General features: G+C 40.5%; 4 protein-coding genes across 10 annotated transcripts in view; 2 read left to right on the plus strand and 2 right to left on the minus strand.

Annotated features, from left to right (window-relative positions):
• The first annotated feature begins 2,516 nt into the window (after positions 1–2,516).
• CDKL5 (cyclin dependent kinase like 5) lies at positions 2,517–67,077 on the plus strand. 3 transcript variants are annotated; one of them, XM_083612265.1, is made up of 18 exons: positions 2,517–2,642; positions 17,221–17,437; positions 19,881–19,915; positions 25,176–25,221; positions 28,634–28,770; positions 30,713–30,833; positions 31,284–31,343; positions 34,264–34,354; positions 39,226–39,415; positions 42,897–42,977; positions 43,762–43,913; positions 44,366–45,392; positions 47,922–48,027; positions 51,213–51,336; positions 51,972–52,068; positions 55,347–55,469; positions 56,622–56,741; positions 59,884–67,077. In XM_083612265.1, exons 2-18 carry the CDS (start codon positions 17,374–17,376, stop codon positions 60,271–60,273), a joined length of 2,964 nt encoding a protein of 987 aa, XP_083468391.1. In that variant the 5' UTR covers positions 2,517–2,642; positions 17,221–17,373; the 3' UTR covers positions 60,274–67,077. The 3 variants fall into 3 exon arrangements, with proteins under 3 accessions (XP_083468391.1, XP_083468390.1, XP_083468392.1); XM_083612264.1 differs by having other exon boundaries at positions 2,526–2,773; XM_083612266.1 differs by lacking the exon at positions 55,347–55,469 and having other exon boundaries at positions 2,526–2,773.
• Positions 67,078–73,692: 6,615 nt separating this feature from the next.
• RS1 (retinoschisin 1) lies at positions 73,693–98,279 on the minus strand. The gene is made up of 6 exons (XM_083612430.1): positions 94,808–98,279; positions 83,247–83,272; positions 81,142–81,247; positions 78,981–79,122; positions 77,482–77,677; positions 73,693–75,897 (listed from the first exon to the last, which is right to left on the minus strand). Exons 1-6 carry the CDS (start codon positions 94,857–94,859, stop codon positions 75,745–75,747), a joined length of 675 nt encoding a protein of 224 aa, XP_083468556.1. The 5' UTR covers positions 94,860–98,279; the 3' UTR covers positions 73,693–75,744.
• A 4,336-nt stretch (positions 98,280–102,615) lies between these two features.
• PPEF1 (protein phosphatase with EF-hand domain 1) lies at positions 102,616–136,182 on the plus strand. 2 transcript variants are annotated; one of them, XM_083612299.1, is made up of 17 exons: positions 102,616–103,114; positions 106,757–106,963; positions 109,976–110,103; positions 110,666–110,726; positions 115,792–115,949; positions 118,416–118,530; positions 121,632–121,678; positions 124,053–124,219; positions 125,115–125,151; positions 125,961–126,110; positions 127,057–127,386; positions 128,723–128,908; positions 129,887–130,029; positions 130,495–130,601; positions 133,088–133,251; positions 133,445–133,529; positions 134,476–136,182. In XM_083612299.1, exons 2-17 carry the CDS (start codon positions 106,912–106,914, stop codon positions 134,667–134,669), a joined length of 2,124 nt encoding a protein of 707 aa, XP_083468425.1. In that variant the 5' UTR covers positions 102,616–103,114; positions 106,757–106,911; the 3' UTR covers positions 134,670–136,182. The 2 variants fall into 2 exon arrangements, with proteins under 2 accessions (XP_083468425.1, XP_083468426.1); XM_083612300.1 differs by lacking the exons at positions 102,616–103,114; positions 106,757–106,963 and adding an exon at positions 109,122–109,626.
• Positions 136,183–143,082: 6,900 nt separating this feature from the next.
• PHKA2 (phosphorylase kinase regulatory subunit alpha 2) overlaps positions 143,083–144,179 on the minus strand; it is a 53,079-nt gene continuing 51,982 nt past the window's right edge. For all 4 annotated transcript variants that reach the window (XM_083612258.1, XM_083612259.1, XM_083612257.1 and 1 more), the window contains one exon: positions 143,083–143,272. In XM_083612258.1, coding sequence (XP_083468384.1) covers positions 143,099–143,272 — 174 coding nt within the window. In that variant the 3' untranslated portion in view covers positions 143,083–143,098. The remainder of the gene's footprint in view (positions 143,273–144,179) is intronic.

The raw sequence follows: 144,179 nt of genomic DNA on the forward strand, positions 1-144,179 counted from the left end.
GGGAAAACATTCTTCATAGTGGTGGACTCCTACACCAAATGGCTGGAAGTCGCACTGGTACCGTCCACTTCTACGTCCGCAGCCATCCGGGTACTACGCAGGCTGTTTGCAACCCACGGGCTCCCTGACACTCTCGTCTCAGACAACGGGACTGCATTTACGTCAGGAGAATTCCAAACCTTCACAGCGCAGAACGCCATCCGCCACATCCGTTCGGCGCCATTCCACCCTGCCACCAACGGCCAAGCAGAACGCATGGTGCGGACCACCAAGGACACCCTTCGCCGCATGACGCAAGGGGATTGGGAGTACCGCCTTGCCACATTCCTCCTAGCACAACACAGCACCCCCAGCTCAACGACTGGCCGGAGCCCCGCTGAACTACTAATGGGTCGGCGCCTTGCAATCAGATTGGACCGCCTTCACCCCGATAGAGCTCAGGATGAGGTAGTGGTGGGGGAAGGCAGGAACCCCCGGACCTTCGAGGCCCAGGACCCAGTGTACGCAAAGAATTTTGGGGCAGGCCCAGCATGGGTACCCGCCACAGTCACCAGGGTCACTGGTCCCGTGTCGTACGAGGTGCTAACGGATGGGGGGCAATGCTGGCGCCGCCACTGCGACCAGATACGGCGACGATTCCCGGGAGAAAACCAGGAGGAGGAAAGGTCAGAGGAGTCCCAAGGGAACAGAGGGGCAGTGAGGCCCATAGAGCAGGAGGGGCCAGCAGGAGAGGCAGAATCAGTAAATACAGAGAGGACCCGCGAAGCCAAAAGGACACCGGAACCAGAACCACGACTGAGCGAGCCGGTTGCACCAGACCAGACAGGCCCATCACAGCCAGCATCCTTGGAACATGAGCCAGAACCTGAACCCCGGACCAGGGAACACCCCAGGCCGCAACGCACACGTAGGCCGCCAGCGTACCTTGAGGACTATGAATGCGACCTCCCGGGCAGGACTGGAACTTAGAGGGGAGGGGTGTTATGTACTGAGTTGAATAGGATCCAAACTGCAGCAGTCTGATTGGTCCTAGAACAATAGGATTCAGAATGCAGCAGTCAGATTGGTCCTAGAACAATGCAGCAATATGATTGGTTGGCAGGAACCACCCAATCATGCTCCAGATAGAAGTGAATCCACAACCTGATTGGCTTACAGTAGAATTCCGGAATTAGCCAATCATGTGCAGCCCATTGTGTAAATAATGTATATAAAGCAGATACCTTGAGGGGACTTTCATTCATTCCTCCTCACCACTATGAGCTGAATAAAGAGCATGAAATCACTTTGCGACTCTGAGTATATTTCATGACCCAAAATTAATTTCCACTGTTTATGAATTCAACGTGACTTAACTTCCTAGTTAATGGGTTTACAATTAAGTGTACTGATATCTGGTACTAGGGCTTTGTACACATTCCCATCCAGCATGCTCCTCCTCCCACCACCGGTTTGGGAAGTGATGCACACACCACGGTTTGCCACAATCCATACTGACAGTGTAACTATCCTGTCGTTTCTTACGAAGTAATACTGCACACCCACGACCAGCTTCGATCCAAATGGGGAGGGGCGCGCGCGCAAGAATGATCTATCTGCATTTTAAGTCAGTAATGTATACACAGCCCTGTTTGCGAGCTACTGGGCGCGGGGGGGGGGGGAATCCACCAAGAAAGGACGCATTAAGGAGGAAAGCCTGTGCATACTACTGACCTACACTGCAAACATGCTTAGCAGTTTCCTGCACGTTGCATCCTTGGCGCCTCCCCCTCCGCCCGTGCACCTCCCTGGCACATGCAACAGTAGTCATAAAATGGAGTGGGGAGGGGGACGAAAAAGCATCCACCCTGAGGGAAATCCGTGCTAGGGAGCGACGAACAAGATGAATATATATATATATTCTTCTCCCCTGCCTGTTTTGAGCCCCCACCTGTTTCTGCCTGTGTCACATACGCTGCTTAGTCATGACAGCACCAGCTGCTGGTGCTGCTTATGCCTCCCTCACGAGCACCCAGCCCCCCTCCCTGCCCCTCTCCCCACCCTTTCCTCTCTCCTTGGCAGCAGCAGCTGCTACTTCCCAGTCACGACTCCCCTGCTGCTACCAGCCCCCCTCCCCCCCCCCATTTCTCCCTCTCCCGGCTCCAGCTGCCAAGCAGCGGCGGCGGCAGGAGAGGTAAAAGCAGCAGCATTAGCCGCCGCCTCCGTCTCCATCACAGCCCCTGTGGTTGCTCGGGAACTGCAAAGCCAACCGAGCCTGGGCGGGCGGTAGGCGGGGCCAAGCCGCGAGGAAAAGGCGGGCGTGGGGGTGGAGTCACGGCGGCCAAGGCCGCGGAGACCCCCGCCCATCTCCAGCCCACCGTGGCGCAAAGCGAGCGCGGTGTGTGTGGGGGGAGGGGGGAAGGGGGCGGGCGCTTGGCCCCATTGGTTCCCGTGGGGCTAAGGGCGTGGCCTCCTCCGGCCCGTGCTCCTTTCCCATTGGCGGGGGTGAGTGTCAGTGGACCAAACGAGAGCGCGGGCGGTAGGCAAGGGGAGGAGGCAAGGCCCGTGTCGGTAAACACCTCCCTCCAAGCCTTGCAAGCGGGTAGCGGGTTTGGCTGAGAACGAAGCGAGCGAGCTGCGAGGCAGAGAGAGGAAGGCGTGAGGCAAGTGCGGGGAGGAATTTTTCTTTTCACGCGGGCGGGCAATAACGAAGGCGGCGCCAGGGAGGCAGTGGCGGCGATAGCGGCAGCAGCAGCAGCGCTGAGGGACGGAGCGGCGGGGAATGCGAGGCCCGGTAAGCCGCGGGTACTCGGGAGTGGAGGCGTTTACCTGCCCCACCTGTCGCCCACATTGCAGTCTCCCCTCAGCCTCCCTCGCCTCCCCCTTCCCATAACCGCCCCCCTTTTTTTCAAATCCCACCCACAGCCCTCAGCCCCCCAGCACACACGCCGTAGTTGCCACAGATGCCGCCTACTTCCTCGCCTCTCTCTTCTCTCCCTCTCCCTCCCCCCCCCAACCCCACCACCTCCAAATTTCCTTCCTGCTGTTCCCTTTCCCCAACCGAAGCGCAAGTCCCATTGGGCATTTCCCCTCCCCTCACCATCCATTTCCCCACAGAGCTGCAGCTTCTTTTTAAGGGGGGGGTATTCTGGTGGTTGCTGTTAGGAGTATTTTCCCTGCCACCATCGCCACCACAAGTACAGCCGCCACCGCCTCTATCAGCAAGACCAAGGGCTTGCCAGACCCCCGCATCCATTAATATGTTGTACTGGGAGTGATGGTAGCGTTGGAGACCTCGGCATGATCCATCTCGCCGGGCTGCTTTTATGTCCTTGGTATTCTCGTGGTGCTCTGAGATGAAGGCAAGAGGAGCCAGCCCAGGCAGCTTTTCCTCCTTCGCTGCTTCTCCTTGCCTATTTTTATTCTTCTGGTATGTCATACATGTGGTTTTCTTACCTCTCTCTCCCCCCCCATCTCTTCTCCCCCAATGAGTTAGGTGTGAGCAATATTATGTATGCAATTGCACTGCAGACTCATGTTCTGTGCTGTGGCTTTTCCTTCCCTGTCCTATTAGTAAAAATTGCAATTTGGGCTAAAAGCCCCATTCTAAGCCATGCTTTACCACCAGGTGCTTGACATAAAAAAGGTTTTGTGCACCTTTCCCTTGGCTCCCTGTGGGGGGATGTGTATTTGAATAGGCACAGATGTGGGGGAATGTTAATTCTTACACATCACAGGTTGGCTTCAGTTCTGCCCCCCCCCCCCCCGCATATCTTTTGTGATAGATTTTTTAAAAGTAAAGGTGTCAATGATTGCTGTGAGGAGAATGGTACATGCAGCCTTAGGCGGAAGCTGAATGTAATGGCAAAATCCTGATGAAGCTCCGTTAAAAATTTCCCTGTGTAAGATAGGCTCTGGGATTCCCCTTATGGTGCCATTGCTTGTCTTTGCTCTGTAGTGCAGCTTCTGTGTCCATCACAATGTGGTCAACTAACAGACCCAGTAGAATTGAAAGTATAATTGAGTAATCTGTGTTCTTTGTTAGAAATTTTTAAAAATAATTTGTCTGAAGCTATTTCTTGTGAAAGGGTTGGGCTTTATAATAATGCAGGATATGTGTGTGCATTGCTTATATAGGGCAATGTGTTTAAAATTTTCAAAAACGTAATTCTATTTATTTGGTCAAGGTAAAGCATTGTATTTGTTAAACATACTCAATGTATACATCCATGACTGAAATACTGTAATTATAGTTTTAATCATTAAAAGCAGACAACATACTAAAAAAACAACAGCAACAAACCAGCCCTTTAATTACTCAACAGCCCTATTGCAAATTAAATTTGAAGTTTTGAAAGAACAGGATTGAATGAAATGTTTAATTTTCAGTTGCTCATGTCTTCTACCTTCTGTTGGGAAGGTTAAAAACCCCTGGCCTGCTTTTTCTACTTTTACATATATATTGTAGCTGCTGGCAGTTTTTAAGGATTGCTCCTATATGAGGCACTTAGAATGAAATCAACAATTGTTCTATAAACTCATTGGTTTAAGGTGAAATTTGGGCAACATTTACACAAATGCACACACGCACACACACACATATATATCTCTTCTGCTTTCTCTTTTTTGGTGAGGGTTTAGTTTAGGAGCTCTTTTCCTTGCCTTAGCTTATGTGATGAAATGACTTTTTAAAAGAATACAATTCGTCATATAATAATTGCATTCTTTTGTGAAGAAAAGGTTATGTGAGTTTCTGTGTCTTCCCTGCCTCTCCCCGCTGCCCCCTCCCACAGAATGCTGTTTTGGATGAATGGTGGAGGCAAAGCTCCTAAGTTAGCTCAAAACATCCATAGGTTGCATAGGTTGCATACCTACCTGGGGTACGGACTGAACCTTTGAACTTAATGACACTTACTTCTGAATAAAAATGAACAGAATTTCAGTGGCAAAGTGTATAATTATTAGACTTTCAATAAAGTCTCAAAATTAGTACTTGAAAAAAGCAAATTTAAATGCTAAATATCTGTAGTTGCTTATAACATTAATTATATCTGATATGTATATATTTTTGAATATATACATAGTGCTTTAATGTTCAAAGTACATTATTGATCTTTACAACAATCTTTTAAGGTAGGTAGAATTGTTGTCTCCATATCACTGCTGACAAATAGTATCTTTAAGTCAAGTAGCTGGATTTGAAACAAGGACTCTGGCCCACGGCTTAGGTCCCACCCACCAATCCTATGTCTACTCGGAAGTAAGTCCTACTGCATTGTATGTCGCTTACTCTCAGTGAAGAGGGGTAATTAAGATTAGGTGTCTTAATTAGGAAAGTGTTTGTAGTAGGCTTGAATTATGCAACCTTTGGGATTTGACGTGTGCTCCTCCTCAAGCAGAACCTTAGTAAGTCAATTTTAGATTGGATTCCTGTTGCAGAGATACCCTAGGCCACTGATTAAATTTTATATTTTGGAATTAAGTAAAAATTGAGTCAGTGCTTTTTAAAAATGTATAAAGTCATGTAGTAGCTATTTACTTCAAGCTTTTTATGTATTTAGTTTCATTTTCTTTTATTTCCTTTATTTTTAATTATGCTTGTTAATACTGACCACATTGTAGTGTATTGGGGTGTAATCTATGCTCCTATTGCTGATGCAGTGGCCCATGCTGGAAAGGGGGGCAGGACAGTTGTGTCCAGATCAGATCAGATGCCATTGTGTGGTGGCAGTGAGATTGGTTTGGGATCGAGCGGGTTACATGTTTGTTTTCCCTTGCTCTCAGAAAGAGCCTTTTGAGGGGGTGGGGTCTGCTGGGCTCTGCCAGTAGGCCACCCACCCACTCATTCAACAGATGGAAGGGAAAGACTGGTGAGGATGAGAGGCTGACTCACAAAAAACCTGAATAAAAACTATTTTTTAAAAAAATACAACCACAGACCTGGCATGATCAGGGGTTGGATTGCTCTTCCTTTCTTATTTCTATGTGCCACATCAATATTGTAAGTTTTTATAATGACTTAACTTTTCTGTATCATTCTCTTCTAACAGTATTATGGTCTGAACATCAAATCTTTCTAATGTTTAGTATGTCATGGTGGGACGCGGGTGGCGCTGTGGTCTAAATCACCTAGCCTCTTGGGCTTGCTGATCAGAAGGTCAGCGGTTCGAATCCGCATGATGGGGTGAGCTTCTGTTGCAGTTCTAAAGCATACCAGTGCAAGTAGATAAATAGGTACTGCTGTGGCAGAAAGGTAAACGGCATTTCTGTGCGCTCTGGCTTCTGTCGCGGTGTTCTGTTGCACCAGAAGCAGTTTAGTCATGCTGGCCACATGACCCTGAAAGCTGTCTGTGGACAAACGCTGGCTCCTTCAGTCTGAAGTGAGATGAGCACCACACTCCATAGTCACCTTTGACTGGACTTAACCGTCCAGGGGTCCTTTACCTTTTACCTATAGTACAATGGTACTTCGGGTTATGAACGTAATTCATCCCGGAGGTCCGTTCTTAACCCAAAACCATTCTTAACCTGAAGTGCACTTTTGCTAATGAGGCCTCCCAGTGCCACTGCGCCGCCACCATGCGATTTCCATTCTCATCCTGGGACAAAGTTCTCAACCTGGAGCAACTACTTCCGGGTTAGTGGAGTTTGTAACCCAAAGTGTTCATAACCCGAGGTACCACTGTATGTCATGTGTGGAAGCTATTGTATTACTGATGCACTTAAGTATGACTTTGCACTTTTCCATGGCTTGTATTCAATTCCTCATTTAAGACTTTATTTTTATGCATTGTGTAGAAGTGTAGCTTGATCCTATGCATGTTCACTCAGATAAGTCCATTTCAATGAGTTACTTCAAAATTAGTATGCATGGGATTGCAGCATTACTATTTTTTACAATGCCTTGTTCAAGATAAACAAGATTTCTTGTTGATAACATTCGTATCTTTGAAATCATATTTATTGAGATTTATTCAGGTTAAGAACAATGATTTATCAGAATCTCTTGCTCGGTCTTTCAGTAAACAGTTTCTTAAAAAAACCTATTTTATAGGGAGCTGTGCTTGTTGTCTCATGTGACTACTGATTCAAAGAATAATGTTACTTGATTGATGTAATACACAAATTAGTAAACAAATATGTAGTGTACATACATCATTGCTAAGTTTATGCACAGCCTGATGTGTGAATATTTATCCATTGTATTCAATGCGACTTGCTTCCAAATAAGTGTTTTTAGGATAGAAGTTTGTAGTAAGAAATGCTGTTTAGTAAAGTATTTCATCCTAGAATGATACTTTGACTTCTGTAAATTGTCACTCCTAGGGCAGAGCTTATGGCTTTGTGTTAGCATATCTGAGTTGACAAATGGTGTTGAAATCTATCAGTAACACAGTGTGACTATTAGTTTTTTCTGTTAATGCATGGACAAAGACCAGCCAGCTGGGTAGGTAGGCGGAATGAGAAGGCAACCAACCTAAATTCTCCCCCTTCTTCATTTTGGGTTTGTTTTTTTTAACAGTCAAGTTAGGAGGGAAACACTAGCAGTGCATCTTATTCAAAGATGGGAATAAAATGTCTATAAACTGACCTTCAAAACCTATATAAGATGCTCCTTGATAGTAATCCATAGCCAAAGTATGCATGGATGAATATACAGGGCAGCCGAACTTTTCATACCAAGTGGGCCGCAAGAATACTCTGACATGGAACCCACAGACTGCACACTCCCTTGTTGCACTTGGGGGGTGGAGCGAGGCCAAAATTTGTTGTTGTTTTTTTAAATAATTTTTTATTAACTGGCCAATCACATCAAATTAAATCACATCACATAATTCCAAATTACAAAGCCAAATTTTTAAATTTTGTTGGGGGAACCCATACTTCAAGATCCAAAGGGGATACAGAAAGGGGAGGTATGAGGAGGTCGGGAAAGTAAGTTTTATGAATATAAGGGATGGAAATTATACCTGTTTTGTATGTGTGTTTTTTCTTTTTTGGATTGTATGTATTGTTATTGTTTTTGTTTTTATTGTTCTGTTTATTCTGTTTTATATAAATTCCTAAACTTTAATAAATATATTATAAAAAAAAAACAAGATCCAAAGGGGGATTCAAATCATCTTCTTATTACTGCGTTAATGTCCAAATCAGTCCCAATCAGTCCAGACAAAGTTCATAATTCTATCCAGTCTTATCTTGGTATTTCCACATCATATCTTGTTCATATAATTTCTATTTTTCCTTTACGATCTCTTCTGTTAGTCTCCTTAAGCCGATAAGCAAAATAATAATCCTGTGTGGATTTCCCGTTCCTCCACTAAGTCCAGATGGTTTCCATATATCTCCTTCGTAGATAGCATTGCTCTTTCCGTCATGAATTTGGCATTTGTCGCTCTTAAGTCCCACTGAAGAGTTGATCCACGATATGTAAACAACTCTATTTCTCTCTTTCTCCTCCCAGACCCAAGAGCTCCAACAATGCCTCCCAAAATGGCGACGGCATTTTTAACTGCGTCATTCCAAAACTCTTAGCTTTCCAGCTTCATCTTGAAACATTGCTTTGGTTCGAAAGTTTATCTCCACACAGCCTTAAATCCACAGCTTAAGTCCTTAGTTTCTGACTCATTAGGGGAGGGGATTCTTGTTAAATCACATAAGAAAAAGGAAGGCAGGTTTTCCCCCCCTTCCCCCCTCAGTCATACCGTATCTTGACGTATCTTCTCATATTTTATTCTTGTCTTGTTATCAGAGATCTCTTCTGTCAGCAGTCTTTACTCCCCTTTTTCCTTGAAGCATGTGCAATTTATCTCGTCCAAATTGTTTCTTTTGAAGATGCTTGCAACTAGCAGCGCGAATCAGGGACGGCGTCCAGGAGTGCCGGAATCCCACAGGAGGGCTTTGTGCCTAGTGCCCCTACCCCCACAAATTCGGGGGTGGTATAGGGCACAGCAGGCAAGGGCCGTCCCCCCCACAATCCTGGGGGGGTTAAGGAGGCTAATTACCCCCATCATAGCCTCCAAATTACCTCGTGTGGGTCGGAGAGATGTTATTGTCAGCCATCTTCCGATGCGCCACCTAGTGGCCCCCTGAGCGAGGCCAAAATTTGACACACACACCCCCCCCCCCCCGCAGCCCTCATGCAGCCTTCCCAAAGCTGGATAAGTGAGGTGCTGGGATTTGGGAAGGAGGTGCGAGGCTCTGGCAGGGTCCTAGAGCCTTCCCATCTCCTTTCCAAATCTGAGAAAGCGCTAACTAGGCTTTGGGAAGGAGGCCGGAGGACTCTAGGACCCTATCAGAGCCCCCATGCCCAGTGCCTCACTGACTCAGCTTTGAGAAGGAGGGCTGTGAGAAGGGTGTCAAATGTTGCTGAGGGCTGCCCAGAAAGGCCTTGAGGATTGCATGTGGCCCTTGGACTGCGTGTTGGACCTCCCTGTTCTATAACGTTTGAAGGCCAATTTATAGACAATTTATCCTTGATACCCTGTCACAGTTGTAGCAATCTTGGCAGGGCTTTCACTGTTGTTATCCCCTCCACACAAGCAAGGGGGGAAGGGCAGAGATGTAGGATGTTGGTAGTTCGATAGAGGGCTGTCTTTGTGGTAGTGATCAAATTAAGGCACTATTTCCCTAGGCACGTGTGTGGATGATGCTATCACTGCTATTTTTAAACACCATGTGACCTCTGACCTATTCTGCTATGTTTTTGTTTTTATTTAAGATATGTTTCTTGGCTACTTTATCTACTGTTCTCATTTTTATGTTCTTATTGGCACCTCTATACTTCCTTGGTTCCTAAAATAACTTAAGGAAGTCAATGGAATAAAAGTTTTGCATCTCCTCCTTCCCACTGCAGCTATGTGTGTCCCCTAAAAGTCTTAATAGAGGATCAAGGGACTCCTGAGCAATTGGGAAGGGAAATGGTGAGCTGCAAAGGTGGGAATAATTGGGCTTGGATCCAGTAGCCCTCCCCTTCCCACATCTGTTCAGCATAGACCTCTTACCATTTAGAGAGGGTTTTAGAGGTTGCAGGTGGCTTCTCATGGGATGAAAGGATGCAAAAATGTTTTTTATGTGAACTAAAGTTACAGATGGGTTTTCACTATTACAATTTTTTATCTGTTGATTTCACAAAAATATGAATAAATACTAGTTTCTAATAAGAAACATATCAATGCTGTAATGCTGTTAATTGCTAACAATCCCCATGTTGCAGGTCTGGTTTAGGCTGCAAGGGATTGTTGTACAGCAACCCTATGCATACTCTGCTATTAATATCTCCATGGTAATAGATTATAACCCCCATATAATATAGATTATATATATTATAATCTTGGCATTTTACAAGAAGGTTGAGGTTGCCAGTGGTTTATAACAACCATCTAATAAAAGCATTTAAGCTCAGTTATAAAACATCTGTATTGCTGCCAAATAAAGTTTTATCTATACACACATACATACAGTTACAGGTTTCTCCTATGATACTACATGGTATACCTCAGTTTTTAAGTGGGAATTGTACCCTCTTCCCATCAATTGGGTTAGAGCTGCTACATAATAGGCAAGCTACCAGATATCCATCCTCAGATTATTGAAAGGGAATTGCCTGTCCTTCAGAGATTTCTCTTTTTCCTTCCTTGTTGGCAAATTCCGTGTAGTTCTGTTCTGTCAAAGTCAAGCTGCCAAATGCTCTTCGCCTCTCAGATGGATGGAGGGGGGAGCAGACGCACCACGTTTTCCTCCTTTTTTCTCACCCCAAGCAGGCTCCACCAAACACAACAAAGTAGGCTTTAGATGGGTATAGTGTTGGGCTTGCTGTTATCTTGGTCATGGTGGGTTTTTTATTTATATATCTAGTATTTTACTTATGATTATTGCACTGACTTACTGTGCCTTATTAGAATACTTTATATTACTTGCCGCCTTAAGGATTTTTCTAAAAGGTGGGATATGCATTTATTTAAGTAAATAAATGAATAAGTTTAAAATACAGCTAGAGGATGGGAACATGGTTCCATAGCTTTGGTTTGCCTTGGTAACCAAGCCTCACATACCCTGCCTTCATAGCTGCAAGTTTAAAACAGGAAAGTGGGGGCTAAATGGTTTGGATACTCTGCAATCTCATTCCCACCGTGGGCATTTGTCCATTCAGAAATGGTGAAGGCGCTGACCATTTCCTGGTTTGGCTACTAGTAGAGGCTAAACACACTCCGGCCTTTCTGCCATCTTCTCCTTAGCCTTGAGGTTAGAAGTCCAGTTCTCAAGAAGTGGGGGCAGGGGGGTGTCACTGATGGTGCTTGTATCACCTTCAAGCAGCACTGACAATCAAGACCAGACAAAAACAATGTGTACCGCTCTGTAATCAAAAATGTCCAAGAAGTTTTACAATAAGTTGCAAAACTCAGTGGGTGGAACCCAGAGAAACGTAGGCATAAAGGAACTAAGGTAGTGGTAGCTAACCCATAGGCCAGATCTCCCCTTCCCCAAAAAAGACCCTCCCAGAACCTCTACTACCTCAGCAGAACCAATCTAAACCAGAGAGTGTGAAATGTCATCTGCATGGTGATACCAAAGCCCAAAATTCAGGATAACCTTGTTCTCAAAGGTTTCAGGTAAACTTTGAAAAGCATAGGGAATAAAATGGAATCCTGTGGCATCAGTGCCATGGAGCTTGGCAGAAGTTCCCAAGCAACACCTTTTGGAATTGATGCTATTAAGGCATGGGGCAGCAAAAACTGTGGTTCCCCCATTCCTAATAGAGCCTATCTAGAAGGTGAGCATCCTTAGAAAACCTCTAAGAGAGAGATAGGGAACCTATGATCTGCTGGTCTAACTAGGCCTGCCAAACCTCCTTGTTTGGCCTGCTAGGCCATTTTGCCTGTTCCCACCTACTCTATGTCAGCTGCTGGGCAGGTAAAATACCTGGTTTCGCCAAAGAGAGAGATGCTGATCTGTGATGCTTAAAAAGTCCTTTCCAAGGGACTTCATAAGATAATGCTTTGTAAACTGTTCTGTAAGACCTGTGTAGGCAAAAATGTTCTGCAAGACCTGAGTAGGCAAAAAAATCACCTGATGCTATTGTGACGCCAGACGGTGGAAAGGTGGATGGTCATGACTAATCAAATCTGGGATGTAAGGGGTGGGATAAGATAACTTTGTGGCTTGCTGGTCAGATTCAGTTCTCTACTGCTGCTTTAAGAGATCCAGGTCACTCTCCCCTTGGCCCGTCTCTTATTACAGGTCAACCATTGTGACAACTGAGGCAGTTTCTCTGCCAAAGCCAGGCAAAGTTGAAATACAGGTGATCAGGTCCATCCAAGGGTGTCTGGAGTTGCATGGCAACCACTCCCTTGAGCAGCTTCCTCAAGAAGTGAATATTTGCAATTAGCAAACGATAATGTCTTCCAGTGTGGCATTACCATTGTCTTATTCAAGATAGATGGCACTTTCCCCCTTGTTGCCTCCTGAATCCTTATGGTCAACTCTTCTGCTAGATGTTAGACTAAGAAGGTGAATGGTTGAGCGAATATGTTGTAGGCCATAACTTGTTTTCAATACCTGAAATTTAATTTATAGCTCAGGACTAGACTGTGCACTAAACACCTTCATAGACTGAACTCCTATAGTAGTGGATGCTACCTGCTTAGAGAAAATCTTTATATCTGATATTACCCTTAGTTTTAAGCTTTATTTGGGCTATTTGCTAAAACGGTTTCACATAAATCGATAAGACCAAGAGCCTGCAAGCAATTTTTTTCATCTTGTGCAGGTTGCTTTGACTGGTTTGTGTGCTTTTTGTTTGTTGCATTATACACTGGTACCTCGGGTTACATATGCTTCAGGTTACAGACTCTGCTAACCCAGAAATATTACCTCGGGTTATGAACTTTGCTTCAGGATGAGAACAGAAATTGTGCTCCGGCGGCGTGGCAGCAGCAGGAGGCCCCATTAGCTAAAGTGGTGCTTCAGGTTAAGAACAGTTTCAGGTTAAGAACAGACCTCCAGAATGAATTAAGTTCTTAACCCGAGGTACCACTGTAATAACAATAATAATGTTGTTGTTGTTTAGTCGTGTCCGACTCTTCGTGACCCCATGGACCAGAGCATGCCAGGCACTTCTGTCTTCCACTGCCTCCCGCAGTTTGGTCAAACTTATGTTAGTAGCTTGGAGAATATTGTCCAACCACCTCGTCCTCTGTCATCCCTTTCTCCTTGTGCCCTCAATCTTTCCCAATAATATAGATAATAGCAATTTTGATTTCTTGTTAATTCATGCATTTTTGTCTTTAAAAAGAATGCCTTTGTTTGCTGTTGTATACTGTAACCACCAAGAGTTGGTGTACAAAGAACTTTTGTTAAACTCGTTGAATTGTATTTATTGTTCTTGCATGAGCGTACAATACAATCAGGGCTCCTAAGAACGTTTCTTACAAACCAGCTTTGTATAGTGTCAGGCTGATGGGTTATCTAATTGAATATTGTGTCCCTTGACTTGATTGCCTCAGAACCTAAACAGATGACTTTTCTAGTGAACCCACCTGAGGTAGCTTGACCAGAGATACTAGGGACTGAGATGAAGACATATATGAAGTGTATGTTTTGCCAGAGACCAGTGTTTGAAATTAGCCAGGTGCCAGGCACATTTTGCACCTGGCTTTCGATCACTTGCAACCAAGTGACTATGCCTGGGCGCCAGGATGGTGTTTGATATCTTCACCATCTGGAGGTGCATGCCTGGCGATCATTGGATCTGGACTGTTTTCACACACTAATATCCCATTCTGTAGAATTCTATCAGTTATATTTTATCTGCCCAATCAGAATGAATTTCCAGTACCAAAATGCTTCTCTAGTGCATCCTGAGCAGGAGCAGTCACCAGTAAGAAATAGAGGTTGGAATAGGCCAGTATATATGTGGACTGCCCCTGGATCAAGCAACTTTTCTTCTTAAGTTCTCAAAGCTCAAAGTTGTCATCTGAACTAGCCAGATGTTTAACTGAGAATCAACCACACTTAATCCATCATTTGAAAAATAAGACTTTAGAACTGTCTTGCCCAAAAATGGCAACTAAACATTCCATTTTGGCAACTGTAACCTTGGTTTAAGGAGCCATTTGGCACCTAGCTTATATATCTGAATTTCTAACACTGCCAGGGACACCTTGTGAGATGGTGCAGATGTTAAAATGTTGCTGCCATGTGATTCCAGGCCTTTGCTTGCAGATACAGCTTGATGCCAGTAGCAAATTGCAAATGAGGTCCAGTAAAGTTTATGATTAGACTAGGGCTGTGCCAAACTAAAACCTGTTCTCCAGTTTCTTGATGTTTTGTTAGCCTGTAAGAGCCTTCTGTTTTTCTGCCTCATTTGTGGGGTACGTAGAATGTTATAATTTTGGTTGGTGCAGGGCTGTAAGACTCTCATCTCAATTGGTTAATATTCATTCATATAAGGAGTTTGATAATTTGTGTTGACAGTCCCGTAAAACCAGTTTATAATTTGCTTGTAAAAGAAATATTCTGGATGCAGAGTTGGAGAGTATACATTCAACAATGTTGAATAGATTCACATTCTCTAATGCATGCCAGTTTGTGTTCAGCTGTGTTGCATTACTAAAAATAAATGTACCCTCTCTGGATTGAGCATTCTGGAGGAGGGATAAAGAAAATGAATTATCTGTCTTGTTAATGTACTAAACATTTGCATTTTAAGTAAATGAATAATGTGTATTCCCTTCTGATTTGAACCATAAGATGGCTTAGTAGAAATTACATGAAACAAGCTATAGCTAGAGTTGATCAAGTGCTTGGGTAGGGGCCTATGCAGGTTAGAAATAACCATGACTAATATGGATAGAGCTGTAATTGTGAACTATGACTAGGAGCAGGAGGCATGAAGAGAGTTGGCTTGACAGGAGGGAGTAAGTAACACTGGGGCCCATTCCCAGTCCAGATCAAGGGAACACCAATGTCTGTACAAGATTTGCTTCATCTTTTTGGATACAGAATTTTGTCAAACAGATCCCCATCTGCCATAAAATTCAGTGCAATTTTAAAGTCTTTTATCTTGATTAGCCTGGGATGATCAGTCTTTTTCACAATCTCTAGTTCAGTTTCATCAGCATATTGAAGAAACTGCATTCTATAAACTCAACAACCTACAGCAATTTCATGTAGACATTTAAAAAAAAGAAAAAGAAAGAAGTACAGTTAAATAGGAAATTGTTTTAGAATTGGTAGCTGCTCCACTGCCATTCCACTCTGATAGTAGGAACCAGCAAGGCTTCATATGCAACAGTTGTCTGCTGCTCTGATCTTCCCCTGCCCCAGCTAGGATTGCTCTGTTAGTATGTTTTTATCTACCTTTGTTAATTGAACTTGCTATTGATTAGAATAAAAGGTTTGGAGACAGAACTAATTCCTGAACACCCTACAGGACAACTCTCAGGGGAAGAAGCGATAGTCAGCAACATTGTTGCATATATACTGACTACCAAATATAACCAGATTTCTAGCTTTGCTGTATTAGGATAAGCACAACTTTGCAGGTTATAGTTTTCACCTTCCAAAAACAAACAAACAAATAGCCCCACCCCTTTTCTGAAAAGTGGGAATAATCTTAGACCTTAAGAAGAACATGTTAAAAACGCAGCTGTTCTGGGATCTTTTTAATGCTTGTTCGTCGCCTTCTTTTTAAAAGCTGCTTTGTCATTTTCATAATACATAAACATAATCAAAAAGAAAAACTCCTTCCTACCCACCTCCCAAGCCCCAGTCCCATTCAAATACACACAGATAATTCTCCTTCAAATAAAAGTATATTTCCATATGTCCCCGTAAGTTGCTGGTAGTCCAGAGCTATGTTCTTTTGTAGTTGCTTAGTAAATAAAGCTGAACCATGTTTACAGAATTTGTCTGATCGTGTGTTGTTCCTTTGGTCTTCAGCTTTGTAAGTCAGTTTTTCCATGAATATCAAGTCCTATACATTTTAAACAAATCAGCATTTAGAGTTCTCCAGTATCAAACAGTTGTAAGGTCTTCTTCCATCGTAAGGTAAGCTACAAGGTCCTTCTGAATGAGATCCAAAAAAATTATAAACCACCTACTGCATTATGTTGGTAACCGCTGATTTTGGTTGTATCTGATAGGCTTGTAAATAAATTGTAAATAAATGTGCATAAGTTACACATTACCTGTATTTGGGTGCACTAAAAATAGCAATGCAGCTTTGTTTTTAGGGTTGCAAAGCCCAACAGATTGGTTCATTGATCTATACGCATATGCTTATTTAATTATTTAGATTCATTCCTACCCTCAAGTCTTGTTTCACATGAGCTTCTCTGTTTCCAGGGCAGATATGTAAAGATAATTTGTTCCTCAGTCAATTTGGTTGATTTCTTCCTTTGTGTAAAGCTTTACTTTAGCCTTGATTCTGTTACAAAGTGCCCCCCTCCCCATTCTGCACTTAAAGAGCTCATATTGTATGATTTTATTGTTTTACTTTTTTAATGAAAACCATGGTATTGGTCCAGTTGCGTAAAATGTTTTATTGGAATGATGCTACATCTTAGTTTTTTAACTTCATTTAACTTAATAATGATACTTATCTTTACGTATTCTCAAACTTTAAAAATACAGTATCAAACTTTTTCATGGTTTCTTTAAAACTATGAATTAATATTAAAACATTTTGGGATACTCCTAGCCACCATCTAGGGGTAGCATGCCTTGCATATACCATGCAACTTTAAGTGTCCTCTTTTCCAAAGCAACATTACAGTCTGCCTTCAAATACAGGTGGAATTTTAGGCGCATCCAACTGATGCATAATTTCCAACGTGTGGGTCCTTTTGGACCCAGAAGAGGGCAGAATGGGGTGTGGGTGGTATGGGTAGCCAGGAATGGAACCCCCACGTGAAATAGTTACTGCTTGTACAGGATGGCTAATGATGCACTTGAGGCATAAGCATCATGACAACATCTGTACACCCAGGCCTTTGTGCACTTCTCTAGCTCTTAACAACTTGAACGATCAAAGGACAGCATGCTGTGCTTCTGTTTTAACCACAATGTAAAACTGGGCTGAAGCTTCTTGAATTATTTTTCTGTAAAAAGTGTGTGTCTCTTTTGATGGGGTTTGAGTCATAACTTCTGGAGTGCAAATAATTGCCGATATAGTGAATCTGCCATTGATTGTTTTGTGAAACAGTGTTAGCTGATGCCACTTATTTTATTTCTGCACAGGAATCTCCCACAAAGTTAAATACATGACTGTAAGAAAGAAGAAATCTATATTGATAGACTCTACTATCAAAAACCTTCTCTTCAGTCTGCAAAGCCTTCAGCTTTTCTCTATGCCATGTTGTGTGACTGTTGTCCCATGAGGAATTTGTCTTCATGAAGATTCCTAATATTGGTAATGTGATGAATAAATTTGAGATCCTTGGGGTTGTTGGTGAAGGTAAGCACATGTTTTATTGTGTTTTTAATATTTTGTTGCGAGCCACCTAGAGTGCTTGGGGCAACCCAGTCAGATGGGCGGCATATAAATAATAAAATTGTTGTTGTTGCTGTTGTATCCTTTTTCAGTTCATTTTGGGACTATGTTCATGAAGGTCCACAGACATAACAAGAGGGAGAATAAAAATAAGATGGTGTCTACAGGAATCTCTTTTGGACCTCCAAATATGGGTATAGTTAGGGACAAGTTTTTTCCAAAAAATTTTTTTTATTGCAAATCACTTTACACAAAACATTAAAGAAAAAGAAACAATTAGGACATACAAACAAAAAAATACCCCAATAACACCACTAAACTTTAACTAATAACACAACATCTAACATCATGCACTCTTTTGACTTCTGAATCACCTCTTTGTGCTTTCAACGTATTCTTAATAGTTAGGGGCAAGATAATGCTTTTTTTTAGAGAGAGCTAATGATGGTATGAGGAAGCTACTGGTGCGCAGGCTATGCAGACTCCTAGGTATCTGCCAAAATAAATTTTAAAAAACTCTACAAGCAACCTACAAAATCTTTTTTCTGGAGAGAAGGAGAATAACTGTCCACTATGGGAAGCATTAACTATCATACAGCCTTCAATTTTTTCCCCCCTCTCTCTCTAACGGTATCTATTGCTAGCATGTTCTCTTCTGACAGACAATGTTCTGTTACAACATTAGTGTGATAAGGCCCTAAACAGCTTGGGACCAGGTAGCCTTAAGTAGTCTCATCTTGGTCCTTGGGATCTCTGCAGGGAGGTCCTTTTGTCCATATCACCATACCATACATACAGGAATGATGTGGAGGGGTTTTCATGGAGGTGGTAACTATCATGTGGAATGATCTCCCCACTGAGATTAGACAGGCACTGATGCTGGCCTACAATTAAAACTATTTCTATTTAGTCCTGACCACTACTGCTATTTCTGGATGTCCCTCATTTACTGCGATTGATTTTTTTTAAAAATAGAAAAATTGATTGTGTGTGTTGTATCTTTATTGTGATTTTTATGGCTGTATAAAGAGTTTTGGTATATATTTTAGAAATAAAAAGTGGTGTACACACACACACACACACACACACACACACACCCTACATACCTACATACCATAATATAGATATTCTAATAGCTAATAGTGTTTCTTTATTTCCCCGCTTTAAATCTTGGTGTATGAAGCAGGGAGGGAATTCCCCTGCTTCTCTGAAACCTAGAAAAGGCTGGGGCCTCTCCTTAATCATAATCACTCAAAACAAGCTGTCTCACTGTTTTATACACTTTCATGCGAGCTCAGGAAGAACCCGTCTGCTCTATCGAGCTTGCAAAGTATGCAGTGCTTGCCTAATGTCCAGAAACCCTCAAGAGACAAGGCTGTTCCTTTTCCTTTTGCAAAGAGAATGTTGTTGCCAAGTGCATTATTTTCCTGGCTCCAGTTTTGATCCCTAGCATTAACATGCATTTCTTTCTTGTGTATCAGTGTGTGCAAAGCACATATCAGTAGTGAATAAACTGATACAAATTTCTAGATGCTTGCTTCGCCAAACCTTTTTTGGGCATTACAAATATAAGCCATCATAAAACATCCATATGTAAAATTTTAAAATATATACCAATAAACAGCCATGTAAAAATATGTAATAACGAGGATTTTCATTGGAGTTTCTTCCTGCTAACTAGTGCCATTCACCACTCTGAGAGATACCATTAATAAAAACTCAGCCACCCTTGCAGTTACTTCCGGGTTAATGTCAGACAGATAGAATCTGATATTTTCATTGTGCTGTGATGTTAGACTACCCAAGAAAGGGGACAGCACACGTTTGAGTTGCTGGTTGTACAATGGACAGCAGAAAAGGATATGTTCTACTGTGTCTGGCAGATTGATTTCTGGATGCAGACTCATCTACTTAATAACGTAGCATCTTGGTACTAATTTCTGAAATGCTTTTAGACACCTTTAATGTAAAGGAAAGTATATATTATTGTTGGACAGCCTAAGCTTCCCTGTGTAAGCTTTGCTGGTCCAACGTTTGCTCATTACTCCTTAAAAATAAAGCTGATGATATAACAGCATTTCTATCACCTCTGTATTTTTATGCTGCAGACATTCAAAAGTACATTTGTGTGCATGTGTTTATTCCTTTATAGAGTTCTGCTTTCTATTGAAAGATACAAGCATCCATGGTTTCAAACTATGTAAAAGAATCAAAGAATTTGAAAACTTACTAGCCAATTTTCAGTGTATTCAGAGTTGCCTCATATTACTAAATGTTACAGCATTTGGTCTAAATAATGAGGAGGGGTGTGTGGGTATATTTTAATTGTCTATGCTTGTATATATAACAATTCCTGCCTTCTGGTAGCTAACCTCTTTCCCCCCTCTTTTTTAAAATGGTGGTCTAGGAGCCTATGGAGTTGTTCTTAAGTGCAGGCACAAGGTAAGAAAAATACTTTTAAGCTGTGTAATTCAAGTTTCCATGATGAAATTGTATAGATGAAATTTAGAGTAAATTACTACCATATGCAGAGCTGATTTGGCATCCCTTCTTCCCTCTCTTCCTAGTTTGAGGCAACCCATTCTCTACTGTTTTGTCTGAAACAAACTAATATTTGATTCTGGTTTGCAGAGCAAGCACAAATCATAAACTAGGGCTTGTCTCAGTAGAGGGAAGGGTTTTGCTGTGAGGTAAAGGCAGAAGGGAGTTCCTTTAAGATTTGTTTATATTTGTGTGAAGGTATCCCTTCCTTCAGGGACTTGCTGGGCAGAACACTCTTCCACTCTTTCCCCACATGCAGTCCAAGCCCTTTCACAGAGGACTCATTGCTAAGGGGACTCATTGATTGAATCCCACCTGTTGTTTTGATTTGTGTTGGACCAACTCCTATGTCCTCCAGAGGATTTTACAGTAAGCTCCTTGTGGTAGCTAAGTTTCAGAGGGAACATTACGGAAAAGGGGGAACCATGTTTTTAAAAAAGAAAGCTGTGTTTTATAAAGTTTCTGATTCATGATAAGGAGCCATTGTTTTTTTTTAAAGTAAGAAGTTCCACTTTGTTATGTAAGTCATCACTAGTACTTAAAGGAGCATTTTCTTTTAATTGTGCACAAGCTATGTGTACAATTCTGAACCTTGTGTTCATTTTTTTGCTTGCCTTCTTTCAAAAGTATGGGTGAAATAGCCATGTATATCTAACCTCATAATATGGGGGGGATATAAACATAAGCCTTTTGATGTTCAATCACAATCTTACTGTCTGTAGTCTGAATTGCACAGACAAATTTTTCATGTCTTCCACCTGCTTAGCATTTAAGTTACTCAGCAGAAGACTCCCGAGTTGCCTGCAGTTCCATGAAAAATGACTTCTCTGATTTAAAAAACTGCTCAAACCAGTCAGGCTCAAAAGCCACTACATATCTTATGTTAAACAAGATGAAAATACCTAGTCCAAAAGCTAGCTTCTGTGAAGTTACTGAGAACATAAAATAATCACATGCAGTGAATGTATTGAAGAGCACTGATTCTCAACATTTATATCCAGATCCTCAGCTTATTTATTTTGGAAAGAAATATCACTGGTTTTAAATCCCAATGTAATATTTTATAAGCAAGTGTGCCTAGGATTGCAGCATACAGGTGTGTGAAAATGTTTCCACAAACACAACTGGTGTTGCATGTAATACCGGAGGTGCTGCTTTCAGTAAATGTAGTTCAGTATACGTGAATGAAGCTTTAATCTGAAGCTCTGAGAACAATATGAAATACTGTGATTAGCACATATCTGCATCTAATCACCATTAGTGTTTACTCTAGCACTTTGTTCTTTCATATGAAAGAACCTTATCCATTTTCTGCTTCTGAATGAAGGTAATGTAAAAGAGTGCAAATACTGGAAAGATAAAATGTTAAGTTTCCAGTAAAATAGGCCAAGAAAGATTTGAAAAGCAAATCACTTATAATATGAAAGCTAGGGATAAAACAGTATTGAAGTACATGACAGATGAAAATATGACCAGATAACCACTAAAGACTGTAAGAAGACAAAGATATAAATTAATCTGTTGTAGAAAATAGGATAATTGTTCAGAAATGTAGTGCATTCATTTGTAACTTTAATTATTCATTTTAAACTTAAATTATTTTGCTGACTTCACTGTGCTGAGACAGCCCATCAAAACTTTTTGAGGTGTTTATATTGAAATTATTGTGTATTAGAAATGGCAAAAGATGAAGATTTAGAAATAATTTAAAACTAAATAGAAAGCCACTCAACCAAGTGTTGTAATTAAATGTAAAACAGAACAGTAGACACGAAGAAAAATTATTTCTGCACACTGTGCATAATCTTTTTACACCTTTGTTGTGTTATTCCCTCACCTCAATTGTGCTCCCCTTTTTTCTAAACTAGAAAGTTTAGAATCTTTCATTACAGGGGACTTTTTTGACCCAATGAACCTTTTGGGTGCCCTGTTCTGCACCTATTTGAGCTCTACAATATCTTGAAGTCAAATGCTGGAATGCTACCTGGCAGGGCTGGCCTATCAGTCAAAATGAAGGAGGTGTCCCTGCTAGGTGGCATTCCTACAGACCTAGACACCCAGGCACACCTAGGTCAATTAGTACTGTTGCATAAAATAATAGTCTGCCTCCCCCATGGGAGAACCAGCCCTTTTGGCCCACCCCCTCACTTGGCAACCCACATAACCAGCCCAGCCCTTCTCCACCAGGCTGGCTCATATACCCTGGCAGCAGTACCCACCTATTTGTGCACTCTGAGAGGACTGCCCCCTACTTTTTATGTTGAGATTCATAGAGACACCATTGACCCTTTGCTGAAGAGGCTCGCCGATCTTTCAGACAAGTCTAAACTTAATTCTCTCCTCTTAGGCAAAGATCATAAGATGACCTGACTGGTAGCCAGATTCTGTGCCCAGATTTGTAGGCGCAGATCATCCTCTAGAATAAAATAGCTTACTAGGGAAATGCTGAAGTTGCCCTTTGGGGCGCCTCAGGGTCAGTTTTTTATGGTAGCCCAAATCTCAGTTGTACAGGTGTATGTATATATCTCAGTTTTAACTCATGAGCTATTGCTGCAATCTGTTCCGATTGTATATTTTATCTTTATGAACGCTGTTTTTTATTGTGTTATGTTATGTTATGTGAGCTGGTCTTTGACCGTAGTAAATTATCTAGAGGACTGCCCCCTCTCCTCACAGTACAGGGTGCTTGATTGAGCATAGAGAAGAGGGACTACTACTTCTGAGCTCATCATGGTTCATGTTCACTCCACCCACTCAGAATCCTATCCCGAGGCCAGCTGAAGCTAAATCATACTAGAGAGGGTGTGAGGGAAGAACCCATGTGTACCAGTGCCTGCTGACAGAGAAACAATACATGGAATGTTCAAAGCCTTTATTGGGTTAGAATCAGTATATTATGAATAGGAAATAACATTATCTGGAGCGTTGCCAACTGGTCATCTCAGCAGTGGTCATCTCCTGTTCCTTGGACAAGGGCTCTATAGACAGTAGAGTAGCAGGTGCAGTGTCTCTTACAGCACTATTGCTTAAATGATATGTCTGTTCAGGGTGTGGCCCTTAAGAGCTGCAATTTCTTGGCTTTTTGGAAGCTGGGTGAATAGGGAAGCCTTTTAAAACACAGCTTGTTAAACAAAAAAACTTTTTTGTTAAATGATTCTTATATGCCACCATCTTCAACCTGGATAAACACAGGGAAGTTATGTGTGGGATGGGCCTTTCTTACACTTGAAGGATCACAAGATTAGCACTAGAAGTGACCAAAAGGCCAGAGTGTATGAATTCTGGTGTCGGGGGGGGGACCCTCCCTAGTCAAAACAGGATTATTGAAAAGTCAAGAGCTTGCTTACTAATTTACAATCTTCCATAGCTTACATCTTCACGAAGTGTAGAACTTGTCTTCCTGAAACTAATTAACATTTATGGCAAATATGGAATACTGCCATGATTATGTAAAGAGTAATTCACAAGCAGTGCCATCTGTAGATTGTTATGACTTTCTGGCTAGCTTCTGATAAAGTAACTTCCTGTGCAGTTCTTGTATTTCAGCTTTTGCAGGGAGTAGTTAGTTATTGGAATAGCATCAAGAATATATATTGTTAATTGTTTGGTTTTTACTCTATATGCTCTTGATTATTTAGTAAGAAATCACCTGAATTCTCAGTGTTGGTACTGTGCAACCTGTTTAGCATGAATAGAAGCTCACAGCTTTTATACCATAAGTCTGTGCAATTTGAAGAGAAGACTCACTATGCAGAACTAGGTAATTAATATGGTAGAAAGTGGCAAAGTGATTCTGTTCAGTGCTAATATTCGTTGGATCATCTCTTTCGAATGTTCTGGTAGAAAGGGACATGGAGCCACTTTTGGCCAGAGAGCTGGATCCTGTTGTAGTCAGCCTTCTACAAGTCAAAACTGACATCAAATCACCTGACATTATACAATGGTGGATCTGATTTGAGTCTTGTATTTGGCACCCACTTGAAACAGTGGAAGCCTTTTGCTTGCAAAGGAACAAACAGGAGCATACTCTAGGGTTCTGGATTTTTTTTTATAGCCATAGCTTTGCCTGTCCCTGATCATGGCTGGGCGAGACAGCCTAGTGAGCCACAATAGGCCTGGTGACTTTAATTTGGCCCAAGCACCAGAGGTTTTCTTACTTGTATTCTAAAAGAACCACACATACATAAAATAACCTCCCAAAGTGGCATCCTGTTTTATCCAAAGGATCTAGGATGGTATTTTGTTTTAGACAAGTAATCCCAATTGAACAAGCTTCAAATGCTTGTGGTGCTTATCTCATATTATGAACCTTTATTTAATTCTCAAAAGATTGATTTAACGCCAGGTTTCAATATAAGAATAGTAATATATTAAGTGTATCCATATATTGCATTGCACCTGGTAATTAAAAGTATTTTTCCTTCTAATTTCATTTTTAATTTACTTTGTTTCTTTGAAAGTACCAGTATGTTTACTGTTGTTTTAATTTCTGTGCCATATCTCCAAGGCTCATGGTGGCTTACCAAAGAAAACAAAAACAAAAACCCAAACACCCTCCCATAACAACAGCAACCACCCATGGCGTGGGTGTAAGTAGAGTTTTGGTCACATGAAAAGGCTTTCACACCTTCCTCCTCCTCCTGCAGCCCTGAAAATCCCACTTCTGAGAGCTGGAGAGCCCTCATGTCATAACATGATATGGTGTGTTGGCTGCAATGAGAGGAGGACTTGGTAAAAAGTCTGGAAGGAGTTCCTCCCCTTTCACTAGCTGAAAGGTGTTCCTGTATGCAACAGGCCCTTTGGATTCGAGCAAATATAAAACCTCATAAAAAAGAACATAATGTCTATTTAGTTGATCCAGAAAGACTAGCCAGCCAGCTCAAATGCCAAGTGAAAAAGCTGATCTTTACATTCTCCACTAAAAATCCAATACATTGGAAGAACTGCAAACCTCTGAGCGAGAATTTTTCTTGTAACCTTGGGGACGGCTATAAAAGCCCTGCTTTTAACTACAACATTTCTAGGCCTTCACAGATTTGGAACACAAAACTAGATACTAACTGAAAGTAAGCGTTTATTGCAGAACCTTGATGTTTATTGGATGGTGGGATATTTGTGTGGTTTGACAAAGAGCTGATTTTGCTGCCTTTTTTATTTATAGGAAACACATGAAATTGTGGCCATTAAGAAGTTCAAAGACAGTGAAGGTATTTTTTCCACTTGCATATATCAATGCATTGGTGATGAAATTCAGCAGGCTTTGTGTCTTAAGATAAAAATCTGTCCCGTTATATAATGCTTATTTTAGTGTTGTTTGTGTTAAGCATTGACTATTTCCGAGACTCACAATAGCAACTTAAAAGCTAACTCTTTTGTGTGGCAAAGGGGACCTAAGGAGATTTGTTCCAAAGCTTCTGCTGAGACAATGTTAGATGTTTAGTGTTAAACCTGTATGCGTTCCACATTATGAACAGATTTTAACTTTTATTTTTGGTACTTATGGCTCCCTTTAATTTTATTTTCAGGGAGGACGGTTAAACTTTTTATGTTGCAGTCAATAATAATAATAATAATAATAATTTATACCCCGCCCATCTGTCTGTATGTCATGTAGATCTTCAAACTTACTAAGAATAATTTAACTGATGCAATTAGATCTTATAATTTTGAGAAACTTGCTTTCATATCCAATATAGAAATAAACTCTTATCTTACTAATCTTCAGTTCTTGAATTTTTAACTAGAGAACATGGGACTCTTGATTTCAATAGGGCCGTTGATATGATACTAGTTTATTTCATACAGATTCACAGTTTTTAACTGCTCTGTATAAATTATTTAAATTTGCTCTCTCATCTCAAAAGGCCTTTTTCATTATCAGTTTGTCATAGATGCTGACATAGTCTACTGTCGATGTCACACACACTCCATCACAAACATAATTCAGGGGAAAGCAGCAGGCATATAATTGATCGTCCCAGATTCACAGAATCGTGAATTAAAGTTGTAACTAGCTTACTATGTTCCCGATTTCTTTGTGTAAATATTCGGGAGTGAAATTCTCTTTTATCCTATGTGAGATATAATAATAGTAATAGTAATAATAGTAATAATAATAATTAATAATAATAATAATAATTTATTATTTATACCCGACTCATCTGGCTAGGTTTCCCCAGCCACTCTGGGCAGCTTCCAACAGAATATTAAAATACAATAATCTATTAAACATTAAAAGCTTCCCTAAACAGGTCTGCCTTCAGATGTCTTCTAAAAGTCTTGTAGTTGTTTTTCTCTTTGACACCTGGTGGGAGGGCATTCCACAGGGCAGGTGCCACTACTGAAAATGCCCTCTGCCTGGTTCCCTTTAAGACTGGTGAAGTAAGGTACTTTTTTACCTTATCCAAGTGCAATGCCCAAAACTATGGAGATGTACCACCTGAGACCCACACGTGTATGAGAAAGAATTGCTTTTAAGGTTAGGAAAACACATCAATTTGCTTATAAGAAGTGGATAAAGGCCTGCACTTAGTGTAGGCACCTATACATCACCAAAAAAGAGGATATGCACAACAAAGAAAAGGACTTAAACAGGGATAGAATTTGCATGTGCAAATTTAGAAATAATCACTAGAATTCAAATTTCATTTGGATAAATCATTTAATTCCTATCCAGATCACCTGAAATAAAAATTTCAATTTGCATCCCACCCATATTTCCCTTTCAAATCAGACCTTTACAAACTACCCAATTGATTTCCAATCAAAATGATCCTGTTCCATAATTTTACTATTAAATAGCCTACTTTCTTCAATTAGGCAGCTTTAAGACACCATACTATTTTTGATAAATGGAAATTGAAACTTGGGCTGCCATCCTAAACACATCCTAAGGAATCTAAACCTGACACCTTGGAGTTTCAGCTAGAGCTATGTTGGCATAAGTCTTTCACCCTGGCTCAGCGGGTGGAAGTTAAGGTGGTGTAAGCCCCACAAAGGGGTGTTCTGAGGCTGTGGATGGGTTGCCTTTTAGCTGGGTTCCCTGAACTAGTACCCCAGTGGAACTTAACCTGCAAAAAAGGGCAGTGTACGTCAAATTCTTCCCAAATGAAGTTTGGAATGGGGGTAAATTAACCTAGGGTAAGTTTTGCCAGCTTACTGAAGCTGAAATTGCTCTGTTACTCAGGTTGCTGGTGTGTTGCTGTTCTCTCCTGCTGCAGTGGGTGAGAGGCAGGGTACATATTTGATGGATATTCATCAGGCAACACCCCTCCTTCCCGGTACAGCATTTCCTTAACACATAAACTCGCCTGCTGACATTCCACCTGTCAGGCAGTTGTTGAAAGTAGAACAGTAAGCAGTATTACTTGTTCTTACTCTCCACTTGAAAGCTCTCCTAGCTTTTCCTTTTCACTCAGACTGATTCTTCAGAGTCAGAAAGGCATGGGTTGTTCACAGCAAGTGTTTAGGGCAAAACAAAATGTGTGGTTAATTGCATGATTGTGGTTTGTTGGCAGTAAACAAACCACAGATAAGCCATTGGGAAAGGTTTGGATGACCGAAAAACTTCAACCTATTTGAGAGCATGTTTCCTTGGAAGTAGTTTCCTCTAAGTTGAGTTTCACCCATCGCAAGCATGTTTAACAGTGTAGCTTAGGGCAAAATCCAGCAGTTACATATAATGATAGACTTCTCAATCACAGAGCATACTTGGGAGGGAGTGTTCTAGCAGAGAATGGTTATTTAGCCCTTCATGCTGTCTGCTTTCCCATCCCAAAAAAATTCTTCTCGCAACTAATTTTTATTTTATTAAATTAATTAATTAATTATTAATTATTAGTTTAAATAAACTAATTATTTTGTTAAATTTGTATACTGCCCTTCATGAAGATCTCAGGGTGGGTGGCAACATAAAAATACAAAATGGGAACACAAACTGCATAATAAAATAAAACAAAGCAATAACCCTCCCCCCAACACATTTGGAAGGATATAGAGTTTTAATTAGCCAAAGGCCTGGATAAAGAGGAATGTTGTCTTCTGGTACCTAAAAGTGTATGATGGAACTAGCTGAGATGGACCTACATGGGGGTTTGTTCCATCTTGCCTGCCATTCCTGTTCCTCTAGTTTCAAACCCAGTTCTTGCTCCCACGTTATTTTAAGACCTTTTGTACCATTCACTTCTGATTTCAATAAACCACGGTACAGTATTGAAATTAAACTCTTAGTATCTTAGTGCTTCACAAAACTTTCAGACTCTGAAAGTTTATGTATTGCCACGTCTCTAATACCTTTTGAATGGAAAAAGGAGAGCTCTACCTCCACAGTAGACTTGGCTCTTGTATCTTTCTAGTTTTTCTTTAGTTTATCCTCCGAGATGCGAACATTGTCTATGTAAAAATCATAATACATTTCCTTAGCCCTAGTATAATAATAGTTTTTAAGAATATGCTTTCGTACTAACATTTATGGAGTATTTGTAATGTTATATGAATAGTGGATTGATAGTGCTAGACTTTCCTTGGTGTCAGAATTTTAATGTATTTCTTTCCATACAAGGAGGGTTTTTGTTTTGTTTTTTAAAGTTAGTTTTACCAACTTTCCTTTTTAACTTTTAGAAAATGAAGAGGTCAAAGAAACTACTTTACGAGAACTTAAAATGCTCCGTACTTTGAAACAGGAAAACATAGTCGAGCTGAAAGAAGCTTTCAGAAGAAGAGGAAAACTGTATTTGGTGTTTGAATATGTAGAAAAAGTAAGTTTTTTTTAAAAAAAGAATTTCAATTTAGTTCAGGTGTTCCTAAACCTGAAACTAAAAAAAGAAGTTATTTTTATCCATCAAAAATTGTTATAGTTTTTATTCTTGCAGAAATAATATTATGAACAGCTCCTACTTGCTTGATTACATTATTCCACAAAAGTAGATGCATCTCTAGCCAGAAGATAGCAAAATCAGTTGGGACTAGGAGGATTTAAAGTTGGACATGTGGGCTTGCAGGAAATAACCAAATTATAAGTGCATTCTTGAACAATAAATGAAGATATTCCTTTCTGAACAAGTAGTTCTTAAATTAAGCCACTATTCAAAAGTGGCAAAACTTCTTTTTCCAATCCTAACTAGTAGCTACTTCTACATTCAGTTATTTTTCTAGGAAATGTTTGTTTCTTAACCTGTAGTTTCACCACCTATACATAAGATGTGTTTTGCAAGAACAGCTAATATACAGTCTCCATGTGTACTCTGTATCCACGGGGCCTCTTTTAAAGGAGACACCCTGTATTTTTACTGTCTGTTGGAGACTGATCTTACCTATTTGACGTAACCAATGACAGACAATAGATATTAATTGACAGACACTTCCAGCATCTTGTAAGCCTTTTAGTAAGGAAAACTAGAAACCTCTGAGTAAAGTCTGGAGAACACAAGTTTGTAATATAAAATATAATTTGACTATATGGTGAATACCTAATAAATCCATATTCTAAATCCTTCATCAAAATCCTGAGAGGGACCACTTTCTGTTTGACTTTATCCTGCGCTCATTCCTTTCAGAAGGAGCATGTAGTCCAAGGCTCGCTCCTGATCACACCATGGGTCTAATCCTGGGGACCAAATAATAGTCCAGGGATGATTAATGTAATAGTACTTACTTCAAAGTAAGCATGCATGGGATCACAACTTTAACATGTGTATGGTTTTTACCGTTAACCAACATCCCAGAGCTGGTAACAAATTGTAATGTGGGGTATGATTTATAAAGTTACCCCAAGCAGTTTACTAATTAAAAACAAGGGTAAAACCATGCACAGCAATTTGAAGCAAGTATAAACAAGAGGAGGAACTAAAAACCCATTATCTACACAATTGCTTTCAAAAACCTGTTTAAGCAGACATAACAATGGAACAAAATAAAACTCTGTACTCGCTATAGAAAGCTGTGCAAAAGCACTTACAGCCAGGCATAGGCAAACTCGGCCCTCCAGATGCTTTGGAACTACAACTCACATCATCCCTAGCTAACAGGACCAGTGGTCAGGGATGATGGGAGTTGTAGTCCTAAAACATCTGGAGGGCCGAGTTTGCCTATGCCTGACTTCCAGCCGTTGCTTCAACCTCACCATTGATTTTGTTCTTGGATGGTCAGCTAGTGATCAGAATTACTTTTGCACAGCTTGGGCTGGTGTACCAGCAGTACACTTCAATGGAAAAAGTAGATCTGGTCACTGTATGTGTCTTGATTACATTCTGACTGTTGCATTGTGATACACTTTATGTAAGGCCGTCTCTGAAAATTGTAGCTGGTACAGAATACCAGTCTTTTCAGACCCAGCTTTAGAGAAGTTTCTGCTTTGTTCTGCCATACTGTAAATTCGTCCTTTTATACTATTTGTCTTTGTTTTAAGTTACAAGTCACTTAAATACTATTGCAAGTATTCTTGTTAAGTTTTGTGAAAGCAGAACCGATTTCTGTTGTCTTGTATCAGAACCAGAAGTCTTAACTAACTGCCATATTCTGGATTATTGTAAAAATTGAATGTGTGTAGACTTTTCTCTGAAATGAGGTTAGATTAACATATCTGTAATATTAATAAGTCATGATGTTGTTGCATAATTAGTTTTTTAAAACTTTGCAATTATGGTAGTAATCTAGATTAACTTTTTTTAGCCTCTAATACAATTATGCTTTAACTCATAGAATATGCTTGAATTGCTAGAAGAAATGCCAAATGGAGTTACACCTGAAAAAGTAAAAAGCTATATTTATCAACTAATAAAAGCAATTCATTGGTGTCATAAAAATGATATTGTTCATAGAGGTGAGTATATGAGAAATAAGAACACTTGTCAACGAACTTAGCTTTCCTCTAATGCATATTTTTGCCTCTCTTTACCTTGTGAACTTCATTACCCTGTCCTTGGGCACTGAGGTGTATTTTTTTAGGAGCCATCTTATTTTCTGGGACTGTATTCCCCCCGCCCCCATATGCCCCAAAATATGTAACAGTGAGTCTCCCAACCCTCTAGAGCAGATTTTGCCAGTGCATAAAGGACTGCAGGGAAGGGCGGGGGAGGAAGGTCTGTTGCAAAGTCTGTTGCATGAGCCGGCCAGCAGTATTTGATACAACCCCAAAAGTAGAATTTGTTAACATTTTTTTTTTTTTGTATTTCAAATAAATAGTGTGAAAAATAACTAATAAATCAATTAATAATGCAGAACAAGTGAAATGCTATGATGCTAATTTTTTCCTACGCATTTATTATTTCAGATATCAAGCCAGAGAATCTCTTAATAAGCCACAATGATATTTTGAAGTTGTGTGACTTTGGTAAGGATTTTCATTTTTTGAAGCACATTCTTATTTTAAAAGGGTGTCTTGTTTTTATGCTCTGTATATTATGACTTTTAATTTGTAATTTGAACTATGTTTTTCTTTGTTCTGCTTCATCTGAAAAACTTTTCTTTTTAACATGTTTTGTAGGATAATTAGTTTCTACAATAAAAACAAAAATGTTTTCTCTTTTGCTAGTAATAGTCCAGTTCTTTGAATGGTTTGCCAGTTAGCATTTCAGTGCAAAAACAGATGCATATACACTCATACGCACACATGCATTCACCCCACAGTCAAAGTTGGGACGTGAATGGCAGAAATTGTAGCTCCACCTGACTGGGACTCGACACCATTGAATTAAAGGAATTCTGAATAGATATAGGATTGTGGCCTAATTTTGTTGTGCTGATACAGAAGAATTACTTGAGCTGCCCTGAAATGCCTAAGTGTGTGAAGATACAGCTATGGCATTCTATCTAGTATTCAGAGACATAGTGTATATGATCTTGAAGGTAGTAGGTACCTTTTGTGACTAATAGCATTGGCAGTTTTAGTCTCCATGAATTGGTCTAATTATCTTTTAGAGCCATCTCCACCTCCTGTGGAAGTGAGTTCCATAGTTAAACTACCCACTGTATAGAGAATTACTTCCCTTTCTCTGTCCTGAAAATCCCACCATCCATTAGATGTTCCTGTGTTTTTAGTACAATGGTACCTCGGGTTACAAACACTTCGGATTACAGACTCCACTAACCTGGAAGTAGTACCTCGGGTTAAGAATGGTTTCAGGTTAAGAACGGACCTCCAGAACGAATTAAGTTCGTAACCAGAGGTACCACTGTATTATGAGAGAGAGAAAGAGAAACTGTTCTTTACCCACCACGCATGATCTTATATACCTCTACCATGCTCTCCTTAATTGCCTTTTCCTAAAGTAAAAAACCCCAAATGTTGTAACTTCCTCACAGGGGAGTTGCCTCAGACACTAAACATTTTGGTTGCTATTTTGAGAGCTCTGTCATATAAGTAATCCTGGACAGCTACAATAGCCAATAATTGTGGTATTCTTAGCCAAATACTCGTCAGTATTCTATTCATCATCAGACTCAGTATCATTGAATTTGAAAGCAAAATACATCAGTGTTTTTGAGCTTTTAGAACATTATGGCTGTAATCCTGTACCTGAGAATAAGCTCAGTTGATAACAGTGAGACTTACTTCAGAGTAGACTTGTATAGGACTGTTGTAAGTCTGTGTTTCTTAGCTTCTTTTGTAGAAGCAGTTTTCATTCTATGATTCAGGAACACCCCCCCCCCCTAAATTCTTTGGAAATTTACCAGTTTCGCAGTAAAAATGACAGATAGGCTTTTCTGAAAGATTCCTTACAGGTTTTTTTTTTTTTTTTTTTTGCCTGTAGGAAAGATTTTCTTTTTCCACTTAGTTTCTTACTATTATTTAAGAAAGAGTCCAAAGCTAACACATAAGTGCTTTTTAGAAGTGTTTGTCTGCTATGCCTTAAATATGCTGTGCTTTGTACTTATACAATGTGCAGTAGCTGCTTAGACATGTATTGTGCAGGTGCAATTTCTTGCTAGTAAAAATGTTGAGAGAAGAGTACTAAGCATAGACTAATTGTGACAGATGCACTTGGCTATTATACTATGGTGTTTCATGCTCTAGTACATCTGCTCTGTTTTGAGACTGTTTCCCTCCCACAAGATTAGGCTTACTCATTTGGGCAGTTATGTAGAAGTATGCAGGGTTTCACTTAGACTACTGAAATATCAAATGTGTTTGATCAGTATCAAATAGTTCAGTTGGAAATCCATATCAGAGAAGAAGTGGCCTCTAGCCCAATCCATAAACAAGAATTCATGGTAGGAATGCCCATTTTCTACAGCAGAAGCATATTAGGGCTAAAACTCACTATTCTGTAGGTTAGGCTTTTAAGAGTAGCAGCTCCCTTCCTAGGCAATAGTGATATACTTGCTACCAGCAGTAGAAACCTGATAGAACGAACATTCGTGTTCCTACTTAACTGGATGACCCACTTCATACATTCCATAGAAGCAACAAGAAATAAAGAAAGCCAAATGACTTTAGCTTCCTTTCCCCACACTTCCAGAAAGCAAGAGATGCATACTTGAATCCCAGTTTGCTGCCTCTCCCCTTCCACAGAAGGCCTGGAAAGTAGGCGGGGCGTGAACTACTAATTATATTTCTGTTTATGCTGCTTCTGGGTTAGCATAAAAATGCCTTCTCTGTGGATCTGTTTTTGTGGCACTTAATGTTACATTACTCTTCGTGGAATAACCTACAGGTTGACTTAACTGGAAAAAGAAGATCCTGTTGCACAAAAATTTGAAGACTGCTAATGTTGAATATAGGGACGCGGGTGGCGCTGTGGGTAAAACCTCAGCGCATAGGGCTTGCCGATCGCATGGTCGGCGGTTCGAATCCCCGCGGCGGGGTGAGCTCCCGTCTTTCGGTCCCAGCTCCTGCCCACCTAGCAGTTCGAAAGCACCCTTCCCTTAAGTGCAAGTAGATAAATAGGTACCGCTTTATAGCGGGAAGGTAAACGGCGTTTCCCTGTGCTGCGCTGGTGCCGGCTCGCCAGAGCAGCTTCGTCACGCTGGCCACGTGACCCGGAAGTGTCTCCTGACAGCGCTGGCCCCCGGCCTCTTAAGTGAGATGAGCGCACAACCCTAGAGTCGGACACGACTGGCCCGTACGGGCAGGGGTACCTTTACCTTTACCTTTAATGTTGAATAACTAGTGGCAAGGTGGCTTTTATGTGGAATGCAGTAAAACCGGCATGCAAATAGCTCATACATTTCTTTAAAAAGAGCATTTAACTTAAAATGCTAAAATAAATGTATGTTCACATTCAAGTCATTTTCAAATTACCTTGATACAGGCTTTGCACGGAATTTATCAGAAGGTAGCAATGCTAACTACACAGAATATGTGGCCACCAGGTGGTATCGTTCTCCTGAACTCTTGCTTGGGTAAGTAATCTATCTGTAGGTAGTGTACCATTTTGCAAATCTTATCCACTAACTAGCATTTGGTTGCTAAAGTTTTAACCTTCAATAAGGAGCATATTTAATTATTATTTTCGTTGCTTATTTCCATTGGCTAGTTTCATAATCAGCACTAAATTGAAGCCTAATTTAGTCATTTCATCGTTCTAAAAAAAAAAAGCAAAAATGTTTTTATAGGATTGGATTCTAATGAAATCTGTTAGCCTTACATGTTTTGGGCCACAGATGGTCAACTTCTGCAGCAACTAGACTGTATATTTTGGCATCCGTTTGGAGCCCATTCATTTGAGCATTCCATAGAGCCCAGGAATGTGTGTGTGAAGAGCCCTGCCCAGCAGATATTCATATGGCCTCCTGGTAGTCGAGCTTCTGATAACTCTGATTTATAGATTCAAAAACTGGGTCAGTTTTTCTCTCACTTTCTTGGTTTTTCTTTTATATACACATTCTCCAAGCATCTGGTCAGTTTGTGTGTCTTATTTCCTTACATGTTACCACATTATGTACCAATTACCAGCATCTGAACTTCCTGCATGCCTATCCTCTTTCACTCTGGGCAGCGCTGTGAGAGTCGCTATGAGACTGTCATTCACCATATGCAGTATTGTAGCTCAACCCTGGGGATTGTTCTGCCCCTCCCCATATTCTATTGTCTCTTACCTCTTGTCATTTCTTTAAGTCTTGGTCCATCCTAGATCTGACTTTAAATGTTTCTCTGCATTTTCTTTATTTATTTCATAAAATTTATACACTGCTTTGATTGTAAAAAACAAACAAACCTCAAAATGGTTTACAAAAAGATAAAACACTAAAATCAAGAAAAAAATCACAGCCATACTTTAAAACATACAAAAATTAAAATACTAAAAGAAATTAAAATGACCTCAACTCAATTCAGCTAGCTGCTGCTGTGGAAGGTAAATTTAACCCCTTTCTGCCTTGCTGCACAGTGAAGAGAAAATCTCTTCTCTGAAGTTGCCATTTCCATCAGGGAAGAAATTCCGCATTGGTGCCAATGTGGGTTTCCCCCTCTAAGCTTTCAAATGGGGATTTTCCTCAGGGCCACAGCAGAGGAGGAAATTGTCCTTTGATACCTGCAATCCCATTGTTCCCATTTTTATTTGCACATAAAAAGACCTGTTAAATTGAAAGGTGCATTTAACATCAGCCTGTGTTTCTGCTTAAAGGCTGTTCAACTCAAGAAAAAAATGGTCTAGGCAATAATTATTGTGAAGTGAATGATGAGTGGGGCCCAGAAAATCCCATTCTCTCCCCCCCCCATTAAAATTTCTAGGTAAGGTAATGCAGCTCTTGAATAAATTTTAAATTCATTTGAATACAATTTAAATGACACATATAGTATACGTATGCTGCAGTGTATATTAAGATACTTCAAATTTCACTATTTCTTGAGTTATGTGCTTCCAAAGTGTGGCTTTACTTTAATATGGATAAAGAAATAATTTTAGATGCTCCAGGTATAGCCCACACATCTTTCTCTCTTTGTGGTTATGATTATAATTAATATGGGTCATTTTTTGCACTTTAGCTGTTTTATATATATTTTTCTGAGTATTGAAAACATTAGAGTTTTGAATTCCTTATATGCTACAGTGCCATTTTAATAAGCCTGAAAGAGAGCAGGGAAACCTGACAAATAGCTAATTATACTACCAAATATTTTATGACTTTTTCCCATGGTAATAACCTATAATTTCCCTTGACTTACAAGAATTGTAAAGCTTTTACTAGCATGACTATGAAGAGCTTCCTCTCTCTTACATTCCTGTTCATTCTTAAGATAATTTGTATTTTAATTATTTTCAAATAGCTTTCATGGTTGCATTTTAGTTGTTGTATTTGTTTTGTGAGTTCACAGTATTATTGAAAACCTTTGTTACTGGGTAGTAATACAAACTTAATAATAAGAGATAGCTTATTCCACTGCTGTTTGAACAGAACGTCTGTTCAGATATTATCCTTAGAGGGGTGTTCTCGGGAGTTGCTTGCTGTAGCTTCAATTTTAACATTTCTATCAGCAGGAGTAACTTCTTGGCTTCGGTGCATGTTCTGATGCACTTTGCAGACTCTAGTGGGGACAGCAAAGCAAACCAAGACTAGTCCTGATTTGGCCTTTATACGCCAATATTTATGTGTGGTAAATGTGAAGAAAGCAACTGAAAATAAGCTTTCAGCAACAGGGGACTAGGGTACTGCAGTATAAGGGGAAAGAGGTATACCCATCAACTGTTGCTGTTGCTGTTGATGTAAATTTGGGATTTATTTTTTGCAAGGGGAAAGAGAGTGGTTATTTTTAAATGTTTTTTCCCATTGAAGTAGAAAGCAGCAGTTACTTGTCGTTGGTTATAAGGACAGAGGGACGACCAAGGTCAGATAAACATGGGCAGTGGAAGAACACTGTTGACATTTCAAACACATAATGTGAAAGTAAAATAGTTACAGGTAGCAGTAGTAGTTACAGACAGCCATGCCTTAAAACAGAATCATTCCAAGCACAGAGGAAACACTGGCCATGGATTGTTATACAGTATACTGGATTTTCACCTTTTGAAATATAGCAACCCTATTAATGTAAGCTCCTGCCAGGTAATCACATAGTTTGCTCAGATAAAACTCAAGTATTTTGTCTCTTGGCTGTTTCTCATTTATGAGATCTACATACTGTTTGCAATTCTGGCAGCAGTAAATTGAACATATGCACATGCATATTCAGTTTAAACATGAGTCTCTCTTGTATCATTTAAACAATATTTGCTAGGAAGACATTCTGGGCATTCAGGTTTTTATTGTGTGGAATGTACCCATGAGAGTACATTATGTTTTGGTCTTGCTTGCAAGCTTCCCTTGTGCATCTAGTTGGCCACTGTGAGAACAGAATGCTGAACTAGATGGACGAGTGGCCTGATTCAGTAAGGATGTTATTATGTTTTTATTACCCAGTGCTTTTTTCTGGGGGTACACAGGGGTATGCATACCCCTAAACATTTTGTGAATCTTTGTATTTTTTTCATTTACTGTATTTATTTTTCCCAATTTGAACTATAAAATGGTGATTTTCTTGCATCAAAATGAGAGTACCCCTAAACATTATTATTTTTTTAGAAAAAAGCACAGTTATTACCCATAGAAAATGGAAGGAGAGACCAGAAAGGCTTTCCTCAGCCACCTTGATTCTCCTAAAAACACCATCTTACTTTATCCTAAAAACATTATCTTACTTTCCGGATATGTAAGGCTTGATGGAGTACCTTTCTGCTAAGGTTGCTGCTTATGGTTAAGAAACTGGAAGTATAGAGTAGGAATAAATGGACAGTTCTCCCAGTATATGAATGTAGAAAGTAGAGTCCCGCAGGGATCAGTTCTGGGACCTGTGCTTTTTAACTTGTTCATTAGGAGTTAGGAGTGCGTTGTGAGGTTGTGAAGTTTGGTGATGATACCAAATTGCTCGAGGTAGTTAAAACGAAAAGAGTGTGAGAAGCGCCAAAAGAATATCTCCAAACTGGGAGATTGGAAATAAATGAATGGGAGATAAGATGAAAAATGCAATCTGGTGTGAGTTTGTGGATTGAAACAAAAAACACCAGATCTCACATACATGCTAATGAAGTCTGAATTGACAGAGACTGGCTAGAAAAATGGACCTTAGAGTCATTGTCAATGAAGATACCGCTTCTGCGGTAGTAACAACAGCTGTCACACCCTTCTTGGAGGCCAGATCTGCTGCCTCCTTAGCAGCAGCACCCCAAGCCACATCTACAGAGGCCTTTTGGTGAATAGGCGGCGCTGCTGGTCTCCTCCCAGCCTTGTTCCCAATGAAGATTTTTATTTTCCCCTTGTTACTGATGTGTTCCCGATGCAGATCTTCACTCACCCCTTCTTCTTTGGCGGGGGTTGTGTGTGGGCTATTTTGTGGTTAGCCTCAGGTGCCAAAATGCCTTTGCCTGCCTGGCCCTGATGCCTCTGAATACAGTCATACCTCGGGATGAATACGCTTCAGGTTGAGCGTTTTTGGGTTGCGCTCCGCGGCGACCCGGAAGTAATGGAACGCGTTACTTCCAGGTTTCGCCACTCGTGCATGCGCAGATGCTCAAAATGACATCATGCGCGGAAGCGGCGTTCGCATCCAGAGGTACCACTGTACTCATGGCTGGGAATCATAAGTTGGGAGAGTGCTGTTGCATTCTGGTCCTGCTAGCAGGCTTAAAGAGATCTGATTGGCCACTGTGGAAACAGAATGCTGGGCGAGATGGGTCTTTGGTCTAATCAATTAGGGTTCTTAAAATGAAATGTTAGATTTTTTAAAAAAAATAATTTTAATTTTTAATACATTTTTGAAGAGTTTATTGCTGTTTAAAATATCATTTTGGGTTCTTTTAGCTTAATTAATGGAATAGATGTGACTAACATCCTGACCTACATGTTCAGTGTACCAAAGACATTTTGTTCAGTTCAGCTGTAAGATCAACAAGAGCATTAGTAATTCTGATTTGGGGGGGGGGGAATATTTTTTTGAGTGAATTCCTATAAAAAGGCTGGCAGGTTTTGCCAAATTCAAAACCAGTTTTTCGATGGAAGCATGTACAATTACTATATTTTCCTCTGTATATTACCTTAACTATTGGTGCTCTAAGGAAAAGCCAATGAAAGGTGGGGGAGTGAGCAGAGAGCTTTTTTCTCTAAAGGATGAGAGACCCCTGATGCTGAATTTCTTCCTAGATACAATACAGGGGGAAACCCTAAAACATTGATTTGTTAAATTTAATATTTGTATTAGTGTGCAAAGTAGCAATAACATCCGTGTGTTTTCTTTTCAGAGCCCCATATGGCAAGTCTGTAGATATGTGGTCAGTAGGCTGTATTCTTGGGGAACTTAGTGACGGACAGCCCTTGTTTCCTGGCGAAAGTGAAATTGACCAACTTTTTACAATTCAGAAGGTGCTAGGACCACTCCCTGCAGAGCAAATGAAGCTTTTCTACAGCAATCCCCGTTTCCATGGGCTGCGGGTAATGCTTAAATTAAGTTTTTCATCCATGTTTCCAGCTGGTGAATTGTTTGGACAATAGTGTGTACCAAAATAATTGTCCTGTTCAATAAATATTTTTGTAATGAGGTAGATATTTATAAATGTTTTTCCACTTCTGTTTTTCACTACTAACACAAGTGTGTAATTATGATTCATTAACATAGGTCCCTATGCACAAGGTCTAGTTGGTGGTGGGGGAAGAGAGATTTCCTAGTATTCTGTTCACAGCAAATTTGAAATTTACAGATTGGAAGGATAGGTAGTCCATACTATATAGTGAATTAAATATGTATATTTCACAGATAAAATATGTATGTTTCACGTTTAAAATAATTAATTTAACATAAATAAATGATATTTATTTCAATATTTTTTTAAAAATGGATAAATATTGCTTGTTCTACAGTGTGTAAGAGTTTCCGTAAGTGTCAACACAGCAAGTCAAAACAAATTTTAACCTGTTAGCCTCTGTTAGCAGATTAGAAAGAACATAACTTTTGAGCAGGACAGGACAGGTGCCATTGGCAAAAGTCAACTTACCAAGGGTTCTTTCTGGAGATTAATAACAAGAGATGGCAGCATAAGCAGTGTTTTATCTTTGGCTGGGGGCAATCACTCCTTTACAAAAAGCCCATTATATTTATGATGTTTAGGGAAGTTTTTAATGTTTGACATTTTATTGCGCTCTGTTGGGAGCCGCCCAGAGTAGAAACCCAGCCAGATGTGCGGAGTATAAAAAATAAATTGTTATTATTATTAATTTATATTTGATGCAGCTTGTTTTACCATCTTCCATATAATAAAAAGTTCCATCCTCAGAAAGATTTTATCTGGACAACCAGAAGAGCCCATCTGTTGGGGAAATCTTTTAAGATATTCTAAGACTTCACTGCATATTTAAAATGTTAAAATAATCTGCAGTAGCATAGCAACTTGGGTCTGCTCTGAGTATGACTAATGTTGAACATCACCCTCTTAGTTAGGCAACTTGTAAAATTAATTGCAATTAAGTAGATAATAAGTTGCAGTAGTTCCTGTAATTTAAATGAAGAGTGCAGTAAGAGATCAAGCTCTTCACCCTTTGAAGTTTTGTGAAACACTGCTATTTGAGATATATGATGACTCCCTTTCCAGTATGTCTTCTTACAACAGCTCTCCTTCAGTTTTTAACATTATTAATCAAGGGAGACAAGCAGTCTGGAATGTTGTATGCTAGTGCTGAAAAGTTATGTAATTAAAGCTATACTTGGGAAGAACTCTCACTATTAAGCTCTCAAACCATTTATATGACCTACTTTTGGATCCAGCAGTTTGCCAAAGGATATTGTATATGCAAGACATCTTCCAGAGCAAGAAAATTAGCAGTTTGTAAACTCTGGTGGATTAAATTCTAGACAGAACCAAATATAATATCTGCTAGGAGCTGCCCTCCCCCCGCTTTCATTGCTCCCTACCCCTGCCCTCCTCCCCACCCCTCACCTAAACCCCCATCCCCTCACTGCTCCTTCAGCACCCCCAACCAACGCCCCACATCCCCTTTAAATTTCTACTCCCACCTACCCGCTGCCCCACCTACTCCCTCACCCTGCTTACCTTCTACACTGCCATCTTGCTGCCAGCGTCCATCCCCTAAGAGCTCCCCCCTCTGAATCCCCTCATAGCTCACTCCAGTCCCAAGATCCCACTTCTGCCACATCTTACAGAGGAGAGGCAAACAAACAAGCAAGCAGGAGAAGGTGTTTCATCTCATGCTACCACCAACAGAAGGAAGCATATATTTAATATTGCACACTTCCTTCTGGTAGCGATGGTCGAAGGGGAGAAAGACACTCCTTGGCAGCGGCAGCCATGACAACAACAAGAAGCAAATGAAGGCCTTCTTGGGCTGCCTGCTCACTCGCTCTTCTGGACCACCTACTCTGAATCACTTGCTCAGCTGGACCACCTGTTCACTCAGACCCCGGACTTCCTTTGCCCTCTTGTGCATGCCTTTTAGTGAGCGGGCACACAGGTGGCAATGACAGCAATAACAACGCCTGCCTGAACTTCCAGTTGGCCCACTTATTTGCCTACTCTGCTGGCTTGCTCACTTGCACTTCCCACTGTTGTCATGCTGCAATTCACTTGGCCGCCTAGTGGTGGCCACACAAACTTGCAGCATGATGCCTTTTTTCTTACAAAAATATTATATAGAAAGCAATGTACATGTGGAAGCTTACCATTGACATATTGTCTTTGTTCAGTTCTTGACAAAAAATAAAACTGTAAATAGTGCCCTGAAACTTTACAACCTTTAGTGGAATATTTTACCTATGTCCAAACTGCATTTTATAGCATTTTGTGGTTGACTACGTAGCTACTGTGTGATTTTTAAAGAGCTACACTACACTACACTACACTGGCGTGGCCAGATGATCTGGTGCTAAATTCCACTGCCCTAGAACTGCCGCAGTGCCTCTGCAGCACAAGAGTGTTACACATAACCCCTTTTCAGTTCCCTGTGTGACGTGATGATGCCATTAGCCTTCCTGCACCATCTGAAGTGCTGTCAAATTGCTGCAACCTAATGCTGGCAAGGAAGTATAGCAAGCTCTTTCGCGCTTAGTTCTAACAGCAAGTGGACATGACTATTCAACTATGCTATGCTTGAACTGAAAAACATCATCCGGCCCTTGACATATATGTAATAATAATATAATAATAATAATTTATTATTTATACCCCGCCCATCTGGCTGGGCTTCCCCAGCCACTCTGGGCGGCTTCCAAAAAAATATTAAAATACTGTAATACATCAAACATGTAGAAGTTTCCTTTTCACATCTGTATTTCAGTTATTCACATTTAATTAAACACATCTGTAGATAAAGGATACTTTGAAACTAATTCTAATTTCATTAGTTTAGACCTTTCTTTAAACCAGTCTCTCATAATTACGTCTTTGGAAATCTGTATTTTAGGAGGGCACCAAGGCATGGCATGGGAGTTCATGGCCTGCATTTCTCAATATTGCTTATGTTGATTGCAGCTTGGATGGAATGTAGCAGTTGCTTCGGGGGGGGGGGAGCGTGGAGGCAGTCTTATGGTACCTGTATATCTTTTCACACTTTTGCAGTTTTGGGGGAATTTTAATTGGAAAAAAATAGGGGCACTAACCCATCTTTTCCTTCCCCTCTAGCACAATAGTCCTGGTCTGACTTCCTCCCTTTTCTATTCCTCCCTGTCTGCACAAGTGCTATTAATCTTTTTCAAATCATAGAGTGCATTTAGTATGACCTTAATAAGGTGATTATCTTTGTGTTTTTCTAATGTGCGTGATTATTTCAAGAGGCCAACCTGTATTTAAGCTATCTATGCTATTGTATGTTGTCCCGGGTATTTTAGGCAGCATATACCACAAACAGTGTTTTGATGACTTTTGTAAATGTGCCTTCCTAATGTATGGAAATTATTTTTATACAGTTTCCTGCAGTTAACCATCCACAGTCTTTGGAAAGGAGATATTTAGGAATCTTAAGTGGTGTTTTACTTGACCTTATGAAGGTAAGAATATTGTTATTCTATGTATTATTGTTTCTATGTTCGACTGCTGTTCTGATGTTAGTAGTAAATCTGTGTGATGCTGATTTCTTTTTCAAATCAGCTTCAAATATTTGAAACGGTACCAGGGATACTTCAGGGGAATTATGCTTTTTTCTGAGTATTACTCTATTTTTTAAAAATAGAAAATTGTATTTTTCATTCATTATTTTTGTCTGTGAAAGCAGTGTAATTCTACTATTTACCACAATGTAGACCTCTTTTCAGGTGATACAAAAAACTGAATTTAGTCCACATTCATAGAAATAATGTGTTAACACGTTAGCAATAGAGATAATGGTGTTTATTTCAGTAAGTGCCTACTCCAGCTTATTAAAATAAATGAATAACCAGAGGAACAAAATGGTTTTGTGAAACTTAAGTTTTTTAGGAGCCAAATAGAAAATAAAATCTATTTCCTACCTTCTGCAGCAACCCAACTGCTTGTTATCAGGCCCAAATGTTATCGGTTCCAGTGGCTACTGGGCCCCAGGGTTATTCATACTGAATACATCTACATCAGTTTGTAGTGTGAGTTTGTAGCGTGAGTTTTTCACAATACGTATAGTACTTAGAGTCAGTGTTTTAAGATAGAAGAAAAATAGGCAAATAGTTTAAAATAGTTTTCAGTTGCACAAAATATTTCTTAGAAATTGCAGTGTTTAAATATTAATTGGCCAAATACTTTTTGCTTCCAAATGGTATACAATTCAGCTTTATTACTTAAACCCGAATTTCTGTTCAAAAGAACTTACTGAAACTGGATCCAGCTGACAGATACTTAACAGAGCAGTGTCTGAACCACCCAGCATTTCAAACTCAGAGGCTCTTGGATCGTTCACCTTCACGGTCAACTAAAAGAAAACCTTACCATGGAGATAGTAACACCTTATCCAACAGGTAAGTGCAAACCATCTCTTGCCACCGGGATATTGGGATATTGATGCCCTAGCAATTCACATGTCCACTGGACTTAATGGAAACTGTTGCCTATTAACTGGGCACAGTGACTCATGTGAAGAGTACCTTCTGTGTTGATGACAGTTGCTGTGCCATTTGTGTTTTTGAGCCTCCTACACCTGAGTCATATCAGGAGTGAACAAAGTACTCTTCATTGCTTCTTTGTTCATTTTGATTCTGTGCATCTTTTACTTTTAAAAACTTGATCTTGTGGGTTCTCCTTTAATTGTTCTAACTTACTAGGCACTTGGAACAAACAAGTTAGCCATCTCAGTGCCAACAGTCTCCAGTCCATCCTGTATGTAAGCAAATCTTAAACACCAAGTTTACTGAAGCAACTGGTGTTTAAAGGTAGAAATTAACATGTGTTTTCTCTGTGTTTTATAATATAGAACTCAAGCTAGCAAAAGTACTGCTGTACAGTCTCATCACAGATCAAACAGCAAAGATATACAGAATATAGGAGTTGGATTGCAGAGAGAAGAAGTTCTTCCATCAAATGAAAGCTTTCTAAATGGAAATATGCCTGTTGCTTCACATAGCCCAATGCTTTCAAAAAAGCCAACTAACGCTCCTGGATCTGGAAGCAAGGATCTAGCTAATAACAACATCCCACACCTCCTCAGTCCAAAAGAAGCAAAAACAAAAACTGAGTTTGATTTTAATTCAGATCCCAAAGCATCTGATGGTCCAGGTACAAAATACTTGAAGTCAAATTCCAGATCTCAGCACAACCGTCACTCATTTATGGAGAGTTCTCAGAGCAAAACTGGCACGCTGCAACCAGGCGAAAGGCATAGCCGTCACAGTTACATTGATACTATTCCTCAGTCTTCAAAGAGTCCCTCATATCGAACAAAGTCAAAAAGTCATGGGGCTCTGACAGATTCCAAATCTGTGGGTAATCTTTCTGAGGCCAGGGTTCAAGTTGCAGAACCAAACAACAGTCGGTATTTTCCATCCAGCTGCTTGGACTTGAACTCTCCTACCACACCAACACCTCCACGCCATGCTGACAACAGGACTTTGCTGAGTCCTTCTGCAAGAAATAACAGAAGTGACGGTACGCTTGAATCGCGAAGACCATCTACAAGACATTCCAAAACTATGGAGGAGCTGAAATTGCCAGATCACATGGATGGAAGCCATTCACACTCTTTATCTGCTCCCCATGAATCTTTTTCTTACGGTTTAGGTTATACAAGTCCCTTTTCTTCACAGCAGCGCCCTCATAGACATTCTATGTATGTGAGCCGGGACAGAGTGAGGACCAAGGGCTCAGAGGGTGGCTTAAGCATAGGGCAAGGGATGGCAGCCAGAGCAAACAGCCTGCAACTATTATCTCCACAGGTGCAGCATAAGTCACTCACAAGATCTGTTGGCTCCTCCCGTGAAGACTGTACAGAAGATACCAGTAGGGTTAGTTTGAATTTTGACTGTTGGAGAGACTCCTCTTCCCCATTTTGTATGTCTGTCATGAGTGAGCATATAACTAAATTGTTAAATGTAGGAATTACTTTTACCCCACCCTGGGAGCCCCCACTTTGATATCCATTTAGAACTTTTACTTTATTATAAAAATAGGTGAAACCTGTTGTGTGAACATAAATGCTTGAAATTATTTATTACATTTATACCCCAGCCTTCTTCCAAGGAGCTCAAGGTGATGTGCATTGTTCTCCATAGCCTTCACAATCCTGAATGTTGCATGTGTCATAAGGCTATTACTTTGTGTTGATAATAGTTTTACCCAGATTTTTGAATCCATTTTCTTAAGAATAGTTTTGAACAGTAGTAGATCTTGGGATAAGTACAGGCAGATTTTAGATATGAGAAATTCAAAGAAATTATGGGTATTTCTTCACCTTTCCTTCGAAGAGCAAACAACTAGGCTACGCCTAGCATAGGTTAAAACAGCCCATGTAAACTTTGCCATATGTCAGACATGGGGAACCTATGGCCCAACAAGGGTCCTAATTTGGCCTACAAGGCTGTTTTTCAGGTGTGGTCACAACTCCAAAGGAACAGTCGGGAAAGTTAGTGCACTCATTGTACATCTGCAAGCAAGGCTTGCATTTCAGCAGCCTTTAATTTTTTTGTCGTATACAAACTGACTGGGAAGAGCTCCACTTGAATTCAAGCCAGGGATGCAAAAGATCTTCCAAGCTGTGCCTGCAAAGGAAAAAAATTAAATAATTGGGTGTGCTCTTGATTCTTTCCATTGAAGTTTAGTCACTTGATGTCATGGTGACATCAGGCGACTGACAGGTCAAAGTGGCCAATGGGGTAGGGGAGCTGAGGATTCTACTTACTGGCCAGGTTCCGTTCCTCACTCCTGCCATTGGCACTTGTACTTAAAGAAAGGATAGAACTTCCACAGGTTTTTAAAAATGAGAGACAAACAGCAGGGAAGAGCACTTGGAAACAGGATCACTAGCTGATACCTTGGTATTATCTAGCAGGGATGCTCTTACATAGTCATTGGTCTGGGAGTTGCAATATGCTGGAGAGGTAGCACGAAGAGGAGAAAACAGGAAGTAAGGTGAAGCGAAGGAGTCTAGATGATGGGAGCAGTGGGGGTTTTTCTAATGTTTTGGAAAAATTGGTCTAGCTAGAGAAAGCACTCCTAAAATAAAATCTTAAATCTGTAATTTTATGCGGTAAGCAGGCATAGCCAAACTCGGCCCTCCGGATGTTTTAGGACTACAACTCCCATCATCCCTAGCTAACAGGACCAGTGGTCAGGGATGATGGGAGTTGTTGTTCCAAAACATCTGGAGGGGCAAGTTTGCGTATGCCTGGGTAATAGCATTTGCTTTAGCCATGTACCTTGTGATAGTTTTTGAGTGGGTGGGGGGACTTTGAAGGTGTCTGATTTACATAGGGCACACTAATTGTGTCAGTTTTTATGTGCTGCGGTTTTCAGGACATATTTCTAGGCAAAACAGCACAGGTTGCAACTACAAACCATTCAGAGGGGTGCTGTATTGACTTAAGATCCTTCAACTTGGTTAATTAGACCAGTCTTTGTATGTTTAAGAAACACATCTACTTCAGTGGGTAGAAACTGTGGGTTAGGAGTGCAAACAGTATCAGACTCCTGGAATTTTAAGTAGTTTTTCAAAATATGTACAGTTCTATGCAATTGTACTTTTAACTGGTAAACACCGCCAGTAAATGTGAATTGGCTTCAGTATTCAGGTGTTCCCATAAAATAATACTAGAACTATAAACAGGCATTTTGAATACAGGCAATGACTGTTTTAGGCACATCTAATTGACTGTGCACGCGGGCATCACATTGACCCCCAAAATGGCTGGAAAAGAGGGCGGAGCGGGCTTACACATGCTCTGCTGATGCGCACAGGGACCAGGAACAGAACCTCTGTACAGAACGGTTGTTGCCTGTAGAGAATATATGATGGTCACTGTAGCAAACTGTATGGCAGTTGTTGTCATTGTCATCTATTTTTCAACTTTTAACCAGCCTTTTCTCCCACTTATTAGTGGAATTTGTGGAGGTGTTAATATTTGTTCTAGTTCAGGCTGTTTTTAAGACAATATGGGGGCATATTTTAGATACGGTATTCCTCTGTTACTGAGCCTTCAGGATGGGGTGGAATTAGTAATAATTAATTGTGTTTTTCTTTCATTGTTGTCACCAGACTGTCCAGATTTGATTTCATTTGCAAGAGCTCTAGGGTGGGTGCTGTGCCCTTTTTAATTCATGAAAAAATAAAATCTAGTCACTTTACAGTTCTTAACATACGGCTTTGGAACAAATATCATTTAACATAATCCTTTCGTTTATTGTGTGGAGGCAAGTTTCATTTTAACAAATACTCATAAATGTAGAATGAGGTTATGGGCAGATTTCTTCTTGTCCTGTTACATACCAATGGAGAACAGAGCTCTTTGGCTTAACAAATTGATTGTTCTTTTATTTAGGGTGGAGCATATCATGATCAGCACACAGATGATGGAGCATCCACAAAAGAAAATAGACTTCTATATAATGATCCTGTACCTAGGAGAGTTGGTAGCTTTTACAGAGGTATTTTTATCTCATGGAATTTGATCAATATTTCTTCCATTGTTCAGATAAAAGATACTACCTATTTAACTTGAGAACTGATTTCACTCTTTCCCCAGGCAGACAAACTCAGGACAGGTGGGAGGAGCCTTCTGTCCTTTTAAAGCTAGGCAAGACTTAAAGATGAAAGTCCTTTTGTTTTAGTAGAGGTTCCTTCCCTTCTTCTACAACTTTTGCTTCTACTTGTGGGTAGATATGCAAGGTTTGGCTGCACCTTTAGACTTGTGTTCAGTTAAGTAGTCTTACAGACCGAACCTAAGCGTGTTTACTCAGAAGTAAGTACTATTGTGTTCAGGTTGCATACCCATAACATGTGCATAGGACTGCAACCTTGGTTATAGCTTTTTGTGTTGCACCCCTTTGAGAGTGTACCTTAGAAATAATACAACAGAGGTTTTTTGTATTAACTTACTGGCGACATTCAGAAATACCAACATATCTTGGTTTGCTGTTACGCGCAGTTTTTCACATTTAGATAAAATTGAAAACTGTGGCTTGCAGCAAATTAGAAAAGGAAACTGCTAACTTCTACTTTCATGTGTGAAGGAGGGAAGAGTATGTATGATTACAACAGCTCCTATGAATTGGGCCTTAGTCTAGGCTCTGGACAGATGAACTTCTTTTCAGACATGACTGCAGCTACAAGAAATAATTGGTGTGATTCATCCACATTTTTGAATGCTGAAATCCCATTGTCTTTAGAGGGAAAGGTCAGCCTGTCCCATTGAAATTAGTGGTATTTTAAAATACCAAACTTTCTATTCCTTCCAAATATATACTTAAATTTGAAATATTTTACTAATGGGATATATGTATATGTGTGCAGTATTTATGAAATGAAATGGCTTTAAGCTTAAATTTAAAGTAGTCCTCTGAATTCTCTTTGGTTTTCCATCTCAGTATTTAGTTTACGCCTGCTTGTAACCTATTGAATATATTTGGGTCCTGTTCATTTGTTATTGGATACAAGGGTTGCACCCTATCTCTCCTTTTTCTCTCTCTTATATATGCATCATTGGTAGGTCAAGATATTGTACGACTTCAGCTTATCCAGATTTTTTTAAATTACTCTAAATATAGACATATGAGCAGCTCTGACAGGTTATGTTTGTGTATCTGAAGAAGTGTGCATGCACACGAAAGCTCATACCAAGAACTAACTTAGTTGGTCTTTAAGGTGCTACTGGAAGGAAAAAATTTTTTTTGTTTAGGTTATGTTTGGATATAAATAATTTGATCATTCAAACTCATAGGTAGTATTTGTCCAAAACCATAAATTTTGGTTTATAATTACAGAAAGGAGCCTATGTAAGCCTAACACATGCATGCTGTTTCTTCTCCAGTGTGGCTGCAAGGAGGAGACTGGAAGGTTTCACTTCCATTTTAAGTTAACCACAGTTTACCCATTATGCAGTTAATCTTAGTTATGGTTTATAGAAGCAGGCTAGCTTGGAGGAACACAATGACTTTTTTCAAAAACTGTTGCTACCCTTTGATACTGAGGGGCTTTGTTCTCCCTATCCTGTGTCAGTATTGTAATACTTTCTAAGAGTGTGATATTAAATGTTGAATATCAAGACTGAAGTGCCTAAGTAATATAGGCCTGGAAATTACAGGCATGTCCATCTTAACTTTTCTAAATTGCCAACAATCACACACAGCACAGACACACATTAATAATCATCCAGGAATTGACACTGCAAGAACCTGAAGATTCTTATTAGAGTTAAAATAGTGTAATTAAGGGACTGGTTAGACAAACAAATCTACTAAATTATTGGGATATTGGAGAAAATGGTTTTAATTTCTTCAACTTGAGAAATTTAGTTTGCTTTTTGTGGCAATATAGCAATGTCATCAACATCATAATTTATTAGTTACGTTTCTCACAAAAGTGACCCAAAAAGATTTACAGTGCCTTCAAATTTAGTCTAGAAGCCTATAGTCCTTTGGAACCACATTCTCTCTTGTATTATGCTGAGTATTTGAATAGAATACTTTGTCCAACTGTTGGTGCTTAACATTATTACAGATAAATTGCTGTCAGTTGCCCATGTAAGAACCTATGCTCTACAGTAGAAGGTGATTCTGAATTCAGTCAGAGGCCTCAGATCTTGTTGAGTCAACAGAAAATTCTGCCTGTTCACACTGGCCTCCTAACCTGTCTGCTCAAATGCGAGCTTTGTGCATATGTGTTGGAGCATCCCTACATGAAGTGAAATGTTGTAGTAATTTTTCTTTATCCTTTTTCTTTCGCTCCATCTTTATGTGCACTTTCTACAAAGTCACATTTTATTGGTTCAGTGAGATTCTTTGGTGGCAAAGAGGTTGATACTTAACACACTTGAAATCCCTCCGTTCTTTTTGTTGAGCAGTGGGCAGAGGGAGGTCAATGTGTAAGGACAAACTTACTTTATGGAAGAAAAGTCACATAAAAATTTTATTTGGCAGAAGTATGGATTTGTTTCAGTACTAAAGCTCAAGTACTTCCATTAGTTTTTGAATTACCTACCTTTCAACTCTTTTTGTCTTTTGTTTCCTACCCTCTTTTCTTCTTTCTCTTCTCTCTACTGATGTGTCCTCCCTGTCCTCTTTGTAAGTTTCTCATTGTCTCTTGCATTGTTGTTTTGCTTGAATTGTATTCATTTGTTAAAGTTAAAGGAATAAATATCACCAACTTTTAAAAATGTAGCTTCAGGGTTGTAAAAATACACAAATCCATAAATGGCATTTACGTGCTGCTATATTAGTTCTATGTTTTGTTCATACTCATTTAAATGCAATCTATGTTGCTTATGCATGCTTATACATTTCTTATTATTAAGCCCTTCGTGTTTGTTACTAGTTTTATTTCATAGCTGAAATGCTTCTTTCAGAAGTAAACTTCTCTTGAAAGTTTTCAGCCGTATTTCCTAAAGAGGTTTCGGCTGCTATCCCCCAATTTGCCATCCGACTTACAGGAGCAAATTGAATAAGCCGGTTATGTTTTCCACATGCTAAAACCTAGTGTCTTTTCATTCATTTCTCAATTCTGATAGGATGTCATGCTTTGTAAATAATCAGCATGGTAAATAGAGACAAAAGCTGGTGAGATTCAGATGAGGATGGATATATGGCAGCTTTGTATTTATTTTTTTCAATTACAGTCCCATCTCCACGCCCAGAGGGAACATTCCTAGATAATAGTGCCTCAAACAGAATACCTTCGCTACCAGCAGAAAGTAGTAGTGTAACAAGCCACTCAAAGAGACAAACTGCTTTTGATCCCTGGTAAGTTGGTGTGTTTAAGGGATGTTTTAAAACAGAACAGGTGATGGGACAGGGTGTTCACTTAACAATTTCTATTTTCTTGAACCTTTTATTGCTGCGCATTTCATTGGTATTCCTATATTATTAACATGTTTAAGTCAGACTCATGGTGAATTATTTAGTTTCCAAAACTAAATCTTTTAAGTGAAACGTGTTTTTCTGAATTAGGCCTCTAGGCAAAGTAATGTTAATATAATCAGTCAACACAAAAAAATTATTGGTAGCACATGTAGGTTACACAAAACCCCTGAACAGTGGTCTGAGCTAATGTCATCAGCCCGTACATGTGCCTAGAGTTCCTTAGCAAATGCACTGGGAACACCTGCCAGAACTCATTATGGGTTTGGGTAAGTCTTACTCCTCACCTCTGGCCCCCAAAATTTGCTTTCCTTTTTGCACTGCTTATTTTCTATCATGAAAATCTAGAGCAGAATTCAGGTGCAGCCCTATATGTTTTAGGACTTTTGAGGCCTGAGGAGATTCTACATACCCATTCCTGTGAAAATGATGACTCCATAAGATAATCCAATGTAAAAAAAATTTTTTTTTTGCTAAAGGTGGCTTTCTGTTTGTTTGTTTTTCCCCTCTGTGTTAAGGAAAAGTCCTGAAAATGCTCATTCTGAGCAACTAAAGGAAAAAGAAAAGCAAGGGTTTTTCAGGGCGATAAAGAAGAAGAAAAAGAAATCTCAATCTGTAAGTAATTTCAGTTTCCTATTTTTAAAAAGTTTGTTTTTATGTCATAGTTTTATCAAGCATCAGTTTTCCTTTTCAGATGTTTACACTTATCTGCATATAAACATTTTAAGCTGAAATCTGTAGAGCTACTTAGACTTACATAATCGGTTTATGCTGACCAGCAGAATTTCTCACTTTAGAGAGTTGACACCAAGATGATCACAAGTTGCTTTTGAAGCTCATAATATCAAAAGCAATGTACTATGTGGGCAAGGGAAGTAGAGTGCTGTAATTCAAGAAAAATACCTAAAGCCACCCCTGCTTGGGCTCAGGAAGCTAGTTTCACAGTTGTCAGCTATATAATTATTCATATCTGAAAACAAAAGTATCTGAAGGATTACTTCCGTGGAAATATTTTCTTTTGAAGTCTATAGTATGGCAAGACCAAACACCGAATGCTAACAAGCTGAATCTTCATCCAGACAAGGCAGAACTACTGCTGGTCAATAGACAAACTGATCCATGAGTAGAAGTACAAAGTGTTCTGGATGGGCTTGCGCTTGCTCTGAATAACCAGTTTCATAGCTTGGGAGATGCTTCTAAATATGCTCTCTGTTCTGGCTGGTTGATATGGGGAGGAGGGGAATGATTGGTCTTATCATACCCACATGCATAACCTTCAATCTCATTCATTATCAATACACCATAATAGTATCCCAGATCATGATGATATGCTGAACAGATTAAAATGCATTTGATAAAAACAGTAAATACCAGTTAGTGCAGTATTGTTCAAACAATAAATTCTTTCAGCAGATATAATGAAGGTAGCTTAAAAGGGGGATTTCTGCATTTTTTTAAATGTTGTATTTAGCATTGTATGCGTCTGATTTTTAGAGATCTCCAATCAGTTTACAAAGAAAGGCATTTATGCAAACAGTTGAGCAATAAAATAGCTAAACTAGAATTGGAATGAGGCAGGCTAGACACAGAAAATAATTTATTGCATAAATTTTACAGGGTAATGTATTAGGAATTAACTAATTAAAAAGCATATTTTTGTATGAGAATGGGTGATGCATCTGCATGCATGCATATGCTGTTTTAATATCAAATAATGAGTGCAGTGAAAGCATGTGGTTAGAATTCATATTCTCTGGTAAATGGTATTTAATTTACATAGAAATAAGTGGCATTAGTGTTTCTAGTATTGTAATACTTGCAGCAATATAGCTGATATCTGAAATGATTATTGTATTTAGCATGCTGAATTCTCATTTGGAAACACTACTTTGAACATAGTTTGGTTGAAATTCCATTGGATTTCTTTTTTCTAACTGTTACTGTATACCAATTTAAGTCTGGATAAAATGGATAACATGTTTAATATGGCTTCATAATTGCCATGTTTTGGGTGAGCATGCTACAAGTCACACTCATGTGAATGAGCATTATCTGGTCTTGTGATATTTGCATTCTCACATTTAACCCCTTTTCGGGTTTAACTCTGCAGTCTCATGCCCATTTCCCCCATTTTCTGCCAACCCATCTTTGTTCTTGTGAGCAAGTATTATTGCATGGATACAAACCCATAATGTAGTGCAGTTGGACAAAATTAAAGCTGGGAAATGTTTCCTTGGAAATTGTTGATGTGGGCTAAAAATGAGTTGAAAGGAGAATTTAGCTTCTGTTGCATGTATCTAACATAATGGAAATATCTATAGTTAGATACTGGCAAAACTTTACCTATTGTTGCAGTAAAGGATCATAATCTGCTTTGTGACTCAACCCAAGATATTGGTCTGTGAGACAGTTTAGATCAAAGCTTCTGTTCACCGTGGCTAGATCAGTGTGCAAAGCTGTCATATGGCACAGAAATGAGAAAATAAGCAATATGGTGTGCATAGGATCTGGGGCTTTTTGTGTGCCAATCTGTAAAATTTTGGCCATTATGGAGCCAGCTACAAATCAGTGTGCCTGATTATTGTAATGAATCATTGTACAGTAATAAAGACCACATAGCTGTACATAGAAACTGGTGTAAATCAACAGCTATGGGACGTCAGCATAATTGCTGCAACTGCTTCATATTCAGCGGTGAAAATATTTTGTGCTAGCTTTATTTGCCTATTTCAAGCTAGCACAATGCTTTGCCATAAGAACATTTCTCACTGGTTTCTTTCTGAAACAAAGGCAAAGAGAGTGGCTTAGTTGTTAAAATATGTTGAAATAGCACTAGGGAGAACTAGCACTAGGGAGAAATATCCAGTCTTACCTACTTCACAGGGTAATTGTGAGTACAAAATTAGGGAGAGAGCATGTTGGACACTGTGAGAAGGGGGAATTATAGTATGGAATATGTATTTGCAGAAAAAATAAAAGAATAACAAAACAACAACAATCACCTCTATTGCAGTCGCTTTGGATCCCTCCCTACTGCTATGAAAAGAAGATTTCAGGATGCTAAGTAGCAGAGCTATTTTTTCTGAGCAGTTTTATTTGAAACTGCTGGCCTGTGTTTAAGAATTGGCACATAACAGTGTAGTGCACCTAAGTTTTTCATAGCCTGCAGATAATTTATTTCTCCCATACAATTCCTTCTGAAATACATATGTCAGCTACAAGGCATATGCAGAGCACAACTCCTATACATATGTACTTCAGATTAAATTCACTGTGTTCAGTGAGGTTTATAGCCTAGGAATTAGGATTGCAGCCTTGGACATGCATTTTCATTGAAGGATGTTTTTCTCTTATTGTTTGATAATTAATTTAGTTAGTAAAATGAAACTAGCTATAACTTTAGGAGTTATTCTAGGAGTCAGTTGCTACTTTGCATGCAAGTAAACCCTTTTCTAATTTCTCTTACCACTTGCTGCATCTGGATATAATGATCTTAAACAATAATGATATAAAACCCTACATTGTGTAAGTAAACTGATAAACATTTTATGCACCTTACTACATGCAAAATCAGCTATCATGATTCTGCTAAGAGTTCATATGCTAAATTCAAAAGCCTGGTTAAATCAATTCATTCTGAACTTATTAAATACATGCATTCTTGACAGACACATTCTTGAAATGTGTTAAGTGGGCAGGTGTGTTTCTTCCATAGACATTTTTTTATTCAGCAGAGCAATTAATCTTATCTTGCCACAATTATATAACAGCAGATTTGGCATAAGAAATGGCTAACTTATTAAAGTGTTCATATATGTGCAGATAAGAGACATGGGTAGCTCTCCTGAATTATACTGTTATTTATGCAATTAGTCTTTTATCTTATATTGCAGACAGAATCTACCAAGGCGGAGAATCCAAGCATCAAGAAATCACTCTTTCCACTTTTTAGTACAAAGAATCACTTAAAGCATAGCTCTTCTTTGAAAAAGATTCCTGTAGTCACTCTACCTATGGTATTGACTTTTAAAAATGGTAGCACTGAATTAAAAAAACAAACAAATACTTCAGTAAATTTATTTTACTGACCACAACAGCATGTATTTTTCCCATGGGATCACAAGCCTCTTCATGCAAGCTAAGCATCTTGAGCCAGTTCCACAAATTCAAAGATTTTTTAAGTTTTCAAAACTTCCAAGAAGTGTGGCATGGTTATATTTTGAAAAATTAGGAATAGATGTTTGTAGCAAACCATTAAATGCAACATCATCTGAAATCAGTCACATGGTACTAATGTTCAAATTATCCTTTCTTTATATTATTTAGTTGAGTCATGTTTACATGGTTTGCCATTTCTTTCCTTCGGCTTAAGCAAAAAGAAACTTCCTTTGAAAAACGAAGCAACCTCTTATTAACTTGATTTGCCACAGAACTCTATATTGGTCTGTTTTTAATAGCTTTAATTTCCTTAGGTTTTGTGGTAATTAGCCGCCTTGTTGTTTTGATTGGCAGAATAAAGGCTAAGCTCCCTACATTTAATGTCTTAACAAGTTTTTAATCCTAAGATTTAGTTGCTGAGAAAACACTATCTAGCCAATAATTTCTCGTCCCTCCCCAATAATTCTATGAATACTCAAACCATCCCGGTGATGGGTTCAGCCATCATTTCCCCTTGCAACTAGTGTAGCATTACTTAGCAACCTGTGTGATTAGAAACTTCATTTTACTTTGGTGGGGAATAAATTGTTTCCTTGCACAAATAATGCACAACTAACAGCCTGATAACTCTCAATTCATATATTGATCTTTTTTCTTGAGAAGAAAGAAAACATGTTTTGTTTTTGTTTTTTGTGGAGGTGGCTCATGATCTTAAGAGCAGTATGGAATGCTATGGAAATGAGGATGAAACACAACAATGCACTTATTTAACTGCTCTTTCTCTCTTACAGTGATTTCACTAACAGCATGTGAATGCCTTAAAGGTGGAGGTTGTAACAAATCTGCATGGCATCTACAAATGTGATTATTAATATGGACATATTAAAGGGGCATTGCAATAACAGGCTTCACCTGCATTGCTTTGATCTGGGAAGCTGGGAGAAGGGAAGCAGTTTGGAACATCTACTCCTTAGGAATTGATCAGCCCCCAAAATCTTTCTGTGTTGCAGATGCCTGGGAGTGATAGTCAGGATCTTTTGGCATTACAGAAAGCTATGCACTCATCTAATCACCCTGGCAGCAGGCAGAAGGATTGGCATTCTGATAAGATGACAGAAATCCAAAGTCATGTAAGTGAAATTATTGCTTCATTCCAGTTTAAGGTCAGGGGAATAGTAGGTAGGTCTGCTAAGTTGCAACCCAAAGTACCAGTATATACTTTTATATCATAGGATCACATGAAGCTTATACTGCATTCAGGTCATTGGTCCATCCACTGAGTACAGTACATGCTGACTGAATCTACTGCTTCTCTAACCCACTTTTCTCTGGGTTTTTCATCCAGCCCTACTCTCTCTTTCAAGCAAGTATCTAGGTATGCTAAACAGCAGGATGGAGCGGATGAAAGAACCAGAGAAATGCTGAAGGGAGAAGATAAAGCTGCCTTGTGTTTTGATGTCACTGTCTTTCCTCCTTCCCTCCAGAATCAACCTAGAATAGTTACGATTGCCAGTCTCACAACCCAGAGGACCATTTTTGCTTTAATTCCACTGTACCCATCCATGTGTTGGACAGGGGGCAGTATTTCGTTGTTGTTGTAATTAGAAACTGTATACAGTTGTACCTTGGATCCCGAACACCTTGGGAGTTGAACGTTTTTGCTCCCGAACACTGCAAACCCAGAAGTGAGTGTTCCGGTTTGCGAACATTCTTTGGAACCCGAACATCCGATGTGGCTTCCGATTGGCTGCAGGAGTTTCCTGCAGCCAATCGGAAGCCGCGCCTTGGTTTCCAAATGTTTTGGAAGTCAAACGGACTTCCGGAATGGATTCCATTTGACTTCTGAGGTACTACTGTACAGTGGTACCTTGGGTTACATACGCTTCAGGTTACATACGTTTCAGGTTACAAACTCCACTAACCCAGAAATAGTGCTTCAGGTTAAGAACAGAAATCGTGCTTCGGCGGCACGGCAGCAGCAGGAGGCCCCATTAGCTAAAGTGGTGCTTCAGGTTAAGAACAGTTTCAGGTCAAGAACGGACCTCCGGAACGAATTAAGTACTTAACCTGAGGTACCACTGTATGTTACTTTACATTATTGGCAAATACCCCAAAGCAAAATAGAATACAGTCTGTGATCAGAATTAAATACATTGGGAGGAAATCCATAGTTTAAAGCAAGTCAGCAATGTAAGAAAGATAACACTTTCAAACCTTGAAGCAGGCCTGGTTAAAGAACTGAATTTTCAGGAGACATTAGAAACATGCAACTGATGGTGCTTCCCAGATCATTTTTGGAAGAGTATCCCAGAGGGTTGGTGCTGCAGGTGAAAAGGCCTTTTCTGAGAGGTTTCCAGATGGCAACATGCTGGCCGCAGTATGGGTCTCCTCTTAGGTTGATCAATAAAGGTTGATTTGGCCTATGGTAGAGGCAACCAGTACTTGGCCATAGCTGCTCAACAGCAGCTGTGAGTTGCTGGCCACATGTTCATACTAGAGAAAGGTGTAAGGTAGCAGCTGAGATGGAGACAGGACACATGATCACGTGAATGATCAGCAGTTCCTTGTGCAGGGTGCTGACATTAGCAGGCTTCATGGAAAGCCTGCCTGGACTGCCATATCATGGTTATCTCTGCCCCTTTTGCTTCTACTCAGCAGTAGTGGACAGGTACTGTCTCCACCCCTGTTCTTTACTGATGACATTGGCAGCTTCAAAGGAGAAATAGTTCCCCAAGGTTCTGACCTGGCTTCCTTAATAACTACTCCGTCTGCCAATTAGTGGCATACTTTTTTGGATGATTTGATGTCCTTTACATTCCATGGTAAAATATAAGAATAGCCCTAAACTTCTGCTTCACTTCACTCCTGAAGCATAGGTGAATTATTTGCCAGATCCTATAACTGCTAGTGAGCTACTGGCCACATTCACATGCCACTCTAAACCATGGTGTGCAATGTGCACAATCCACACTGAGTGCTCCCCCTTTCTTCCTCCTACATGGCCAGCAAGATTCAATCAGATCCTTTCACTTCTGCTTTAGTTAGCCAGTTTGTCGTGTGATCCAAGCCTGGAATTGTGGTTAACACTAGCTGTGGTTAGTTTCAACAAGCCAGCTTCAGAAACCGTGGTTTAAAATTGCCTTGTTTGAAATGAACCGTATTTCCTGTTTGCCACATTGTGTTACACCAGCAACAAAAGTTTCTGAACTTCCTATCTCAAACTCATGGCCAGGAGGAGTCAGAAATCTCATAGGGATAGATAAGCGTACAGGAGAGGTTTCAGTTTCAAATGTGAGGTGATGAACTCTCAAAACACACGTGAACTCCCTTCAGCTAGATAAATTGATTTGCCATCTGCATTCCATCCTGTCCAGCAATGCTAAAATAACCTCAGGAGAAGAGGCTAAAAGCACACCCCCTGAACACATATAGAGAACTGGAGGTACTGGGAAGCTATAGCTTCTGAGAAGTGCAGAGCATGGCTGTTATGGTATTATCCCATATGTTGTACTAGATTGAAGTACATAATTTAGAAGGGTCTTGTGGAAATTAGTCATTCAAGACAGATGGATGTTCAGGGATCTTACATTGGAAATATCTTGAGTCTTAGCAGCTGTTTTTAAAAGCTTCATTATTTATAAACTTATTTCAACTGTTATTTGGGTATTTTTTAATTAATTGAATAAAATCTCTATGTAGCTGTTGCATCTATTAGAAGGCAGCTAAAACTAACAATAATAAAGTGGTACTTTGGTTTTCAAACGTAATCCGTTCTGGAAGACTGTTCGGCTTCCGAAACATTCAAAAACCGAGGCGCAAAGGGCAGTCTGCAATTGCAATGGAGAAAATTGAAAAAAATGCAATGGAAGCCGTTCAATTTCTAAGACGCGTTCGAAAACAGAAGCATTTACTTCTGGGTTTCCCGCATTCAAAAACCAAAATGTTTGGCTTCCGAGAGGTACCACTGTATAAGAAATCATCAAACCTGATGGAAGAGTGAAGAATAATGTTTTTCATTTATATCAAAATTTGAGCACAGAATCTTCAAGTAGAGAAATGTTCATTCTGCATGTAGATGCTGAAAATTTCTAGGCTATACTTTCTTGAGTGAAAAGCGGAAAGGATGGATGGAAAAGGAAATATATTGTAAATAATATACTTACAGCTCAAAGCATTATTGAACAAAGACTGTTTTCAGTGTTTATAAGCAGAAAAGGGAGTACAAATAAATAAAAATAACAAAGCCCATGAAGTTTTCTTCTTTTTCTTTAGAGCCAGCCTTTAAAATCCCTCCGCAAGTTGTTGCACCTTTCTTCATCCTCAAACCATTCAATTCCTTCTGAACCTCGATTCCAGCCCTTACCAAGTCAGCCAACTAAAACATCTTTTTCTGAAGTTCGAATTCATCCCATAAGTCAAGTTTCCTCCAGTAGCAGCAGCAACCTACGGCAGGAGTCCCAGTCAAAAGGCAGAACCACACTCCAGATCCCGGGCCAGATGGAACCCAGTTGGCATGTTTCCCCAGTGAACAGGAGTGCCAATGATGGGACTTCATACTCTGATCAGATGCCTTCTAAGAGTGGGCAAAATGGTCATACTTACAACCGAACAAATAGATCCCGAATGCCAAACTTGAATGATTTGAAAGAGACAGCTTTGTAATAATACTCCAGGAAATGCTATTGCAGGGATTTTATCAGGGGGCATGGCAGTGCTGGTGATCGTGGTGGTAACTGAATTCTCAGCTTTATAAAAGGTGTGCAATATTGAATATGTGGAGCTACTGTTTGGTACCACACCAGTAGGGATCTTACAGTGAAATTATTAATTGCCATTCATCTAATCTCATGACAAAAGAATGTGCACTTCAGGGAGAATGAACTTTTTTGCCCTTTTCTCTCATTTTACATTCCAGCTTAGTGCACACCTCCGTCTGTATAGGCACTTCGGAGAGTTGAAAGAAATGTCTTTAGACCTGTGCCCTTATGAAAAAATAATATTGCTGCCTAGATTTAATTTTTTTTAAAAGAAACTGTGGGGTTTATGTGAAACACTTGTATCCCTAATAAGGGTTTAAAGTTAAGTTGTATGTTTTTATTTGTTTTTTAAACTTCCATATTTGATAGGGTTTGTAATATTTATTTATGATCTACTATTGTATTGTTATAATCATATCTTATGTTACAATGTATAGTTATTTTGAGCTGTTTGAAACATTGTGATGCAGTGCAACAGCTACAGTAGTTTCTATAAAAACTAACATACATAGATTGCATCAGGAGTATTTTATTATATACATAAATTATATATATGAATATATATATATATATACACACAGATATATATAAATGGTAAATAACTGTCTTTTTAAAAATATACTCATTTAAAAGAAAAGTATTGTTATGACACTATCTGCCATATTTTTATACATTTGTGATATAAAGTGCAGTATTATACTTCTAATAAAAGGGAACTGAATGTGGATTGAAGTGTGAACTGTAAGAAGTTTTGCCCAGCTAGTACTAGATGCAGTGTCATTGCTGACAAAACAAAATACAATAGTAATTCTCAGACTTTGCTCTTAGCTTGTTTCTGCAGGTAATGGCTTATCAAAAATGGAAACCCTTAAAGTCAATTGAAAAGTGATATATTTCCCCCTAAATGTGTGCTTAGCTTTTCCCATTACTCTTAATGGAAGATAAGCATCTGCATTATCGTGGTAGAATCCCACCTTGTTACAGTTGTCCATGCAGAAAAACTAACCTGTAACAAGTTAACGCAGATCCTCTTCTGTTCAATATGTGAGGTGAAGACCAAAGAGCCACAGCAGGAGTTGCATGTGGCAAGCCAAAGTTGGCATGACTTAGCACTGTAAATCATGGTGAAAGGTTTTAGGTCTCTATGTATTCTTTGCACTTTGCTTGAAATTGTACCGACCAGAAAGTAAAATATTGTATTTAAATGTAAGAGAGGATGTGGCACTTCTATTTTATTTCTAAGATTTAATAAAAACTGTGACATAATATTTGAATATGGAAAGCAACACTTTTTCTGCTAAGTTTGATTTCCCCCTAGATCACTTATAAGAATATCTATGTGGACATTAAAGCTTCACTCTCTTCAGAGTGCTGGATGTTTTCTAATTTCCTATAGAATATTATTTTTAAAAAATCAAGTGGACTTATAGCAGAGTGTATGTAGAGTCTAATATTCCGTTTGCTCACAATTACTATAACTCAGGAAAAAAGATAATTGGAAAAATGTTGGCCCATTATGGAGCTGGTATAAATGAAAAAAGAATGAGACAATAGTGTCAGAACAATACATGTTTTAAGTCTTAACTCCTCAGACTTACACAACTCTTGAAAGCATAGCTTAGTCAACTAGTTGTTTTTCTAGCAGTTTACTGCTCTGTCCTCCAAAAGATTACCTGAAAAGCAGAAACTTGCTGGTTTACGCGGATATTTAGAAGTACAGACGAATGGAAGAGATGTACTCTTAGCTTTGCAGTACATTAAAGGTATATGTGAATTTTTAAAAACAGCATCAGCAGACTTCATAGCAGGAACAAAGTGTTTTTCATTGCAAAAACCAAAAACTTGAGTTGGAAGGATAGTATATGTGTCTGTTTCCTATTTAGAAAACAGGTATTAGAACAATACATGAAATAATGAGTGTGTTGTGGGGAATATGAGACCGTATGATGGAGTTTGTTTAGTAACTGGGTGTCAATTTGATTAATAGAGTATCTATCTTCTAACAGTCTCCTTCACCCACCAACTGCCAAATTGGCCTTACTATTTGTTTTGAGACTGCAGCTCTGAGCAGTACTGTCTGCGTTACACTAGTTGTAGCTGTTTAATTATTGCTATACCCCATTTTGATTACTAATACTTATTACACTGCAGGCAATTTGCACACAAAATTTTTTGTAATGCTATTTCTAGCTCGTGTGTGGAAGCCCTCTGCCTTGAAAAGATTTAGCATCAAAGTTAAGTATATCAGAAAATCATTAATTGTATTGTTGCATTTAAAATTAGTATTGCCATTTTCAAGGATAAACCTGAAAGTATCTGTCTGACTTTCAGGAGAGAGTGAAGAAATAATATAATTTTCTCTTTTTGTTAAAATAAAAACTGTACATCATGCTTGAACACACACAGTTTCCAATCTGTTAATATAAAGAGTAAGTCTTATTTCAAAAGCCTTGCACTTAATTTGGTTTATGTAGCCAACTTGTAATATGTCAGACTTGTAAATATGCTAAGACATCCAAAAATCTTATTAGGCTAATGGAGATTTGCTAGCATCAGAAGAAGAGCAAAGCCTATTACACATTAAACTATTATTCAAGTGTGAGCTTTTCTCTTCGCTGAGATTAGAAAAGTAATTTGCTGTACTCTCTGTAGCTTTACCAAGGATAGAGCAGCTAAACTTAGGTATGTGTTTTGCTCTCTGATGGTATTCCTAGTGTAAAATAATCAGTGTCATGTATACTACTGGAAGGCAGCATACATTTTCCTGTGGGGTTGTAGGGATATTTTAAATAGGGAAAATAAAACCTTGATATATTTAACAATATCTGTGGAACAAATCTTTGATACTTTTGCAAAATTGTCCATTCAATAGCATTTCGTTTGAAAGTGCCCATATTCCAATAAAATGCATCAAAACCGGCCTAAACAGTTTATTGAAAGTAGAATTTGGTTTCCAAATTGTAAACATGCTGCTGAGATTTTTATTTTGGTAAACGTTGATGATAGTAAAAAGAGAAGCAAGTTAAATTTTCCTTGATTCTCAGAGAGTGGGGAACGAGCGTATTTTAAAGTTTTTTTTAAAAAATTGTAAGTCGTGTTTAAAATTTGAAAGATTACCAAGATTTGTGACTGAGATCTAGCATGTTTAGTGCAAGAGGTTTGAGAGCTGACATTACACAAGCATAAATGGACAAGCTTAACTGTGACCAACTATAATAATAATGGCACTTGCGCTAGTTATCCTCAAGCATCAGGCACCCACTGGATTTGGGTGTTGCACTACACTGCTAATGAGGCTCCTACAAGCAGCCTGGCTTGTCACGTGAGCAGGTTGCCACAATTGGATATCTCCCTTTTTAAAAAACAACAACAACACTACTTTGAGCAACAGACAAGATCACTGGGGAAGGGCAATGGCAGTCACTCCTGGTTTTTTGGATTTGGCATACATTTATTAAAAGCATTTCAACCCAGTACTTTATAACTTCAACCCAAGATCAGGAGGTATGGTTTTCAGGAGTGTTTTTTTAAAAATCATGTTCTGTTTTTAAACTCCTATATCAGAAGGCTTCCCATATAAATCCCCAAATAGTATTGTGATCAGCCTCCCGCTCCCGATTCGTAACTATTTTTTTTAATATTAAAAAAAAGATCATTTATGTCCTAGAAGAGAAGTATTGATACAGTCTTTAGTATTTCATTTGGCTTTTGTATAGAAAACACCGTTATTAAAATGTTCTCTCTTCCATTCCGCCATCCCCCCACACCACAAAAGTATGAGTAATCCACAGTTTCCAGCTGCCTTAAATATAGCCAACTTTTATTTTTTACACTGTATGGTAATTCAGCTAAAACTGAAGGCATTTGTAAAATAACCAACAGAGAAGAACCAGGAATCCAAATATTTTAAGGCTCCTTAAAATACCAAATTGAATTATGAGCGAGCGCAAATGTGAAATTGGCAGAGAACAGGTATATCTGTCACAGTTCTATTTGAGTATTGGACTAGTGTTTGTTAGTTTTGCTCTGAGGTAGAATAATAAAACTTAGTCAGACTTTTGCCTAAAACACTCTCAACTGAGAATGTGAATGTGTAGCCTGACTCTTGCATAACAGTAATGCTATGATAAGTTTTTGTGTATTTGTTTTGTGTGGTGGCGCAACTATTCAGGCATTAGATGAACATGCACAGGGAGTGTACAATGGTTCTGTCTTATAGTGCAGTTATTTGAGCTAGGCTTGGTATATGTTGCAAGGAAAGCATATTACAGTAGTCTTCAATAAACATTCAAACAATATTAAAGTATCTGTGAAATTAAGATATTATTTTAGAACAACCTTCCTCAACCTGGTTCCCTTCAGATGTTTTAGAGTACACGTCCCATAATTCCTGATGATTGGCCTTGCTTTTCTGGAGCTGACGAGAATTGTAGGCCTCAACATCTAGAAGACACCAGGTTGAGAAAATGTTCTAGAAGAAAAGGTGCCTTTCCGTATCCAAATCCATTCTCCTGTTATTTTTTATTATGCCAGCTGGCTTACACATGATAATTAGTAGCAGATAAGGACAAAAGCCATTTTTCCTAGTGTCTAGTATAATCCAGCTGCTGTTTAAGAACTTTTAATACAACACAGTTGCATCCAGACAAATTATCAAAATAAATTAATGTATCTTTATTTCCCAGTGAATTCTCTTCATTCAGCTACCGTAACAACAGTGTGAGAGCCTTCCCTCACATGTCCGCGTGTGTCTGCTCACACAAACCCACTTATTAATATTCTGCATTATAGAATAAAAGTACCATGGAAACATAACTGACCAGTTTATTAACAAAATCCTTAAAGGAATTTTATATGTTAGCTGAACACAGTTCCATTTACTTTAAGAGTAATGAATAAAAGTTGACGTCACTCGCTTCAACGTAGCGGTGTGGAAGATTTGCCCACTCCTATGAAGTTTACCATTAAATGAGCAGCGCTTCTGGAAAATGTCGATTAAGTTCATTCAGCCAAATAAAGGTGACCAAGCTCTCTTAAACAAGCTGCTGCAATACAGTACCATTGCTTCTTGTAGCTGTTCGTAGAGCATGTTTACTGAATGTATAGCTAAATAGTTGTACACAGTTGTTGTTTGCTAGGACATTGCTCAACACAGGACTTTTCAGTTACCTCTCTTGGTCAGTTAATTACAAATTATAATACGGTGTTTGCTTTACTTTCTTTTTGAAGAGTCCGGTCTTTTGGGGTTTTGGTCAGGAATGGGGAACCTGTGGCCCTCCAGATGTTGTTGAACTACAACTCCCATCAACCCTGGCCAAATTCCAGCATGACCAATGATCAGGAATTATGACAGCTGTAGTCCAGCACCCATCTGGAGAGCCACAGGTTCCCCATACCTGTTTTTAGACAGTGCTTATATTAATTTTAAGCTGCTCAGTGCATGCCCATTGTTAAATTGCTTTAAGGGGTCTTCCTTTATTTCTTTATGCTGGATTGCCCTTTTTGTTTTGTTTTTCGCTCCAGGGGGATGGACATGAAAATATTTAATTTCCCATTCTGAAACATTGTTAGACCATTGTTAGATTTTTGTCCAGGATGTTCATTTGCTCATTTATTTGCTAGATTATCTGAGACATGCATTTTTAACTCTCATCATATTCCAGCATAACCATTATCTTAAAATGTGCTTTAAAAAACAAACAAACCACAAAAATTTAGTCCACAGGACATAATATGGAAAATACATCATGTGGGGGTTATTATTTTTGAAGAGTCGGTAAAATGCATGGTGGCTTAAGAAATGTATGGAGCATCACAATTTAATATTTGCTAATAGAATCACCTGAGATGTGTGCTAATTCTAAGATTGCAAAATATACATTGCTGTAATTAATTCTAGTGGGAGGACTTAGAGTTCATAAGTGGCGGGAAATCTATCCTCTTTAGATTCTTTTTCTCCAACCTCAGTGTTAGAAGAATTAAAGTGAAGGACATACTAATTCCATAGTAGTACATTTTGCCCTATAAATTCAGGTTCTCTGGAGAAGGGGAAAAAATGCCAAATAGAGATCTTCAGGGGGAAATAGCTTTGGCTATTTAATATATTTAGAAATCCAGGACTGCTGAGATCTCCACTGTCAAAATATTGAATAAGAATTGTAGATGAAAAAATAGGGGAGAGGATGCCTCTTGGAGAAGTTAATAGCTTTAGGAAAGTCAAGGTAAACCCAAAAGATCTAATTAAAAAGGCAGATTTCTTGGCTTTTGAAGCATTATAGGTAAAGATTACCCACTTTCACTATCCCTTTTTTAGAAAATCTCAGATGCGCAAACTTAAAATCAACCTTGCTTTCTGTTATGAAAAAGACGTTATGTAAATCTTTGAATTAAAACTGATTTTGAAAATATGTTGGGTATTTGAAGATTTCATTCCAAGTTAATAAACCATCTGTAAAGTGTTTATAGAACTCTTTGTATCATGTTGTGCTTACACTGTATCAGATTGTTTTCAGGCATGTATTCCATTTTTAACTCCTGTATAATTTTTATTGTTTATGTAAATAGTATGAGAAAGAGAGACAGAAATGATCCTATGTTTAATCTTTAATTATCAGCATGGGAATTATTCATTTTTACTGAGCACAATGTATTTTTGAATGGGCCTTCCAAAACATGTCTTTAATAAAAATGCAGGTTTTGCACTAGAAAACTGAGGTTGTCATCCCTCCTGTCCTCCAAAACATTTCGTGCATCTGTAGTAAGTTTCCTTCAGCCTTGCTGATCTTTTATTTACCCTTCTGTGCTTAGCTTTTTTTGAACCTCTAGCTCCTTGAATGTATTTGCCAAGAAATATTTTTGACTTGTCTGAAACATTTAAATGATACCAGTTTATGTACATTACTTTTGAGTTCAAATAGTACCTGTTTTATCTCAAATAGACAGTGACCTGCTTTTGGACATAGCCATATAGCTGACATAATATGCCAGTGTTCCCTTTACATCTTCGTCCCATGGGGTCACTGAGCTACAGAGGTCACTAGAAGAATCTGTCCTGGACAAGAATATCATTTTTCTCTCTGCTTCATTCCAGAACAGTCCACAAGTGTTTCATCTACTTTATTACTATGATCTTATAATTTCCCCAAGCAGAAAAATTGCCAAGAGAACAGCAAGAAGTATACAGATACATGTCAGCATCAGAATACTAGTGTTCTTCTTAATTAAACTGACTTCTTTGGTTTACGTATGGCAAGGCTAGAGTTGACCATGAATCTCAGATGAGAATGTCACAGTAGGCCTATTCACACAGGTACAGGGGGTCTCTGTGTGTCCCATTAGCCCAGCCATAGCCAGTGTCCATACGTTGAGCAAGGTGTTCAAAAAGGAGCACCTATATGTGTACAGTTGTATTTCCATGGGTACATTTTTTCATTCCACGTGTGGATAAGAACCTAAGAGCCTGCTGGAGCTGGCCAGTGGCCCGTCTAGTCCAGTATACTGTTCTTACGGTGGTGAACTAGTTTCCCAGAGGAAGGCTACAATCGGAACCTGAGCACAACAGCGCTCACTCCTGGCAGTTCCCAGCAGTAGATATTCAAAGACCTACTACCTCCCATAGTGGAGATAAGACATAGCTACTGATAGCCTCCTCTTCCAGGAATTCATTTACTCTTATAGCCATCCAAGATGGGACCATCACCAGAACAACATCAGGAGCGGGGTATGTTCCTGTTTCCCTCCATACATTAATGTGAAGCATATGTAAACACAGCTTAACTTACTGCCCAGCTTCAAAGATGGTTGTGTAGGAAAAATCAGAGGACTGTCAAACACTAGTCCAGAATTGGGCTTAATGTTTACAATTCCTTTTCTGTATCTGGGACAGCCTTTTGTTCTCAATATTTTCTTCATCTCTTTGTCATCCTCTGCTTCATTGAGAAACAACTATTGCTCTCAATATTGGTTTGGAAATGTTTGTCAGCTGATGTATGCTCACTGGTTCTGTGTTTCTAACAGATGAGCCAGTTACTTGTGGCAGCAATGCTGTGTTGCATATTAAACCATCTAGTTCGTCAAAATCTTGATAACTGCCATTCCAAATGGTATAATCATGGTCAGCAGTTTGTGTTCCACATCATTTCAGTCATTTGGATATACAGTATGTTTGAAGTTTTCCATTTCCTTTAGGTATCTCTATTGCTTGTTGCCATCACTTCTTTGGGATTTTGGTGAGTTTAATAAAATGCATTAGCTTGGAGTGACAGATTTCCAGTACAGCATTTTTATAATTCCTCCTTTGCAAATGTCTTACGGAAAGAAATACCCACCTTTTGTCCTCTATAAATGGCGTTGGATGCAGATGCTTCTGTTCCATAAAGATTTCTTGCTTTCTAATTTGACTCCACACATCTCCTTGGCTGCCAGAAACTGCCCTGTTACTGAAGACGATAAAATAAATGGATGGTATGAGCACACACCGAAAAGCCAAGTCTACCCTAGGAGCAGCTGTGTGAGAGAGATAGAATTTGGAGCTTCTGTGTTGACCTTTTCAGTAACAAGAAGAGTGAGATCTCAATGCATCTGTGAAAACTGGAAGGAGGCAAATATGAGTTGGTGCCTGATAATCCGCTCTCTAGGAACATTGGGCTTCCCCAAGTCTGCAACCAGAGTTCCCTTTTCACTGGAGATGTTGGGAGCTGAACCTGAGACCTTCTGCATGTAAAGCATGAGTTCCACCACTGCACTTAGGTCACCCTATCAGAATGTGAATTGTGATAGGAACTAGGATTCTCTTGATGCCCATAGAAATGCACTGGTCTCATGGATATTCATTAGACAGAGTACTGAGGGGGTGGGTAGCACTGGCAGCACTCCTGAGCCTCTTGGCCATTCCTTTCTGTAGGAGATCAGAGCTGTGTGTCCTACACAACCTGTCAGTCTCTCCCTAAACTTGCCTGCTGCCTTTCAATGCTGAAGAGGATGCTATTCCATTGCCAGTGTTGAAGTAATATTCAACTGCTAGTCAGTTGAGCTGCATACTGGCTTCACACCCTCCCTCTGCCTGCCTGCCTGCCTGCCTGCCTGCCTGCCTGTGAAAGCCAGTGTGGTGTAGTGATTAAGAGCAGTACACTCGTAATCTGGTGAACTGGGTTTGCGTCTCCGCTCCTCCACATGCAGCTGCTGGGTGACCTTGGGCTAGTCACACTTCTCTGAAGTCTCTCAGCCCCACTCACCTCACAGAGTGTTTGTTGTGGGGGAGGAAGGGAAAGGAGAATGTTAGCTGCTTTGAGACTCCTTCGGGTAGTGATAAAGCGGGATATCAAATCCCAAACTCTCCTCCTCCTCCTCCTCCTCCTTCCCCTTCTCCCTGCCCCTGAGACCACTTCACTTAACGTCCATCCTGATGAGTTCTGGAGAAAGCTTGATCACTCTTTTCTGACATTTTGGTTGGTCCTAATAAAAGTATTGCCTGTGGATTTGGGAATCCATCTATGTCTGGCATGTTTTGAGCTAGTTTCTCCCACTGTTGTGAAACTTCCTAGTTATATGCAGTGCCTTTTTTCTAAAAAAAAAAAAAAAAGTTTAGGGGTACTCTCATTTTCTTACTCATATTGAAATACCGCCCCTCAATAAGGCCAAACTTAGATTCAAAAAATATTTAGGGGTATGCATACCCCTGCGTACCGCCCCCCCCCCCCCGGAAAAAAAGCACTGGTTATATGTTTCTTCATTTTAAAACAACAGCTAGCATTGCCTCTATATGCAGGTTGAATAACTGGTTGTATTTTTATCTCCACATTGCTTATGCTTTATGGGGAAGCCTATTAAGATGAGCCCTTTAATCATAGCAAATAAGCTTCCATCTTTTCTGGAAGCTTTATATGCAAAATCTTCTGCAGATATGGCTTATTTCAAGCTTCTTCCCACACTTTTCCTGAGATGACTGTCACAGCACTTTTTAATCAGTCTCAATGGTAGATGATAAATATGTTCTGTATGGCATTTCACTGGAGCTAATACTTCTTGACACCAACATGAAAATGCAGTTCGGCTTCAACTTTCCAGCCCCACTTTTTGACATTTTCTGCAAGCTGTGTTCCTTTCCTAGATTTCCTCACACATATGCTGTTTTGGTGCTTTATAGGCTATTTTAATCTCTTTCTCCATAATGCACTTGCTCTTGTATCAAGAAAAGAACTGAGGCTTCTAGGTGCTTAGAAGATGAGAATGTTATGTGGTCTTGACAAGCACAAGTCTGTGGGAAGGTAGTTGCTACTTTGAAATGAGTGCCCATTTTGAGCCAATAAGCATATGAGGTAGACTGCCATTATCTGTTATCCACAGTATCATGTATACCACCAGCTCTTCCTGCAGACACCTGAATACATTGGGAGAAAAACAATGATAAATTATGCACAATATATGCTTTTTTTTTTTGTTTGCACTGCATGAATGGAGAACTGAATTGCAAACTTCAGAAAGGTTGGCTCTTTTCCAGTTCACACATTGTTTTGGAATGTGCAAATATGGTAAGTTTACCTTTAAATGTGAACCGAAATGAATTTCTGTCTAATATCTAGTGCTGGCTCAGATGAATAAAACATGATTGGTTACCTACAGCAACTTACTTTCTATATTTGGGTGCCATAATCCCAATGCTATTGGGGGGAAAGGTCTGTGTCGTATAAGTGTATATATTTTCCCCCTCAGATACCTATCTTTAGAAACCCACAGCTGCTGCTTTTATTGCTCTATGTTACCTCTCTCTTCCTCCCTCTCTACATCAGCCATAGATGATTTAACCTGCAATTCTATAGCCCTTACATGGGAGTAACTTCTCAGTAGCCTTTTTAGGATTTTATTCTGAGGGGGGAAAGCTCCCTGTATGTGTACAATTGGATTTTATGAAAACTGTGTCACTAGGTGGCCAACTTCTCAGCCACCTGGGAGCTGCTAGCAGGGGCAGGCAAATGGACATGTACTGTATTTCCTTGTTTCTGTTATGGTATTTTTATTCTTTATTTCATTCATATCCCACCTTTTTCTCCAAGGAGCTCAAGGTAGCAGATGTGCTTCTTTTCCCGCTCAATTAATCCCCCCAACAACCCTGGAGGTAGGTTAGGCAGGGCTTGCCTATCAGAAGGTTGGCGGTTCGAATCCCTGTGACGGGGTGAGCTCCCGTTGTTTGGTCCTAGCTCCTGCCCACCTAACAGTTCGAAAGCATGTCAAAGTGCAAGTAGATAAATAAGTACCACTCCGGCGGGAAGATAAACGGCGTTTCTGTGTGCTGCTCTGGTTTCACCAGAAGCGGCTTAAGTCATGCAGGCCACATGGCCCGGAAGCTGTCTGAGGACAAACGCCAGCTCCCTCAGCCTATAGAGTGAGATGAGTGCCTTTTTAGTCTAAGATCACCTAGTGAGCTTCATGACCAAAGGAGGCAGGACACTGAACCCTGGTCTCCCAGGTCCTCATCCAAAGTACCATCATTATACCACACTGGCTGTCCAATAATTATAGTCCTTTGTCTTTTTCATATTGTCTTTTATCTTATGAGCTGTTCAAAGAACACATTCTGTTATACAAAAGTAGTTTGTATTGTATATAAAGCAATGTTAAACAATGATTAATTGACATTTAGGCCTAATTTGAACATGGTGTGAGTCAGGTAAAAGAAGGTTGCCAGTGTCGTCATTCTATTTAAACCAAGACACATTGCTCAGGTTCAGAGTATTAGCATTCAAAGGATTCTGCATTGCAGGAAGTTGGACAAGTTGACCCTTGGGGTCCCTTCCAGTTCTACAATTCTAGGATTCAATGACTCATAGCCCAGGAAAGTGCACTGCTGTTGTCCTGCTGTTATTTACATGAATAGTGGGGAAAGGCTTGGTTTTACATTTGAAGCCATTCCACTGTGTGGGTACGTTTTAACTGGGCTATTTAAAATAGCCCAAGAACTGCCACAACAACATACCCATGGTTGCAATGTGCTAGCCCAGCGGTTGCTAAGATGGTGTCTTCCAGACGTTGTGGACTCCAACTCCCATCAGCCCCAGACAGCATGGCCAACGTTCATGGATGATGGGAGCTCTGGTCCAGCAATGGGAGGGCACAGTCTTGGCAAAAGAAAAAAGCAAGCTGTCACTTCAAACCAATGAGATGGATAAATTCAGGATGGCTCCAATTCCCAATATCAAATCTTAGCTGTAAAAGTAAGTAGTAATTATTTCAGTTTAAAAAAAAAACTTCCATGGGATGCTGAATATGAACACATTAAAGCAGCAACTGCATAGTGAGAAGGGATAACTATGAGTACAATGTTCAATGGATTCAAGCAGCCTATTAAGGGAAGCTGCGATAACTGGAGCTTAAAGAATTAGTGCTTTTCCAATCCATGAATCAAATTCATTATTCATTACCGTTGATGCCCAAGAGCCTAGCCTTCAAATATTTTGCTTCAGCCACCTCCATTAAAACTGAAATGCATGCATATTTTTCACTGTTTGAATCCCCGTATTGCATAATATGAGCAAGATACAACCCCGAATATGGAAATGTCAGCACTGTGGGGAATGCTATCTGGGAAATCTAAACTGTACGAACATAATAATCTGGCTTTCCACCCCAAATCTGAACTTTAGCTCTTTGCATTGTGAAGTATTTTTCAAATTCCAAGTTCCAAAAGAAAAGCTGCTCTCTTATTTTCCAGCTTGGGGGAAAAAGAAAAGGAAAAGTCCTGAAAATACACACTACAGTTTGTCCTGTCACCTATGGGTAGAGTGGGTGAGTAAAAGCTATGCCACCCTACAAAACGCAACCCCTGTGTAAGTTGCAGGTTTAATGTATTGTTTTGGAAGGTGTGAACCAGGAAGATTCACATTTAAATCTGAGCTGAACAGAATTTATACTCCTTCCCTAGTTAAAAGCCTGGCCGGGGAGCTGCATACATCCCTGTTTAATACCAGCACCTGCACTGAGCAATCAAGGTTTGACAGGCAACAGACCCAGCCACTAGTGCAAATGCAGAGCCAGGATTCCATCCGTACCCAGCTGGCCTATATCAAAGTCCAAAACGAAGATCACAGCTAATAGGGTTGTTACTAAAGTCAAAGCACATAGTTATTTACTAATTACATGAAAGCTTATTTTGCAAGTTAATCAAGGCTATAGGCCCCAACCCAACACAGAAGTAATTGGCATAACGTGCATTTAACTCTGTTGAATTGTGGCCCCTGGAGAGTTCTGAGAAAAGCACAGGTTCACAGTGGCGAATCAGCTCGAAGAAGGAGAACCGAGTGAATCATCAAAATAGTTTTGGCTTTATTTTTGAGTGTAGATTTAAATTTATTTTGAAAGCCCTTACATTTAACACATGCACATTAAGGAAGGAATATAATTATGTACACACAATTCTACATGTTTACATCACAAACAAATTTAAGTCAAGATACAATGGAAATTTTCTATATGCTGACAGTGACACACATTGAACCGTTGTGTAACTGGTTTTGTAAACCACGGAGAGGTTTTATTACAATCAAACGGTATATAAACAGATAAACAAACACAAATTAAGATTTCTAATTTTTAATTTATAAAATGGGAGTGACCTTAAACCTATAAAAAAGATAGATCGGAACATCCTAGCACCTCTTAAATTAAGTATCTATATGGGGGTGACGCGGGTGGCACTGTGGTCTAAACCACAGAGCCCAGGGCTTGCCGATCAGAAGGTTGGCGGTTTGAATTCCCAGGGTGAGCTCCTGTTGCTCGTTCCCTGCTCCTGCCAACCTAGCAGTTTGAAAGCACATCAAAGTGCAAGTAGATAAATAGGTACTGCTCTGGTGGGAAGGTAAACGGCATTTCTGTGCGCTGCTCTGGTTCCCCAGAAGCGGCTTAGTCATGCTGGCCACATGACAAGGAAGCTGTCTGCGGACAAACGCCAGCTCCCTCGGCCAGTAAAGCGAGATGAGCGTCGCAACCCCAGAGTCGTCCGCGACTGGACTTAACGGTCAGGGGTCCCTTTACCTATGGGGGTGACTGAGCTGAATGACAAGCAGAGTCAAATTATCAGTCGCAGTCAAGGTGTTTATTGCCTGCAGCTGAAAGAAACCCATGGCCCCATCTGAGCTGGACAGGTTGCATAGCATCTGGGATACTATCATGTTGAAATGAACATGCTAGATTCAAACCTGAGAGGATAGGATGATGCAGATTAAATCTGGTTAACATTTTCAGCCTTCCAGGACACAATTCATCCACATGCACTGATTTGTGTCATTTTGTATATATGGTGAAATACATGGTTTGTTTGCTGCTGTTATTAATGCTTAAAAATCATCATAATTTAGGGGAAGCAACAAAGATTTGATATTGCAAATGCTAGGACCTCCCCTCCGAGGTATGTATGTCTTGTGCCATCACTGTATGTTTTGTCAACAACGGACGCCCCTTTTTTATCCAGATCTTTTGTTGTGTAGACACCTTCTCTCCTCCTGGCTTTGCTGTTCAACGCAGCTGTTTTGTTGCTTTGTCGCTACTTGCCTTCTAGTTTTATTTTACTATTTTAATGTATATTGTAATTGTGTTAATAATAAATTTTTTGCTACCTGCCCTCAAACCATTCACAAACAACAAATAAATAAATAATGCTCAGCAGGGACAGGGAGAGAGACGGCTCAGCAGTTTCCTTTGAACAACAACAGCAACAAACCAAAACTCTTGGGAACATGTAGTTTAACCTTACTCTAAGGACTTGTGATTGGCTCGTTCCATTAAGACCTGCCTTAAGTCTAATTAAGTATGCTAGCATCAGCAAAGCTTGACACTGGGTGCAATAAGAAACGTGTGTGTGTATAAATTCCTCCTTTTTTTGCATAGGCCAGTCTGTACTTTCATGAGAGCTTCACAAAAATCAAGTCAAAGCCTTTCCCTCTCACCACCAACTCCTCCCACCCCTGGAGCTGAAACAGGAAATATAATGCAACATAGGATCATGGATATGTGGATATTAATTTCATCTCACAATTGGGCTCTTGGGTTCTATTGGTTTAGACCAGGCTTCCTCAAGCTCAGCCCTCCAGATGTTTTTGGCCCACAACACCCATGATCCCTAGCTAGCAGGACCAGTGGTCAGGGATGATGGGAATTGTAGCCTCAAACCATCTGGAGGGCCAAAGTTGAGGACGCCTGATTTAGACTTCTGTTAAAGCTTTCATAGTTGTGGAAGGTGCAAGTCACAGCAAAAGGGATAATGCCTACATTTATAGTACACTGAGATACACGAGGAACCTACTCATTCTATTCATTGTACTTCTATATCTTGCTAATGCCTCCCATCTCTTTCCCTTGCAATGTCATGTGGTGCTGAAGTTTAGCATCAAGCACACTTATTCATGCACACAAGCAGCTCCATCCTGATGGCAATGCGCACATGCCAGCCAAGTGGTATCAAGCGAATGTAGCGCGAGACAATGGGTGGGCGCAGAAGGTTCTGCACAGAAGATGATCTGTCTGAATTTCCATAGAAAACCTACAAAAGACAAAAAGAAAAAAGAAAGGTCGGGGAGGGGGGAGAGAGTTTATTTCACAGAAGACAGGATCGAAGCCTTAACTTCCTTTAATTCTGCGTTCAGTAAGTTGGAAACATATTTAGCGACTTAAATTATTTCGTGTCACTAATTTACCAAGCAATGCTGCTGCTGGTTTCTGTCACTAGAAGCAAATTACTTGCAATTACATGGTGCATGTTGCCAAATTCTGCTTGGGGAGATAAACCAACCTCTCCACAGCTAAATTATGTTTATACAATAGTAGGCTTTCCAGGGCGTGTAGTTTCATCCTGGCATGTAGCATGGCTAGTCAAATCCATGAAGAACCCACTAGTATAAATGAGGAGTAAGTGTCATAAATGTATTGGCTCTACATAGCGTAAAAATGTTTATGACTGAAATGTTTCCGCTTGTGATTCTTGTCAGTTTTCTCAATTTAGAACAAATGCAGATTTTGCTCCAATGTAATGAAATCAAGGCTAATGCAGATTCTTTTTCTCATCCTTTCCCATTCAAATTCTTTATTCAAATGTTGTCTATTAATACAGAATTTTATTCAGATTCTTTTTCCGTTTTTCTTTTGGCTATTGGTGAAACAAAAGGCATGGCAAGTCCAAACTTCAGGGAGATTTGGGGTCAACTGGCAATTAGCTCAGAAGCTCCAGGTTGTGAAAGCTTGTACAGTACTCAGAATTCCTCAATTCTGAACTTGAGTGCAGCAAAACTGACAATGGATGAGATGCTAAAGAGGTGGCAAAATATGGTATTCAGTGTGGACTTTGCCACCTTGGAAAGCAGCTATAACAAGTAGCGGATTGTATGAGAATCTATCTGCTTAAAAATATCACACTCATTGCAACATCCTCTATTATACATAGCAGTGTTCTTTACAGCCTTTGTCCCCCCCCCCCCCCCGCAATTTACTCAGGAGAAAATAATATATTTCCAGTGCCGTAACACTTTAAAAGTTCTGCTTCTTTCTACAGTATATTTCACATTACAGAAACACCATTTTTCTAAATAAATGTGGCACTGCTTACCTCCCGCTAGATTCCCTATCAACAGTATCAGGGAAACTCAACCCTCTAATCAGTTCTAGAGGTAGGTAAGTTGTTGCATGTAGCAACTGGTTCCTCTGGACATTTCCATATCTGTCAAAACACATGCAGCCAGTTCAATGGCAACCTTCCTAGATGAGTGTCGTGATGGCTGGCCACACACATTTAGCCTTCTGATTTATTTCCTTATCTATTCATTTACTGGGTGATCAACTGAAGTATGGTGAATAATTTTTTTAAGAGGGAATATTCCTTGTCCCTCACTTTATCGGGGCACATGAGTTTAACAAAATGATTTTAACCACTAAGAAGTAACCCCAGATAAGTGGGTTTAGAATCTCAGCCTTGGACTCAAATTTGATTGTCAAGTACTGAAAGTCAATGAATACTAGGATTCATTTTTATTTGAATGGGATTATTTATCTCAGCACACTCTGTTCTGAACAAATGCCAATGTGGGGACATCTTCAGAAAATGCATCTTTCAGAAAATGCATCTCATACTGACCCTGTTGTTTCCTGTCTGATCCTTGTAATAGACCCAGTTCAGGTTCTCGTCAGTCCTGTACTGCACGCTGTATTTCGTCATCCATTCGTCTGCATCACACCGTCCTTGTGTGATTATTCCTGAAATCACTTTGATTTCCTTCAGGTCAATCTGCAGCCACTGGTTTGTGTCTTGGTATTTGGAGAGCCAGGCACACCTGTTAAGAGTTGCAGGAGAAAGACATAGAAGGTTATGTCCTATACTAAAAGAAACACTTGCCAGTGAATGAGATGTGTTCTCTGAGGTCAGAGGGGTATGCAATTACAGCTGACACCAGCATGCTAGAAGTAACTTCTCTGGGACAATTTGGCAGCAGCGCTCAGACTCGTTTGCTGCACTTGCGCCTGTGCCTCTTAACTCCACATTTTGCCATTTTGATTTATGTGTAATACCCTCGGTGAGTCAATGTAGGTGGAATGAAAGGCACCTCCAGACTGCCAGGAGTTTGAAGCAGACCTGTGCAGTGCCCTGAGGCCTGAGGAGGGAGTGTTCTTAGAATAAAGTTAGAAACTCAGACAAAAAAAGCAACTGGTCCCTGGTGGAGCCAACTGGCCAGCCCAGGGCAAGTGTACCTGGCTGCGCCCCTTCCGCACCTCCCTCTGCATAGGGCCTAGTTTGAGGGAAGAGTTCAAGAACATACTATGGAATTTAGAATTGTACAATTAAAGTGGATTAAGATGCCCCATCACCCTAGTGTGGCAAAAACTCTAGAAACGGCCTGTTGTATTCAAAGTAGCATTAAGGAATTTCTCCTTGCACAACGGAGTGTTCTCCCCCTAAATCTGTTCTTGGGGTTCCCTTAATTCTCTGGAGCATATTTCGGGATGGCACAGGGCATATGGGGGGAAGGAAAGGAAAGGCAATCCTGTTGCACTAGCACTAATCCTTGCACTAGCACAACTATTTGGTTGCATATCATTCAGACATTTTGCACGCAGGAAAATGCCAAGGAAATGTACACTATATGCCTTTCTGGCACATCATATACACAACCTGCAAGCAAACCAAGAGGAATGCAGGGTGGATGCTCATTGTCATATAATCTCCCTGCAAACAAGTGAGAAGGAATGCTCCATAAAAACTAGCTATAATCTAACCTCTGCATAAACTTTGCACAAGCAAATTAGAGCACATGCTCAAGAAATAGGTAATTTAGAGGAGCCGTATCAAAATGTATTAATACAGCCAGCAGGAAGAATAACTTGTTGACACAGTGGTTGGCAGGAAGAGACAGCTGGGGGAACAAAAACCAGGAGGAAGTGGATCAGCACAACATCAAAAAGCAGGTGAGACAAAGAGCAGAGGTAGTTGAGCAGACTTCTAGAAAGAGAGAGGAAGGAAGGAAGAAAGGAAGGAAGGAAGGAAGGAAGGAAGGAAGGAAGGAAGGAAGGAAGGGTTTTACATAGTGTCTGGCTGACTCTTTACTGGTCAAAACATTAGGAGGAAGATGTGCTGCTTACCCAAAACCTTGCCCATTAAGCCGGGCCTTGTTTGCAATCCATGAAGTGTACCATCCAGTGTACTGCTCTGGACTGGAGCAGCTTATCTGGTCTGGAGTAACAGCTCCTGACTCAAAACCAAGTGGCTTGTGATAGGGACATTCTGTAATCGAACAGCAAACATTTTCAAAAGAGAGTGTGCACAAGTACAAAAAGCTCCTTCTCTATCTCAGGGCTGGGGAACATCTGGCCCTCCAGATGTTGATGGATATCAACTCCGATCATCCCTGATCACTGGCCATACAGGCTGGGGCTGATAGGAGTTGGAGTTCAATAGCATCAGAGAGGCCATGGATTCCCTAGCCCCAAGGCTCTCTTACAGAGGGTGAGATGCAGACTTTGTTTTACTAGTAGACTGAATCATTTGGGAAGAGTAGAAATTTGGTTGCTTTGTTTACTTTATTCCTTTTGTTGATTTCTGAGTCCATAACTTTGCTTTCCTAGCCCACTAAAACTATGATGCCTGCATACTTTCACCAGGCAAACAAGTACACAAAATTGCCATGGGAATGTGGGAGGCCACTGCCAGAATTGTGGCTGTGTTGGACCTGCATGGAGTTGCCCTTTTGTATGAATTGCCACTAGGGATGGAGGAAACCCAATATTGGTTTCACACTGTTTCTCATTTTCAGTTCTCCACATTTTCACATCAGTTGGCAATTAAAAAAAAAAAAAAAACCTCATGAAAACTTATCAGCATATTAGTGCAAATTTCATATTTGTATGTGATTTGCCAAATAACTTTTGCAAACCTATTTTCCCTAATGCAATGCATTTTGGAATGCTATGTTTATGGCTGGATGCATTTTTATTTTTTATTTTGCACAATTTACTCTGGTATACGAACTTTTGTATGTACTGCTTGGCTGGAGAAGCGCATTGCAAAATTCTGAGAAGTGTGAATGAGATAGGCTTGCCTTTAAATACAAACTGAATCCAATTTCTTACCCCTCCTTAATCACCACTTTCATTTCGATACTACCCATGAACTCCCTGTAATGAGGGCATATTTTGTAGTCTCCATCACCATGGAAATCACAGTGACGGTATGTGTTGAAGTCTTGCAAACTATGTTAAGTAAAACTGGGCTGAATTGCCTGCAATGTTTACAAGAAACGAGAGTTTTATTTTTAGTAGCACTAATCTCTAGCTAACACAATCATAATATACTTAGGAGGTAACCTTCTGTTCTAGAAAACCGTCGTGAAGAAAGAAATTACCAGACAGATGTCTGGGGACTGATGGACCAAGTCAGTTAAATTATTTAATGCTGTTACCATTGACCTTAGAAGTCTCTCTGTGTGCTGTGCATTAGAATGGCATCCCTGCCTACTTTCTACCACCGTATATCTTTTCTCCGTAATATGGCATTTGAAGGTGAAACACTTTCTCAGCTAATACTACTATGTGGTTTTAGTTATAATGAAGATGGTGGAAAATTACAGGGTTGCATTTATTTTTTAAAGAATCCTGCAAAATTTAACAAAAGTAAATTTTGCAAAGACAAGAATCAAATTACTGTCATTAGATTTGGGGGGGGGGTGAGAGAGAGGGAATGACACATTATCATTTAAGGGTTGCATTAAATATGTAACATAAAGCTTCATCTGCACCTTCCCCATCTTAAATGCTAAGTGTAGGTGATGCAGCTTTTATCAGGACCACAGTGCACGGGGTAATAAGGTGTGATCATTTCCCAGCTACCATCCCAATGGAAATCCGCTTCTAAGCAGCAATTTAAACTCAGGAGCTTTTCTTTGTAATTGTCATATTGTGGGACGGGAAGGTGCTCACAGCTGGGGAAGGGTTAAACCTCCTTCCAGATGTTGCTGAACTACAACTCCCATGGGCCATGCTGCCTGGGGCTGATGAGAGTTGGAATCTGGAGGGTGACCAGTTCTCCAGTTCCCTCATAGGTAGTGGTGTCCTCAGTGACTTTCCTTCAACACTGGGATTCTGTTCCCCTGGGTGTGGCAAAGCCCAAGCCTTCTCCTGAAAAAGTGCTAAAGATTTATTTATTTTAAATTAAAACTGGCTTTGGGTGGCTGCGATGGAGGCCTTACTCACAGGTTAAGTAAATATAGGCCTGTGCTAGAAGCCATGATCAGTCAAAAGTTCTTACCTGGCATGCATTCCAGATTGTTTGTCCCCGAGGACCATACGGAATTTGGACTTCCCTGACAATCACATTTGCAGGCTTTACTGTGCCAGTGTTCCAGTCTGTCATCCTAACAGAGCAGAAAAGAAGAAGGAAAGAAGCAAACTGGTGTAAACCCTGTTCTCTTAATCCCTGCCATTTCCACTGGCCAACACAGCAAGTCCAAATCGTCGCCATTTTGACATAGAAACAAAGGACAGCTCAAAGTGTAGGATGATGAATGCCAATGACTGCTATATACCTGAATATAAGTTCCCAAGGGGCACTATGCTTTTATGTAGAGGAGTCTCAGAGCTAATCTTCTGTGAAGAATATCTGTTGTTACTTACTAGGTTTCTCAATTTGAGTACAAATTCAAAGGAAGCTTTTATTTTAGAAATATCGGGCAGATTCTCTGCAGTGGCCAAGAGAAAGTTGGGAAACAATGCAATTCATCAGAAATCTGTTTTGCTCTATTTGCTAGAGAAGCCAAAATACTGAGCAGAGACCTATTTTCATATTAATTGGACTGACTGTATAAATTGACCAGTTCCCTACATTTAATTTCATGTTGCAAGTTGCAGATGACTCTTTTGTATTACTTTTGATGATTTTTTAATAATGTTTGTTTAAGCAATAACAGCTTGAGGTAGCAATAGCTCCACGATAGAGCAACTGCTTTGCATGCAGAAGTCCCTAGGTTCAAGCCTGGCATCACCAGAATGGAATTCCAGAGAGTCACTGCCAGTTAGTTGCTAGATGAGGTAGGTGAGACAATGGTCAGACTCAGAGTTTAAGGCAGCTTCCTGTGTTGCTAGACACCATGGCAGTCGTTATCAGGCTTTGCTTCTCTCCTCCCTGCCCACCCAAAATCCCTCCTCTCTTCTTGCTTAAATAACTACCAAAGCTAATGTGAAACACTGCAGTTTGTGTGGGCAGGTGTGCAGCTCTCAGTTTAAATAATAATAATAATAAAACAGCTTCTAAAAGCAAGGGGAAGAACAAGATGTGAAATTAATCATGTACATTTAAAGAAATTGGCATTACTAAGATAGCAAGTGCACCCTGATGGCATCATAACAAAGCATGGTAGAGAATGGGCAGCAGGCCATACAACTTGCCCTCATGGCCGAGGAATTATCATTTAATCATTGCAGGCAGGAAAGGGAAGCAGGCAGATAGATGTGTGATGTTGCATTGCAGTATACGGCAACGTGCAGCAGCTTAGCTGTGGTACCTTGTGGGGAAAGGGCCAAGCACTCTGCAAACTACTTGCGTAGGAAAGCATTTAAAGTTTTTATGGTATCATAAAAGCAAAGATGTTTTCAAGAGGCTGAGCGAGTCAGAAGGAAACAAAAAAATCAGAATGATATAACGATTTGGTTGTTGCAAGCATATGAATATGCACATTGCTGACATTTCCTTAGGTAGGATACAATCCAAGGTATGAATCCAGTGGTGCACCCCCTCAGTCCTAAAAGTGGTTGTTCTGCAGGAGTGCCTTTGTAAGGCAAGCTGATAAAAAATATATATGCATGTGTGGATATGGGAGTAGGTAGGTAAGGTATGTCACTCTAGGTCATGGCCCAAACTGTTGAATAAATCTCCATTCTGCTACAAAATTCACTAGATGACCTTGGGACAGTCACCATCTCTCAGCCTAACCGACCTCACAAGGTGTTTATGGAAATAAGATGGAGAGTGGGGGAGAGCCATGCATGTCATCTTGAGCTCCTTGAAGGAACAGGATAGAAATGGACTAATAAAAACAACAAAAACAATGACGAAAGATCCATTTGGTACAGCGTCTCTGTCCAGTTGCACAATCTATTGACATGGCATCAATATGAGTTTGTTTAAAGCAAGTTCACAATATTGCTTCTGCGGTGGAAAGATGTATTCTGGTACTATGCAAACACTGGAAGGGTGTGCTATTAAATATTTGCCAGAAATCATCCAAGGACTAAATGACTTGAAAACATAAATACCAATACTATACTCTAATCAGTGAGTGCTGGAATGGTCAGCACAGGTCTGGATAAAGCTCCAAAAATATTTGGATATTATACAAAGAAGTTTAAAGGACCTACCTCTGCTGGTGACAATGCCAGCATGGCTGTACAGCAGAGATAATGCAGCATGGTGGAAAACGACAAGAAAACGACAGTTAAAAGCATAGCGATAACTCGTGAGGTACTGACATGAATGGGAAAAGGTATGGAAATGAATCACATGGTTGCTCATGCATCACGAAGTACCACATTGCAATGGATGACAAACTGTGGGCAGAAGCAAAAATGGAGAAAATTGTGCTTTGTATAACCTGTTTGTTATGAATTAGCCAGAGCACAAGGAAGAAGTGCGCTCCAAACTACCTTATGTTAATCAAATCTGGCTGGATATGTTTTCCTTCCTGAAGTTTCTTAACTTAGTTTCTTACCTCTCTCTTTCCACACTATGAAGAGCTGCCTTAGCCAACCCAGGGCCCTCCAGATGTTTTGGACTACAACTCTCAGCCTCAGCTGGAAGGTCCCGAGATGGCACCTGCCTCAAATCAACAGTTCCTTCTAAACCAGGTGTCAGGCACATTTGGTTCTCCAGATGTTACTGAACATCAGCTCCAGCAAGCATAGCCAAGAGCCAGGGATGATGGGAGTTGTAGTTCAGCAACATCTGGAGATTCCCCATACCTGTTCTGGACCGTAGGGATCTGATATGCACACAGAGTTTCCTTGATGGGAAAGGTTTCCCCATTCATAGCAATGTATAGTGTATCTCCATCTACACAAAGATGACCATATAAAGGTGTGATCCTGCTTGTAGGGAAAACTCTGTGTGTGCAATCAGAGTACATAAGGAACTCTAGTCCAGAGCATTTTGATCTTTATTTTTTAAAGACCAAGAATCCTGCAGGGTGATCTATCCTGTCTGCCCTCTCTGCCAACTCAAAACTTGACTATGTTTTCCTCTAACATAAGAGTGGACAGATAGAGATGCGGGTGGCGCTGTGGGTTAAACCACTGTGCCACTTGGGCTTGCCGATCAGAAGGTTGCGGTTCGAATCCCCGTGACGGGGTGAGCTCCCGTTTCTCGGTCCCTGCTCCTGCCCACCTAGCAGTTCAAAAGCACGCCAAAAAGTGCAAGTAGATAAATAGGTACCGCTCCAGCGAGAAGGTAAACGGCGTTTCCGTGCGCTGCTCTGGTTTTGCCAGAAGCAGCTTAGTCATGCTGGCCACATGACCCAGAAAAACTGTCTGTGGAAGCAGACAAACGCCGGCTCCCTCAGCCTATAAAACGAGATGAGCACCGCAACCCCAGAGCCATTCACAACTGGACTTAATTGTCAGGGGTCCCTTTACCTTTACCTTTTTAAGAGTGGACAGAAGGTAGATCTGAATCTACACAGGTATCTCTGTGTTGTTTGCAGTAGATCAGCACAGATTTCTGAGACTCATCTGCTTAACAACAGCAGCAACAATTAACCAGGAAGGCGGGTGTGTTTGTGGAAGGACGGAGGTCTGTTCAGTTCTGGGAACCAACCCTACATCCATGGGCTCAGAATTCTTTACTTCCACCTTTTGCACCAGGATCTGGTTGGTGAATCTTGGGGTTTTAGGATAAAAACAAAATAGATCCCCTAAGCTTAAAGTCTCACCCTCGTCCCAGCCCCAGAAAATCTACCACATATTCTCTTCAAATCCTCATACCCATTTTATTCCCTTCGTAATCAAACCTGCTGGGTTTTATCATAATAATTGGTTCACATCTGTCTGAACCCAACATAGATTGAATAATACAAAATCCCAGTATAACAAAAAGTGGATTCAGACAAACAACAATTCCACAGTGACCTCTAATTTCTTTTTAGTTATAATGTGGGTTGTTATCTTTCAGGCTCCCTAAGTGCTCTAGGGGAAACAACCACCCTTAAACAAGTACATATCTTCAATTTCATTTGTTAGTGCTTCAGCACCAAGTCTTTTTCCACGCCCACAGCATTTTTCTTCATCAGGTGACTCCAGTCAATCAGGAATCACATGGCAAATACCATGTTCCCATATCGGCAGTCAGACCTTTCCTCACTATGAATGAATGGCTGAGGAGTGGGGAGAAGAGAGTGTTTATCCCTGTTGCTAGGATCCTATTAATGCCTGATTTGTGTGTGCAGGAGATTCCGTTAATGGAATTTTAATGAGCACTAGAAGTACTTTTCCTATTCTGAGATCAATGAAGGCCATAGGAAAGATCATTGAAGGCACACATTCACAAGCAGAAACCAGGAGTTTCCAGAGAGTCCAAGGGATATTTTTGGAATCAAATGGGAAGCTGTCGACAATGTCCTCGTATGGCCTGAATTTTGCTGGTATCTTACAAATCAGAATAGATTGTAGGATTGTTGAGAAAAATAATATAATTAAATATAGTTTTAATGGACTCCCCCCTTCTGTTCATGAGCTATAAATATATTTACGTAATACAAGTTGGACTGTTGTTTTTTCTACACACTCTCTCACACACCTGTGTCATTGTGCTGAATATTGATGTGAAAGCCGGGAGGACATGAACTGCCAGAGATCGTGTTTCTGGTGTCTCCAATGCAACTGACCTTGTCAGGTGGAGTTATTTTTTTCCACGATATTCAAGAAGTGGAGGTCAGCGGCTAGCACAGCATTTACAACCGTAGTGACACAAGGTGCTCAGCAGCAGCAAAGGACTACAAGATACAAATCAGACTTAAGATACGTCAACCAGTTGCCTAGCTGATAACAATAGCAATTTTGCTGGATTATCTTTAGGGCCTCTCATCATAACCTAAGGGTTCTCGTCATAAACTAAATATGTTCAGAGGTCATCAACATGGGCTTCCAGGTACCCACGGAGTCTCCTTTCCTGCTACCCTCCGCCCCCACCTATTGCAATGTAGCCATTGCAATAAGTTGTGTTGTGTGCTTAGCTGCTGTGCATGTGTTGCTCATGATAGACGGTCCAGTTTTCCTGTGGGCTACAAAGGTTGGATACCTCTTCTACATAGTATGATACAAGCAAGAACAACAAATGTTCTTCAAAAGACTGTGCTTTAAATATATATACATTTTTTTAATGGCGGGGCTGGAAGCCTTACAGTTGATAAGAGTGGTGTCTGAGCATCATAGTGCCCACAGGGTTAGGATGTTTATCCATTAGTTCTGCCTTCTAAGCCCACCAAAAGCCATGGAGACCGAGGTCTGTACTTCTGCACTTTCTCCTGGTGTAATAAAATCCTGGCTCTCACTTCCCTTGAGCCTCCGGTGAGGAAGAGCTGGATTTAGGCAATGCACATCCTCACGAATGTGACCTCAGATAACAGTCTGGGCCTCTCCGTTTGCAGCTTCAGAGATTACAGCGGGAGCATGAATTGACTCAGTGGTGTGTGTTACCCAAGGGCAATTTTGTACTCTCAGTAAGAGTTAAGTGTAAATTGTGAGGTGGAGTTCTCCTCACAGCTTAAATAAGAAAGCTTGCCATTTCTATTCCCACCCTGTGGTTCTGCAGAGGCAGGAAACCTGGCACCACCATTCAGTCCATCAGTGGCTATCCAATTCCGAATGGAACATTATGTAGGTGAAAATGAAGTAAATAAGGAATTGGGGGTGAAAGAGGAAAAGAAGTTGAGCAGGAAAAGTTTTTAAAAGAAGATGCATATGCATATCTTGCACTTCTTCCATTGTGGGGCTCAAGCTGGTATCCCAGAAAGTCTTATTGGAGATGGAGACACAGGAGAGAAGGGGGTCTCAATTTGACACCCCCTAAATATATTTTTAAAGCTATTAAACACTTTTAAGTCTGGTGATTGTTTGACTTGCTCTGTTGGGAACCGAAGGACCTCAGAAGAGCTCTGCTGGAGGAAGCCAAAGGCTCTGTGATTCCATCATCCTGTTATTACTGTAGTCAACCCTAGGCCAAATGAGAAGCCCCTAAGAAGCCCCTGAACACAACAGCTTGTAATTCCCAGCAGCTCGTATTCAGAGACATTTTTTTTTTAAGCTGACTTCATTCATTTTATTGTTGTATCATTTATAACTTTATGGTTTATTTGTTTAAAAGCACAACCTGGAATGTTCACACGAACATTCTTGTGTGGTAAAAATTGCTTCAGCAAATAAATGTTATACCGTGTACCCCCTTTTTCTCTGTTCAAAAGTAGTCAATCGTAGCTCAGTGATAAATTAGCTGCACCCAATACACGTTCCAATCACAAGTCAATTAATTAACCAAGGGAAGCAGACCTCAGGCTAATGAACATTTTCTCAGTCGATGAGGTTTTCTTTTTCTTTCGCTGGCTGCTTTTCATGGAAAAAGCGCGCGCGCGCACACACACACACACACACACACACACGTACGTCCTGCCAGAATAAATGCTAAAATTACCAGAGTCTGATAAAAGGGGGTCAGGACCTGAAGAGTGGCTAATTTGGTGATGTAAGGTCATGTGCTTAGCAGCGACAGCATCATCAGTTTAAAATCTAGAGGACATGTCTCAATTAGATTATGAAATATAGGTCAGATGTGAGCCTGGGTAATTTATAATTGCCTCCATAGTACAGTACAGCCCTGCAGGCAGTTGGTCTTAAACACCCTCCGTCTTCTGACCTCTGGACCGCTTGCCCTGGCATCAATTACCTACAAAATTGACATGCCTTGAAATCCAAATGCTGTGGAAATCTGATGCTTACTTAAGTTGCAAGCAAGAGTCACGGCCGCTGCTGTGATTATCAACAGGTCACCAACTATGCCATTAGTAAATAAGTAAGGGGGATGTACAGTTCAATATACTTGCAAAGCATGTTATACTCTAGCAAACTAGATTGAATAAAACTCCACTTGACATTGCATTAAACATCACTCCAGTATTCCATGACCAACAATCACTTTTCTATCATTTTGATGACTCCCTGTACTGTCTCAGTCTTCATTCTCTTAATCTGGTGTATATTCGAATATTTATGTAATTATAAATTTAAGAAATTACAAGTATTGCATAATAAAATAATATTGCATGCAATGGACATTTCAGCAGCTATGGAGATAAATTCAAACTCTCAACAAAAGCTCTTGCTGAAGAATGTTCATAGGACAATTTCAGAGATGTTCATGTTCACTGAAGGATTCTCTTCCCAGTAATGACTGAAATGTGGCCCTGAATGTCTGGTGCAGACTGTACCAGCTGTTTCTGGAACATATCCAAAGGAAAACAGCTGGTACAGATGTTTCCTTACAGATCTAGAGATATAAGGACAAAGTCATGTTTGTAGCCTGACTTATGGAAACTCAAAAACACACACTATTTCTCTATTTATTAGAAATTATCTTATTTTAGATATCTGGTCAATATTCATACCTTTTTTACATTGTTTATTTGCCCTTCTGTGCACTGCAATAACTTACTGACATTAGTATTAAATTATTTTTATTTTATTTTGTAACTTGTATGCTAATTTTTGAAACCAAAGGCATGCCAAAGCTCCTCACGATCAAAAGATTATAAACAATGGATGCAATAAAATACCAGCATCACCAAAATGACGGAACACAGGTTTCAAACTATGTTTATGAATATTTTGAGAAAACTGAAAAATATTCCATCAGTTAAGAGTAAAAACATATTCACCTTTTGTATATTCACAAGAAATATTCATAGGAAATGTTCACAATTTCTTATGTCTAACTTGGTAGTTTTCAGTTGAAAGGAAGCGTGCTCTCTCTCTCTCTCTCTGTGTGTGTGTGTGTGTGTGTGTGTGTGTGTGTGTGTGTGCGTGTGTGTGTCCATGCTTAGAAGTAATCACAATCTCCTAAAATACCACACAGCACTTCTTAGCTAATGACCTTTTGCAGAGTGGTATGTGTGTGTAATTTTTTTAATGCCATGCACAATCTGCTACAATGATTTATAGAGTAATCTCATGCAAGTTTACTCTGAAAAAAGTCCCATTAAGTTCAATGGGGTTATTCCTGGGTGAATGGATATAGGATTCCAACTTTAGATTCTAGGAAAATTGCAGCACAAAGAGCAGCAGGAAAATAACTGTTGCTTGCCAGTAAGGGTTCAAATTTAACTTCACAAAATCACAAGCAACCTTTAATCTATTTCGAAATGTCCAATATCCCACCTGTCCAATTCAAATGAAGTGTTCAAGGCTCCTAATGTAAACAGTAAAAACCATAGAACAATTATATAAAAAACAGAAACTGGAAGAAATAACACAGCCAACAGGAGGACACCAACAAAAAAAAATAAAAATTCAAGCAGAAGGCAGACGAAAAGCTTCCTGAAACAGGTGACCTAGACCAAGCAGTGGAGGCAGAGAGGGTGCATGATCTCTCAGGGAGCACATCTGATGTTTGCCCATGCTCGTTTCTTCCCCCTCTTCAAATGTTGCATGTGGCACGAAAGAGCACACTGCCAGCCTGAGCCTATTGTTATTATTGTTGTTGTTGTTATTTTATTTATACACCACCCATCTGGCTGGGTTTCCCCAGCCACTCTGGGTGGCTCCCAACAGATTAAAAACGTCCCTAAACAGGGCTGCCTTCAAATGTCTTCTAAAAGTCAGAGAGTTGTTTATTTCCTTGATATCTGATGGGAGGGTGTTCCACAGGGCAGGAGCCACTACTGAGAAGGCTCTCTGTCTGGTTCCCTGTAACCTCACACCTCGCAGTGAGGGAACCGCCAGAAGGCCCTCGGCGCTGGATCTCAGTGTCCGGGCTGAATGATGGGCGTGGAGATGCTTCTTCGGGTGTACTGGGCTGAGGCCGTTTAGGGCTTTAAAGGTCAAGCCCATTGCTACACAGCAGAGCATTCACCTCTGGCCATTCCAGGCCAGCGCCCCTGCTGTCTATGTGCAAGTGCTTCAAGGACAGGGGGTGGTGAAGCCAGAGTCTACAGACTGCCTGTACAGCTTCACATGCCCAACGAGTGTTAGTGTCCAAGTTTCGTACATGCTAAATTCTTTAGCCCTGCTCACGCAACACGCCATGGACAGGGAACACATGGTATCCCCCAAAACCAAAAAAATAGGAATGGAACATTTAGCATGGACAGGGGACTGATAATTAGGGAGTGCCCATGGTAAATAGGAACAAGTGTGGCATGTTGATGTTTAAAGGCAACCAATGAGTTAAAGGATAAGCTAGGAATTTAACAACCCAGCATGCTAACCATATACCCTGTGGAAGCTTCAGTAATCTTGGTGAGTCAGTCATCCATAGTTTCCAGCTACATGACAAGACCAATTTTACCTCTCTTCAGTATATCTGGATTTTGGAAGGCACAGTCAAATTCACCCAAGCATATGACCATGATGCCCCTTAAGTGCTTGTGTCACACAGGGCTTTTAAAGGCAGCCTCCAAAACACAACTGATGAATCGAAACCAGGCTTGATCTCCTGCAGTGGGGAAGAGTTTCATCCCTCCCGCTAACCCGCAGTGTATGTCATAGAAATCAACGCCTTTAAATGAATGAGCAATTTGGGCCTTTGCCATAGTCAGTGAAACGCAGAGGAGATGGATTTGCAGGCAGGAAGCAGGTTTTATAGTATGGTTTTTTTTAAAAGCGAAACACTATAGAAAGAGGAAACAGAGCGTGCCAATTTTTGGGTGCTACTTACGTCCCAAGTCCCTGCGCTTAATCAGACGATATAGAAAGTGGCCACAGTAACTGACACATAGAACAACACAGTGACTAATTTCTGTCTAACATAATCAGATGTACATTCTAAATAGCTTTTAAGAACCTGTTGGATTAGAAGAGCCTGTGTGATCAGGCCAATGATCCATGTAGCCCAATGTCCTGTTCTCACAGTGGCCATGCAGATGCTTGTGGGAAGCCTAAAAGCAAGACAGGAGGGGCAACCGTAGTCACGTGACTTGGGAATCCCAGGAACTTGCCTCCAACGGTGAGGACAGCACAAAGACATTTCAGCTAGTAGCCATTGACAGCCTTTATCCTCCATGAATTTGTCTAATCAAAGTTGGTTGTCACCAATCATTCTTTTAGAAGATAATTCTGTAGTATGTATGCACTGTGTGAAATTCTTTATCTGTCCTGACTCTTCCAAAATTCAGCTTCAATCGATGTACACTGTGATGAGAGGGGAATTCCCCCCCCCCCTCTATTCGCTTTCTCCGCCCCATGCATAATTTGATAGCACCCCAATGTAACCTTTCCTCCAACCCCCTCGATTATTTTGGTCGACCTTTTTGGAACCCTTTCCAACTCTTTCTCTGGCCAGAACTGTACACTTTACAATGGTCTTGGTGATGTTTGGAAATAGAAACAAAAATATCCAAATAACTGCCTCTACAAAATATCTGGTTGTCATCATTTTTTATTTTAAACAATTTCATTACATAAATGTTCCTCAATAATTAATCTTTAGAATGTTTGCAGTATATTACTTTGATTCAATAAAGCGCTTGCACAAAGCAAATGAAAAGTCTCATCTGACTCAATGGGGCTGCTGATATGATTACATTTAGCCAGGTCCTCGTGTATAATGCAATTTTCATATATAATGAGATGAAGGAAAGAAGTGACGATCTTTTCCTTTTGCTTCCCACTCACCTTCCAGCTTCCTCAGCAGTGTCAGCACTTCTCTCTCCCCATCTCAAACAGTGCTGAAAAAGTGGAATGCATCAAGCTGGGATGTACGGTACTTAGGCAACATTTTACTCTGTCAACCAACCCCCGTTGAAAGGCAGATGAGTTGACAGATTATAATTTTGCCATACTTAGTCCCCAGTTGCCTTGGCAAAGCTTGTTAGGACAGGAGGTTTAAATTTGATCTTTCGTTTGCTCTTTCCATTTTGCACACAAAAAAAGGCAAAGCGGACTGTCTCTTCGTGTGTCCTCCCCCCCCCCCCCCGCCGTTTCTCAACATACTCACCTTGGGAATATTGGGGATGTGGTATACAAATTTACTAAAACACCCTGTAGATATATATTTTTAATCACTTTACATTGCTGAATGCGGGTGGCATTCAGTTACGTTCTACTCAGAATAGAACTACCTAACTTTGTCATTATTAATTTCAGTGGGTTTACTCTGAGTAAAACTTAGCTGAATACCACCTAGTGTTCCTAGTTTTTGTTTATTTTGTTAATTGCTTTCTACCAAAGAATCTCAAAATGCTTTACAGTATAAAATTCATACAGCTATAACCCATCCAGTCCCATGCAGAACCAGTTGCACACCAAACTATCCCAGCCAAAGAACCACCTACTAACCTGTTTCCCTGTCTTATTTGAATTAAGCCTCAGTTTGCTGGGTCTCATCCAGTCGATTACCATTGTCAAACCCCAGTTCAGCACATCCACCCCTACACCTCCTTGAGAGGAAAAGAATGAACAATGGGCATGTCATCAGCATACTGATGGTAACACACTCCAAAAATCTGGATTACTAGGGATGGCCAAATCAAGTAAAGTGTGTGTAAGATTGCTGTCTTAAGTCTTCCACCAACCACAGCATATTTTGTTAGACAATATATAATGTGCTGTCCTTAGGTCCTATGCTATCATAGTCTCAACCAACAAGATAATTTGGCCCTCGCACTCAATTAGCGTTCAGGTTAAAGTTTGCTTAGATACTACTTGTAGCAGAAACCTCCATTGTGTAGCACACAAAGCTATTTCGTGCATGGTACAGTAACACACCAGAAAAGAATTAATCTGAGGAGGAAAGCAGAACATGGTTTCCTCTCTGAGCTGCGTGCCAAATGGAAAAGAACTCATAAAGAGGTTACTACAAAGAACAAGATAATTGCTCCTAGCTTATGTGAATGACCTGGCAGTACCTCTTGGGATGCTGAGTTAAAGTGATTATCTTTACATAAAGGAACTGCTGGGAATTCTAAAAGAATGTTGAATCTTTGGATTTGAATGTTAAGAAAAGCATATGATACCACAGGTAATTTAGTCAAAAATGATAATCTGGTATATGAATGTATGGTACTTAATTGTGATAGTCATTGATGCATCCATCAAAACAAGTCAAAATGTGGATAACCAAATGCAGTAATGTTGAAATCACAGCAGTATAGAGCAGAGGTGAGCAGACTTCAAGCTGGGCAGATCTACTTTATTTTTAAAATTGTGACTGCAGGAAGGCTTCTGTTCATGTTCAATTTTGGACCAGGGTGCCTCTGAGCATATGCGCAGCCCAGTAACATTCTCATTACCAGAACTGAACTCAGTTCTTTCACATGCAGAAGTTTCAAAACCTGAGTGTTTTGTTGTCAAAGCAGCCTATTTTTAAAAAACAACTAAACTGTCACTACTATTTAAACCTCAGAGTCAGAAACTTGTTGATCTACTGCAAACCCTACCAGCATAGTCAGATCTACCTTCTGCTTGCCCCAAACACAGAGAAAGTATCAGAGTAAAAACACAGGAAAAACAACTCCACATCCAAATACTTTGACAGACTATAACATTCACAGAGTTTCCTTAATAAACGAAACAAAATAAAGAATATAAAGATATCAAATAACTGAAGGAATACAATGTTCAGAGTCACAGAGATACAATAGATGTTTGTGCATACTAATCTAACCATTATAACACTTTAGTTAGTTTAAACCTACTAAGAAAATCAGAGATTTTATCATCTAGCTATTCAAAGGCTGGACTATGATCTCCAGTGCACTTGTGCTGGCTCAGGAGAGATGAAGCAGATGATTCTATGCCAACTTATGTACATTAAGGACAGCAGCCAAGATCTATAAACATCTATACTAAGAGCCAGCACTGCTTTTATCCAGCACAAACGGGTGAATTAAGGTCAGGAATGACCCCGAATCCATTTATTTTCACTTCTGCAAATATTGAAATTATTGACTATTTTAGAATGCAATCTGATACTTCTCTAGGGACAAATTCCATTGGACTTAACGGGGCACTTCTAAGTATATATATATATATATATGTTTAGGATTGTGCTGTTAATCACTGCAGCTCATTCAACCCTCCATAGTTCATATGATTGGCTTTACCAAAGCCTTTTATTATTTTCAAACAGGCTGTGGAGAGATTGGGGGTTAGGGGGGATCATCTAGAAATGGCATGGAAAAGAGTACAGTTGCTAACAGGAGGCACACAGCCAACCTTTGGTTAATGATAAGCTAAAAATCATTCTTGCAGTTCAGCAGATCATCATAACAGTAATCCTTTTCTTAGGCTTTGGCTAGGATCCAAAGAACCGTGTAACATGTTCCGTGATCCCAAGGAACATTATGCTTACTTTTTTGGAACAACAGCCCTCATGGCATATGACAAAAGGAGTTTCATAAATCAGTTTGTGAGATAGCATAGGATATAGCTACTCCAATAAAATAAACTTGTAAAAAATGCACTGTGGAGTTTTTTGGATCACAACCCCTCCCAGCAACAGTCTGGCCTTTCCCTCTTATTCCACAACTTTTAAAATGGCTGTTTGGCATTTGCACACAGCTATTTGATAAAACACACTAGAAGACCAGCACCCCTTCCTCTGGCGCAGGGTAAATACAAACGCCAGCATTTATCTAGAAAATAAAATTCACCTTTTGAATTTCAACAAGAATCTTCACAAATTATACCAATTTAAATGCCTGACAGGCATGATTGGTGCTTACCTTTATACCAGAAAAGAAGACACAGAACCACACTTCTTATCTTGAAATGCATCTTTATTTTCTTTCACCTTTCAGCTATGGCTGCTTATTGTGTGGCACAGCTTTCTCTGCTGAGATTAAGTTAAGCACAGTCTCGTTAAGCATCTTCCTCTTTTAGCTCTTAGGGGGTTTACCCAAGGCACACTAATTCACTACAGTAAGCTACAATCAGCTTTGAAGGAAATATCAAGGGTAATGGTTCTTCTAGGCATCACAAAACATTTATTTATTTAGAAACGGTTACCAACCACTTCATATTTTTTAAATCTCAAAGTGGTATTCAATTTTTAAAAAATAATAAATCATTTAAAAATATAAAAGGATATATACTGATGGAACAGGAATTAGGGGATTCAAACACACAAAACATCATTAAATCTTCTGGGTCTGACAGGTCCTTGACATGTGGATAATGTGAAAGGTCTAGGATTTTAATCTTTCTTTAGGGTTTTCCCTTAACAAACACACACACTGCTCTGGAGATGATACACACAACAGCTGAAATTAATATGCACCTGCTTAAGAATTTTAATGGACCCACATAAATTAACTTGCCATTTGAATGGAAGCAGTTTAGAATGTGTTTTACAGATTAGAACATAATGCCCCCCACTCCCACCCCCCAGGAGGCAAAAGGGGATGGACCTCCCTTGTACTCTAGGTTAGCTTTAATAAGGCATGATGGAGAAGCCTCTAACAAGCAGGTGGTCAGATGCACCACAAAGTATCCTGTCTCCACATTGACAGACTGCATTAACAGGAACCGATCCCATAACTCTGGATTAAACGTTGAGTTGGACACCTTAGCTGTCACAACAGCAGCATCAGCCTTGCTGTGGAGCCTAGTGACTTTATCCTCAAAGTGTTAAAGTTAGATACTGGATTGGTTGTATCAACAGCCCTATGCTGCCTAAGAAGGTTGCAGGAGGAGGAGACACCGTGTAGACTACTCAGAGCAACTTGGAGAACGAAAGTTATAAACGTAATACACAGAAATAAGTATTATCATTTATTCAATTTATATACACAGTAATAAGTACCGTACATACATTTCCACTTTGCTTAAGTTTGCCAAGACTCGTATCTACAAAAACAGATCAGCCATGGGTAGGATTGTCTGAATTATTTTTTTAAAAATAATAATAATTTTGATTAAAGATTATTTTGCAATTTGGTTGTGATCCTTGTATAATTGTTCTTCATTCCAAAGGCAGAGATACCTGTCTTACTTCAGTACGGCTCTTAATTCAGTAGCAACTGTGTAGACTTGCCTGTCGTTCTTTTCAGCATATACAGTATAGTATGATCACATATGACCATAATGTGCCATTTTGTCACAAAACAGTCCCAGATGAAAAACGATCCCTTCATCCATGCCACACGGCTTGACCCTCCCTGCAATCCAGGCTCCTTTCTCCAATCTATTTTTAAACCTCTGTATCTTCGTGAAAACGGATCACAACTGCATTTCGCGCAATGGTGCGTTGCGTAAATATAAACACAGGCACCCGACTCTGAGCTAACCTGATTTAGGAAAATTTAATCCTTCAGGCCCATTCACAAAGAATCCCTAAAGAACCAGAGAAAAAAACGCAGCCTTGCCACCTTCAGTTCTAGCAGAGTGCTGTTCTTTCAAGAAGAACACTTGAAGCCACCAATACAGTGAGAAAAATACAAATCTAAAAAAAGGCCAGAGAGCAAAGGGCGTGATGTCATGTGAAGGGCCGCTGAGCGAACGCGTGTTGTGCGTTTCCTCAAAAGCATGTACCATATAGGCCTTGCTCCCTTTATAAAACCGTGTTTAGGGCTGCAGCCTCGCTGATATTAAAATGCAGAGCCTGGTGCAGCAGTATAGTTTTCAATCAACCTGTCCGTCCCCCGTCCCCCCCCCCGCTTCCTCCCTCTTCTTCCCAGGAATACGTGATCTTATGAAACAGGGAACACCCAGAGCAGCCTCTCTGTCGCATCCGCGTGGGACGCGCCTCCTGCGAGCTTCCTCGCCTCCCCCGCATCCTAGTCGAGGCTGCTCTGCATTTCTGCCGCACAGAGCCGAAGCGTGGGCGGCAGCAGCAGCCATGCAATGATGGCAGGCGCGAGCAGAACTACATTGCTTTCGGCCGCCTCCCGCTAGTTCCTTTTCGGGGTGCGATTCCCTTGGCAACCCAGATGAAGGCCAGGGATCGCGGCGTGTGCCAGCTTTTGCCTGCAAGCCAACTCATCAGTCTCTCTTTATTTCCCGAACCCCACTTTGCAAAATGGGTGTAATGTGGGCGCAGTGCTCCCGCAGCCTATATGGATGGCAGCTGGTGGGATTAGGAAACCAGGAGGAAAGAGAGTAGCAGCATGAAGCGTGTTTGCATTTCCACACGTTCCAATTGCAATGCAGTTGCGTGTCCACCCGAGGGGGGAATCCTGCCGCGGGGGAGGGCGATCGAGGGGCGTCGCCGTCCAGTGCAGAAGCTGCTTCTCTTCCCTCCCACGCACTCTCTTAGTTCTCCCCCTTTCGACGGCACCTGGGACGGGTGGGAGGCTGCCGACGCAATGATAAACGCGGCCTCTCCTTTTGGTTTCTGGCGGCGTAAGGAAGAATTTTCCTGCGATTGAGCGTTTGGGCCCCCTAACCAGCCTTTGTTGAACGTCAGGGGCCGTGGCTGAAGAAGTAGTGTTGATCGAGGGTACCTCTGAGCGCGTGCAGAGGGCCTTACCCGCGCCACTCTTAATAAGCGCAGCCCACGCTTGGGTGCATTCTCCCGGGGAGATTCGGATTAAGGAGAGGGCGGGACGGAGGCTCCCCGAGCTTCGCTCAGCTGAGCAACCCATTCACCTTTTTGGAATGCAAATAATTACGGGCAGCAAAAGTGTCCGGAACTCAGCCATCATAAAGCGGCAACTATGTGCATTGGGTATCTCTCCCCCCCCCCCGCCTACGTTCCTTTGCCATTAGTTTACCCAGAGGGGATTGGAGGAATGAGGTGAGATTTCTGCAACTCCCGCGGTTAGGATGAAGAAGGAGGCGCGGGGGTGGGAGAGAGCAAGAAAAAACTTGGTGGTTCCACTGGGGCTCGAACCCAGGACCTTCTGCGTGTAAAGCAGACGTGATAACCACTACACTATGGAACCGTCACGACGGCTCCCTTTTCCGCCAATCTCCTTCTTCGTGGTGTCGGCCGTTTCCTGTTCTGTCATTGGCTTCGCCCAGTGCAAGCGGAGACGCGCCAGCAGGAAGAGGCGGGGCTGCGTTTCCGCGGCAATGCAGAGAAGGGGAGGATAAACAGGGTTTCCTTTAAGTTGCTTCCACGTATGAAATGTTTGTTTCCTTTCCTTACGCCGCTGCCAAAATAAATCAAGGAAAGAATTACGATTGTTGCTCACGGTCCCAGGGATGATTCCCGTGATTATTGGGGATAGATTAAAAAAAATTAAAAAGTCACGGACGGGCGTGCAGGTCGACCGGTATTGGTATCCGAATATCAATGTTATTTAGCAGAGCAAGGCTAACCGGGTCTACTCGGAAGTAAGTCCCCTGGACATTAATGGGGCTTACTCCCAGGTAAACGATATGGGCTGCAGCCTTCATTATGTTTGGTTTGAGTCAAAAACAAAACTACCGTATATTGCACTTTCCTTCCTCATTGCAGCCTGTCCAACGCAAGTATGGTTTTTGGAGTCATTTAGCAAATTAGCCACTGCTTGCATTTCACAATTTGGAAAAAGAAGAAAAGGGCCAGGGGTGTGTATCAATGCAATGCAATCTATATAAGCTTCTCTCTTGAACTGCTCTTGGGTTTATTTGCTAGCCAGTATTGTTATTAGGTTGTATTATTTGTCTTTTTCTGCACTGTGCTGATTTTGGAACTTTTGTAGAAAGGAGTGGCATAAACTCATTTGAAAACTGGTGATAAAAGAGAGTCCTTCGCTTCAGCTTTAGAAAGAATACATTATTATTATTACTATTATTATAATAAAATAAATAAATAAATAAATATACTGTCCTTAATTGAAGATCAGAGGGTGGATCTCTACATAAAAATACAAAATGAGAACACAAAATACGATACAAAACCATTAACTGCCCCCATAACACCTTTAACATAGCATAGAATGTTTAATTAGCCAAAGGCTTGGTTGAAAAGGAATGTTTTTCACCTGACGCCTAAAGAAATTTAATGAAGACACCAGACAAGCGTCCCTGGGGAAAGCGTTCCACAAATGGAGCCACTGCAGAAAAGGCAATTCTTGTGTTGCCACCCTCCATATGTCTTGTGGAGTGGGCGCATGAAGAAGCCTCAGAAGGTGATTGCAGGGTCCAGGTCAATTCATATGAGAAGAGGTTATTGAGGTATTGGCACCCGTTGAATTCTGCACTAGCTTTCAGCTCTTAAAGGTGCAGGATCTTTTGAGCAAGAAAGGATCCTGAATCTTTTATAAGCTACTAACCATTAGGAAGTGGGGCTGCCCTACTGACTCTGAAGGGGCTTTGCCATCTAGTGCAGAGCTTTTCATGCTGTTGACACACATGCATCATTTCGTGACACAGTAATTCGGTTTTACTAGCAAACCAGAAGTTTGTAACATTTCCAGCCCTGGGAGGGGCGCGGGGAGCGTTCACGTGACACACTTAACGTGTCACAACACATAGTTTGGAAAGCTCTGATCTAGTGGAATGGAGAGTATCAGCTCAGCTGCTTCACAGAAGGAATAGTCTTTCTGTTTGACCCATATAGAAAAACCTGGGATGCAGGTGCAGTTTAGGTTGCCCACTCCTGAAATGCCACATGCTTTTATTACCAGTTATACATTCATGTAAAGGCCCACCGAGGAAGAAGAGAGATGTAGGTATACGTATATTTATAATACCTCTGCCACATCTGTTTAAAACTACTTGACTAGAATGAAACAAACATAATATGAATTGGGGGTCTGTCACTCTTAACCCCCCTAGAACTTTATAACATTGAACCCAGTGCTACCATATAACTTGCATACAATATATGTACTAAAGTTATGATAAATTTGCAAAAAATAAATAAATCAAAATATAATTCTGATCTGGAATAAAATATAAAGGAGAATGGGAAATGTACCCCAACAGACCCTACAGTATTCAGGCTAGATTTCTGTCTAATTGCTCTTCCTACTGGACTGATCTTCCCATGGACTGCAAGAAGATCAAACCTATCCATTCTTAAGGAAATTAGCCCTGAGTGTTCACTGGAAGGACAGATCGTGAAGCTGAGGCTCCAATACTTTGGCCACCTCATGAGAAGAGAAGACTCCCTGGAAAAGACCCTGATGTTGGGAAAGATGGAGGGCACAAGAAGAAGGGGACGACAGAGGACGAGATGGTTGGACAGTGTTCTCGAAGCTACCAGTTTGACCAAACTGCGGGAGGCAGTGGAAGACAGGAGTGCCTGGCGTGGCCTGGTCCATGGGGTCACGAAGAGTCGGACACGACTAAACGACTAAACAACAACTCTTCCTACTGTTAACTAATGACAATAACTTTAGTCAAGCTAAGGAACTGAAATGAGAAGCATTAGTTACAATGATTTAACAATCGTCTCCATTCTATCCACATTTGTGGATAAAAGTGCTATAAAATCCTCAGGAGCAATAAATGCTGAATAGCAGATACTGTTGGAATGCAACAACATAAAACGCAATACCCCGAAGGATGAGATCTGTTGAGATACTCTTTTGCTCCAGTTTACCTTCGAAGTAGATTATGGTGTTCTGTCAGCAGAGGGCTGTCAATCCTCGTTGAGAGTGGAGAGCGTGCTCACCTTTCTCTAAATAAGGTGGAGATTTTTGAGGTATATGAGACTCTTCCTGCACTGTCCTGTGTGTGTATATATATGACTGCTGTATGTGAACTAAAGGTGTGGGGTAGTGGAGCCGGTTATGTTTGTGCATGCATGAAGAATTAAAAACAAACAGACTTTCCAGGGCTCAGAGGCAGCAGGAATGACGGAGGCCTGCCATAATTGCAGCCATATTGGGAGTAATGGCAGCGGCATGGCTCAGTGGTAGAGCATCTGCTTTGCATGCAGAAGATCGTAGGTTCAATCCCTGGGATTGGGAAACATACTATACCTGCTTGATATATTGGGAAGCCACTGCCCATCAGCATAGAGAACCCTGATGGACCGGTGGTCTAACTCAGGACAAGGAAGCTTCTTATATTCCTTCAACGGCTTACAAATTGCTCAGTTCTAAGCCTTGTCCTTTATGGTTGGTATCTGACAGCTGCTACAGTTTGCCAGTCCCCCTTTTGCCTTTGCCTGGTTCATTTTTCATGCTGTCTTGATGACAAGAAGCTTCCAAATTGCTGCCCATCAAAATGATCTTCTTTCTTTCTTTCCTTTCTTCTTTCTTGAAGACTGCTGCTGTTCAGTCCTCAGGGAGCGAATTGTTTTTTTAAAAAACAAAAACAAAACATTATCATGAATCATGAAATTCTTCAGGAGAGATAAAAAGAATAGCTGTACAAACATAGTATTACTCTTTTGTTGTTGTTGTTTATTCTCTCCTATCCTGTCATTGCTTTTAAAAAGCACTTTCTGCACTTACTAAACTGATGACCCTGAAAGAAGAATGCTGCAATGTAGCTTATGAATTTCAGGTTTAGCAAATAGTATAAAAGGTTTTGAATTTGTTCAAATGATGTAGAAACCATTTCTACTCAAGGAGAAACATGCTCATGATCTGCAGCAATATTTCACATCCCAAACAGCACTGATAATCTTTTTAATAAGCAGGGATTCTCTGTTTAACAGCTGCAGGATGAGTAGACACCTGTACTATGCCTTCTTCCATCACTACATCACCAAGCTGGTGGAAAACCCACCTGTGGACCTCTGTCTGCCATGCAGATGTTAATGGCACAAAGCTTTTGCTAACAGGTGTGTTAAGCCCAATGTAACTTGCTTTGTCCGGTTACCATATTGGGTCAACTGACTCTTGGACCACAAGGCAGAACTTTGTATGATGTGCGTGAGTGGTACTCCATTTAATAAAAGTTAATGTTTTAGAATCTGTAATGTGCATTCATTTGGCCAATGTGTAGAAAACATATGTCTAAAGCTGAATAAGCATTAGCTTTTTCTTGTTTCAATGTACATTTTGTTCCCAATGACTGGCATCTATTACCAGTCTGTATATTTTGCACTCACTGTGTTAAAAGCATAGGTACGTTAGGAATATGCATATGATTCGTTGGTGTGGGCTGCCTGCTCCATCTCATAAAGTAGGTATGTTTGATGTCAGCTAAGGCCTGTTGCTGCATCAGACTGGCATGACTACCACTCTGGAAACGGAGAGAGAGGAAACTAAATTCACTGCTGTTTCCTCAGGTTGCATGTTATCATGATCCCCTTTGTAGGCAACCTGAGATGTAGCTCAAGTCTTCACCTTTTTCTTGTTCTCATTATCTACCACAAAGGTAGACTGACATGTATAGATTAGTCCAAACAGTCAAGTAATAGATTTTTGACTCAGGGAAACTTCCTAAGTTTCATTCGCTGTTTATTCAAATAGAACTGGCCCTTTAAGCCATATGGACTTTTAAAAATTGTGTTGATGATATATAGCATTCTGTTGCTTTTGGAAACTGAAGGCTTTATGATGTGGTATTGTGTTACAGAGTGAGAAACTTGCAAAGTTCTTTTTGTTCCCTCGTTGTATTTTCCCTTCTAATGGTCCTCACAAGCTCATTGAGAAGATGCTGTGGAAATGGCCAGGCTAATCAGGTACTGAGTATTAAATGGTCTCTGAAAATTTTATTAACTTGGAATATGACCTGCATTGTCTCTGTCCCCCCTCCCCTTTTTTATAATTCTAGTGCCTCTTCCCATGCTTCACCAAACGCTTTATCTTATGCCATAATGCTGGTTTGTGGTTCATTATTACTATAACGGCTGTTGCTGAGAAGCAGTTTCCAATATGAAGCAGATAACTTTAGCCATCCACTTATCTGCCTGAGATTCAGAGAGCCTGGTAACAACATAGGTTTCTCCAATACATCATTGTGCCTGCACTGCTGTTCGTAGCTGCAGAACACAGCTCTTATTTCTGGCTAGAAGGAGAAAGGAGCTGTTCCTTGATAAATCTTCTATCTGCATAAATGTAAGAGGAGCACAAATATGAACCACTGAGAAGGAAGCTGGAATGTCAATTGATTTTATATCGCGTCCTGTACCCTTTGCCCAGGAAGAAAGCTTGTTTACAACGCCTGGTAAACCTCTTTGCTGATGCAATGGAAGACATAAGGTAATTTCTTTGTGTACCTTTGTTTTGGTAGATATATTTTAACCATTTGTTTTTATTTTTAAATCAATGTTGGTGGAGAGAAGCAGTGCATGGTGTAACACAGATTGCCATTGCTGACACGCTTCTTTGCAATTGAGCCCATCTAAATAAAATTTAGTTACATCTAAATAAAATTTATTTCTAAGTAAATACAATCATTTATGATCCATAGTTTGAGCCTTGATTTTATTTATTTTCAGCCTTTTCTAAGATCACAGACTCCAGAGTCACATATTGATTGCCTTTACTTTGTTGGGGTTTTGTAAACTCCATTTTATGTTGGGGTAGAATTAGATTAAATATTTAGCTGCCCACACATTCTTTCTGCCTGCTCATGTCCAGAGATATTGGGTGGCTAGAGGACAGAACTCCTGCACATTTAAAAACTGTGCAGAAGAAGGAGTTATGGCAGGCAAAATTTGTCGTGACACAACACCAAGGTGCTGAGGGATGCTGCACTCCTGAGAATTTCCTCTTCTGTACACCTGTTAAAGATACATGATCCCTCTTAACTGCTGCATCTGATCACCCTTCTCACAGAGTGTTGGTGTTGCAAAATAAAACTACAATTTCCCTTAAAAAGAATTTGAAATCCCAGCACTCCAGTCTCCAGAATTGTGTTAAATGTAGTCTTGGATCCACATATGGGGTATTCACATATTTCCTAAACAATGCATAGTTCTTTCATGTAATGCATATTAATTGATTTCCATCTGCACCATTTATTTATTTTCTAACAACCCTTCCACAAACATGGAATTATTTTTCTCCTTCTTCATTTTCTATCAGGGTAGAGTGGGAAAATCATAGCCCCTTAGGAAATTACTTACTTTTTAGTCATCCCCTAAAAACCAGAGGCATCTTTTTAATTCTTCAGCATAGACTTGGTTTTGAGTAAAGATGGGTAAATCTTATTTCAGTTTCTTGTTTTTTAAGTTCAGCTCACCACATTGCTGCATCAGTTTGTGATTTATTTATTTATTTATTTATTTATTTTAAAATCCTCGTAGAAATTCATCAGCATTTTATTGTGTACACCTCCCATTATGCATATTTTTGCAAGCAAAGTTTCCTAATGTAGCACATTTTGTGTGCCATTTTCACTAATACACTTTTTGTACACTTGTTCTGGTTTGAAAACTGCAACACAACATTGGGGGAACTGCACATTTTGAAATATAGCTGTATTTGTTTGCATATTCTTTCGGGAAGTACAAGTTAAGAAAGTTTCCTTTAAATTGTGAACCAAACTGAATCTCTTCCCCATTCCCAGCCTGGAGTATAACTTCCTAAACATGACACTAAAGCTACCAGCTTTGTGTTTCGTTTGTTTTCCTATTACACTTCCCTTTGTTACATTACACACACACACACACACACACACACACACACACACACACACACACACAACTTTAGCACTGAATATTTTCCATGTCTAAAATGAGTAAAGTTGGTAATCAAGCTTGCCTGGAAATCAGACTTCCTCTGCTTTAAAATTTTCTTCTAGCTACCTAGGATAGCTCAGTTGGTAAGGCACGAGACTCTGAATCTCAGAGTCGTGGGTTTGAGCCCCATGTTGGGCAAATTTTCCTGTATTGTAGGGGGTTGGACTAGATGACCCTTGTACCTTCCAACTCCACGATTCTATGTACTGAATCCTGTAGTGACCAGTAGGTGAGAAACTGCCCGTGCTCTGTTGCTGTCTCTCCAGTAATATTCAAGGAATGAATATAACATTCAAAATAGGTTCAAGACAAGGCAGTTTGTAAGTACAAACGAGAGCTGGGCACAAATGCCTTTCAGATTTCCCCACCCTATTTGTGGAAAGAGAAATGGTGGGAGGGGACTAACATTTCCCAGGGAAAAGAGAAATACTCCAATAGTAAGGTTAACTAATTAGCAGTGTTAGTAGGTCAGCGTCTTTCTTTTGCCCTAAAGTTGTTTCCCCCACCACCATTGCAAGTGGCAGCAGTAATACCTGTGTTGGCAACCTGACTACCATTTTGCATCTCCCACAGTGCCAGATGTGTTGTGATCATTCCCTGGAAATGTGTGTGTATGTGTGACCAGAAAAAAACGACCCTTTTCTAGATGGGGTGAGAAAAAGGAAATACTCTGAAATCTGGGCCAGAAAAATGTCTTTTGAGAAATGTGGACTTAGTTCTAAACCAAGGAGCGGGATTGTCACTGGTGAGACAACACCTTAGCTTAGCTCCTACCTCCTGTTTTGTCTCAGATTCGCCTATGAAAGCCCTTCTTATCAACCATGACAATTAAATAAGTACCTATATATTTAGAGAGAGAATACATTTGTATGCCAATGAGAGACAAATACTGAAGCTAGGAGCCACCATCTTCTGTTTGTTCTTCCCTGCATGCTTTGATTGTCAGCTGATCTCTTCTGCTTCAGATTGCTCCCTGCATTTTCAGGGTTCCCAATTGTGGTAGTGATTCTAAATACCTCCACCTAACACACACTTCAGATCTTTGTGTAGACTTTGAGTACATGCCCCTAATGTCCCCACTTTAAATGCACCCACTTTGAATGCCTAAATTGGACTTCTCTCTCTCTTTCTCTCTCTCTCTTCCTTCCTTCTCCTCCTTAGTGTTGCAGTGCTGATGGTTGTATTACTTAAAAGCGTTAGAATAGACTTGCATAATACATCTAGAAGCTCCCCCCCCCCTCCGTCTGTTGCCACAGACACCGTCCCTATCTTGAAATCATTTTCATCTTGCTTTTGGCCGTCTGCTTGCCTAGTAATTGTAGTGCCTGAGCCAGACTGCAGAAAGGCTTTGTGCAGTTTGAAAAACAAACAAACAAACAAAGGTTTAATTGGCATCCTTTTGCTTCTTTTCATTCCCTTTGTTTAACATTCTTATGTTTCTGGCTACCTGATTTATAGCTGGACATGGCAGTATGATGTGTGTGTTAGTGCTCAACATTTACTTACATGTAAATCAGCAGCACTTTGTCACCCTGTCCCCAAGATCAATGTTCCTGATATATTATGGTGGTTTAGGTTTTCCCGCAGATGCCTCTCACCTTTCTGCCTATGCTTCAGCAACTCTGGGTCTGGTAGTTCTTGACATGGCATGTGACACATTGGGGAAGCACCAGTCTCTCAGTTTCTACAAGTCCAGGTGTAACTGCACAAGCCCCCTCCCTTTGTTCTACAGAAGCACCCAGGCCAGCAACTCACTGTTCAGAATGTTGAGTGTTCTCTTCTAACATGGCTTCTGATTGGCTCCATCAAATCTCACAAGATGGGTACATTGATACAATGATAGAGGTTTCCACAAATATCCTCAAGTGTGATTTACAATTGTGCCCAATGTTTTCCACTATAATGTGGCTGCTTATGCTGGATTAGGCCCCTTTGGATCTCCTTCCTTACTGCCCCACCCCATTATGCAGGATCCCCAGTCAGGAGTTCTTGGCTAACAGTACCAAAAGCTGGAATGGTGTGCTTAGTGTTTACTGGCAAATCTCTGCACTGCCTTCACCGGTGCATAGATAACCTGGTTAATTATTTCTGCTGCTCAGCACTTTAGTGGCTAACAATATGGTATCTATTTTTGTCATGCAGTCTACTCTGTTATTAGGGCCAATGGCAGGTGTAGTTTTCTCCGGGAATCGTTGTTTACTGTTGCATATTGAGATGAATATAAAGACGGTATGGTTGGCAACACCGGTGGCTTGAAGAAAACCATCGCCCATGAGGAAATATTAAATCAGCACCCCAGCCTCAACTGAAGTCATGGGATGTGGCACTTCTATTACGACGAGGCGGGTGAACAAATCAGAAAGAGGTAAATAACCTGTGTGTGGTCTTTCCATTCTCTGATGTGATACTTAAACAAACTTATTGTCTGCATTAATTTGGAAGATACTGATTGTAGATTGGACCATCCCAGGTGGTTCTGCTGGACTGGTAGGCTAGAGGACACACTATGAAGAAGACTCAAGAAGGTGTTGAGATAATATAGCCATCAGTTCTCTGTTTAAAGAACCTCTCCCTACCTGATTCCCCTCCATATGGTTTTAACTGCAATTCCTTTCAACCTCTGCCAGCATATATCTACTTGCTGGAACTGATGAGAGTTTAGTCGAAACCATATGGGACCAGGCTGCTTTAAAGCATCAAACCTTGGTGCCTATTTTGAGAATCTTGGTGCAAAAGGGCACAATGTATATTAACATCTCTTAGTGCTCTCCCAAATGTTTGGCCAGGGTGTTTCTTACTATCTTGACAAGAAAGGTTTGATTAAGAGAAACTTCACAGACATGGTACATTTCCAGTGTTAAAATGGGCTCTGTTGTGACATGCAGCGGAGGTTTGAGAAGACTTGAAGGTTTAAGAGACCAGCAAGCTGTAGTTTTATATTTTCAATGCTTTTCTTAGTGTATGGAACTCATTCTCCTAGAACTCCTTCTCAACTGCCAGTCCAATGCATATAAAGCCTGGAATTCTTGCAATTACTGTAAGGGCATTCAGGAATACCCAACAAGTTGTTTGGGCATCTGACTACTAGCCAGGATCTGAATATCTTTGGGGCAATTATCTCCCTCTAAATTAGACTCAATGGGGGTTCACGAAAAGAGGAAAAGAAAAGCAACCACTTACCAATTTCAGGGTGCAAAAATGATAGAGTGCCTTTTAGAAGCATCATTTCCAATGAGCTATTGTTGGGGGTGGGGATGGAACCTAGGAAAACTGCCACCACATGCAAGGGCAGCAAAACAAAAGCTCGTGGTTTTGTTTGTTTTAAACAGCCACTACCTATAATGTCCCATCATCAATAGTCATTGAGAAAAGGTTGGTGTATCTTTCCATTTATCATTTATGTTTGAGAAAGGCTGGGTTGAATTCGGGATGAGAAGTAAAAAGGAAAGGAAAATTCTCCACTGTGAAATTGACCTTGGCTGAGAGCTCCATTCCATCACCCATAGGTTTTATTCTAGTCTGCCATCAGCATCTATTGTTTTGGTTGCCCCATCAAAACAGATCCCCCCCTCTGGCTACCATTGCTTAAAATCCCAACAGGAGACAGATATTTGTACCTTGTGTAAAACACAAAAGCACGTCTTTGTGGAAGGAAGACATAGTGACGCATAGAATTGGATTGCAGGGCCTGTCTTAGACTCAGCTAGGCCTGAAGTGACAAACACAGATGTCAATTCTGTTTCCCAGCCATCAGATGGATTGGAACCACACTCGCAACTTTTCATGGATTACAACAGGTCAACATCAGTCATCTACATCAGTCCTGTTTCAGTTCAGCAATGCCATCTCTCTCATACACTTTCCTGTATTCCTTCTGCAACATCTATTCACTTCTTCTGCCACAGCAAATAGATTCTGGAAATATTGACTGTTCCTTTTGGGAATAGCCTTGACTGATGTCATTGATTCTAAGTCTCTAGAGTTTCAATTAATTGTCTTAATAACAAAGCAACACTTCTACCTGAGTGAGAATTGCAGTAATCAAATCAGGAGCTGTGATCAGTGTGATGTTCCTGTGCCAGGACTCGCATCGTAAAGGCAGGCTACTACTTGTTTAATATCATATGATCTATGAATCTCTCAGTACCTTATTTTGGACCATATAGCAATCACTTGCACACAGTTTGCCTGGAGCTGAGTCTAACTGATGTGCAGTTCTTAGGCACTAATATGGTGGTGCTATTAAAATACCATCAATGCTTATTTTATAGGTAAACAAATGTTTAAAATTTTGAAAAACCCAAAAATAATTATCTACAACATTTTTTTTGACAAATTGTACTCAGAAGCTTCTGCATAAAATAGTATTTTACAACTGTGTGCCTACTGTATAATAAAATTCATTTTTTATTGTAAAAAATTTGCATTAGTAAATAATAATGCAAGCACTATTTGCTTTATGACCTCATAATGCCCTTCCCATTGTTTCATGCAAGTTGCTATGACCCAAATACTTGGGATTTAGCAAAACTGGTACTCCGGGGCACACAATGAAACAGATCACCTGAGACTTTAACTTACCGTACATTTGTTTATATCGAATGATATTTTGTGTGTGCGAGCTTGAAAAATGTGTTTAAGATATTGACCCATGTGACTTTCATAGGCTTCTTGGCCTCAGAAGCTTTGGAATTTATTGTACAGCTGGCAATGTTTTTGAGCTGTACAGCAATGCTTCCAAAGCCAATCCTAGCTTTGTATCCCCTCCTAAACCTTCCCAGTATTGCCCCATCTCAGGTGTATTAAGGGAGGAGGAGCATGTGTTAATTCAGACATCTGGATACAAATTTAGAAATAATTACTTCAATTGAAATAGAAACACACAGTGAGAAAAAAACTTCCCAGGTGGCCCTGTGTGCCTGACCATCTGCTCTCCAGGTGCTAACAGCTGATGAACAACTTCAGCTCTCCCTTCTTTTGCCTTAAACTGGATCAGACAGCCCTTCAGAGAAGAGGACTCCCAGGAAAGTAAGAAGAAACCTGCCTAAACCAAGAGTGGTATGGTCCATCATGCTGTTCCCATGGTGGCCAACCGGGTGACTGTGGAAAGCTTGTAAGCAGAGCATGGGCACTCTCCTGACCTGGCTGGGACACATGGAGAGCACCAGGCTGCAGAAGGTGTCTCTGCCATGAGATTATCTCAAACTTTAAATGCAGGAGTGCTGGTAGCGTTAAAAGGGGAGCCATGATTAGCCTTCTGCGTTTTAGAGCAGGATTCACACACAGCATTTTAGAACCAAAGATCCAGAGATCTGCATAACTACCGGTAGTTGTGGACAGTTAATCTTCTCTTTCTGGTCCCTTCATGTCTTGGCAGCCATTAAAGCAGCTGTCCTGATTCAAAGGTGGTATCGCTCTTACATGGCCCGGCTGGAGATGAGGCGGAGATATGCCCTGAGTATCTTTCAGTCAATTGAATATGCAGAAGAACAAGCACAGCTACAGGTTTGTACTCTGTGGATTTTTCTTTGACGCAAACCGTTAGTGAGGTAGAACATGCCGGCTTTTCAGATTATATTCATCACGGATAATGTAGCTTGTAAATTTTTATTCCCTCTCACGGTTGATGCTTAAGTTTTAAGAAGATAATATAATATAATTAGTACCATGCCATTCATTTTTTGAAGCTGGTTAGTATCAGGCACATCTACAAACTGCGAAACATTATTTTCATTTATATCATTATATCATTTATATCATTATATTTATTTCATTATATTTTTTTAAATAAAAAAAATAATGCTAATTTTGAATTGTGACACAAGCAAAGTAATGCACGTTATCATCTAAAGACACATACACACACACCCCTGGTAAGACCCTTAAATTTAGAGCCAGCTTTGCTCAACTGTGTCACTGTCCCTATCAATGGAGATATAAGAGGCTTGAGATTTTGCCAGGGTTGTTACTGTGTAGATGGAGCCAGCGTGCTTATTTCAAATAAGGGGAAGACAAAGTAATATAATCATTTCTGCTTGTAAACTAACCGATGTCTTTTCTTATTCAGCTATCTAAGTTTTTCACATTCATGCTGGACCATTTTACTAAGGCCAATGAAACTGATCCAGGTAAGGATTGACTGAATACGTTTTCAGAGCAGTTACATGTGCGTATCTTGTAAAAACAATGGCGTGTGTATGTGTATGTGTGCCAGTGCAGCCAAGAGCATATATGTGTGGAACTACTTATCTTTGCACATGTACCTGTAGCTAGTTGAGGAATTGTATGTTTCTCAAATCAGAAAAACCTGCATCTGTGTAGCAAATGCAATAGCAGTCAAATGGTCAATATGACTGTGCAGATGCAGCAGAAGTGGCGTGGACAATGCCAGGATACGATGTAAAAGAAAAGCAAAGCATTTCGAACTAGTTACAGATAGGTAGCCGTGTTGGTCTGCCATAGTCAAAACAAAAAAATTTTTTTCCTTCCAGTAGCACCTTAAAGACCAACTAAGTTAGTTCTTGGTATGAGCTTTCGTGTGCATGCACACTTCTTCAGATACACTGAAACAGAAGTTGCCAGATTTGCAACTCATTACCAAACTTAAAACCATGGAGAGACCTGGTCTGAACAAAGACATTGGATTCTTATCTCATTATACATGACAAAGCCATTTTTCACCTTCTCACCCCTTGCTTTTTCCTGTAAGACCTATTGCAGTCGTTAAGAGTCGTCAACAGGCTCATCACAGCTATCTGCCAATCACCCATTCCCACCACCCTTCTGAGTAATACCCCTCCCCACCTTGTCTCTATATAGAAGGATCTGGCAACTTCTGTTTCAGTGTATCTGAAGAAGTGTGCATGCACACGAAAGCTCATACCAAGAACTAACTTAGTTGGTCTTTAAGGTGCTACTGGAAGGAAAAAAAAATTTTCATTTCGAACTAGTTATGGATAAGTAGAAAGACTAGGAAAACAGTTTAGGAAGGGGGGTCCTATGCAATTAATGTTTGCTTAGGAATCCGGGATCAATATAAACCAGGGGTAGTCCACCTGGTCCCTACTGCCCACTAGTGGGCGTTTCAGGATTCCAGGTGGGCGGTAGGGGCTTCTACGACACATATTACTGCAGCACTGGTGGGCAGTAAGGAAATTTCCCCATCAAGAAAAATGCATTAGTGGGCGGTAGGTATAAAAAGATTGACTACGCCTGATATAAACAATTATTTCTCTCCATCTAAAACTTTTCCTTTTTTTTAAGAATATTTTTTTATTAACTGACCAATCACATCAAATCAAACCAAATTACATAAATTCCAAATTACACAGCCGAATTTTAAATTTTTGTTGGGGGTACCCATATTTCAAGTTCCGAAGGGGATCCAATCAACTTCTTGCTTCTTACTGCTGTTTTAATGTCCACAAATCTAACCTTATGAAGTTCACAGTACTATCCAGTCCTTTCTTACTGTTTTTCCACATCTCTTGTTGTTATTTTCATATACTTTTCCTTTCTCTTTGTGACCTCTGATAGTCTCCACAAGCTGGTTAGAACAGTTTGTAATCCTGCGTGGATATTATTTTTTTTATCCAGTAGCCATATCCAGACGTTTTCCATATAACATCACTTCCATACATCGAAACAGTCTTAGCGTCGTTAATCTTCACCAATCTGCCTCCTTTCTCAAAACCTCTGAGGAGATTCACCAGGAATGCAGTCTGAAAACAAGTCCGTTCTTCCTCCCGGCTATAAATCCTTTGGCAAGATGGCGACTCTGAATTAATTGCTGTGCCATTCCAAAAGCTCTTATTGCTTCTCGATCTCCATAAAGCATACTTTTGGTTAAAGTTTATCTCCACACAGACCTTAATCATCCTGCTTGGGTCAGTTCAACCGACGATTCTAATGAGGAGGGGTTCTTGTAAATCACATAGAAGGAAAGTAAAAAAGATTCCCCCCCCCCCATTCAGTCCCGTTGTCAACATACCCAGCCTTTGGTGTATCTTCATCGTAAAATATTCCTGTTTCTCCAACCCGTCGTCTTCTTTCGCAGAGGTCACTTAAATTAGCAGGCTTCACTCCCCTTCTTCACTTGAAATATGTGCATTTGCTTCTTTTGTAATTAATTATTCCAAATTGCTGCAGCTAGTGCGCAATCAGAGACAGTGTCCAGGAGAGCCGAGGTCCACACGGGGGCATTCTGCCTAGGGCCCTCACCCCCTTCTTTCGAATTAGGGGGTGATTTATGGGCACAGCAGGCAAGGGCAGTGTTCCCCATTTCCTTGAGGCAACAAGGGAGGCTGCCTACTCCCATAACAGCCTCTTAATTACCTCATGTGGGTCGGAGAGATGGTATTGTCGGCCATCTTCCAATGCGCCCCTAGTGGGCCCCCCATCTAAAACTTTTCCATTGGCATCTCTAGTGGAAGATTCATGGTTTAGTCTGAAGGGGCAATTAGGATTTTTTTTTAATGGAAAGAAAACAGACTAGAGACATACCAGGATTGGAAAAATATACAGACCGTTGAACAAGCAAAGACTAAAGTGAAGATGGCTCCACCTAGATATCAGTATCCGCACATCGGGACTTTATGAAATGGACTGATCAGAAGCCAGGAGATTTAGAGAGATAAGACTTAGGTGGAATCTACACACATATTAAATACATTGTGAAAATGCTTTTTAAAAAATCGTTTTGAAAAATGCATTGAATTTGCTATAGCTCAGTTACCATCTAGTGTCACAATTTTATATTGCACTTTACAACACTTTCAAAACGTTTTATTTGCAGCTGTATAGCTGAGTCCTGAATTTGAAGCAGTTTATATTTTAAAATGTAAGAAAATAGTCCATAACTATATGCTGAGATGGAATAAACATATGAATAGAGAAATCCCAAGAGAAGCATGGCAATGTCTGTTTGAAAAGGGTTCAAGTTTCTCGACAGCTATGATCCATAAATAAATTTGCTTTAAGAAGGTGTTGGACTTCATTGAAAAGTAAAATAATTAGTAAGCCAGAAGAAAGTAAGTCCTGGATTTATCCATAAGTAAAAGGTGATTTTTTACCATATGGCATGGTTTTGTTTTTTTTAAAAGCAGTCGTATTGGCAAATGGTGGTGGGAATTATGAAGGAAACATTTCAGAGACAAAGAATTAACTGATGATGTATCGCTATAAAATTATTAGAGAAGAAATGGCCAAACTGGTCCCAGTAGAAACATATATTGAAAAAGAACTGGGCATAACAGAAAAAGAATCAAATTATATGCTGCCATTAAGAGTTTAAATTACATGGTATATATGAAATTGGCTTTTAGAATGCCTCTTATATATTGGTATATGTAAATGTTATGTATATATTATGTATATGTTTGTATGTGTGAAGGTATGTGGGAAAGTTTTGCTTTCGTGTTCTGTAATGCCAATTTTTCAAAGTAAATAATATATATTTTTAAAAGACTAACAATTCCATTTTTCAAATAGCAGGGAGTGCACATTTGCAATGACTGATGCTGAGAAACCAGGGACTGTGGCTCTTGTTTGGGGTTGTTAGCAAGGAAGCCAATAAATAACTCGAAATAATGTTTACTTTTAAGAAGCACTCCAAATTCTTATCACACTTAGCACATTTCAATTACAGCGTGCTCTTACGCAGAAAATGCCTCTTGGGGCAATATTTGTTCCTGACAATATTTTATAATTGTGATTTTAATGTAGGCTGCTGTGACTCAGTCTGTTTGCCATAGTCCTTGTTCCTTTATAAGTAATTAGTGGTTTTCCCTGCACAAGCTGGCATGTCCTCCAGTAAATGCCAAGGTTGGTTGATAGTTTTCTTTTAAGCCATACTTGCAGAAGCTTTTCCCCCGTGGGAATTGCACATATCATACACAAAGCATAGGTGAAACATTATTCTTTAGTCCTGTGGATGACAAAAGAGCCCTGAGTAGGAAATATTAGCATGAGTAGGAGGCATGGAGTCAAGCACACTGGCTCCAGCCGAGTGTCTCCCACTTCCTCAGTTATGAGCCTTCCCTTCTTGAGCAGAGAAGGTCTGAAGAGGAAGATCAACTTGTGTTTTCTTGAACCCGAATTGGACCTCATCACAATCAGAAGCCCTGTGGTTGTGGGTGGGAGGTTTATCGCCGAAACATCTGTACAGCAAAACAATAAGATTTCAGCAGCAATTTAAAATTCTCCTGTCAAGAGATTTTAACATAGACATAGATGGAAGAATTGACACTCAGTAGGGAGAATCGGCAATTAATGGAGGTAAAGTTAATATTAAAGGGGGGAAAACATGGCAGACATTTGCCAATAATAATAATAGTTCGGGATCCCCTCTTGGACTTTTTGTGGGGAAAAGAAATGAATGACTCTGAGACACTTTGACTTAAAATAAATATTGTTTAACAGAAAGTGGAGAAGATCGTGGACTGAATGTCTTAAATAATCTTTCTTTTAAAAAATGTGACTGGCATTAAAAAAAGGACTGGCAGAAGTCCTTTTATTTTTCTCTAATGTTTCTTCCCCTTTTATCTTTTTACTTTTCACTCTTTCTCTTGTCTCTCCTTTCTTGTTCCTTTCTCTCTCTCTCTCTCTCTCTCTCTCTCTCTCTCTCCCTCCTCTTTTTGGGAGTCATATGTTTGGGATCGTGTACTCATGTGGGTGGTAGATGTTTGATGGAGAGCTCTGGGTGGGAGACAAGGAAATGTTGGTCTCCAAAGGCAAGAGGCTGGAAGGAGAAAGGAAGGTGAGAGCTGGAAGGGCTGCTACCTTCTGTGGGTGGTGGGGACTGAGAATTGCCTTTAGGAGAAGACTCCATATTTTACAGGATCTGTTTGTATTTTTTGTAGCTTTCATTTTTCTGTATTGTGAAAAACTTTAATAAAATTCTTATTTTAAAAAAAACACCCCTCCTGTCACTTTCCTGATAAAGGAAAGGGCAACCAAGGAGGTTTCAATGCCAAAACTGGGCCCGCAGTCAGAACAACAGTGAGCATGACAAAGCTCTTCCTTGTTCTTACAAATGCCCAAAAGGTTCTTTGGATTTTAGTGTCTGTTATATATGTCGGCATTATGCTGAATATATCATCAATTTAAACAAATGTTCATGAACTCGTTATCCAAAGGCACATTTGTTGTCAACTAACTAAAATTTTCTAAGTTGCTTTTCTGCTTCCTTTATAGACGTCAGCTCTAACTTTTTCTCCACCACCAGTGATTATACAATGAGAGAATATGAACAGACCATTGAGGTCCCTGCCTCCTACTACGGGCCCCACCTTTGTTTCCCCCTCACTGTTGCTGACACTGATGTTCTTCTTCAGGCTTTCAAGCACCGACAGGCAAGCTCAGACCAATGGTTAAATGGATTTCCCTTTTATTTTTATGGTCTCTCTAAAAGTGTCAGCTGATAATCGTAAGGGCATCTTAGACACCATTAAGACAGCAGGGCGTGGAAGGCTAATGTGTATCATGGTGGGGGGAAAGGAATTTGTAAGCACTTCATATGCACATATTGAAAGAGATGAACAATGGTGCATTTAGTTATTTACCAAAATAATGGTATGCCAGTGTTCCAAATGTTCAAAGGAGCTTACATTGAAAACAATGACAAGAAAGCACATGTAATAGCAGAAGCAAAACTGAGGAGTGGAGATGAAGTATTACTGAGGGGTCTTTTGTTAGGGGGTTGTTGCTATTTTTGATACTAATTTTTTGTATCTTTCTTTTAGTTCTTATTATGATTTATGTGGGCATTGTTTAATTTGATTGTGCACTTTTTGTTGTTTTACTTATTATTTATTACTACTTTTGCTAGGTTTGTAATTATGTAGTTTTTTCATATAGCTGCCTTGAGCATGGTTTTAATCAGGCATCCCCAAACTCGGCCGTCCAGATGTTTTGGGACTACAACTCCCATCATCCCTAGCTATCAGGACCAGTGGTCAGGGATGATGGGAATTGTAGTCTCAAAACAGCTGAAGGGCTGAGTTTGGGGATGCCTGGCTTTAATCATGGAAAGGTGGCATATAGATAAAATTATGTATGTATGTATTCTGCCTGGATAGCTCAGTGAGTTAGAGTATGGTGCTGATAACGCCAAGGTTGCAGGTTCGAACATAGTATGGAACACCTGCATATTCCTGCATTGCAAGGGGTTGGCCTAGATGATCCTCAGGGTCGCTTCCAACTCTACAATTCTGTGATCCTCTTAAACACAACAGGCCTCAACTGACAGCTTTACGAAAAAGGTTGCTCTGCCAGCCCTGTTCCTTTTGAAAGGCTGTTTATTCACCCCAATACATTCATCAGAGAAGAAAACATAATTCTTTCCACTGCCACGCTTTTTTAGCAATTGCTTAGTCATTGTTGGCACTTGCTGCTCTTGAGAGCATTTGGCGCAGGAGACTCACACAGCCCTATGCTTTCCATTTCTTTAGCTATAATGGGATATGGTTTAATTTGAAAAACGGACATTGCAAAGCTGGATATCCCATCCCATGGCATTTCTGCTTCCTTTGATCTGTTGGCCACTAAAACTGAACTCCGCAGTCTCTGGGTATACCTGCTGCTGTTCTGGTAATATCAAGAAGCGCATTAAAACAATAGGGCCAGCGGGATACATTACTGAACATAGGAAGTTGTCTTATGTTGAGCCAGTCCAGTGGTCCATCTAGCTCAGTGTATACACTGACTGGCGGCAGCTTTCTAGGGTTTCAAACTGGGGGATATTCCCAGCTCTACTTGGGGATGCTGGGAGTTGAACCTGGGATCTTTTGCAAGCAAAGTGGATGCTGTACCACAGAGCTACATCCCTTACACAGACTTACAACCCAATATTGAAAGTATGATCCCTGCCTTGCTTGCCTTTTTCCACCTGGCCTGGGAGGGTGGGGCCTGGACTGACTCCAGCTACGAAAGCTGAGGCTGCTGTAGAGGCCAGAGTCCATCTTGGCTGTGAGTCCTGGAAGGCCTGCTCCTTGCCTTGCTGGCTCCCTGCCCCCTTGCCTGGCTGAGGAAGGCAGTGGCCTGACTGACTGACTCCAGCTATGAAAGCTGAGGCTGAGTTTTGCTTAGGGGTTTCTGTTTCTGTTATTGATATCATTTTTTTGTATCTTTGTTTTAGATATTATGATTTATGTGGCATTTGTTCAATTCGGTTGTGTGCTTTTTGATGTGTTTTATTCCATGTTTAAGCTACTTTTGTTATGTGTGAAGTCATGTAAATCTTTTCATGTTGTAAGGCCACCTTGAGCATGGTTTTACCTAGGGAAAGGTGGCATACAAATAAAATGATGATTCTTAATATAGTATGGGCACCAACGCTGCTACTGCATTAGAGATGTCCCCCATCTCCATGCTCATCTGTGCAGTGACGATCCCCCAAGTCTGCAGTCATGACTGGAAAATGTTTGTCACGCTGACAAGAACTGTGTGCAAGCACAAAGCTCACTGGGTTTTGGTGATGGAGTTCTTCCAACAACTCTCTGTAATATATCATTTAGAGCCAGTGTGGTGTAGTGGTTAAGAGCAATAGACTCGTAATCTGGGGAACCGGGTTCGCTTCCCCTCTCCTCCACATGCAGCTGCTGGGTGACCTTGGGCTAGTCACACTTCTCTGAAGTCTCTCAGCCCCACTCACCTCACAGAGTGTTTGTTGTGGGGGAGGAAGGGAAAGGAGAACGTTAGCCGCTTTGAGACTCCTTCGGGTAGTGATAAAGCGGGATATCAAATCCAAACTCCTCTTCTTCTTCTTCTTCTTCTTCTTCTTCTTCTTCTTCTTCTTCTTCTTCCATGACTCCGTATAGCACCTCCACGCCCGATACGTTCTTCAGCTGCTACATGAGACCAGGAAGGTCCTTCAGCAGATGCCAAACATCACACACCTCTCCACCTCTTATACCAAGGAAATAACCATCTGTGGTGAGTTCTCCTTAAGAGAAATGTGGCACCGGGTTGATATCTAAAGTATATTGTGAATCTGTAGGACTGTCTAGCGTTTGTGGTTGCAGGCCCAGACGCTGTAGGGCCAAGGCAATATGTAGGTGCAATAAACACAGGACAACCAAAAGGAGATTTAAGCAGGCCACAGCTTTATTGATTACAGGTGTCAGCAGGTGCGTAGGCATTGGATGTGTATCCTGACTCAACCAGCCTGCCTACTGGTTGATTTTTGGCAGGGATAACCAAGGTTAAGGGTTGCCTTATGGCATACATCAAATTGGGGTGAACCCCCTCCCCGCAACCACCATTTTGAGGGTGCTATGGCCCATCAGCCCCTGTCTGTGCATCCGGACAGAAATGAACCCCTCCCCCAGCTACGCCTAAAGTAAGCCTTAACCCACCTTGGCCAGGCCAGACCACAACTCCCACTCCCCACCAGCCAGTGGTAAGTGGTCTTTATAGCTGCCACTGGAATGTTACACTTCCCCAACCCCCTCGCAGTACAAATCCTTCCTGTCTTCCCTTTATTATTGGGGGTGGGGGGGTGGAAGGCTGATGACTAATCGCCTGGCATTTTTAAAGTAAGCCGAACACTTCCTCCCACTTTTTCCCCCTGTCAGATGTTGCTGGGTGAGTCAGTGACTAAATCTGGCAAACTTTTAAGAAAAGAGCTGCTTTTCCATCTGTAAAATGCTACTTTGTGTGGTAAATAAATTCTTTCACCTCTTGCCTTCCCGCAAGTGCTTCAACAAACGGTTCGCGAACATGATCATGATAGAAGAAAATCCCAGTTCATTGATACTTCTTCTGGGGACACACACACACATATCCACACTGTGATGAAAATGAGCAAACCAATGATGCATTCTCTCTCTCTCTCTCCCCCCCCCCCCCATATATGGATGTCTCAGTGGGGAAATGTTATGCAGTCTTTGTTCTGAGGGGGTGTATATTTAGAGAGAGAGAGGCCGAACATTAAAGCGCATGTTCTTTCTCTCATGCAGAAATTCAGAAAGCAATCTTCTTTTTTATTTTAGTGTTTGATTGAAAGTATTTCAGTTGAACAAAAGAAAAGAAAAAGAAAAGGTGCATAAAAAGAGAAAGTAAAGTATGTATCACTAATATATGCAAACAACTACAAATTCATATGTGGTTGTCTAATATATGGGTATATGTATTATAAGCAATCTTCCTTTTCTTAAGAAGAAAAACCACAGAGTGAAACTGGAGGCAAAATGTTTTGTCCTGAGCTTTGGGGATCCATTTGGAGCCCAAATAAAATTGCTTTGTGGCCATGGATCACCAATTGGCCACCTGCATAAAGAGTCAGCTAAAGATGGCAACATCTAAGTGCCTCTCAGTCATCTGGCCTTGATTACACTGCCATACATGGGTGAATGGATGGGATTGGACTTCCTGGATTTGCTTGAGGAGACCCACTTGCAAGACAGCACTAAATGGTTACTAGTAATAATTAGTCTCTCTCTTCAAATCAAGAGAAGACGCGCACACAAAATTAATTATACTGCTGCAGGTGCAGAGAGAAACCAAATTTTAATAAAAGATGCTTCAAGCATTCAATGCAGTAATAGATAAGATATCTTTTATTTACAGGTTTATACCATTGAATGAGCTTTAGTAAGCAAGAACAAAATATCCTTAGACTTCTACACACACACACGTATGTGTGTGTATGTGTGGCCTTGATAATCAATGTACATACATCCTCCAATGGGTGTCCTCATTTGCACAATTGAAAGAGCATCTGAGAGATTTTTTGATGTGTCCTTCAAGCAAATAATAGTCTTCATGCTCAAAACATCCTTAATGACAGATGAAAGTGTATTTTTTTACTGAAGTTTGAGCCAAAATGTTGATTGCCACAAAACGAGATCTATGTCACTTCCGTCAAATCCTTTTTAACTTTCTACATTGAAACAGGCATTAAATATTCATCTGGTTCATGTGTTGCATATGTGAGAGTTCCTTTAATGAGCGTCATTTAAACCCCACTAAATCCAAATCCAATTTATTATTTCATAGTAATATTTGTTGGGTTTGGTCTTAAAGGGCTTAATATGTTCCATATTACGAAGCTAATGTCCCCCCCCCCTTTCTATTTTAAAGTCCTAAAATAGCTTCTTCCCATTTTAAATTCCTTTAAGACTCCTTTCCATTTTCAATATGACCCCCCTCCCTCTTAAGAGCTTTCGCACCCTGGTCATATTTGCCTAGAAAAGAGCAGTGTAGTGTTTAGGATTCACTTGCATCGTCACCAACAACTCAAGTGTGAGTGTTAACTAGTATACTAAACAAAATTTTTAAAAATTACATTTGTTGTTCTCCTCATTTTTGCCTCTGACCCTGACCACCATTTCCATGTGGCACTTGAAAGGTTGCCCACCAAGGAATGTAGCCCTCAGGGTGAAAAGGATTTTATACAGTGGTACCTCGGGTTAAGTACTTAATTCGTTCTGGATGTCGGTTCTTAACCTGAAACTGTTCTTAACCTGAAGCACCACTTTAGCTAATGGGGCCTCCTGCTGCCACCGTGCCGCCGGAGCCCAATTTCTATTCTTATCCTGAAGCAAAGTTCTTAACCTGAAGCACTATTTCTGGGTTAGTGGAGTGTGTAACCTGAAGCGTATGTAACCCAAGGTACCACTGTAATCTTGTTCTTCAAATAGCAGTTTGAGAGGGACCATTAAGCCTCCGCTGCTTCCTCATACATTCCCTGTTGCTTCCAACACAGCTTCCCAATGCTTTTGGGTAGTGGATGGGCAGTTAAGCAGTTGCACCTGCTGTGTTTCATATTATGGTTTCATACATATGTGTGCATAGTTTCACAAAATGTCTACTGTAAGCAGCTGGTACACAGAGAATGCAAAATGCTCCCCTGAGGAATCGGATTCAAGAGTTGACCACCATGCAGTTAGTGCTTCATACCATTGCTTTACAACACTTCTAAACATGTATGAGCTCTAGGAAACAATAATCACTGTTTGCTTCCAGTCTTGCGTATTCTACCTGCCCAATTGGTGGTCCCATGGCATGACTGTGAACGTTTGTGTTCTTTCTAGGCGATCTTCATGGAAAGCTGGATGACCTTTTGCTGATTTTCTACAAAGTAAGTAAATTTGGCTTTGCTGTTTCCTAATGGTGCCTCAACGCTACTGGATTCCGTTAGCAACTTGTATATATATAGAGAGAGAGATCACCAGCACTTTGTGGTATCAATTTTTGGCCTATGGCCATCTTTCCGTTCTCCACACTCAGTTAATCACGACTGAATGTCGACTGAAGGGCAAAATCTGCAGGGGACTGGAGGGTATCAAACCTCAGCGACGATACTCCTTGCGATTTTTGTGAAGTATAAACAAAGGGGGGAGGGGGGAATCTCCCAAAGCCTCAAGTGATCCGTTGTTCAAACTGTCCATGAGGGACAGAAGCTAAACCTTATCCATGCTGTGTAGCATGATCTCCATTGGGAGCTTTCAGGGAAGACAACTTCCCCCAACTCTCTGATAATGTATGTATCATATTGCTACTGCCCTCTAAGCATGGTGTATTGATGGACTGCCCACTAAAGTTTATAGTCCCAGATTCAGATTACAGTGTGGCTTGTATTTCTTTCATTTTGCTTCCTCAAATTGCACCATGTACAAGTCGGTGCTGCCTTTGGAGGGGATGGGAAGGGTAGGTGGGTGGGTGGGAAACAGCTAAAGGCCGTAAGTGATGACCCTAACATGGTCTGAAGCCAGTTAAACTAGATAACATGCCTTTAATGCTTTTTAATGGCTTCTCTTAAGAATAACACCTTGGCTTAATTAAAGTAGGCAGTTTGGAGACACTTCCATTCACTGCACTAATCATTGTTAAATGATGCCGTTTCCCATCATGTTCCTCAAAAAAGAACCCCAAACCCGTAATATTTTAAATTGCCAGTTGCTAAATTAGCCTGTGTTAAATTGATTCTATGCATATAGACATCCTGGAGCGGAATTAAAAGGCAGATTGACAAAGGGAGCTAATTAAGCGCAAACCCAGAAGGCACTCTAATGAGGCAGTGGCAGCAGCAACCCCCTATTCCACTCACCATTGGAAAGCTGTCTTCACTCTCGTTGCCTGCTGCTATGGATTTTCATTTCATCCCCAGCCTCGAAAAGGGCATTAGCAAAAGCCAGGGAAGTGTTCGAGGAAAGCAAGGGGAAGGCATGCTGTATAATATATTGTATTTTGAAGTAATTTGGATTTTCACATTTGAAATGTAAATGCAATGTCAAATGTAAAGGTGTATTAAGAGCTGGCGCTGCAAAAAAAAAAAAAAAAAAAAAAAAGCTTTCCAGGCTACATAAACGTTAATTGCAGGCATTTTGAGAACCTGCTAAAATTCATTCGACAAAATTTCATTCTATTGCTCCTCCAACTTCTGGGCGGCTTATGATATATATGACGTCTAGGCAGGGGGCAGAGCAATTGGAACAGAGTTAGATACTTTGCATGACTAGGGCTCAGCTTCATCAACATTCCCTTCCTTTCAGCCTCAGATTTGTCTATGATCATTATGGGAGATTGGAAGAGGAGCCCAAAGAACCATTGCGGTGTAGTGGTTTGAGCAGGGTGGCTAAGTCCAAGCCCATGGGCCTGAGACACACACACACACACAGCAAATGTTTCCAGCTTCTCCTACTAATTTTGGCAGCAGCAGAGCACCCTCCCTCCCACCAAAAATGTGGATACAAAATCCTTCCCTCCCCAGCCATCAGATCGATTACTTTATGAGTGGGGGAGAAAAATCAGATCAGCTGAGGAAGGGAGGCTCCCTGTATGTGTGTTGATGACACTGTGTGTGTGTGTGTGTGCGCGCGCGCGTGCAGGAGTGTGTGGGGTGGCTACATACACTTTCTGTCAGACCATCCATGGGCCCACAGGCCCTGGAGGTATAACCAAAAAGGTTCATCACTGTTTGGTTAGAGTATTGGACCAGGGCTTAAATGCCCACACAGCTGCACAGCTGTACCAGCCATTCACCCTCTTAGCTTAACCTACCTCCTATGGATCTTGTGATGATAAAATTGGGGGACGGGGGGAGGAAGAATGTATGCTGCCTTGAACTCCTTGGTCGTAGGGTAGGATGTTCATCTAACCATTGTTTTCCACAACTGGTTAGGACAAGCATAATAAAGAATTCCTAAATTGTTCATATAAAAGTAATATCAAATGAATAGTTTTATGAACTGTGTGGACATGGCAGCTCAAGGTGAACATAAGTAAAACCATCCCTGGTGTCCTTCGTCTGTCACCAAGGACCTGATGCTCACCTGGGCACAGGTGCAGCTACTACTGTGATATGGCAGTGCTACAAAAGAGATGTTGGCATCAGTGAGGAGGTGAGGCCACCTACAGTTCTGCAGTGCCCTGTTGACCAGACAACTCTTGTTTTGCGAAAATTAGTATCTGTTGTACTTGCACATGATGCTGTCGTTTTTCTTCTTTTACAGAATGGACTTCCTTCAGAGGAAAACCCCTACATTTTTAATGGGGATTTTGTGGACAGAGGGAAAAATTCCATAGAAATACTCATAATCCTGTTTGCCTTTCTACTCGTCTACCCTAACCACTTGCACTTGAACCGAGGGAACCATGAGGACCATATCATGAATCTTAGGTATCGCCATTGTTCAGCTAGCTAGCTAGCCAGCTAACTAGATATATTATCTATCATTCGTCTAATCTATATGTGTTGTCTTCCCAAAGCCTCCAATTGAAACACTTGATCTGATAACTGAGAGATGCACTTGTAATTTTTGCTCAGATTTCAGATCAGTAGATACTGTCTATGAGCCCCCTCTACACATGTTACTGTAGCTTAGTATAATGGAAAGTAATAATCAAATTATTGTAGTGCATTTCGGTTAGAATTTGGACTCTGTTTACTCTTTAGAAATGGTCTTGGCGTCTGAAGGTTGTGGCAGCATTATATTTAAATTAAGGCAGAAGCACTGTGTTATTTTATGCTTCAGCATTTCAATATACAGAAATACTGGAAAAGAAAACCTTATTTTTTATTTCTTTTGCTTTAGATAAGAGGTGGGAAGGAAGGAGTTTGGAACATAATGGTAGATCTCTGTAGCATTTCAGCAAGGACTCTAAGTTTATTTACTATGGCAACAACAAAATTAATCCGCCCACCACATCCCTGGCTCTATCTTATACTGCTGAAAGTAGATCCCACAAGCCTGAAATCTGCTCACCCCTGTTTCAAACCATGCACTGGACAAAAACTTTCTATCGGAGTTAAATGTACCAGAGTATGGGAAAGTTCCTTGATGCATACTGATAAAATAAGTGGGAAATCTGTATCTGGGGTGCAGATACAGAAATACGCAACAGAAATATCCTACAATTCAAATCTCTGATTTCTGTTGTCTTGCTATACTCTGGTAATGATAATGGATCTCCCCTCTGTTATAAACCTATAATATGGAAGAAAGAATTATCTCTTACATATAGGTACATAGAGAGTGTGATCCACTATTGAAATAACCTTTAACTTGTTTCAGATATGGTTTCACAAAAGAAGTTATGAAGAAGTATCAGGTAAATATTTGGCTGTTTTTGGTAGTGGTATCAGGTTAGCAACCTCACCTTTTAGCTAAGTGATACAGACTGCATTCCTTGCATTTCAAAGCCCTAAGTTAATTTTATGGACCTTAATTCTGTAAAGAATACTGAACTCAGAGATGTTTTAAGCGTTACCCATGAGTAAGTATGGGGAGTAAACTGAATTCAGTTTGCATTTAATGGTGAACTTACCCAATTTACATTTTCTGAAACGATATGTGAACTGAAACTCAGCGATCCTTCAAAATTCACACGTTCTTGACTTTTGCTATACAGTTGTCCAGCCAAGTAATGTGTACAAAAATGCATATACTAGTGTAATGTGTGTGTATGTGTACATGCATATATTAGTGAATATAACATGCAAAAGTGCATTAAAACAGGGAAATTTGTATATCAAGTAAAATATGTATATTATGCAAAATTGCAGACAAATGTGTATTAGGAAAAAAATTACACTAAAATGATGAATTTTCATGAGGACTTAAAAAAATGAATGTGGAAATGTAGAGTATTGAAGTTAAGAATGGAAAAGTCAGAAACAGAGAAACCAAAAGTGGTAGATTCATTCATCCCTACTCACAAGAACCCCTTTATTTCCCCCCATGTGCTCAGCGGTGTAGCTAGCTGCTTGGGTACCTGGGGGGCAGGCTAAGGCAACTCGGAAATAGGGCAAGCATAGATTTACAAATAGTTTTCATTTCATTATTTTATGGCTTTGAGAAACCACCCATGAAGCACATCAATTTGTTGTTATTTCAATTTGCTTTATTTTCACTTCATAGTGCTATGGAACAGCAATTTTACATCTTCTGGAAGATGTCTATAGCTGGCTTCCTCTTGCAACCATAATTGACAGCAAAGTTCTTATTTTACATGGAGGGATATCGGACACTACTGATTTGAATTTCCTTAATTTATTTCAGAGAAACAAGGTAAGGTGTTAAACTCGCAAGACACTCTTTTTCTTTAGTTCTGCTCTTTTTGGCTCCAATCTATCTCATCAACACATGAATGCTATTGAAATCAATGAGAATTAACCTTGTGTATCTTAACTCTTTTACGTAAACATGCCGTTAGCATTTTGAAAATTTAAAGGAGTAAACTAGCAACACACAACGGATTTTTAAAAAAATGCCTTAGTTTGTTGCATTATGTGGCCCTAGTACATACTTTCTCTAGACCATACCTTAAGGCTAATAGTCACCTTAACAATATTTTAAGGGGTTAATCGTGATTTTTAGTCCAGGCACATAATGGCAAGAGCTGTGATTTGGCTCCATCATGCTGCACTGCACAGCACCTAGTTCTCCATGCCTTATCCCTCTCCTTCCAGTACACACCAGCAACATAATGTATTTGGAAGCTGGGAGGGCAGTGGTGCTTCACCTCTGAAGCCCCAAGGACTGGCACTGCCTGGGGGGAGAAGCAGTACTGCAGCAATAGCCTCCCAGCAATGAGATTGCTATCACTTACTGGGGAGGTGCGGAAAAGGGGCAAGGTGAAGAGAAGGTCTGGGCTGCATCAGCAGAGAAAATCCAGTGCTCATATCGTTGTCCCTGCAACCCTGGTCTCACTGCTGCTTCCCTCCTTCCAGTAACTGGGAGTGGCGCCCCTGCCAGGAGACTATTGCTGCCTCACCGGGTGAGCTGCTCCACTCCTTGACCGTTGGCCAAAGTTCATTAAAGATAACACACTTTCAGGGCTAAGGTAATTTACTTTTGTGCAGATCTCCATTGTGGTCAACACTTGTTTATGAATTGCTTCTCACCTATACCTGGTAGATCAGCTACTATATTTTCACTTTCATGGTCAGAATTCAGCAATATGCCTGTGCTGATCTAGACCAATAAATGGCGATCATTCATTTTGTCTTTATAGTTGAAGTCTGTGCTGAGGCCAGTGAAGTCAAATGCAGAGACAGTCTGCAAGCCACGTGGAGCTAGTCTTGTAGAAACCTGTTCCCACCGGACGGAGGCCACGAAGTCCCTTTCTGGGCAGGACATCTCTCTCAAAGAGGCCACGAGGTCCACATCAGCACCTAACAAGAGAAGGCGATACAGTAGGGATGTGTCTGATGGCAAAGAGCATCTTGGCAACCTCCCTGGCAGAGGCAGTTCTAGTCTTCTTCCGGAGGTGCAATATCTTAAGCCTGGCAGTGTTACCACATCGCACACATCCTCAGAATTAACAACAAAGGAGTGGAAGCAAGTATGCCAAAGCTGTATATAAGATTCTTTCCCCTCCTCCACAAATATTGGCTATTAAAATGTTAACATTTGAGAAATAATCTTCACAAAAACAACAACTCGGAAACAAGCTTTTGAGATAATGTAATGGGCATGCTAATTACTTTAATATCAAATTATAGTTGCCAGAAGCTTGCAGACAAAACAAAATGGCTGGTTTGTCAAGTCAGTATGTGAGTGCTTAAATGAACACCCATTCATGTTTTGAGGATGATGTTTGGCTGTATCAAAAGGGTATAAGGGTCCGAATTCCTTCACAGAATGGGTTCTCCAATGGTATACTCTATAGGCGTGCTCCCCCTCTCTCATCACGTGAGGGGTGATTGTTTGAACACCCCTTATATAAAACACAGTCTAAGTTTAATATCCTCCAGCCCTCACCCTCAATCCTCTTTCATCTACCTTTGCCTTTTTGCAATACAATGCCTATTTTGAATTCTTCCTTTAGCTCCCTAGCCTCAGGGCTCCCCGCACTTTAGTTTCCTTGCCACCTGGAATCCCTTCTCAGATACCAAGGCACTTCCAGACCATCACTGTTGAGATCCAGTCACATGTTGGCAAATTCAGGTTGCACAATTCTAGGTGGTTGGGAGGTCTTGCACAACACACTGCCTTCCCCGAGAGATCAGAATTTTTGGAACAAGGGCAATAGTGGGAAAGGCCCTTGTTTTGATGTAAGGTCATCTAACCTCCCCACATACAAACTGGATCGAATGTTGATTAAATTTCCAGTGTTGTCTAATCTTCCTGTGGACAAATCAGGACATATGCTCAGCAAACAGGTTTGTCTGGATGCCCCCCTCAGGGCAACCTCCCCCAAATCCAAAGACTTTGTGAGGTTTAACTGCAGCCAAACAGATATCTTTTCCTTTCCCTCAGAGAGACTGAACTGCAAACATTCCTTATGTGAGCCAATATTCTGTGCCACCATACCAACTTACCTATTCAGTGTCATAAGGTTTTACCACCACTAGTACAATAAAATTATATTGTTTTGAACTAAATCCAGTTGGGATCCTCACAACCTGATGATTCATATTTCTTTCTAAGGGTTTTATTCGACATAGTGCTGTCACAGCAAGGGCTTCCAATAGGGCATTGGGACTTTCCGGTCTTAGGGGGTTCCCCCAAGCCTCTGGAGTAGATTTGGGGAGAGTATGGGGAGAGGAAGGGGAGGGAGTCCCATTACATGCTGTGCTGGGATGACCTTGTAGATACCTGCCAAATTCTGCTTTTTATTATTTACATTATTCCAGCGATGGATGGTCACTAGCTTTTTGTTTAATTGCTATTGAAAGGTGGTGGATATTCTCTGGAGTGATCCGAAACATCAGAATGGATGCACACCAAACAAATTTCGAGGAGGAGGTTGTTACTTTGGACCAGATGTTACTGCCAGGTTGCTAAGACGTTATAATTTGAAAATGCTCATCCGGTCTCACGAATGCAAGCAGGATGGGTATGAGATCAGTCATAATGGAAAGGTAACCAGAAATTTACAGATTAAATTTCAGAGTCTTCGCAGCTTCATTTATTGTAAGTCTCTGGGCTTTTCTGAGTAAGGCAGGAGCTTCTGTCTGCCAGATACAAGTCACTAACCATATTTGTGTGGTACTTTTGATCAGCACAGAGTCTTTGTTGTCTACTAGGCCCCATCTGCAGTATACATTGAAGGCAGTATTATACCATTTGACTTCCCCCTAAATAATCCTGGGAACTGTAGTTTAAGGGTGCTGAGAGTTGCCAGAACCTATCCATTCTTAAGAAAATCAGCCCTGAGTGCTCACTGAAAGGACAGATTCTGAAGCTGAGGCTCTAATTCTTTGGTCACCTCATGAGAAGAGAAGACTCCCTGGAAAAGACCCTGATGTTGGGAAAGATTGAGGGCACAAGGAGAAGGGGACGACAGAGGACGAGATGGTTGGATAATGTCCTTGAAGCTACTAACATGAGTTTGACCAAACTGCGGGATGCAGTGGAAGACAGGAGTGCCTGGCGTGCTCTGGTCCATGGGGTCACGAAGAGTCGGACACAACTAAACAACAACAACAAATAAATAAATAAAATAAATTGTTGAGGACAAATGTAGGTGTGGAACTTGCCCTTGAACTCAGTAGATGAGCTGTGCATGTTTATCACATGGAGTTTCTGCTGGACTGTTTTCTTCAGTGTCCTAGAGAAAGACAATGTGCCCAGTACTTGAATTAAGGTTTTGTTTTGTTTTGTTTCGTTAAAGCCTGTTGCACAAAGAGACTCATGACCCTGGATGTAATCTTGAATACAAAGAACATTTCAGTTTCCTAGTATCAGCCATGGAAAGGGTGTTTTCATTCACAATATTAGCCTTTGTCATACTTACACATATTGCTTCGTTCAGTCTACAACTTGTTTAAAATCTTGCCAGATCAAGCTTGAAATCCTCATTACTTAAACTGCATTTTTGTTTCCTTTTAAAAAACCAGGTTATCACTATTTTTTCTGCTTCAAACTACTATGCAGAGGGAAGTAATCGCGGTGCTTACATCAAACTAAACCCAGATCTGATCCCTCGTTTTGTTCAGTATCAAGTCAGCAAATCTACACGCAAAGAGACGCTTCATCAGAGGTAGGATAAGGAGGATACACATATTAGTTTTTAAAGATTTATGAACAGAACTGAAAATGCAAAACTGTCCCCAAGGCTCTGGTCCACCACCAGTGGTCTCTGAGCTTCATTCATGGCAGCTGGTGTGGATTTGTGGTTGAAGATGGGAGACAGCACATCCATCATATTAAATAGTCAAATTTATTTTTAACTGTATGGTTAGTGCTGCTTTTATTTATTTTTTGCATTTTTTGCATTACAATCTGAATTCTATGGAATTGCAATTTATACAATGGGCAGAAAAATCATTAAATGGTCTGCCAAGACCCTCAGCAGTTTTAAAGCAGTTCATGGTTTGGGAGCAACTCTTCCAAAGTAAAGGAATTTGACGGAGGAAGTTAGTAAATGCTGAGTTGCTGTTAAACAGCTCAGGAGAGATTTTTTGATTTTTTAACTGTCCATTCTAATCACTTTCTTCCCTTGTAGGGTGACTGCAATTGAGCTGTCTGCTTTGAAGTGCTTGCGAGAGAAACTTTACACACACAAATCGGAACTGATTGCTGCTTTTAGACAGTACGATCCAAATTATACAGGTAACACAATTTGAAAGCAGCACTTCGCAGTTGCTCCATTTCACTGTAATGTAAGTGGCTGTATTTATGATGGATTAGTGGGAGATAGAAGGCAAATCAACAGAAAGCAGAGGTTAGAAGCAGATGCATAGAGTTTGGTTTTTTTTATAATAAATTTTTATTGGTTTTACAACATATATTAAAACACAAAACAACTAACAATTAACAACATAACACATAAACAAACAAACATGTAAACACATATAATTTCTTAACCTCTCTTTCTCAAACCTTGTTTCAACGACTTCCCCATACCTCCCTTTTCTGCATCCCTGTTTTAAATTTTCCCAGCAACCCCTAATTTCAATACTTGTAATTCAATTTCTAATCTTTTTCCTCTTACCCAATTATTTATCACTGCAATTCTGTTTTACATTACCCATGACATTTTAGCACTCATTAATTTTACAACAGTTCTTAAGATAAACTTTAAATTTCTTCCAATCTTCTTCCACCGTCTCTTTTCCTTGGTCACGGATTCTGCCAGTCATCTCAGCCAGTCCCATATAATCAATCACCTTCGTCTGCCACTCTTCCAGCGTGGGTAGTTCTTGTGTCTTCCAATACTTTGCTAAAAGAACTCTTGCTGCTGTTGTAGCATACATAAAGAACGTCCTATCTTTCCTTGCCACCAATTGGCCCACCATGCCCAGGAGGAAGGCCTCTGGTTTCTTATGAAAGGTACACTTAAGTACCTTCTTAATTTCATTGTAGATCATTTCCCAGAAGGCCTTGATCCTTGGACGCGTCCACCAAAGGTGGTAGAAAGTACCTTCAGTTTCCTTACATTTCCCAGATGCATAGAGTTTGTAAGAGAAGGACGTAAGCGGCAGGACCCCCCATCCGAGATTTGCATTTCAGCGACACTAACAATTAGGTAGCTGAGAATGGTGGGTTACATCAAAGGATGTATGACAATGGACAAAGCTGCCCAAGACATTCTGCCACTTGAAGTACAATCCAACAGTGCTCAACACCACCACCCCCGCACTGAAAGCCAACACCATTCATTTACACCAATTTCTGCCTTCATCTATTCCCCCTCGCCCTGTAATGCTACCTGAAGAAGGTTGTGTCAGGGCTAGCCCTGATGATGAAAACCCAAGCAACTCCTAAAGGTTTTTAATCAGGCAAGAAAATGGCAAACGGGGTTTAATAAGTGGGAAACGATGCGCACTGGAGTTCAAAAAGGTCGGTGGGAAACATTTGGACATATATTTGAAGGCTACACACTTTTTTTGATTGGCTACACACTTTTTCTTAGCAGGTAGCCAACTTTTAACATCTGCTGCCAGAAAATAAGGGAAGTAGTCTCTGATAGTAGAGGTTTTGTAATTGTGATTGGAGTTTCCAGATAAGCATCTTTAAAAGAAAAAATCTCTGGGACCGGTATCTTTTAGATAAGTACTGGAAATTGCACAGATGGCATCAGTGAAATAAAGTCTGTCCATCAGCTGAGGGATTGGTGCCCTCTATATGCAATTTAGTCTAATTACATGGACAATCATAGCCAGATCCAGAATCCACTCTGCTAATCCTGGGAGCTGCAGGATGTTCAGCTTGTGTACATGAATGGAACCCTTTCATGTACTCAAGAAAAAATTGGATATTAAGCTACCCTCTTGAATGAGGTGGCAATTCTTGAAGGCATCAGAGCTCCCCCCATGTGTTTTGCAGTATAGATATGCAAGAAAAAAATTGTATTAGAGAATTATTTTTTCAGTTTGCAGTGCGATCTTTTGAAGTGAGCAAGTTTCTCGTTAATATCTTATGCATCTCTGATGTAAAAAAATTAGATAATATTATGAACCGTCCCCCTGGCAGGCTCCAATCTGATGTCCTTAAAATAAGTGATTGCTTTGATCTCAAATCATGTTCATCTAGGCATATCAGATGGAATGAATTCTGTTGCAATTCCTCAGCTTGCATTTCAGATGGGTAAGACATTTCTTGTCTTGCATCTTTTAAAAAAAGTTAACTTGCAGGTCTTCACAGAAGGAAAGTATCCCAAGAAAGTCTCTCTGGGCAGTCATGGAGGCTCCCCTGAGCAACATGGGATGGGGATATGTGCGGGATCAGCCAAAATTAGGCTGGGGTTCAAAGATGGTAGGTTAAGGATGTTCGTGGCAGGAAAGTTTGCAGCCTTTTCTCTCCACCGATGTCCCATTCCTTGTTGTTCAGCAACACCCATATGACTCCAGAGAAGGTTCTCAGGGAGATGGTGTGGTGAACCAGGACATAAAAATTGCCTTGTGGATCCAAGCCATTGGGTTTTGCAAATTTTTTTAAATTAACAGTTTTAACATTGTTATTTCAGTGTGCAGAACTCCAGAACTTCTCCTGCAATCATATAATCTATTCTCAGTGTAGTGACTCAATAAGAAATGCATTGTCTCACCTGCTTCCTTTTGACCATAAAATGCTCTTTGTTTATTTGTTTTTGACAGGAAAGATTTCTCCCAGTGAGTGGGCTTCAGCAGTGGAGTCTGTCTTATGTCTCGATCTTCCCTGGAGAACATTGCGTTCACGGCTGGTTTACCTGGACCAGGATGGTAGAGTTGAATACCTTTCATCTTTTGACAATTTTGAAATCCAGCTACCCATCAAAGAGGTGAGATAGTTTAGGAAGCAGCTGACCTTCACAGCCTTGTTAAGATGTTTTACAATAAGATCTTGTAATAGCACTTAATTCTATTTAGATTCTTAACCCGAGGTACTATTTCTGGGTTAGTGGAGTCTGTAACCTGAAGCATCTGTAACCTGAGGTACCACTGTATTCTGATTTCTAATAAAACATTTTTCAGGTCCAGCCATTTTTGGTGGAAACCCTGTGTAGATACAAAGCTGATCTGGAGATTATCTTTAATATGATTGACAAAGATCATTCAGGTATGTTAAAATCCAGTTTCCCAAAGTGGTAAACATGGAAGTAAACATAGATAGGGGGAGGGGGAAATTTGAGGGATATTTGTAGCAGCTGCTTGATTTTCATCAATATTAGAAAACAAAAACAGTAGATATGTGTGGGAACAAGGCGACTGAAAACTAGAGACATTTGTTGTCCTCCCTGGCTAGGTATTGTGTACTGATGTACTGATTTGTCCCTCTAGATCAGTGTTCAGCAAACTTTTTCAGCAGGGGGCCAGTCCACTGTCCCTCAGACCTTGTGGGGGACTGGACTATATTTTGAAGGGGAAAAATGAAAGAATTCCTATGCCCCACAAATAACTCAGAGATGCATTTTAAATAAAAGGACACACTCTTCTCATGTAAAAACATGCTGATTCCCAGACCATCCGTGGGCCGGGTTGAGAAGGCGATTGGGCCGCATCTGACCCCCAGGCCTTAGTTTGCCTACCCATGCTCTAGATAGAAGGCAGGGATACCATTTAGCCAGGGAATGGGCGGTTCTTCCAGTATTTCAGACCATAAGTGACTGTGGCTTTGCTTATTCTCATGTCCCCATGTTGGTTCTGTACTCTGAGGGCTGGTTCATGGTTGTACTGACCATTGAGACTGGTATAGCTAAGTACACACACACTCTCCCATTTCCTGGTCTTAGCCTGTACAGTGATTTGGTTTGGACAGCAATGTGAAAATTTTTGGGCACATCTACACAACAGTCAATTGAAGTAGTCTGTTTATTATCCAAAAAAATTGCGGCCAAGGCTTGTTATAAGATGCCTAGGAGCCCTAAATTCAAGTCCAGAGGCTTCTTACATTTCCAGATTTCATTAACTCTCCAACAGTTATGTGTGTTCATGTTTGTGTGTGTGTGTGTGTGTGTGTGCGCAGTACTTTCAGTGACATACCCCTTCCTTCCAATTCTTTTTAGGTCTTATCTCTGTTGATGAGTTCCGTCAGACATGGAAGCTCTTCAACTTGCATCTGAGAATCAACGTGGATGATGAATCCATTGACAGCTTAGCCCGTAGCATTGATTTCAACAAAGATGGTAGCATTGACTTCAATGAATTTCTGGAAGCTTTTAATGTGGTCCATAAATTTGAGAATAGGTACAATCACTAAAGAAGCTGAATTCCTAACAAGCCCTTCCCCCCGCACTGCACATTTGCTTAAAATAAATTGCTGCCTTAATACTGTTAAGTTTGATTGAGCAGCATTTCTAGAAAACAGACTGGCTGGGGAAGGCACCACTTTATGATATGTAAGCGTAGCTATTTGGCAGAATGCGGCTAATGAGATGTATAGGCAGATGGAAAAAATATGGTTAAAAACACATATAAACTACGCTGTCCACAATAACTTCTGTAGTGCCATATTAATAATCTCAGGGTTACTCTAATAATGGTTCCTTTAGATGGCTTTTTCATATGCAGTGTTTTCTCTCTTGTGAAACATACAGTTGTGTCAGACAAAAAAATTTAAATCCAGTCATGTTTGTTAATATTTTTTTCCAGTGGGGAAAACTGTCACTGCAGTCCAGACATCCACAGATGCAGCTGAGCCTGGCCTGCTTCCTTTTCAGGGTGAGAATGGGACAAAACTGGTGTGCAGCCAGTGGTGGAGCACCCAGATCTCTAGGTCATTCCCAGAGCTATCCATAAAAGATGATCCCTATTCACCAATGAGTTTTCATGCACAGGTTGCCTGTTGCAATTTGATCCAGGTGAATGATAGTTTGCTGATAAGGAGGCCACTTCCAGATGGCGTATGTATTGATCGTTCATCCTGATTTGTTTGCACAAAGGGTGCAGGGAGGTCATATGACATTGGCAATTTACTGAGTATTCATTCTGATTTGGGAATGTTATGTAATGTTGAATCAAGCGACTGGAAGGCTGGAAGTTCCCACTGTGTTGTGCCTCTAATTTTTGAAACCAATACATCCAAATGTAGCTCAGTTTACCAAAGGGTATCAATATCTTTGTAGAGATTTTGTAAAAGATGGCACTGTTTTCCTCTTAAATCTTAAAAAAAAACACAGATTCAATGTCCAAATAGATATCTGTTTATTTGTAATTGTATTTGTATATCTGATGTAGCTAAGAACAGTCATAGAATCATCTTTCAGTTAAATCCCAGGGTATGCTTCCTTTCTGAAGTGAAACACATTTAGACCTGGTTAGTGCCTGGAAAAAGACAGCCAAAAAACCCTATATGAGCACCACCTTGAGTTCCCTGATGGAAGAAAGGAGTTACATAATTAGAAAAGAAATACACAAACATCAATCCATACTTGACTCTTAACCCTGTTTATTCCCACCCCAGAGTGTCCAGTTTGTGCACCTATCCAAACTTGACACTGTCCCAAAACAAACTTTTTGCACACTTCGAGGCCTTAAGGTAAAGGCAGCTTGTGGTGTCTGGGCACTCCAGAACTCGCACTGTGCAGCACTGTACACTTTGCGCATGTGTGTGTGTCCATAACCCGCTTTTCAAAAGGAAGAGACAGGGTGTGTGTTGCTTGTTGAATCAGTGTCTCAGCTTGTATGTAGCCATGTAATTCACCTTCTGTGCCTTTAACCCCTGCCTTGCCTATGTACTGCTCATATTTATGCATTAAAGATTTGGACAGAAACCTGAGTTCGAGTTCTTCATCCAAATGTCTGGATTTTATTGCTTCACAGTTTCTCTCCCATACGTAGGCTTCATACCAATTTACCATCCCAGTGCAATGGACCTGTAATATTTGCTTCTAATAACATAAAGTGTCTGTCCATTAGACCTGGTAACACAAGGTCAAGGCCTGTAATATCTCTGGCGGCGGCAGCAACCTGGATCTGAACATTTGAACCACTCTCTCTGGCTGGATTTGCTATCTCATTTGCAGTGCCGTGGATATTTTTCTTTTAGTGTAGCCTGAATTACAGACTGGATTTCTGCATGGGTAAGAATTCTACCACAACCAATGGTACTGACGGCTGATTCACACATGTATGGAATTAATGGGCTCATGTAATTTGGATATAACTTTAATCCATAGTTAAGCTAAAATATGGTTTAAATGAGACCATGCAGCACTCTGGTACAAGCCAGTGAAATAATGGGTCGTTTGCTTCACCCATGCTCCTTCTACTGTTGTGTTGCCATGAGCTAAGCCATGGGATGGCTTATCATTATGTCCAAGCCCAGGCATGTCCACATTTAAACCGCAGTTTAGTTAAACTATGATTTAAAGCACTGTACAAACCAGGCCTACAACTTGCAGGTGAATGGTTGAACTGTGCCCATTTAAAGATACTAGATCTTTAAGCAAGGATGACAAATGAGGAGGAAGATGTCTGGCTCAAGAAGCAAATCCTACTCACGAAGGCTTAGGGACAATCTTGATACCCAGGCATACATATATGAGCACAAGCTGCTCTTCTGTTAATGTAATTCAAAATAAAGGGGAGGGATATGTGTCTGTATTTAGAGCAGGCTTCCTCAAACTCGGCCCTCCAGATGTTTTGAGACTAAAATTCCCATTATCCCTGACACTGGTCCTGCTAGCTAGGGATCATGGGAGTTGTAGGCCAAAAACATCTGGAGGGCCGAGTTTGAGGAAGCCTGCCTTAGAGGTATCTTTCCTACAAGTGGCCCATTCACACAATCATTTTGCCTCCCCTCCCCCATTTGCTGATTCAGTAGTACCTCGGTTCTCGAATGTAATCTGTTCTGGAAGACCGTTTGAGTTCTAAAACATTTGAAAATCAAGGTGCAAAGGGCTGTCTGCAAATTCAGTTGAGAAAATTGAAAAACATGCAGTGGAAGCCATTCGACTTCTGAGGCGCATTCGAAAATGAAAACATTTACTTCCTGGTTTTCGGCGTTCAGGTTCCAAAACGTTTGTCAACTGAGATGTTTGAGAACTGAGGTACCACTGTATACATTATAAACACATGCTGGTATGAGATATTAGGGATTGCTCCCCATTTCAGCACTTCTAGAACTTAGTAACTCAAATCAGGACAAACTTTGTTGGCGAAGGAAGCTTCTTTTTTTTATATCTCTCTCCACACGATATTTAAAAGGAATATAACAAAGCCATTCAATTATTCATGTATGTGATACATAATTCAATACAGCATTAAAAAGTGAATGCCCAGACATCTAACTATCGGGCAATAGCACGCAGGACACCACGTGCTGTGAATGTATATAACATGCAATTTTGTGCCCTGTGTGCTGTGTTATATATTGCAGTTGCTTGCTGGCGTGCTGAAAATAAAACATTTCTAACATTGAGCTATAAAGTGTCCATCCACAGGTATGTGAGAAAAAAATTAGTTTGTACCAAAATAAGATTAATAAAATATTCAGAGGCCTAGTGGGAAAACTACAAATGCCGCCTGAGCACTCAAAAAGCAAGTCTGATGAGTTGAAAGAGGAGTGGGATGGTTGAGTGAGTGGGAGGCTCCACATGGCTGAACATCTGATGCCTGTTTGGAAGAAATCCAAGCTTCCTGCAGTTTATACTCTGAATTTACACTGCAGCAGTTGATATCTCTTTAAGACATCTGGAAACATTGACCCACTTGCTCAAGATTGCAAATAATAGACTGCAGCCACTAGCCAGTTAAAGCAAAGGCATTTTGTATGAACTGAAGTCAAAGGAAAACATGTGCTTTCTTGCATGGCTGAAAGTGCAGTTCCGGATCAGACTCACTTCATTTGGCCCTTCATTGTGTGCGCTGGGAAGAAACAAGTTCACAGGGCTATGAATGGATGCAGGACAGGCGCCTACTGCTTGACTCTTACTTGGTCTGGGCACACAATCTTAAACAAACACGCAAGTTTCATTTGTTCATAAAATATGTATCTGCTTTCTTTCCCAATAAAAGTACGGTACATCGAAAGGAAATAGACATGGACAGATTGGTAAGAATGAAAGGGTGGATCCTGTTGACAGCAATGAGTAAGTGTCACGAATAAATTGATGAAGCCGAGTACATAAATATATAAGCCAAATCCATTGATGTCATAGCTCGTGGTTCTTGTCTGTGGCTTCATTACAGTTCCAGACAGGGACTGAAGCATGCACAGTTCCCAGTGTGTGACTGTACAGAGAGCAATTAAGTAAAAGCCCTGCAAACTCACAGAATCATATAGGATCTTGCAGATCAACCTTTAGATCAGTTCAATTTTTTTTACAAGAAATTCAGGGCAATGGGCAAAACCTTTAACAATATTTTTAAATATTATGAACCCCACAAAATAAAAATAAAACTGTCAAAACAACACATACCTGAAACCATAAATGCAGGAATCTGTGCTCTGATTGTGCTTGTGGTCTGTGTTGCAGTAGGCAAAGTTGAGTAAGACAGTATTTTATGCCTCTTCCTAATATGGCCTTTCCAACTCCCAATTTTCTCTCTTCCTCTGTAAAGCAATCTGCTCCTCTAATTTTCTTACCCAAAACATAAAATAACACATTCCAGAGGTCTAGGGTATCTACCCAGTGACAAAAACAAGCACTGCAACATGTTCAACTCCCCAGAGCTTGTTGTTTTTCATAGCTAGGTAAAATATTAGCAGATTGCTGGCTTACTTGGAAGTTACCATATTTTTCGCTCTATAAGACGCACCAGACCACAAGACGCACCTAGTTTTTGGAGGAAGAAAACAAGAAAAAAAATATTCTGAATCCCAGAAGACAGAACAGCAAGAGGGATCGCTGTGCAGTGAAAGCAGCAATCCCTCTTGCTGTTCTGGCTTCTGGGATAGCTGCGCAGCCTGCATTTGCTCCATAAGACGCACACGCATTTCCCCTTACTTTTTAGGAGGGAAAAAGTGAGTCTTATAGAGCAAAAAATACGGTATTTCCTGCCAGGTTCTATCCTTCCTAGTGAACAGGTCAAGGATGGTTAAAAGTTGCTGGTTAATATAAATATTGGGTGATACCTAACTAAGTCACATAGTCTGTGAAGCAACAGTCTTCCAACTACCTGTACCTGCTTTAATAGCTGTCTGCACAAATATTTACCAAGGTGTGTGGCTCTCTCTTGATTGGACAGCATCAGAAAACTGGAATCATTCCTGTTAGTTACTCAGGATGGGCAGAGGCACAGATACCCACTATGCCCTTCATGTCACCAAACGGCCGATGGGAATGGCTTTCTTATTTTCCAACAGGGCTAGGAACAAGGACCTGTACCATCAAATTAAGAACATATCCTGTTAAGGTTACTAACAGTGCAATATTGTGCAGGTTCACTTGGAAGTAAATTCCCCTGTGTCCCAAGAGGCTTACTTCCTAGCAACTGTGTTTAGGATTACAGTCTAAACTACCTTTTGCCAGAAATGGAAAATTACAAGTAACTGTCATGAGTTTCACATTCAAAAGAGAGCACTGTGTCTATGAATCTCCCTACCATGAAGAACCATATGGTAAACACTTCTGAAACAGAGCTGAATTTCAAAACCCCTTTATGGTACAACAAAGGAGTATGTGTGCCATTAAAAAATATAGATAAAAACCCCCACTAGGCATATCCATCCCTTTTGCAACCACAATGTTTTGGGGGTTTGGGGGGGCGGGGGTGAGTGGGAGAGTTCCCAGTCATATTTTCCAAATTTATTCAGCATTTAAAAGCTTAAGAAACGCTTCTAAAATGCACATAGAATAAAAAAAGGGGTTGTGTGTCAGTGTTGCATTTATCCATTGCCACACAAGTATCTCAATACTAATTCCACATCTATAATATGGAATATATATTTAAAAGTTAGGACGAGTGACAGTGCTTGGCTTGTAAGATTTTATTATCCTGGTTAGAACCAAACCAATTTTCCTTTTCTAGACATGTCTGGCTTGTCAAAAGAGCAGCGTAGGTGGTTCCTTCCTAGCAGCACAGCCGCTTTGCTTGACAAAGTGAGCCTGTAAATCTATTTTCATTCGCACAGGCGCTCTATATCTAAGATGCTTAATGTGCCTGAAAGCTCTGCTCTCTAAATGACTCTCCAAGGTAGTCATTCAACACTGAACATCTCCACTCGTTTTTGAGTCCATGCAGGTGTCTGACAAGCTGAGGAGTCAGTTGCCGCAAACAGACTAAAAATACAGAGTACTAGCTTAACTGGCAACATTTTGTGTGGAAAACTTTGCTGTGGATTTATTATGGTATAAGGTTTTTTCTGGACTCAAGCCCATTTCGTCAGGTGCCGTACGACATTAGTTAAGACTCTGTGGTGCCAAAGTCTTTAAGTTTTGGCTGTAGGAGAAACTAACGCTGCTACTCCTCTGGAAACTTGCTATTTCTCCTTGCTATCTTTGAAGGTGGCTTATTTGGAAGCTCTAAAGTAGTTCAAAGATGAAAATATAATTTTTTTGACATTTGTGATATGAAAACAGCTTTACATCTTGCTGAGTTGGTCAGGTCCCAGAGTTCTGTAGAAATAAATTTACCCTTGCCTTTTTCCCTGCAGGGGAAAAAACAGCTGGAGCCCCTTCTGGTTTTTTGTAGATGCCAGAGGTGTGAGGTTTAAACATTCTCTTCTCTTGGATTGCATCCTCTATGGCAGGACGAGGAAACAGGAAATACTGTTTTAGTTTCCTCTGGTTATATGTTGTCTGAATTATCACATCATAACTTGAGTTGTATATAATTTTATAAACTATAACTTATATAAAGACTTACTTACAAAGCCCCATGTGTCCTATCACTCTAGTCTGCAATGTATTTGACCCTGAAGTCAGCACCTACATGCAAGTGCTATGCAGGAAGGAAGAAAAAGCATCACTCTTAATCTTACAGTCCCCCAGGGAGCGATTCCTATTGGGATACGCTTGTTACAGCTTCATGTTCCAGTGATAACTATTTTCAGGGAGCTGCTATCGGAAGTCAATCTTAACAGAACAATTAAAAAAAACCAAAACATTTTTGTGTTAGTACTTTAGCCAAGGGCACTATTCTTAACAGTCACTTTTGATTAGGAAGTTAGCATGCTCCAAACTTCATGGAGTCAGCACTTATTACTACATAAAATATGTTAAAAGCACTATGAAGCAATATAAGCTTAAAACCGAAAGATTACTATCAGTGGAAACAAGTGTTGAGTGGCCTTCCTTTTGAAGATTAGGACTTCACCTTCCTCATCCCTCTCCCCCCCCCCCCGCAGCCCCCCAGCTCCAAAATATTCTCCAGAGAATCTCCTAACCCCCTGGAGCAAAAAAATAAAAAAATGGGGGGAAGGAGCTGGAAGAAGAGGAGAGGAAGGTGGAATCCTATTCCATGAATGGAAGTCCACTCTCCCTGTGCATGGACATTGGCTAAAGACCCAATTTCAAAACGGTTTGTCTCTAGAAACCACCGGAGGCAAGTTTAGCCCTTGGGAATTTTTTCTCTACTGCCAGGTAGACATTGCTAAGTAGGCTGTGGCAGCAGTCTCACACAGCCATGTTGTTTGCAATAATTAAAATGATAGGAACAGAGACTCAGGAAGAAGTGAGAGCTATTAAATATGAACAACCTTGGCAAGAAGTTAGAGAGAGACAATTGCTGCCCCATTTCACATGCACCTTATAGCAGATGTGCTACCTTTGAAGAGGCTGAGAATTTGCCTGCAGGCAACATTTAAACATGCAAACTTCAACCTGCATTCTGACACTGGGATTACTTCACACATTTACAAAATCTCTAGGCAGTGCAACATGAAAGCAGAATATAGCTCTTCAAGTCAGACAATCTTATATGTAGGTTTTCACCCACTGTACACCTCTTACTGTGATTAGCCACTGACAATGCATTATAGTGAGAGAAAAAACGTCATTAGATATGTACTTAAAATGTTTATATTTACCTTTTCTACGCTGATGTATTTCCTCCCACAATGTGTGTCTTCTGGATTTTATTGCTTTAGAGATTTTAAAAGAAATCTTAGTTTCTGTTTCCTCACCTTCTTGTTTCTAAGTTGGTAGCCACCTTCTCTATGACAGATTTCCAGTTAAAACTGCAGTAGTTGAGATATCCCATTTGTTTTGCTGTAGTACCTCTGGTCCTCTGTGTAGGACAGGGATGGGGAACCTGTGGCCATACAGATGTTTGCTGGACTCTGGGGGCCTATCAGCCCCAGCTCCTACAGCCAGTGGTCAGAGATGATAGGAAGTACAGTCCAACATCTGGAGGACCACAGGTTCCCCATTCTTGGTGCAAGAGAATAATCATATTCAACCTATTACAAAATGTGTTGATCTCATATGCATGGTGTGAAATGTGAGTGTTTGTGCTAAAGAAGTTCCTTCATCTCTGGCATTTAAGGATGTACAAAAGGTTATAGTCAATTTCGCACTGATACGCATTATTTAATTTCATGGACCCATGTCTGAGCAAATGTAGATTACCATACAGTAGTGATGCTCACCCAAATGCCTATGGCAGTGTCCTTTCTAAATGGCTAAATGATGCACGAAGTCTTGAGGTAGAGTGAAGTGAGCAATCGGGTCACTAAGGGAGAGGTTCAAGGAAGGGAGGGTGGAGAAGAAGGTTTTTAAAACTGATCCTGGTGTTTTAAACCATTTATTGCATCAGGCAGCCTGTGCTTGGAAGAAATTCCTGAAGGTAGCTCGTTACTGCTTTTGTCAGATAAGTCATTGTCCCATAAGCTCCACTTGGGGCACTGTCGTAGAAGAAGCAGCAGATCCCCGTGGCTAGGTCTTGTTCCAACATGACATCAGTTGCTCCAAGAGATTTCTGGAAAATACGAGGATGGGGGGAAGCAAATGTTTAAACTTGTATAGTGCAAATTGGGGTGGGGTTCTCTACTTATTTTTAAGTAGGCCTGAGACGGTGGTGGAGCAGGGAGTTTCTCAGTCAGCACCTGCAAGCAGGCAGCTTTGGGCTGCTACTATCAGCTGGGTGACTATCCAGACAAACATTCCCTATGGGGTCCCTTCCAATTCTATGATTCTATGTGCTTGCATAGTGCTAATGGAGGGAACCCTGCACCTACTTTTTACTCCTAGTACTTAACGTTGACTTTCTGCTGCTCTTTTGTCTGAACTGTATTTTAATTATTATTTTTACATTGCTTAAATTCTACTAGAGTTTGTTGTTTAAATTATTTTCTTTTATGTGTTTTATCTGTGTTGTTTTAATTTGTGCAAGCTGCCTTGAGCGCCCGTCAGGGGAAAAGGTGGGGTATACACAACAACAACTGATTGCTGCTCCATACCAGTGAAATGGTAAGTGACTTTCTAATGCAAGGATACCCAGTGTTGTGCCCTCCAGATGTTGCGGCTATTACTCCTATCTACAGTAGCTAGTGGGACCAATGATCAGGCAATATGGGAATTGTAGCCCTAACCCCACCCCCAAGGCTCCACATTGGCTACCCCTCTTCTACTGGGCACATTCTTGCTTGGCCCCAGTGTTCGAAACCCCCATTGTTCTAGGCGCAATTTGCAATAGGGAATTTCATTAGTGCTAGCAGTTTCTGAGCTCTGGGCGCAGTACTGCACCTAAGATTTCAGATTAAAACTGCAGAATGGAAGGAAAAGAGGACCTTTTTCTGCCTCCCCACTTCCAGCTACTTTCTGAAGACTGGAGAAGAGACCCTCTTAAGAATATTAGAGTGGTGCGCAGGGGAAGGACTACTAGA

The sequence above is a fragment of the Podarcis filfolensis genome (assembly GCF_964270895.1).
Source record: "Podarcis filfolensis genome assembly, chromosome: 4".
NCBI classification, from domain to species: domain Eukaryota; kingdom Metazoa; phylum Chordata; class Lepidosauria; order Squamata; family Lacertidae; genus Podarcis; species Podarcis filfolensis.

Bases quoted from the DNA above. Each gene is read 5' to 3' on its own strand.
- CDKL5 (XM_083612265.1), top strand. From the start codon at position 17,374: ATGAAGATTCCTAATATTGGTAATGTGATGAATAAATTTGAGATCCTT. The intron at 19,916-25,175 runs GTAAGAAAAATA...TTTTATTTATAG, and splicing joins TTCTTAAGTGCAGGCACAAG to GAAACACATGAAATTGTGGC. The intron at 52,069-55,346 runs GTAAGTAATTTC...CTTATATTGCAG, and splicing joins AGAAAAAGAAATCTCAATCT to ACAGAATCTACCAAGGCGGA.
- RS1 (XM_083612430.1), bottom strand. From the start codon at position 94,859: ATGCATTTCAAGATAAGAAGTGTGGTTCTGTGTCTTCTTTTCTGGTAT. The intron at 79,123-81,141 runs GTAAGAACTTTT...GTTCGATTACAG, and splicing joins CAATCTGGAATGCATGCCAG to AATGTCCCTATCACAAGCCA. The intron at 75,898-77,481 runs GTCAGTATGAGA...TGTCTTTTGTAG, and splicing joins ATCAGACAGGAAACAACAGG to GTTTTCTATGGAAATTCAGA.
- PPEF1 (XM_083612299.1), top strand. From the start codon at position 106,912: ATGGGATGTGGCACTTCTATTACGACGAGGCGGGTGAACAAATCAGAA. The intron at 115,950-118,415 runs GCAAGCTCAGAC...GACTCCGTATAG, and splicing joins AGGCTTTCAAGCACCGACAG to CACCTCCACGCCCGATACGT. The intron at 128,909-129,886 runs GTAACCAGAAAT...TTAAAAAACCAG, and splicing joins AGATCAGTCATAATGGAAAG to GTTATCACTATTTTTTCTGC.